The sequence below is a fragment of the Cucumis sativus genome, chromosome 7 (assembly GCF_000004075.3).
Source record: "Cucumis sativus cultivar 9930 chromosome 7, Cucumber_9930_V3, whole genome shotgun sequence".
Classification (NCBI taxonomy): Eukaryota; Viridiplantae; Streptophyta; class Magnoliopsida; order Cucurbitales; family Cucurbitaceae; genus Cucumis; species Cucumis sativus.
The window spans coordinates 6,065,001-6,209,179 of NC_026661.2; the positions used below are offsets into that span (position 1 = coordinate 6,065,001).

The 144,179-nt window shown below is 34.8% G+C and overlaps 6 protein-coding genes across 18 annotated transcripts; 3 read left to right on the plus strand and 3 right to left on the minus strand.

The window, feature by feature from the left end:
- Positions 1 to 14,080: 14,080 nt before the first annotated feature.
- Positions 14,081 to 71,775, minus strand: LOC101212255 (NAD-dependent protein deacetylase SRT1). Of its 9 annotated transcripts, none has more exons than XM_031888900.1 (15): positions 71,485 to 71,769; positions 65,300 to 65,329; positions 65,059 to 65,151; positions 64,766 to 64,885; positions 64,486 to 64,584; positions 56,104 to 56,204; positions 49,662 to 49,770; positions 48,408 to 48,487; positions 47,692 to 47,770; positions 47,124 to 47,177; positions 41,609 to 41,705; positions 40,935 to 41,017; positions 33,021 to 33,088; positions 32,258 to 32,360; positions 14,081 to 14,798 (listed from the first exon to the last, which is right to left on the minus strand). In XM_031888900.1, the coding sequence occupies exons 1-15, from the start codon at positions 71,581 to 71,583 to the stop codon at positions 14,736 to 14,738; spliced, it is 1,278 nt and encodes a 425-aa protein (XP_031744760.1). In that variant the 5' UTR covers positions 71,584 to 71,769; the 3' UTR covers positions 14,081 to 14,735. The 9 variants fall into 9 exon arrangements, with proteins under 9 accessions (XP_031744760.1, XP_031744759.1, XP_004148924.1 ...); XM_031888899.1 differs by lacking the exon at positions 14,081 to 14,798 and adding an exon at positions 16,060 to 16,949 and having other exon boundaries at positions 71,485 to 71,758; XM_031888894.1 differs by lacking the exon at positions 14,081 to 14,798 and adding an exon at positions 17,224 to 20,200 and having other exon boundaries at positions 71,485 to 71,775.
- LOC105436245 (leucine-rich repeat extensin-like protein 3) lies at positions 14,251 to 14,658 on the minus strand. The gene has a single exon (XM_011661428.1). The coding sequence runs from the start codon at positions 14,656 to 14,658 to the stop codon at positions 14,251 to 14,253; it is 408 nt and encodes a 135-aa protein (XP_011659730.1).
- Positions 71,776 to 88,909: 17,134 nt separating the features above from the next.
- On the plus strand, positions 88,910 to 100,115 carry LOC101214907. 5 transcript variants are annotated; one of them, XM_031888800.1, is made up of 10 exons: positions 88,910 to 89,294; positions 89,408 to 92,001; positions 92,919 to 94,107; positions 95,614 to 95,984; positions 96,073 to 96,258; positions 97,692 to 97,840; positions 98,041 to 98,132; positions 98,225 to 98,335; positions 98,757 to 98,793; positions 99,526 to 100,115. In XM_031888800.1, exons 1-8 carry the CDS (start codon positions 89,111 to 89,113, stop codon positions 98,236 to 98,238), a joined length of 4,779 nt encoding a protein of 1,592 aa, XP_031744660.1. In that variant the 5' UTR covers positions 88,910 to 89,110; the 3' UTR covers positions 98,239 to 98,335; positions 98,757 to 98,793; positions 99,526 to 100,115. The 5 variants fall into 5 exon arrangements, with proteins under 5 accessions (XP_031744660.1, XP_011658938.1, XP_031744661.1 ...); XM_011660636.2 differs by having other exon boundaries at positions 99,531 to 100,115; XM_031888801.1 differs by having other exon boundaries at positions 99,575 to 100,115.
- A 10,488-nt stretch (positions 100,116 to 110,603) lies between these two features.
- LOC116404987 lies at positions 110,604 to 112,580 on the plus strand. Its single transcript, XM_031888479.1, has 2 exons — positions 110,604 to 112,196; positions 112,286 to 112,580. The coding sequence occupies exon 1, from the start codon at positions 110,622 to 110,624 to the stop codon at positions 112,077 to 112,079; it is 1,458 nt and encodes a 485-aa protein (XP_031744339.1). The 5' UTR covers positions 110,604 to 110,621; the 3' UTR covers positions 112,080 to 112,196; positions 112,286 to 112,580.
- Positions 112,581 to 113,870: 1,290 nt separating this feature from the next.
- Positions 113,871 to 115,800, minus strand: LOC116405113. Its single transcript, XM_031888813.1, has 5 exons — positions 115,495 to 115,800; positions 115,263 to 115,406; positions 114,721 to 115,179; positions 114,515 to 114,610; positions 113,871 to 114,416 (listed from the first exon to the last, which is right to left on the minus strand). The coding sequence occupies exons 1-5, from the start codon at positions 115,780 to 115,782 to the stop codon at positions 113,871 to 113,873; spliced, it is 1,533 nt and encodes a 510-aa protein (XP_031744673.1). The 5' UTR covers positions 115,783 to 115,800.
- Positions 115,801 to 137,906: 22,106 nt separating this feature from the next.
- LOC101212186 (early nodulin-like protein 1) lies at positions 137,907 to 138,760 on the plus strand. Its single transcript, XM_004151595.3, has 2 exons — positions 137,907 to 138,191; positions 138,270 to 138,760. Exons 1-2 carry the CDS (start codon positions 138,020 to 138,022, stop codon positions 138,635 to 138,637), a joined length of 540 nt encoding a protein of 179 aa, XP_004151643.2. The 5' UTR covers positions 137,907 to 138,019; the 3' UTR covers positions 138,638 to 138,760.
- Positions 138,761 to 144,179: the final 5,419 nt, after the last annotated feature.

The window sequence follows — 144,179 nt, forward strand, 5'->3', positions numbered from 1 at the left end:
CCTAGCCCATTATAGTTAGTGGGATTATCCAACAAAATGTTGGATTATCCCACTAAATTTGGTCAAAGGGCAAAATTATCATTTAGTCAAAGTCAAACTTTAACTTTTCAAATAAAAAAGTTAACATCTTGACTTTTTATAATTTTGTCCGTTTTGATTAATTTTAACATCCCGAGCATGAATCCACATTCATTTTCTCCAGATTCAAATCACATTTGAGTATATTGCCCATCAAAGTTTAACTTTTCAAAGTAAACACTAACATTTTCACTTTTTTTTTATAACTTTCACTATTTTCATCAATTTCGAGCTTCCGAGTATGAATCAACATTCATATTTAAATCCTATTTAAACATAAAGCTCTATCTGTAATCTAAAACTCGACGCCTATATCAAATGTATTTGTCGATTTCTCTTTCCTCGCCTAATTCGAATAATTCGACTCATTCCATCATATTATTCTAAGTTTATTCTATATGAGCTAGCAGGGGAACCTAATGGACCTACAAATCATGGGATCCAACGATATGATATTAACTGCCTAAGCTTTTTTATACCGAGCTAATCAACATTCGTTAACTAACGGGTCATTCCACTAAAGTCCTTTAGTTGTACTCGCCTCACTATAGATATATTTGTGTCTATTTGATATAACCATGATCAGTAAGTTACTCCTGTTGGAATTTATATCCTAAAACTTGCAGATTGTAAATATAATCCATTGACTGTTGTTAATAAAGTGTTATTATTGTAATAATTGTTATTGGTTATATTATTAGTTTTGTCTAATAACCCAAATCCAATAAACTAACATCCTAAACTATTTAATGAGTCTTGAACAGTATGTAGAGACATACAAGGGTCAATGTTTGAGATAAGCTTAAAGGGGCTATAGAATAAGGATAAGACTGGTTACCTTATCTTGGTAACACTATGGATACAACTTAATTTGTATTTGATACCAATGCAATGATCCAACACGTTCTGTAATTGATATGCGAGTGAGGATATCCTATACAATAAAATTGCATAAGATCAGACCACATAATAGTAACCACTAGATGTAACTCCGTTAATTAGTTAGGTTTCTATTTTAAAGATGACCAAGATAACTTAGTCTTAATCATGAGTGTGGTATGAACTCTGGCGCATAATAGATCGATATGAATATCATGAGGGATTGTCCTTTGATTTGAATGGGTGAGAGTGGCCAGATCATCGACTCAATAAGCTTATCATTTTGGAAACAAAACCAAGTGGGGAGCTGGGAACATGATTACACAAGATGGAATTCACTCCTTTCCTACTTTAGGATAAGTAGATTAGTGTTCCCTTTAATGGTGTCTCTAGAACTTGAACAAAGGGCTCTACCATCTCTATGGCACGAGAGGGATTTCTATTTATTGGTAGGACCATAATAGGTAGTTCATTAATGGAGCACTGGTAATTAAGGATTAGAAGTAACCAAGGGGTAAAATGGTAAATTGATCTAGTTGGTGTTATGAACACTCGTGAATGACTAACTTACTGTTATTGGTCTATATCCATACAGACATAAATATATCTACAGTGAGAAGAGTTTAGTTGTGAGTCTTTAGTGGAGTGTACACACAGTTAACAAATATTAATTCATGTGGTTAATGAGTTCAGCCAATTAATCTCATAACATTGTAACTTTTGATTTGTAGGTCAATTAGGTACCCTTCTTAGCTCGTAAAGGGTAGTGAAGTTTATTTATATTGGTTGTAATTTGAAGTGTTCAAAATTACCTGGAAATTAATTGAATGTATTGGTACATTATAATATAAAGTTTATCAAACTTTATTATATAAGTTTAATTTTGGATATGATTCAAAATTAATTTACGAGATATAAAATATTTGAATGAGCTCAAATATTAATTTAACGTGAATTGAATTCATATTAAAATTATTGAGAGAAACTTATATTTGAATATGATTCAAATTTAATTTAAGTTAAATATAACATATTTAATTTGACTATTAATTAATTGGAGAATTAATTAATAGTTCAGTTTTATTTAATTAAATTTGATTTAATTTAATTAATATAAATCTATAAGATGTTGGAGAGATATTCATTCAAATAAGATTAGAATGAAATATTAATTCAATATGATTTAATTAATTATATTATTATACATCTATAAGATATTGAAGAGATATTCATTTAAATAAGATTTAAATGAAATATTAATTAAATATGATTTAATTAATTAATGATTATTAATTAGTATATTTGAAATATCTATTAATTTAATGTTTTTTAAATTAATAGAATCCCACGATTCTCTCCGACACTTTTTCCTATTCAAGAAGGGATCAGAGTTATAAATATCTAGACGAAAACAATTTTCTTTAACGATTTTTTTTTAAAAAAAAACCAAGCCTATTGCTCTCTGCAAAAATAAAAGAGATTCTCTCAAATATCTCTAAACATTTTCTCATCCTAGAGGATAGGAAGGTCTCCAACGGATGGTGTCCCCAATTTGGTAGTTTGTAGATTCAAAGACATCAACAAAAGTAAGTTTTCTGTATCTTTTAAATTAAAAGCATACTTAGTTATTATTTAGAATTTTGATTCTAAATTTTTGCCAATGTAGTGGTATTTTAGGATTTCCAAATTAATTTGAGGAATGGTTTGGTAAAATCTTCCACTGCCATAGGGCTTTTATCCCTTCAAATCCTTCACAAGTTGTTTGTAACCTCAACTGGGTCAAAATATCATTTACCCTTAAGACTACATCTTGCACTTTAAGTCCCACTGATCCACTGTTGAACAATTGGTTTAAGGTCCAACCTACAAACTAAATCTCTCTCGGGACAATGAGATAGTGGGACCCCTTATTCAAGACTTGAATTCAATCCTTAAGGAAACAATCTATCTACTAACTATAAAGCACGTGGAGTGAATTACGTCTTTCACCCTATGTGTCCAGCTAACCACCCGATCTTACCTCTGAAATTGAAGGCTTTTTAGACCAACGCTAATGAGCTGCCATCATCTATGCAAATCTAAGGATAATCTTGTATAAACAGAAGTGCATAGTTAGTTCAGGATTAAGATTAAGTTACTTAGGTCATCAATAAACGAGATAGTTAGTTTTAAACAGTAAACAACGTTATAACGTAAAAGTGACTATGTCATGGTTCAATCTTATTTAAACACTTTACATAAGATGCCCTCACTCTCATGTCACTACTTGCATCTACTTCTTTTCTTAATATGCATCTCCTTCTTTTTCCATGACCTTTCTCCACTGGATGTTCTGTAACACTTCTTCATTTGTTGTTGGTTCTTCAAACACTGCTAACATTGCATTTGCATAACTAAAATTTGATATTCTTTGTTTGGTTGATCTTTTTATTTATAATTCTTTATCATGGTCACCGATTACTAGAAAAATGAGCTATAATGACGCTACTAATCAAAACACTGTATCGTTGAAAATAAAAAATAAAATAAAGGGGGTGAGGTGAGGTAAATTATGTCGTTGAAGATAAAAGTACGGATTATTTATTGACACAATTTAATTTATTTTTAACACAATTTTTCCGTCGCTAGTTAACGACAAATTTTTTGTCATTAAAAAAATTTCCAAATGAAAAAACCTCAAATTTTAAAATTTTTAATTTCCCTCCCTCACTCATTTAAAACTAAATTAAAAACCCCAAATTTTCTGTCAAACAAAAACGTTGTCGTCGAACAAGTCTGAACGCAAAACTTTCCTCTCTACCAAAAACTCAAAAAACAAATCCCGCTGAACGAAGTGGGCTATCACATCGTTGTGAAGAACCCTTGCCTTTCAATTTTCTGTAACCTGCCGCCGTCAATTCCACCATCCAACCATTGCCTTCATTGTCACCACAATAAGCCTTCACCGTCAAACCCACAAATCTATCCACTCCTGTTGAATAAATTTATTTAGAAATATGAGTTTTAGTGACATTTGAAATCAAGAAAAAAGAGGTAGGAGAGAATAAAAAGTGTCGTTAAAAATAAAAATGCAAAATTTCTCGTGACACGATTTTCTTGACACAAATTGAGTTTTCTTGACACAATTTTCGCATCATTAATTAATGACATAAATTATGTGTCATTAAAAATTACCTGAATAAAAAAATCAATGTGTTTCTTAATTCGACGCTTTCATCCCTCTTGCGACGATCGAAAAAAACCCTTACTTCATCCCACGTCATTGTAGTTTTTCTCTCTCGCAAAGACTCTCCGGTGACATTTCCCCCTCCCTTGCAAACGATCTTCACGACTTTCCCTCTCGCTCAAAAGCTCTTTACCTGCCATTTTGAAAGAGCTCACCAAATTTGCAGATAGTTGAAGAATCCGTAGACCATGAGATTGATCAAGTCCATTTATGAGTTAGTTTGATTAGATTAGGTCACACATACATGTATTACAATTAATTTTATCTTTTGGATTACTGTAAAACCTTTACCGACAATGTAGTTTATATTTTCTATTATCAATAAAAGAAAATTTATAAACATATGTGGGTAAGTTGAATCATGTATTTATATCCATCATTTATATGTCAAAAAAATATGTGCTGTGACTTGAAAAATAACGACGTCAAACAAGTGTCAACATATAAACCTTTATTAAAGAGGAACGGTGTCGGAACCATCATGGGCTGACCTAGTGGTAAAAAGTTAAAAAATTACCTAAGAGGTCATGAGTTCGATTCATGGTGGCCACCTAACCTAAGAATTAATTTTCTATATGCCTAAATATTGTAGAGTCAAATGTGTTGTCCTGTAAGATTGATTGATGTGCGTGTACTCGTGTCCGAACACATTTTTTAAAGTGTCATTGCAAATTTTGCGTCGTTAAAACCCAAATTTTCGGTTGCTCTTTTTCTTGTTCCTTTTCCTCATTTGAAAGATATTATTCTCTTTATGTTGGAGCTTGTTGTCATTGGCTCCTTTCTTACTTTGATATTTCTAACAAAGACATCTTATCATTGGTTACATTTTCTAATTTAGTTGAAAGATTTGTCTTAGTTCTTCATGTGTCCACTCCTTAGTTCTTTGCCAATGTCTCTGCACTTCTCTATGTTTGAATTGTTTAGATTTGTTCGTGCTGTTCAGATCTACGACGTTCAGGCATGATTCAAATCCACGACACTCCTCTCCATTCGACCGCTCAGATCCGTCGCTCCTCTGCTCTGTTCCTGTTAATCATCCATCTGCTACGTCGTTCGCCACAATCTTTGTTTTGCGTTTCTCAGACAACTAGGTTCCCGTTGCGCTGTTCTCTAACGAGAAGATCTCTGTCGTTACAAGATGTTTCATATCTTCGTCGTTGTGTCTTTGAAAAATTAGTTCCAGTTCATTGTTGATCCTTGTTCTAATTGTGGATTCGTTTGTACTGCTCGTCCTACTCTCAGATTTGTGATTAGCTTGTGATTTGTTGATCCCTGTTTTAGATCTTAGTTCCGTCGTGTCTTTGGTTCTAGATCGCCTCTGATGTCCTCCGCTACCACCATTGTAGCCCTCTATCATTTCCTTTTTCGCAGATCTGCCGCTTAGATCTGACCAGAATAGTTTCTGAGCTTTGTATTGATGGAAAAAAACGATATCACCAAGTTTTCTCCTAAAAATGGTTCTTCATCTATCATTGTTGCTGCCACCATTTGATAGCACTGCACCTCCGAGCTTTCAGTTAACTAATCTTCATAACTAACTGAAATAGGTGATCTCTTCTAAATCTAATGCTCTTACTTTCACCTCAGATACCTCTTGACTCCTAGATTCGGCTTGTTGTAATCATATAACTTCTGACATTTCGTTGTTATCCTTCTTTATTCTTATTCAATCCCTTCCCCAAATCCACTCTGCTAATGGTAATCACATGTCTATTTTCTCACATTGGGACTATTAATACACCCATCATAAATCTTTCCAACACCTATCATGTCCCAAATCTCACATTCAACCTAGTCTATGTTGGCCAATTATGTGATCTCGGACTAACCATTGTCTTTTCTTCTCATGGGTGTCAAGTTCAGGATCCTTAGACGGGAAGTGATTTGTATGGGACAAAAGGTGGGACGATTATTTGAACTCACATCTCTATAACACTCTTCCATGTTTCTACCCATCTCTCTATCAGTCACCGATAACACTATATATCAATGGCATCTTCACCTAGGTCATGCATCCTCTGATAAACTTCATAAGTTAGTTTCTACTGACACCTTGAATAATGTCACTAAATTTAGTCCTTTTGACGGTTTAAATTACAAACTTGTGAAACAACCTGCTTTATCCTTTTCTAATTCTAATTCGTTATGTGATACACCATTTGACCTTATTCATTATGACATTTGGGGTCCTGCTCCATGTACTACTGTTAATGGTTATCGATATTTTGTATTATTTATTGATGACTATTCTCGTTTTACTTGAATTTACATTCATCGTTCTTCCTTATATCAAATCTATGTTGACTTTGCGAATATTGTTCACATACAATTCTCTAGCACAATTAAAACTCTTTGCACAAATAATGCGATGGAATATAAGGACTCTCGCCTTATTTCCTTCATTGTCCAACAAGGCACTCTAATTCAACACTCATGTCCACACACCTTCCAACAAATGGAAAAATATAATGCAAACATCATCACATGCATTCTAGACTCTGTTCGTGCTCAACTTGTCTTTGCTTCCTATCCTAAAAAATTTTGGGGAGAGATTGCCCTCATCTATGTCTATGTCATCAACCGTCTTTCCTCTCAGATCATTCACAATGTTTCTCCCTTTGAACGACTATACAATACTCCCCCCTCTTACTTTAATCTCAAAGTCTTTAGTTGTGCATGCTTTGTGTTATTACATCCTTATGAACATAACAAACTTGAACCTTGTGCTCATCTATGTTGTTTCTTGGTTTATGGTATTGAACATAAAGGATTTTGTTGTTGGAATCCCATCTTCTAATGATTATGTATATCTCGTCATGTCACCTTTTAAGAACATCGTATGTTTTCTAATCCATTGCATGCATCTCTATCTAGTCCTCATCCATTCTTCACTGATCCTTCTACTGACCTATTCTCCACATTTGACTCACCATCTGACCCTACACCTTGTCCTCTATTCATATCTGAGCTCACTCAATCTAATCCTATCTTTGTACTCTTGGATCTTCCATATGCCCCTTGTAAGGAACCTGAATTGGCACATATTTTATGATCCACCCGGATAAGAGAAACTCCTCCTTATCTGAAAGATTACCGTTGTTTTCCCACTATTATGTCTTTGGTTGAACCTTCCTCGTATATGGAAGTCAATTCTAACTCTTTGTGGCAGCAAGCAATGGAAGTTTACTCATAAGATTTATAGCACTTCTCTTTTAAGGGTGGCAAGCTCTCAGCACCAAATACCCACACTTGTTCTTCTTTCAGGACACAACTGATGGAAGTTATCTCGCTAAGGTGGAGTTTGTCTCCAAACTTCTTCTTATACGCATTTGCCGTATCTTTTACACTTGCTCTCCCGAGTAGTTGGCGATTTACACTAGCAAGATGATGATTATAGCTCAACTAACATGGTAAGTGTTATAAGCTAAACTTCTTATCAAGAACTTATCACAGACCTAAACTACAAATGACATATTGACAGATGAATAGTGTTGCCACGTACCCGAGACGATGCAGAGCAACCGACGTCCTCAAAAAAGTTAGTTCTAAAAGAAAATAAGAGTCGTCACCAATCTTTTTTACGGTGTGATTGGACATCGAAATAAAGTAAATAATTTTTTTTAAAAAAATGGTCTGCAAAAAATAGAGTTGAGTTCGAGAGTCATTTGTGTGTGGGGAAGGTATTAGCACCCCACAACACCCATTTAGAAAAACAATGGCCAAATTTTAAATCTCGAATTTAGAATGTTTTTTAATTTATTTTAAAACTGATGTCTTATTTTACCCCTCATTACTCCAATATTTGAAGCAATGATCTCATAAAATAAGTGTAATAAGTGTAATAATATTCCATCTTCTAGCATAGGGGATTACAAGAGCTTTACAATGATTGCTGAAACAACATAGACCATACTGATAAGCTTTGAACATTCTCTAATTACATGAAATCGATTCAAAGAAAAACAATTTGAAACGACGGATACCGAAATCAATTCAACCAAAATCGTCAACATAGTTGAAGTAGAAGAAGGTCTTTTTCTTTCATTGCACTCCTATGGCCGACGATTTATAGCGTATAATTCTTCTCTATTGTTGCTTTCAAATTTCAATCTATGATGCAGTGTACTTAGGAGTAGAAGACGTGGTACGGTGGAAGAAATGGAACAATCAAATATATGGTTGTTAGAAGGTAAAATATGACTTTTTAATTGGTTGTTCTATTTCAGCCCATATTGTGTTTGGGGTAATGTCTGACTGAATTTAACCCAATTAGTTTTGCAGAAAGAGTGTGAATGTTGGAAATGGTGGTTGTGGTTGATAATTTAAGTTATTTTTAGCTTGCCCACTTAAGAAAATAACATCTCCCAAACTTGTAGATTAAGTTATCTGATCATTTGGACATGTTCAAGCTTCTACCTTTAAGTTTTTGTAATTTTACTTCTTCTCTTCTTTCATGTTTTTTTTAAAGTGCACTTTCTAGTTTAATCCTCTATCATTGGAATGTTCTGCAAATCATCTAATTAAATCCATAAATTGGTATCCAATTTTCCCTCTTTTCCATAAATTTGCAGTGCCAAGTAGGTTATGTGTTGAACTTTTGTTGAGTTTCTATGAAGAAATATATATGTTATGTGATTCTGTTTATATAAAAATTTTAGTGAGTCAATGTTGAGCAGTGGTACATTTAGTCATAATGAATTGTCCTACTCGTTGAAACCAATAGTGTACATTACTTTGCGTCTGCACTCTTGTTAGGAATAAGCTTGAAAAGCGGAGTTATGATATTTTCCTGCTTATATGCTATTGATTATGGGTTCTTAGTGCTATGTTAATCAATTAGTAAAGTTATTTTTCCGCAGTTTTCCTTTTTTACAATGATAGAGAATATGTCTATGATCGAAGAATATGGGAAGCTACCAAGACTTACTATTGTATTACAAAGTTATATATTACAACTTGTTTGAGTTATTTTCTCTTTACTCCATATTGACTACACTTTCTTTACTTTCTCTAGCCCACCTCCATATTAGCTACACTTTGTCTTGAGTGACTTTGTTTTAATTGTTGTTGGAGGTGTAGTTGAGTGAGTGTGTTTTATTTTCTTTTATCCCTTTGGAAATTATTGAACTGTTGATTTGGACTAACTAAATGTAATTTAAAGTTTTTGTTTCCTAAGAATATTACACCACAACAAGGGGTAGTGAAGGTATGGAGTTTTAATTCGCTCAAGCATGAATTTATTGATAAATTATTGATTAACTCAGGTAGTTTCTTCTTTTATATCAGTTTTTAGAAAATTATTGGGGTGAAATTCTTTCTAGAGTTTTGAATGGATATTATGCATAATGGTCATACAGTTGTCCTTGTTGTTCATTTTAATTGTTTGAAAAATCTTGACGTTGCATCAAGCCACCCAAAGATATCTGAAGATTCTAGACCTTGTTCTCAAGACCGTTATTGTTATTTCTATACTTACTAATCTAAACATTTATAGAACAACAATGACTGTAGCTTTGTTTGTTTCCTCATCATCACTCTATTTTTGAGAACTATGTTAAGGTCTCACTTAAAGACTCGAGCACCACAACCATTTTCGTTTTCAACTTGAAATTGTGCGCACAAGGACCATGTATGCTCTTTCTATACTCATCTTTTATAACATATAGAATGAGGAATTGCTTTCTCTTCTGTACTTATGTTGATACTCAAACCACAAGTCCACACACATCCTAAAGTATTAATATGAGGAATTGCCTTCTCTTCAATACTTATGTTGATATTCAAACCACAAGTATACATACATCACGTAGTTGTACTTGTATTGATACAATTTAATTAATTCCTAAATGCTGTTTATTTCAACTTATTGGTTATTTTCAGGTTTATGAAGGCTTTCTTGCTATTATATATAGTCATCCTATCAGGAGGAGCACTAGACTTCTATGGTGAGCAATTTCTCTTGATATTTTTGGCTTTCTTCTAAGAACTTCATAATCGTTTGATGTGATATTCTGGTAGTTTGCATTTGATTTTTTTCTTCAATATGATTTTTCTTTCTTCTTCCACTCCTAATTTTTTTTTTTCAGGTTTTATGTTATTTTACAGATTGAAAAAAGTTCGTTCCGAGGAAGCTTCTTCAGAGGTGAAGTTAATTGACTCAAGTTATATATAATTACTGTGTAATTCTTTTCCCTCTCCTTTCAGTTGAAGTGTTAGTTCATGAATTTGTATGGATGTGGATGTGGATGTGAAATCCGTTAACATTAAATTGCTTAATAATTTAAAATCAAAGATATTATCCACAAAGTATACATTGTAGGACCATTATCTGAAATTTAATAAATCTCAAGATTCAGGAATAATTCTATTACATGTAGGTTGGTGGTCTAGCAGTTGTCTGTGTTGTATGTTTTACATCAAGTGCTTTGGTAGATCTTCTTACGGATATTTCTGTAAGTTGTAGACTGTCTCTTTTTGTGTTTGAATCCAGTTAGTTATGAATGATCTCATATATATATGCTTCGTTTAAGTTTCTAACTTCTCTCACTTACGATAGATTTCTTATAGTTGGCACTTCAAGAGAACAAATGGAGTAGAGGCATCAGTCATTTTATGTTTGTACTTCTGCATGGGTATGTCCTTCTGATTTCTTTTATGGATCTGGGATCTAAATTATTTGAGTATTAGATACTGGTTTGTCGTGTCTTCCTTCTTGGGTTGATCTTTGTAGAAATTTGGTATCCTCTTTTGATTTTTTATTTTCCTCCAAAGTTTTTTATTTTGTTATATATGTGTGTGTATGCATAAATATGTATTATAGCTACTAGCTAAAAGAGGTTGCGTAACTAAAGTTTAAAACTTTCAACCCTCTGAACTGTACTACGTTTGGATGGGATATTGGGTGCAGTATCTTTATAATGTTATTGGCATTGTATTTGTTGAAAATTGAGATATGTTTTTATTAGCCTGATATTATAGTTACATATGGTTGGTACATGATCTAGAGAGATTAAGGCCAAGTGTGGCATGGTGAATATTATTTATGTTAGATTTAAGCTTTGCTTATACAAAAATGCCCCTTCATCTTCTTCTCTCTTGATCTCCTAATCAATCTAGAGTTGCCATCATAAATAGTTATTTTGATCTAAAACTTCTTATAGTTGTTTTGTTGTTTTTTCTTTCAGGGGGAACTTGGTTTTTATCTTTCTTATCAATTGATGCAAAGAGCATTGAGTATTTTTGGAGCTTTTGTTCATTGGTATAACAAGAGGATATACTTTAGTTTTGGTATACCACACACATTTTTTGTTATATAAAAATAACTATTATTATTGTTGATTTCGGAATAGGCCATATATAGTAAATTTAGTTGACTGTATTGGATTGAAATTATGTAATTGTTGGTGACATTGTTGAGATTAATGAAATTATTGTTGGTTTACTTATTATACTAAATTATGTCATTTTATTGTTGTGTAACTATTGGTTGGAGAGTTTTTTTTTTTTTTGTTGATGAATATGTTTTATTAAAACAAATATACATAATGTAGGAAACATGAAATGAAAATTTTTGTATATTAAATATATTAATTACATGACGTTAAATACATGTCAAGTATACCATCTTACTTGAATCAAATATACACTTTTACTTGATGGATAAATAGTGTCAAGTATACTATTTTACTTGACGGGTAAATAGTGTCAAGTATATTATCTTACTTGATATGTCAATAATGTCAAGTATACGATTTTACTTGACGTGAAAAAACCGTCAAGTATAGGGCGTTACTTCATAAAATGCATCATGTATACGACCTTACTCGACACATAATAAGTGTCAAGTGCAATAGATTACTTGACGTTAAAACACTGTCAAGTAAATATATACTTGATAGTTTTTTAGTGTCAAGTAATGTGACTATACTTGACGCTTTTAAAAACGTCAAGTATACGTTTACTTGACACTGTATTAACGTCAAGTAAACCAAATTTTGTAGTAGTGAAAGACTAATTTAGAAAACCTGATGAAATCATATGTTAAATTTTGAAGATTTTGAAAAAACCTAAAACATTTATAGCATTAGTATAATAAAACCTTTAAGTGCATCTAACAATAATTATTATACTAATGTTATAAATGTTTTAGGTTTTTTCAAAATCTTCAAAATTTAGCATATGATTTCATCATGTTTCTTAAACCAGTCTTTTCTAAAAACTTATACCGTTTTTCTTAAACAAAATCCTACGACGGAATCTAGGAAGTTTGGGAGTCCGTTTTTCTAGATTTTTTTAGATGAGTGATCAATATCTTTGAGAGTTCGAGATTCGATCCCAAGAAAAAATGAATTTAATCAATGTTAAAAAAAATCTTTATTCAAAGACTAGCCTATGATAGATTTTGAGAAATTTGTAATAGAAATTTGTATTAGTCTCTTCTTTTATGTATAATCTTGCGTTAAGACACTGAAAACAAGGTGAAATAGACATAGAGCCTTATGTAGAGTATTTTCAAGTATTTATGAATTTACAACATAAGCTTATGCGCTTTGACATACTTACTACACGTTTTGGTCTTATTATTCTATCTAAAAGGCTATAATAACTTGTATTTCTACAAGTTATTATCAAACATCTAGCGGTATTGTTCTCCTTCTTTTATATGTTGATGAAATGGTTATTACAGGTGATAACCCTCAAATCATATATGATTTGCAATGTTACCTGGGTAAGCACTTTGAAATGAAGGATTTAGGAACTCTCAACTATTTTCTTGGCCTTGAGATCTTGTTCTTGTCTAATGACTACTATTTATCTCAAGCTCGTCTAATAACTACTACTTATCTCAAGCAAAACATGTCTCTGACCTCCTCAGTCAATCTGTTATTACTAATAGATTTTGCCACGTCCTTGATACCTATGGATCCAAATGTGCGATTCACTCCTTTTGATGGTGTTTCGACAACTTGTTGGCAGCCTAATTTACTTAAGTGTGACCCATTGTATGTAATTCACATTGTCGGTCAATTCATGACTACTTCTCATACTATTCACTTCACTGTTGTTCTTTGTATTCTTTGTTATATTAAAGACATTTTGGGTCATGATTTACAATTCTCCTCGGTCCTCTCTAGATTCTTTGATGTTGATTGGACAGGTGATCCTACTGATAGATGGTCCACCATTAGCTATTGTTTCTATTTAGATGATGTTTTTATCTCCTCAACCAACACGAAACAATTTGAATATCGTGCTCTAACCGATGCCGCTTCGGATTACTATGACTTCATTGGCTTTTTACTAATATGGGCCCCACAAAGATCACTCATTATGATGTATTCATGAATGAACAAAACACAGAGAATGATTGTCGTTTGATTCATCATCATCCTCACGCCACACTCTCCTATCTCCAATCCATCACCACCACTGACCAACAACAGACATTTTCACCAAAACTCTCAATTCAACTTGAATTTGAGGAAGAGGGTATTGTCGTAAGTAGAGTAAATACTTATTCATGTATTTAATATGCAATATTATTCTTTGGAGCTATTCATTTGTGTATAATTATCTTGTATGCTTGGAAAATATGGATATCAATATCAGTATCAATAAGAGATACAATTATTGAATAAACAATGTCAAATGCAAAAGAAGCTAACTTGAAAGGTCTGTTTGTAATTTAGTGGGAGTGAGCAGAGTGTAATTTGTGTTTGGAAGTCATCAATTTTCTCACCGATAAATAGTTTTTGTTTTGGTGAGAGTAATATTATTTTGTAAACTATGGCATGTCAATATTCCTTTTTCTTTTTTTGGTCATATACCTACCCTACATTGTCCTCGTTGAGGAATGTATGAAACTAACATAATAATACATTATAAGCAAAAGACAAATCACCAATAAAACGGTGCTATCCACTTTTATGATACATATCTGAAAACAAAACGCTGTCCTGTCATCATCATCTTCTTCAAATCTCCCACACAATTTCACCTTAAAACTTTTTCCATTACACAACTTCATAGCCACCCTCTTATAAACAAACAACAACTTCCCAAAAGCTTCAGAAAATGGCCAACAACCCAAAAACAGGGGCCAGAGCAGAGCCCAACCCAACTCTCAAAAACGAAGAAGAAGAATTATAAATCGGTGTGTATACATTACCATTCACCGCCGTCGCTTGCGGTGGCGGCGGCGGCGGCGGAAGAAACTGACAGCACTGGACAATGGTGGGAGGGCAGTTCGCAGGAGCAACTGGAAACGGCAGTGGCTCTGGCTCTGCATAGGGCGAAGGCGGCGGCGGCGAGAGTGGCAATGGCAGTGGCTCAGACGGCGGTGGGCTGCAGGTGGATTGACAAATGGTGCAGTTGTCGCAGGAAATGGGTGTGGGCATGGCAGCGTCGTCGGTGGCGGAGACGGCGGTGTTGAGGTTAAAAACGACGACCAGAGCCAGAAGTTTGGCCGGAAACATATTGAATTTGAATGGGGAAGTGAAAAAAAAAGGATTTTTTTTGTGATGGGTTTGAAGGAAATTGGAGTATTTAGAATTTATAGAGGCAGAAAAATTAGAAAGAAATGCCATGTGGTGAGGGAAACACATCTGTCAAGTTTCTGTGAAGAGTGGAAGAAGAGAGTAAGCTTTTACCACCGCAATGTTTATGAAACTTAATTAATGGATTAGGGGTTTGCTTAAATACTGTTTACTTAGTAAAGAACATCAGTCTAGTTGTTCATAATTTTTGATGTTCAGCGTAATGAACATAATTTGAGATTGTGGTAATAGTAAGAGGGTAGAATGTAATAAGAGTTGAGAAATAGAAGTGGGATTAATTGGAGAAATAAGATGGTTTAGAAAGAAAAAGAATTTTAAAAAAAAGGTAGTATTGAAATTATTTAGGTAAATGGTATGGTTTTATTTGTCATTAGCGGTGAGTTTGTCTTGCAGTGGAACCTTAAATGATAGTGATGACTTGACCACACAGTTCAAACTAAATACACTTACTGCCCTCTTTTATTTTCTTTTAAATCTCTTTTCTAAATTAATTTACAAAACCACTTCCATGCATTTCTTCGTGTAGAGTGTTGAAACTAATTAGGGCTAGCTTATTTTGATTTTGTATTTTCTTACTAGTATTCTTTCTTTTATGTTTTCCTTTTCTACATCGAGTATATTTATTTTGTTATTTACTGCAATTTCAAATCAAACGAATTATTCAACAATATTTAACAATAGGTTGTTCATTAAATTTTATTAACCATAAAAACTAAATTTTACTTTTTAACAATTATATACACTAAATTTCAGGTTGTTTCTCCTAACCATAAAAAACATATAAAAAAAACAATTATTTTATATATAAAATGTTTTTGGTACTTTTCATTGTAAATCTATTGGATAAATATTTTGTCGGTCTGTTATATTTTGTAAAAACCCCCTAAACTTAAACATATAAATATAAAAAATAATTAAAAATAAATATTAAAAGAAGGAAAAAAAATACAAAATCATCAAGGTTGGAAGTTGAATCCACGACTTGAACGATTAAAATGATTTTAAGCATGCCTCCTTGAGCCAACTAAAAATTACAAGACAAAGAAAACTAAAATAAAATAAAATGAGAACAGAACTAAAAATACTACTTTCTATAGTTTCTTAATTTTTGTCCAATTTTGACCAACATTCCTCAAAATTTGGAAACTAAAAATGAAAACAATTATGAAACACATTTTTTAAATGAGAAACAAAAATAGAAAACAAGGAACAAAAACATTATCAAACGGACCCTTTCCAACTCAATTAACTTGAAAAAATAATAATATAAAAGTGAATTAATTGGAAATTCAAATAATTAGATAATGGTAATCTGCATCGTTTGTTAGAAATTTAGATTCATAAATGATAAAAATGTATCTTAACATTTGAGAAAACTACTTAAACCAGAGTAAGCTTACTGGGCTTTAGATTAGAAGAAGAGAACTATAAAGGAAGCCAAGTCCTAGGCACAAAATCCATACAAATGCTACAGAAACCATTTCAAATCAAACTAAACACGAACAATATCGTCTGAGAGCCTACCTATGTTTCAAAGATTCATATCAAGTTCATCGTATCACGTAATGATAAAGCAAATGACAATAACTGCATGAATTAGTAACCGAAAACTGAATATCCAATAGAGGTCCCCAAATATACTAGCTCAGGGTACCTATACTTCCAAAAGCTATGAACATAATTTACCAGCAGCCACCAATACACTTCATACTTAACCTATATACCAGATATGGATAGATTCCAAAGTAGTTATAACTTAGAATGGTTAGTTGATACCTCCCAATAACTGTTCTAACTATGTCACTTCCTGGGGCCTGAGTGTCATATCTAACAAAATCCACCCAGTCCTCATGTGTTACTTTTTTTTCAGTGATTTGAAAAATGACAAGATATATACAGTGCGCAGACTAATGTCTATATTTTCGCTTCTGTCGTTTTGAACGCTTCCTAGATGTGGCAGAACCATTTACACTTTCTCGTTGTCGTTTGACATCGCCATTACTAAGTGAATCTATTGCTGGTGTTTTCAAACTTTTGGTGTATCTAATAATGTTAGTTACGATGGCATATACAGTGACCTCGCTTTTTGGGATTGAGATGGCTTTTCGCTCGATAACTGCGCTTTTTCCGCAGAAGGAATCTTGAACTGTCTCCTCTATTAGTCTCTGAAATACAACCTCCTTATCTAGATTCATACAGTCTGCAGAGACCTGCACAGCAATAAGAGTGACAGTGATTAATCCTTATACAGATACTCAGCACGTGATACAGCATAGATCTTATCAAAATCTAACCAAATTTCTACTTGTCTAAGTGACACATGCAATGAAAAAGATCTTTATTTTGCACAAAATGGTGCAAAAGAAAAACTTGTTGAAGAGAAAAAAGGAACTGACTGATATGAAAGCAAAAACTGGGGCGGTGGTGAACTAGAGAAAAGATCCCAAACATATTTGTTCAGAGCAATGAGAGGAATACTTGTAATTTAGAATTCAGAAACGTATATGTCTTTTTCTCATTGAGTCAAAGCAATGTTACATATTTATATAGAGAATAAACTAAACCCTAGAGACTAAGTAAAATTACAATAAAGGACATATGTATATATATATATATATCATAACACTCCCCCTCAAGCTGGAGCAAATATGTCGATCATGCCCAGCTTGTTGCACAGATAGCTTATCCTTGTTCCATTTAAAGCTTTAGTTAGAATATCTCCCAATTGTTCTCCGGTCTTCACATATCCTGTGGACACCAACCCATCTTGGATTTTCTCACGAATGAAGTGACAATCCACCTCAATATGTTTAGTTCTTTCATGAAATACTGGATTAGATGCGATATGAAGTGCAGCTTGATTATCACACCATAATTTAGCTGGCACGGTAATACTGAAGCCTATCTCAGATAATAGTTGGTGAATCCATACTATTTCACACACAGATTGTGCCATAGCTCTATATTCTGACTCAGCACTCGAACGAGAAACAACATTTTGTTTCTTACTCTTCCATGAAACTAAGTTTCCACCTACAAAGACACAATATCCAGAAGTCGATCTCCTATCCTCACGAGACCCCGCCCAATCAGCATCAGAAAAACATTCAACTCTCGTATGTCCATGATCTTTGTATAGGATCCCACGTCCAGGAGCAGCTTTTAGATAACACAAAATCTGCTCTACTGCAGCCCAATGATCCACTGTAGGGGAAGACATGAATTGACTTACAACACTTACAGAATATGCAATGTCTGGTCGAGTCACTGTTAAGTAGTTCAACTTCCCAACTAATCTCCTATATCTCTCAGGATCTTTACATAATTCTCCTTCTTTAACAAGTTGCTGATTTGGCATCATTGGAGTGCCACTTGGTTTGGCGCCTAATTTTCCTGTTTCAGACAACAAATCAAGTACATATTTTCGTTGAGACAAATAAATACCTTTCTTGCTTCTCATCACTTCAATGCCCAAAAAATATTTCAATTGGCCCAAATCTTTTGTATAAAACTGACCCTGAAGGAAAGTTTTGAGAGACGAAATACCCAATGCATCATTTCCAGTAATAACAATATCATCAACATATACAACTAGTAGAACTATACCCTTCTCAGATCGGCGATAGAAAACTGAATGATCAGATGTACTCTTCTTCATACCAAAGCATACAAGGGCTTGACTAAACTTACCAAACCACGCACGAGGACTCTGTTTCAAACCATACAGAGATTTTCGAAGGCGACATACTTTATCACTCTCCCCCTGAGCAACAAACCCTGGTGGTTGTTCCATATAAACTTCCTCTTGAAGATCACCGTGAAGAAAAGCATTCTTAATGTCAAGTTGATGCAACGACCATTTATTGGTAGCAGCCATGGAAAGAAATAGGCGAATGGAAGTTAACTTGGCAACCGGAGAGAATGTATCTGAATAATCAGTGCCATAGATTTGAGCATAACCTTTGGCAACAAGGCGAGCCTTTAAACGAGCCACTGTTCCATCAGGATTCATCTTGACAGCAAACACCCATTTACAACCAATGGCCTTCTTTCCTGCAGGACGAGATACCAAATCCCAAGTACCATTATCATCTAAAGCAGTCATCTCCTCAATCATTGCATTTTGCCAGCCAGGATGAGACAAAGCTTCATGAACAGAGTTAGGAATAGATGTGGACTCAAGAGACGTAATAAACGCATATGTGGAGGGAGATAACTGGTGATAGGAAATAAAGGAAGAAACGGGGTAAGTACACTTGCGTTTACCTTTGCGAAGAGCAATGGGAAGATCATCACTTGGCGCTGGATCACATGATGAAGGAAGCATTGATGGAGGACATGAGTCTGAAGGTTGTGGTGGAGGTCGTCGGGAGTAGACTTGAGAAATCAACGGGCGGGAAGGAGACACATCAGTAGACAAGGATGGTGTGGGAGAGGTAACCTCATATATAAAAAGATTGTCATCCTCCCCCTGACACAAACTCGATGGTGATGAAGTAAAGGGTGTATCTTCAAAAAAGACAACATCAGGCGAAACCAGATACCTTTTAAGGGTAGGACAATAACAACGATAACCCTTTTGAACACGTGAATAACCCAAGAAGATACACTTCAAGGATTTGGGATCTAACTTAGTATGATGAGGACGAACGTCACGAACAAAACAGACACAACCAAATATCTTAGGAGCAATAGGAAACAAATGCTTGGTAGGAAAAAGAACACGATAGGGAATCTCACCATTAAGAACAGAGGAAGGCATTCTATTAATCAAAAAACAAGCTGTAGAGACAGCATCAACCCAAAAGATTTTTGAAACATGCATTTGAAACGATAAAGCACGGGCAGTTTCAAGTAAATGCCTATTTTTCCGCTCTGCAACACCATTTTGAGATGGAGTGTCAGCACAGGAAGATTGATGAATAATGCCATTTTCACACAAGTAAGAGCCAAGAGAATGAGAAAAATATTCACCCGCATTATCAGTACGCAAAGTTTTGATAGAGACATTAAATTGGTTTTTTATTTCAGTATGAAAGGCACAAAAATGAGATAATAACTCAGAACGATTTTTCATTAAATATAACCAAGTTAGACGAGAATGATCGTCAACAAAAGTAACAAAATAACGAAAGCCTGTTTGAGATACAACTGGACACGGACCCCAAATATCAGAATGAACTAACTCAAATGGAGCAATTGCTCGTTTATCGACTCGAGGACTCGAACTAAGACGATGAAATTTCGCAAATTGACACGAATCACAATTTAAAGAGGACAAAGACCTAAATTCTGGATAAAGTTTCTTCAACACAAACAAAGATGGATGACCTAAACGACAATGGACTTCAAAAGGAGAGGGAACGACAGGACACGCCACAGCTTGCGATACTTGATGATCAAAGAGATAAAGGCCTCCTGACTCATATCCTCTACCAATAATCTTCTTCGTCACACGATCCTGAAACAAGCAATAACCAGAAAAGAACATGACAACACAATTTAGGTCATGAGTAAGTTGACTAGTAGAAATTAAATTAAAGGATAAGTTAGGCAAATGTAACACAGAAGAGAGAGAAAAGGATGGGGTAAGGTGAATAGTGCCAGAGCCAAGAACAGAAGATGTGGAGCCATCGGCCAATGTAACAGATGGGAAAGGGGCAGGGGACAACGGTCTAGAAAATAGGTGAGAATTACCTGTCATATGAGCTGTGGCACCAGAGTCTATGACCCATTTGGTAGATGATGTAAGAAGACACTTTATATTACCTGGGGCAACAGTGGATGCAATCGGAGTAGAGGAAGATGACGCTTGTAATGACTCTTGGTAATTCTGAAACTTAGCAAACTCATCTGCAGAAATAGTAACTGACGCCTCTGGTATATCGCATGTGGAGGCTATCTGAGCATGTTGAGATCGTTGACTATTCTTATATAGCAATTTCCGACAATCACGTTTCATATGGCCTGGCTTACGACAGTAGTTACAAACAATCTCTACAGACTCTGGTTTTCGATGATCAGTACTATTCCTCTGAGGTGCCCGAGGGTTATTGTTCTTGCTAAAGAGAGCACTACTGGGTTGAGGAATAGACACACTAGTCGGAGAGCTTTCAATGCGAAGGACTCGAGTGAAGGCATCATCTAATGATGGAATCTTGGAGTCAGAGAGAATCTGTGTCTTTGCCATTCCAAATTCAGGTAAGAGTCCATTCAGAAAAATCATAACAGCCATCTTCTCTCGTTGAACTTGTTGAACTTTAACATCAGGACTAAAAGGTAACAACAAGCCAAGCTCGGCAATGATCTTCTTAAGCCGCATAAAGTAGCTGGTGACAGACTCAGCTTTCTGTTCCGCACGAAAAAATTGCATACAAACTTCAAACATTCTATGCACTTGCTCTTTACCTGAGTATAGAAAATCCAAAAATTCCAAAAGTTCTTTAACAGACTCACAGTGATCAACCAATCCAATTATCTCACTCTCAATTGAATTCTTGATCTGAAGATATAAACGGGCATCATCACGAAGCCAATCCTTCTTCTGCTTTGCATCTTTTGGGGGATCTTCAGTCATATGATCATCCATATCAGTACTTCTCAAATAAAATAAAATTGTCCGACGCCAATCGTAATAATTGGATCCATTTAACTTATGTTCTGTGATCTTAGAGGCCAAGGGAATAACGTTGGAGACTACCAAATTTTTTATGTCGGCCATATTGAAGTCACACGTTGATTGTAGTCCACTCGAACAAAGAGAAAATCAATCCAAACAGCTGCAAAATTGGAAAAAGACACAAAACCAATCGTGTAACCTTCGGTTTTCGTCAAACCCGAATGTTATTTGATAGACCCAATGGTACAGACTGGCAGGAAACAATGGTTCGAGACAAGCCCAGAAGACAGAAGACAAATCGGACTTCTCACGCGCTCTCACGCGCCGGCGCGTGGGTGAAGGTGACGATGATTCCGGCGGCGCGTGAAGGTCACGCGCGGTGTTTTCCGGCGATCGGCGAAGACAGACTTGGGCGGACGGAGGTGGTGCTTCTTATGGTATGGGCGGTGTCGACAAATGGTCACCGGAAGGTAACCCAAACTCCAAACCTAATGGAGGTTGACAAATGGTCACCGGAAGGTAACCCAAACTCCAAACCTAATGGAGGGCTCTGATACCATGTAATTTAGAATTCAGAAACGTATATGTCTTTTTCTCATTGAGTCAAAGCAATGTTACATATTTATATAGAGAATAAACTAAACCCTAGAGACTAAGTAAAATTACAATAAAGGACATATGTATATATATATATATATCATAACTACTAAAGAACGTAGCATCGTGGGTTTTCTATCCTAGTTAATGCCACAAATCAAGGATTACAGTCTAAACCTTCTATTCTAATAAAGCCTTTCGACAAACTTTGTTGAATTTCAAAAGTTAATAAGTGGATGGCCAATTTCCTTCGAAAACTATTTTGGAATTTTAGACTTGACCAGTTTATGCACAAGCTTTGGTGCGAAACAAATCATTTCAATCATACAAGCATGAAAGGGAAATCTTGACAAAGAAGAAACAGTACAAGAGTATAACAAGACTCAATAGCGTCACAGGGGAAGTCACAGGGGAATTCATCATGCTACGCCGTGTGGAGGTGGAATTGCAACAAAATATATTCAATAGAATCACAAAGGTTAAAAGAAGAAAACAAAACAAAGCAAAAAAATATTTAGATTGGCTATTGGCCTTGGTGGAAAATTTTACAGCCTATTCGGTTACTGAAAACAAGCCGTCTCTGAAGTTAACCTTTTGTATCAGTGTTGACGATTGAAAGGAAAAAACAAATTCCATATCTTCCACTGTTTTCTTCCTAGTAACCAAAAGAAGTAGAATCTGATGTAAGAATATTTTTAGGACATTTTTCCATGTAAATGTGATGGAATCCAGAAACTAAGAGAATAGAATTCTACTTTTATTGATAATAGATTCAAACTGAATCTAGGTTACACACATTAATGCGATCACACACTAAAACTGAAAACTCTCTGTTATCATATCTCTCAAGGAAGAACAGAAACCTACTCCTTCAAAGTTTCTAACTCCCTTTCCCGCCCCACATTTGTTCTTTATTTATACTAACCTAACTCACATGTGTCACTCTACACACGTGCCGTGCCACTACCCTTCTTCCCTCTCCTACTATATTGATATAGTATTGGAGGTCTATCATTACTTTCCCTTTCCAAATTCACCTTGTCCTGAAGGTGAAAATCTGGAAATCGTTGCTGTAAATCTTCATATAACTCCCAGGTTGCCTCATGACTTGGTAAACCCTTCCAACTTACTAACACATCCCAACCTCCCGCCTTATTTTTCGAATATCCATACACTTCTTCGGGCACAACTCTCCATTCATAATTCTCTGCTAGATATGGAATATCGTCACGATTTTCCACATATGTTCCAAACACTTTCTTCAACTGAGACATGAAAAACTGGGTGTATAACCGCCTGTTCAGGTAACTCTAGTTTATATGCCACGGGTCCAACTCTTTCAATCAATTTGTAAGGTCCGAAATATTTAGCTGATAGTTTCTCATTCCTCTTTCTTCTCAGCAATACTTGCCGGTAAGGTCTTATTTTCAATAAGACCAAATCCCCTACTTGATGCTGCACATCCCTCCTCTTCAAATCAGCATATTTTTTCATTTTATCCTGTGCTACTTGCAAATGTTCCTTCAAAGCTCCCAAGGCTAGATCTCTCTCCTTCAGTTGTTCATCCAATGTTGAATTGGATGTATCTCTATCTCCATAATATATTAGAGGAGGAGGTAATCGTCCATATACTGCCTGAAATGGTGTGATACCTAACGAACGCTGATAAGTGGTATTATACCAATATTCAGCCCATGGTATCCATTTTACCCACTCCTTCGGTTTTTCTCCACAAAAACACCGAAAATAAATCTCCACTCCACGATTCACTACTTCTGTTTGTCCATCCGATTGAGAATGGTATGCTGTACTATGGTTTAATCTTGTGCCCGCTAGCCTGAACAACTCTTTCCAGAATGAGCTCAGAAATACTTTATCTCTATCTGACACAATGGACTTTGGAAAGCCATGTAGTCGCACCACTTCTTTAACAAACAATTCTGCTACAGACTTCGCGTTATATGGATGCTTCAGTGGTAAGAAGTGACCATATTTACTGAAGTGATCTACCACCACCAAAATAACCTCGAATCCATTCGCTTTTGGTAAACCTTCTACAAAATTCATGGAAATATCTTCCCATACTCTATTAGTGACTTCCAAAGGTGCTAACAACCCTGCTGGAAATAATGCTAGAGTTTTATTTCTTTGACAAATCATGCATTCTTCACAATATTTTTTAACATCTTGTTTCATTCCTTCCCAGTATAACTCTCCAGTCAATCTCTTGTACGTTCGTAAGAAACCCGAATGTCCTCCAAATACCGAATCATGAAACGTATGTAAGACCATAGGAATCAGTTTAGAAGTTTTAGAAATTACCATTCGATTCTTATACATCAACATCCCCTGCTTCATAGAGTATTTGTTGGACTGCTCCTCACCTTTTTCTGCTAATTCTTCTCTGATCTTCTTAAACTTCTCATCTTGATTAACCTCTTCTTTAATCACTGCCACATCAATTATATTTGGAGCTGTCAAATGATTCAGATGGACAGTAGGTGGTACTCTAGACAATGCATCAGCAGCCTTATTTTCTAATCCTGGTTTATATATTACCTCAAACGAATATCCTAAAAGCTTAGATATCCATTTTTGGTACTGGGGTTGTATCACCTGTTGTTCCAGCAGGAATTTTAATGACCGTTGATCAGTTTTTACTTTGAATCTCTTCCCCAGCAAATAGGGCCGCCACCTCTGTACTGCTATTACTACAGCCATCAATTCCCGTTCATAAACAGGTTTAACTCTATCTCTAACTGCTAGAGTGTGGCTATAATAAGCAATAGGCCTATGGTTTTGTATCAACACAGCACCTAAATCATAGCCCGAAGCATCCGTTTCAATTTCAAAGGGAACGCTGAAATCTGGCATTGCCAATACCGGTAGTGTCATCATGGTTCTCTGCAGTCTGACGAAAGCTTCCTGAGCCTCTTCAGTCCATCTAAATCCCTCTTTCTTCAACAATTGAGTCAGTGGTGCTGCAATCGTACCATAATGCCTTACAAACTTACAATAATATCCAGTTAAACCCAAAAATCCTCGGACTTCTCTCACGTTAACTAGAATAGGCCATTCTTTGATGGCTCTAATTTTCTCCGGATCCACCTCAACTCCCCTTCCAGATATAATACGCCCCAGATATTCTACCCTTGCCTTGGCAAAACTGCACTTTTTCTTGTTAACATATAATTCATTCTTTCGCAGTATTTCTAACACTGCTTTGAGGTGATCCAAATGAGCTTTCAAATCTCTGCTATAGATCAATATATCGTCAAAGAATACCAGCACAAACTTTCTGAGAAACGGCTTGAATACAACATTCATTAAGGATTGGAAAATCGAAGGTGCATTCGTTAGTCCGAAAGGGGCATCACCATGAACTCATAATGACCTTCATGCGTCCTGAATGCGGTCTTTTCAATATCCTCGGCATTCATTCTAATCTGGTGATATCCTGCCTTCAGATCCAACTTAGTGAATATCACAGCTCCATTTAACTCATCAAATAACTCTTCAATTACTGGTATTGGAAATTTATCAGGCACAGTCACATTGTTCAATGCTCTGTAATCTACGCAAAACCACCAACTACCATCTTTTTTTCTCACCAATAATACAGGGCTCGAGTAAGGACTCGTGCTGGGCCGTATTATCCCTGACGATAACATTTCTTCAACTAACTTCTCTATCTCAGTTTTTTGTTGGTAAGCATATCGATATGGTCGCACATTTACTACAACACAACAGCGACCGACTCTTCCTCTAATATTTCACATCTTTCCAAGGCTCTGTACTCTACCAAATAGCCTTGATCCTCTACTCCCCATGTTTTAACTAAATTTTTCGGGCTTACTCTAGCCTTAGTCAAACTAGGGTCTCCTCGTATTATAATCTTCTTTCCTTGATACATAAAGGACAATATCAAGTTCTTCCAATCTACCTCTGTTATCCCCAAGGAATTAAGCCACTTCATCCCTAGAATGGCATCATCTACTCCCCCTAATTCCAATGGTAAGAATTCATCAATCACTTTACATTTTTCTATCATCAGTTCCACAGCTTCACATATCCCTTTTCCTTTTACAGCAGTACCGGAACCCAAAATTACCCCATAATTTGCGGTTTCTTTTGTCTCCAGTTGTAATTCCTTCACAAGTATTTCAGAAACAAAATTGTGTGTTGCTCCGCAATCAATCAACACCACCACATCCCTCTCTTGTATCCTTCCCTTCACCTTCATCGTCCCTGGATTAGATAATCCAACCACAGAGTTGATAGATAACTCTACTATCGCCGAGCTTTCTTCCATTATTTCAATAGTTTTCAACTCCTTCATTGTCTCCTCTCCTTCCTCAATAATTTCGTACTCTACATCATCCCCATTAACTACTAGCATCCGTAATTCCCTCAACTCCTTAGTTTTGCATTTATGGTCATGAGAATATTTCTCATTACACCGAAAACACAACCCTTTCTCCTTCCGAGCTTGGAATTCCGCATTAGATAATCGCTTTGATGGTCCTTCTTTTGGAACTTCCTCCTTTGATGTCCCACGTAGAGTAATGGTTCTCATTGGCCAATTCGTACCCCCTTATTTTCTCCAGCGTTCGAATTCGTGTTAGCCTTAGTATTATTCTGTGGATTAGTCGTTCTTCCTCTGGAATATCCAGGAAGATTTGCCTCACGCCGAATATCTTCTCTGTTTTCAATCTTTTGCGCTATCTTCATCATATGGGCTAAACCTTTCGGTTCGCAAAAGTCCATATCTGCTTGAATCCATGGTTTCAATCCCGAAACAAAAGTCTCTTCTACTACTTTTTCGGGTAAATCAGTTAGTGGTGCTACCCACTTATCGAATAAATTTTGATATTCGTCCACAATTGTTTGTTGGATACGCAAAAATCGCCCATACAACGATCCTTCTCTCGATGAACGGAATCTTTCTAACAACCTCTCCTTCATATTCGCCCAATCAACAAAATTCTCCCGTTCCTCTTGAGAACGAAACCAATTCAGCGCTGGTCCTTCAAAACTTATAGTAGAAATTGTCATCTTCTCAGATTCAGTGAGTTTATGGATACGAAAATACCTCTCAGTGCGAAATAACCACGAATCAGGATCATCTCCGTTGAATATCAGCATCTCCACCTTCTTGAACTTGTTTCGGTCATTGTTCCCTTCGTCATTCGGTTTCTTCTCTTAGTTTTTCGTTTCGTCTTCTCGCCTCAAAGATCCTTCGCATTCATCGTTCATCTTCGCCGGAAAAGTCCGCATAGATAATTCGGATATCCTTTCATTCATCGTTGATCTTTCCTGTGCGGCTGATACCATAATTCTCAACATTACTTGATTTTACCTTTCCATATTCTTCGAGATTTCCATCAACGTTTTCTCAATCGCCGACAATTTCCCAATCTCCTTCTTAATGCCGTGAATCTCTTGATCTATCGTTTCAATCTTTTCTTCAATCCTCGTCTGCACCATTTTTCTTCTTGGCCAGAATCACACGCTCTGATACCAATTTGATGGAATCCAGAAACTAAGATAATAGAATTCCACTTTTATTGATAATAGATTCAAACTGAATCTGGTTACACACACTAATGCGATCACACACTAAAACTGAAAACTCTCCCTGTTCTCCTATCTCTCAAGGAAGAACAGAAACCTACTCCTTCAAAGTTTCTAACTCCCTTTCCCGTCCCACATTTGTTCTTTATTTATATTAACTTAACTCACACATGTCACTCTACATACGTGTTGTGCCACTACCCTTCTTCCCTCTCCTACTATATTGATATAGTATTGGAGGTCTATCAAAATGTACCTGTAATGATGGCTAAAAAATGGTTTGAGCAGTCATTCAGTCCAGTAAAAAAGTAAAGAAGCTAGAGGGGATAAGTCCAGACCACAAAAACACCACCTATTTAATATTGAAGTTCTTAGGTGTTTCCTTGATAAGTAAATGTTGTAAGGTTAGATAGTTGTTTTGTAAGATTTGTTTATGTTCAAACACTAAATGATATATATCTGTACATATATGCATTTGCATAAAATAGGACAGCTTAGAGGGTTTGAAAATGTGTCTTAAAAATTATCCAAGTCCAATTGGTCAACTTGAACGGCAAAGCTGCTACTTGTCTATCACGACCATTATGTAGAGCAACTCATCCATCTAGACAAGCGTTATGGGCACGTGATAACTCATCCATCTAGACAAGCATTAAGGGCACGAGGACAAAATATTTGGATGCATCCCTCCTGTTATGATATATATATATATATACATATGTCCTTTATTGTAATTTTACATAGTCTCTAGGGTTTAGTTTATTCTCTATATAAATATGTAACATTGCTTTGACTCAATGAAATAAGACAGATACGTTTCTAAGTTCTAAATTACATGGTATCAGAGCCCTCCATTAGGTTTGAAGTTTGGGTTACCTTTCGGTGACCATTTGTCGACACCGCCCTTATGGTATCAGAGCCCTCCATTATCTGAGATAGGCTTCAGTATTACCGTGCCAGCTAAATTATGGTGTGATAATCAAGCTGCACTTCATATTGCATCTAATCCAGTATTTCATGAACGAACTAAACATATTGAGGTGGATTGTCACTTCATTCGTGAGAAAATCCAAGATGGGTTGGTGTCCACAGGATATGTGAAGACCGGAGAACAATTGGGAGATATTCTAACAAAAGCTTTAAATGGAACAAGGATAAGCTATCTGTGCAACAAGCTGGGCATGATCGACATATTTGCTCCAGCTTGAGGGGGAGTGTTTGATAGAACACTGATGTAGTGTTTCTATTTATTGATATTTGCAACGGAATTACAATCTCAAAGCAGTAAAAGAAAATATAAAGAACCCTAACCCCTTGCCCTTCCTCTCTTTCAAGGAATATTGCAGCCTTAATTCTTCACCCCTTTCTCCCTCCCAACAGACTCCTATTTATATTCCATACCCAACTCCTATTTATACTCTAACTAACTTTCTCTCTCCATAACAAACTCCTACTTATGCTCTATTATTTTATTATGAAGCATCTACTAACAATATTAAAACTAAGGCTATTCTCCTAGCACGTGCGGTTAACCTTCTTCTTTTTCCTTCTACTGTACTGGTGTATAATTGGGGGTCTATCATTACATTCCCTTTCCAAATGCACCTTGTCCTCAAGGTGAAAATTCGGAAATTTCTTCTGAAAGTCTTCATACTCCTCAATAACTGGAATGGGAAACTTATCGGGTATAGTCACGCTGTTTAAGACTCTATAATCCACGCAGAATCTCCAGCTTCCATCCTTCTTCCGTACTAACAGAACCGGGCTGGAATATGGGCTATTACTTGGGCGAATAACTCCTGAACTCAGCATCTCTTCCACCAATCTCTCCATCTCCGCCTTTTGTTGGTATCCATAGCGATACGGCCTCACATTTACCGGGTCAGTTCCTTGTTTCAAATAGATATGATGCTCAATACTTCTTCGTGGAGGTAGAGTCTCCGGCCATGTAAAAACATCTTCGAATTTCTTTAGGACAACTGAAACTGCCTCGTCCACCGTTAGAATTTCCTCAATTCCATTATCTTCTGAGGGCTCATACATTGTCTCCATTGCTCGGCACTCAATTAAGAATCCTTGGTCAGAATCCTTCCATGACTTAATCATATTCTTGAGGCCAACCATGGCTTTGGTTAAGCTGGGGTCTCCTTTGATTTTCACTTTCTTCCCGTTGTGTAGAAAAGTCATGGTCAAGTTTTTCCAATCCACTTCCGTCACGCCCAATGAATACAACCACTGCATTCCTAGTACTCCATCTACTCCTCCCAACTCAAGTGGTAAGAAGTTTGCTTCCACTTTCCATCCCTCCAGTTCTAGCTCGATGCCTTCACAAATTCCTTTCCCCTTCACTGCTGCACCCGAGCCCAAAATCACTCCATAGTGTGAGGTAGTCTTCGTCGGTAAACTCAATTCCTGCACCACCTTGTCCGAGATGAAGTTATGGGTTGCTCCGCAATCTATTAGGATAATTACTTCTCTATCCTTAATCTTTCCTCTCACCTTCATCGTTCCGGGATTCGTCAGCCCCACCACTGAATTTATGGAAAGTTCAACGATAGCCTGATCTTCTGGATTTATCTCGACACAGTTCAATTCTGTCTCATCCCATTCCGCTTCCTCCACAATTTCATATTCCTCATCCTCCTTTACCACATACATTCTTAGTTCCCTTTGCTCCCTTCCTCTACATCGATGTCCATGAAAGTACTTTTCATTACAGCGAAAGCAAAGTCCCTTCTCTTTTCGGGCTTGAAATTCTGCATCGGATAGTCTCTTCGTCGGGCCTTCTTTCTTAACTTCTCCAGCCGTTGTTCGTAATGTCACCGTCCTCATTGGAAATATGGTATTTCCCTGGTTCTCATTGTTATTCATCGTTGCACTACTCTTGATGATTGAAGAGTTTCCCTGGTTCTCATTGTTATTCATCGTTGCACTACTCTTGATGATTGAAGAGTTTGGAGGGGGGTATTTACCCTTGGCATAACCGTTTAGGTTCGCCTCCTTGCGAATGATCTCCCGGTTCTCCACGAGTTGAGCTGCGTGCATCATCTCGGCCAAACCAACCGGTTTACAAAAAACTACCTCAGCTTTGATCCACGGAAACAGTCCATTCATAAACGTCTCCTCTACCACACGATCTTGCAGGTCGGCGAGTGGTGCCATCAACCTATCGAACTCATTGCGATATTCTTCCACTGTGGTCTGCTGTTTAATCCTCAAGAATTGCCCACAGATGGATCCTTCTCTCGACGATCGAAACCGCACCAGCAATCTCTCCTTAAGATTGTGCCATCCTGTAAACTTATCGCGTTCTTCTTGTGCTCGGTACCAGTTTAACGCTGGGCCTTCAAAACTGATGGTCGCCACCAAAACCTTCTCTGCATCACTCAGTTTGTGAATTTGGAAGTACCGGTCGGCGCGGAACAACCACGAATCCGGATCCTCGCCATTGAATACTGGCATTTCGACCTTCTTAAATTTGTCTCTCTCATTCGCACCCTCTTCGTCCTCAGTCCTCCTCTCCTTTGTTTCATTCTCACCTCTCCTACTTGTCGAACTTTCTCCTTCATTACTTTTTCTGCATCCAGTTTCTTGTGCGCCGTAGTCTGCCAACTTCTCACTGGTTATCGTCCGTTCTTTCGCAATGGAATCCATGAGTATCATCAGCATTTGATGCGTCTTCTCAGTTTGATGACTGATCGCTGTTAAGCTTTCTTCGATCGCTGGAATTTTACTCACTTCTTTCTTTATCAGCAACATTTCCTGATCGTAAGCTTCCATTCTCTCTTCTGATCGCGTGTTAACCATGGTTTTCTCCTTGCCCAGATTCGACAGGCTCTGATACCAATTTGATAGAACACTGATGTAGTGTTTCTATTTATTGATATTTGCAACGGAATTACAATCTCAAAGCAGTAAAAGAAAATATAAAGAACCCTAACCCCTTGCCCTTCCTCTCTTTCAAGGAATATTGCAGCCTTAATTCTTCACCCCTTTCTCCCTCCCAACAGACTCCTATTTATATTCCATACCCAACTCCTATTTATACTCTAACTAACTTTCTCTCTCCATAACAAACTCCTACTTATGCTCTATTATTTTATTATGAAGCATCTACTAACAATATTAAAACTAAGGCTATTCTCCTAGCACGTGCGGTTAACCTTCTTCTTTTTCCTTCTACTGTACTGGTGTATAATTGGGGGTCTATCAGTGTTATGATATATATATATATACATATGTCCTTTATTGTAATTTTACATAGTCTCTAGGGTTTAGTTTATTCTCTATATAAATATGTAACATTGCTTTGACTCAATGAAATAAGACAGATACGTTTCTAAGTTCTAAATTACACCTCCAAAGCAAGCTCAAGTTCAATGATTGCAAGATCATATGCCTCTTACGAATCTCTCCCCTTATTTGGCCATTAGTAATTTTCTCCAAAAGAAAGAAAAAACTAAACTATCTCAATTAATGACTCGTATACCAACTAAATACGCATATAGTGATTGAACTCCAATGTTTGCCAGAAAATTATGAAGCCTTTTAGTTCAACATTTTTAGACCTCCAGCATCATATATCATATTACTTTATTAGTGTGTGATGAAAGTTGGGGTCGATATTGATTTAAAGTTGAAGGAACTTGCGCTAGGTTAACAATATTCTTCTTAATCAGTAAAGCATGCAAGTCTACATATGTAGATGGAAGCATTTCAATTTCTCACCTTAAAATCAACGGGGACATTAATTTCAGCATGTGAACTACCACAACCTTCGCTGAAATTGAGCCTCAAAACCATTTCAAATGACTTTTCCTTTACCGTTCTTCTGATAAATGTCAAGATGTAAAATGAACTAGTTAAGCATTGGCATGGCAGAGTATTTCAATAGTTAACAATATCGAAAACTGAGTTTAAAATTCAACCATATGATAAATGTTATATACAGAAGAATGAAGGTAGCCAAATTTATAGGCCAGAAAGCGCAAAATAATCTGTCCCGTTGCAAAGCTGCAAGAGATGATCATTCAGAGAGGTAATCATAAAACCAACTTTCTCATTTTGCAATTAAACTACCTTGCCACAATTGATTACAAACATAAGCATATCTGTGAAACAAAATGGAACTCATTGATCAACCATTTAACATGCCAAATGCATCATGCCCTTGTCCTATGAGATTGCAAAAGCATTTATAATTTAACATACCCGAAACGAATAATGTTCTAAATAATTTTGTTCGCTTATGGAAAAATTAGTTATGGAAAGTTTGCCAAAAATATTTTTTCCTTTTTTTCTTTTGTCCTTGTGTATTCTATTTAATCTCCATCATTGTACCATTTTAATTCATTAGAAAATAATAATAACAATATATTGTGGTTTTTCTCCCGGTACTCGGGTTTTCATGTAAGTTGGTCGTCTTTATCTCTACTTTCACAAGGAAAAAATGAGATGCCTTGGAAAGAAACAAGGAAGAATATAAACATACCTTTTAAGGAGAAACGGTTGGCTTTGCAAAGTAGTTGATTTGTAATCTTGATTATCCAAGAACGAAATCTGGTAGATCATGGACAAGTGCTGTTAAGTGGGCTACCATTTATCCCAAAATGATCAATAAAGAGATGAGAACATAGGAAAGTTTGTTGGGGTTGTTTGGGTGTATTTTCTAAGAGCTGTATAACAAATGAAAAATCAACCACCTAGTTAGGATACTAAGATCCTACAGTATGAACAATAGGATCAGTGGTTGTTTTGTTAGATTAATTTATGTAAATTGTAAACCAAATGCTCACAATATTTTATATTATAAACTAACCTGGTTTAATGTATAATTAGGACAAGTATGCTCATGATTCATCCCATTAAGTTATTTAGTGCTTGAACCCAAGACCTTATTAGAGATCTTGTTTGTATTTCCAAACCTCTAAGCCCTTGCCACGTGGCATCACATAAGATTTTTATGGTTAATCTTTTTTTTTTTTTGGAATAAGAAACATGTCATTGATTAATAAAATAGGAGAAACCCCATGGCCCATTAGGCAGGCGGATTAAACGCTTATCTTTGCACCAATTGGAAGGGGTAGACAAAACCAAATCCATAAACCTACCAAAAGAGGAAAAAGAATCTCTTAACAGACGACGGTTGTGCTTGCACCAAAGTCCTAAAGAAGCAGTATTCTTTTTTTCTTTGAAAGGAAACAAGTCTCTTTATTGATAAATTGAGTGAGACTAATGCTTAAAATATAAGAGAATTATACAAAGAGTAATAATAAAGACCTAAGGACCAGTAGCCGCAACTAGACATCTTAACTAGGTTGACATCCCCTTGGGGCCCTCATCATATCCTACAAACAAACTTCAAAAGGTACACAATTGAAGCTAATAAGACAACCTTTACAAGAAAAAGACTAAAAGAACTTAATCTTACAATCTACAGCCTCACAAAGGTTACAACATAATACATAGAGAACCAACTAAAGAGAACAAAAAGATAAAACAAGCTCATATCAAGAACAGTTAACCTGGAGAGATAAAAGCGCTCCAATTTAAGTAAATCTCTTGAATGCTGTAACTTTCAAAAGGCCTAGAAAAGGAGCACAACGAGGAGGTGTTTTTGCAGGCAACTTCAAAACGATCCAATCATCCAAGGGATTTATCATGAAACACCCTTTCGTTACTTTCAAACCATATTATTAAACCATCAATTCATTCAAAAGCTTAAGCTGGTGGTTGAAGGCAAATTTAATTATATATCATCAACACTCCCCCTCACTTGTGGGCTTGAAATATTTGAAAGGCCTAACAAGTGGAATCAATTTTACCTCACTTGTGGGCTAGAAATATTTGAAAGGCCCAAGTGGAAATCAATTTTAATTGGGAGGAAACGACAATGCAGGGGCTTGAACGTAGGACCTGACCAGCTGCTCTGATACCATATTAAACCACCAATTCATCCAAAAGCTTAAGCTAGTAGTTGAAGGAAAATTTAATTATATATCACCAATACATATATCTGCCAATAAGGACTTTATCGCATTTAACCAATGCAACCAAGAGGTTTTGTTTAAAGACACCCTGTGTATTTCCTTGAAAATCAACACCAAACACCCAATAAAAATTGAATAACAAGAACTTCTCCCAACAACGAGATGAATATGGTCCTCTCCATGCTGATGGCATAATGGGCAATAGAGGGAGAAAGGCGGCCATAGGAAGTTTTTTTTTTCTAAAAAGGAAACAAGCCTCTTCATTAAGTAAATGAATAGACAAAGTAATGTTTAAGTATAATGAAGAGACGAGATCAAAGCCGATAAAATCAATAAGTGCATGCGAACATCTCAACTACGTTTACACCCCTTAGCACTCTCATCATAGGTGTCATTTTACATAAAACCCTACAAAATGGTTTGTACTCAAAGTCCGAGTGCCGAGTACAACAAATTATCCATTGGGGAAGAGGGAGATAAATGAGTTGTGAGGGACTTTGCTGAAAATGTCTCATTGCCTTTCAAAGACCATAATATTCTATCAAAAGCATTTGTGACTTTCCTTGCTGAAATTCTACCGAGCATTTCCTGAAAATGAAGTATCTCTTCTTTAACAAGCGACGAAACATAATTGACCAAGAGGCCACGGAAATGTCCCAATGATTAGCCACCAACCTTTTTGGATGTAAAGCTACACTAAGAAGTCTCAGGAACAAAATGTTAAAAGGGACCTCACCCTCCCAAGCGTCTAATCATAAACCAATCCAATGGCCACTTCCCAACTTGTATGTAGCCAGAACATCCATTTTCAGTAAATTTCAGGATATGCTGATCCATGGGCTTCTTAAACTCTTTCCAAACTTTTCCATGTATACTTCAGTTCTAACCACCTTACACCAAGGAGAAACCTCTTCTTCAATATATCTCCACCTCCATTTGGCTAGAAGGCCTAAACTTTTTGCCTTTAAACCACCCCAAGATCTCCACCAATTAAGGATCTATTGATTGTTTTCCACTTTACCAAGTGATTGATCTTACTTCCCTTATAACTCTCCCAAAAGAAATTTCGTAATAACCCTTACAAGGTTGATATCACTCCTTCAGGCATTAAAAAGGTTAAGATAAAGTAAGTGGGGAGATTAGATAAAACTAATTTGCATAAAGTGGCCCTTCCTCCTCGAGATAGATTAAATCTTTTCCACTTCTCTTGTTTGACATGAATTTTATCGATCATCGGCTGCCAAAATGAGGCTTGCTATGGGGAGATGATCAGCCTGACATCCCAATCTTGAAACAGTTGACAGCAATTCATTCCCATCCACATTGACACTACACAAAGCCAATTTGTCCCAATTTACTTTCTGTCCGGAACATCATTCAAACGACTCAATGGTCGTGCTTTAATTTAAAGAGCATGTTGCTGTTGTACTTACAAAACAAAAGGGTATCATCCGCGAACTTGAGTATGGAAACATGAATATTTTCTTTTCCAACCACAAAACCTTCGAAAAGACCAATCTGATGCAGCTTAACCACTAAAGCACTCAAGACTATACTGACTAGGAGGAATAGGAATGGTGAGAGAGAGTCACCTTGTTTAGTGCCTCCTTTTTTTAAACGGAGACAAGCCTCCTTATTAATAATAAATGACATTAATGCACAGAGTACAAGAGTATTATATTAAGAGCAAAATAAGAAAAAGACAATCATCCAAAAAAACTAAACAAAGATGAACCCAGGCAATACAAAATGGAAAACGGCCAACAAACGATCACAAAGAAGAAACAAATGAAAGAACCAAAGCAAACAGAGTTGAGACATCAGTGAAGAGGTTAATACAAAGAAAATATGAACACTTTGATGAAAAGCGCCCACTTCAGACTGAAATTTTGAATTTCACATGCTTCAATTTGAAAGGGGAAGGTAAAACCAAGAAGAGGCAGTCGGTGGCTTCAAAACTATCCAACCCAAATAGTTTTTCATAGATCTTTGGCCTCCACTGATAATCATGATGACAAAGACAAAACATCCAAAAAGCTAAACTTTTAAGCTAACAGCATCAATAAAAAAAATTGTTCTTTCTTGAATACAAAAGAACTAACTAATTTAGAATTAAGTGTTCAAGAGACTTGATCCCAATCACTTTATCTTTAACCTTCAAACCTAACAAAGTACCTGATCATTGGACCAAAAGGTGACTGAAATCAGATCTCAAACAAAAACTAATTTGCATTTTACTACTGACTTTAAATGAACGGGAATTTCACAATGCTTAGGTTGAGAGGGGTTTCTAGAGGTTTGATTTCCATCATTCAAACCTTCTTCGTTCTGAAACAAGTCTGTTGAGATCAATTCCTAAGGGGTCCTTCAAAGAAAGGTCCTCTAACTCATTTAGCTTCCCCAAATGATCATCTTCGACGCTGCTCACACTAAAAGATGAGTCAAAATCTGAATCACATTTCCTTAGAGATGGAAGGCCTGAAGTTTGGCAAGGGGAACCTCTAAAAAATTTTACTTTTGAGGAAGGTAGGGAAAAAATAGAATATTTAAAATGTGGAAAGCTGGATCTCTGAGGAGCTGATCCGATTGAAAGAGAAGAAGCTAGGATTCGTGTACAATTAACCACCAAAGAATAAGGGTTTCTATTTAAAATCAAACCTATCCTTAAGGAACTCTTTTTTGAATTTAGGATATCTGCCCTAACTAAAGATGAAGAAGCTTGGCCTTGAGTGTCTTTTACCTTTAAAAAATCAGAATTTTGAGGAATTTGGGATGACAAAATCTTTGTCTTTACGAGTCTTTTTTAAGAGATCCTTTGGCCTCCTAACAAAATGCTTGGGAGATTTCTTAAAAGGAAGCAGAAGTTTCTTTGATTTTTTATGCTTTTTGGAAGTACCTCTTTGACCGAAACTAGCCGAAGACACTTGAGATTAAGAAGGTAAATATGCAGATGAAGAGAAGAGGCTTGAGGATTTTTTAGAAGGAGATGCAATGGGCAATGACTCAGCCTTTGCAGAAGGGGCAACCGATGCTGAAGACACAGGAGAGAGGGACCTTCTAACGGCTGAATTTGGAGAGACAGAGTTCTGGAAATTAGTCGATTGGACTAAATCAAAGGAGTTAGGCTGAAAGACTCTTGGGTTCTCAATGGGCAATAAAGAGGGAGCAGCCAGAGAATTCTCTTTCCTCTTTAGATGCACCCCTTTCAGCTTTCGCTTCATTGTTCCTTCCAAAAATGAAAGGGTTGTAGGTTAAACTATTGTCTTAGTGGGCTTTACAGCTGTATGGGCATTGATTATGCCTTTTGGAGGGGAGGAATCAATGCTCAACTACCCCAATGGCTGATTGATTTCCTTAGTAGTGTCAGGCGGCTGCACCAAAGAATCCAACCCTTCTTTAGGATTGCAAGACATTGATTGGCTTTCCCCAATTAAAAAAACCGAGGAGTCCAATACAGCTTTCTCTCTCTTCTTTAACTGATCTTTTCGAATTCCAGCAGAGAATTCACAATAACCTTTGAGTTTACCTTCTTTGGCTTCAGTTGAGAAAATTTAGGCTTGTGAAGTTTCAACTAGTTGAATTTATTTTACTGGATAAATGGATTTCTGGTTTACTGTGCACAAATCCTCTCTTGCAGGAGAAACTCAAACTGACCATTTAATGAATCACATTCAACCCCTTCATCCTTCAGAACTTGATTTAATCTAACAACATCCACCAGATTTCAAAAATCATAAGAAAATACATCACCTTTGATTTTACTGGGTGGATTGACTACAGAAATATCACCGAAGTTCAGAAAAATATTTCCTCTTTTCTCTTTAACTTGAATTTTAGCTTCTGATACATTAACAAAATTCAAAATTTCCAGGGATATGTCTAATAAGCCCCAAAAGTAGACCCCAAAAGTTTCAAAAGTTTGAATATTCCAGTAGTCTAGAGGTAAGTTTTTAATTGAGATCAATCCACCATATCTTCTTGAGTACAAAGGTCTGCTATGAATTAACTTGTGCCATTTTCCAAATCTTAAGTGGAAGGCACCAAATATTCTGCCATTTCCTAGGTTGCTCTATCACTTCATCCAAAAATCGTTGATCAATATCAATTAGAGCTTTCTCTGCAAACAATAGATTGATGGTGACATCCCATTGGAAGGCAGTTTATAAACTTTCATTAATCTCGAACCAGCTATTGAACTCAAAAAAACGTGTGACAACCCAAAGATTGTTGAAATCTGTTCGGAAGACCTTTGGATTCTTAATAACCCATTGATGGTGATTGCTCTGTTTTTCCATGTTCATAACAGGGGAGACCTTATTCTGCTTAAATTTGTCCGCATAAATAATCCTCTTCTCATCTTACAGACGGCCAAAAACTTCAGGGTGACTGCTTTTCCGCTTGCTCTGTGCTGAAAACCATGTTGAATAATCATGCTTGGATTTGAAGCTTTCCAACATTTTTAGAAACGTTCGCCATCCTTTTTTCCTTGCCCAATAGAATATGTAGGATGGTTTTCCTCCTGTTCTAGGCCATAAGTTGCATCTTAAAACCCACCTTTTCTCCACTCTGAACTTTGAGGCTTTCAGTTATGCCATTTTCAACTCTTCCTTTCTTGTAAAAGTACTGCTTTTCTGATTGTTGACATAGATCTTCAATAGCCTCTTGGAACCAGCAGAGTTGGGAGCTTGATAAAGGTAGTGTTTTTTTTGCTTCCACTTTTTCAACTTGGAATAACTCATTCTCGAACCAAATACTGTAGGAAGAGTCTAGAATTCTGCATCTTTCCACCTCCATTCCTAACTTAGACGCTGGAAAACTGAAATCTAAGGGAGTCGTAAGGGGAAGAGGACGGGGGGAGAGAGAACAGAGAACAGAGAACTTAACTAAATTACTCTAATACCATCTTAAACCACTGATTTACCCCCTTATTCTTGGTATTAGGTAATCCAATCTTTTCAAGTTCATAATTCCCGCCCTTCTTATCCTGCCTAATTCCTTTTGATCTAGAATTCTTCCCCTCGGTCTACCATTGATGAAGACAAAATATCTAGGGTTTTTAACAGAACCCATTATCCAATCAATCCATTTTTGCTCAAAAATTTTGTTCCGGAGAACTTTCTCGTATTCTAACTTGAGGATCTAACCTTTCTTCTTTTTGGCCTGATATTCCTCAACCACGTCATTAGCAATTAAAATTGGATCCATTGTTTGTCTTCCTTTAATAAATGAGCTTGAATATTCTTGGCTAAGATTGTAATTGTTCAAGTCGCTATTATGTAACTCATGGGTTTCTTTTGGATTTGGATGTGATGATGGTGCTAAGGGGGTGTCAACCTAGTTGAGATGCTCAAGTGCACCTCCTCTTCCGTAGCTTTATGCTTGTTGTTTCCAAAGTACTTTGAGCATTATTCTCATATCATTATCTTAACAACGAGCTTGTTTCTTGTTAATAAAAAGATGAGCTTTGAATCAAAGCAATATGGACGGCATGACTTTCATCAGTCTCTCGGCCAGCACCTTTGCAATTTTACCTTGACAAGGTGGTTTGGCTGATTGGTGTAAAATCTTTAATTAACACAGCATTCTTCTTTCTCTGAATTAGACATATGAAATTTTCCAGCACACATGCATTTAGCCTTCCATTTTTGTAAAACTTCTTGAATAAAGTAAAGAAGTTTGACTTCAATAGAAATTCAGCTGCAAAGCCATCAGGGCCTGGAGCTTTACACTTACCAAGATTCTTGATGGCTCTGTTTGAGAAATCTCTCAACATTTCAGAGAACGACAGTGAAAAAGATGTCTTTTGCCGAATATTTAGACAATCAAATGAGTCAAGTGAAATAATTAATCTTTCATCACTACTTTCCATTATTTTTTAATTTTACAAACATATGTATAAAGATATCTTTTGCCAAATATTTTCACTTATTTCTTCATATTTTTTTAAAGAACTATCTTGCCTAACAAAATTTCTAAATTAAAATTGTCTTTACATTTAAAAATAGAAAAAGAAAATGGATGAGACTAGGCAAACAAACTTTCAGTCACACTCGGAAGAATCAAGAATGTCTACGTTTCTTATATCTTAAGGCATTAGGTGACAATCCGTTATTTTACAATCAAAGTTTGAGCGCTTTGAACATTAGCTTCACTCATATTAAGCAAGCATGCAACTAGAGGCTTGAATCCAAAACCATGGCTAATCAAGGTTCCAAACCTTTAACATTATCATGAAGGTTTCCTTTTATGGTTGTCACTGAAAATCTAGGTAAGCCATAAAAAAATAAGAAAAAAAGGAAAAAGAAAAGTGGAAGACAACTATGGCTCTGACAAGAAGACAAGTCCTCAACTATCATGAATTGGAGTTTAAGTGTCAATATAAGGTGAAATAAGCCCAATGATTCCAGATAAATCACCTCAACAGATTTGATGAATGGTAATGGAGCTTTCTGTCCATGTATGCTTAATATTCGAAGGGTCCAGTTAACAAATTTCTTATCTGTAGAAGCACAAAAAAAATATTGTTAAGGCATTGCTTGATGTACATGTCAAAAGAAAATAATAAACATCGATTGCATCATTGCAATGAATCAGAAGGAAAGCTTTTTGTCCTTGCAGACTAGACAATCAAATGATTCAAATAACATAATTCTTTGTACCAAAAAACAAATACCTTGCAAGTCACAGGAAGAAATCAGTATAAGAAAAAAAAATCAATTATTGAACTTCATTTCAAGAACAATATTAAACCGATGAATGCTAACAATTTTTGGTCATTATGTATTGTGTCACACTAGCAAATCTCAGTCCTGAGGGAAGATAGCCCCCGTTTTTATTCCTTTTCTTCTTCTTACTTTTCTCAGTTTAATTAAAAAAATTAACATTCTAAAACACGATTTCATAATTTACACAAGGATTTATGCTCATGGATAAGGAAGAAGTACCGTATTTATTCGCTTACTCTAGAATTATAAATTGTTATCAAGTAAAAAGCAGAGGTCCAGTACAATAACGGTCTTCCCTTGTCAAGCTTACAGATGCATTTTGAGCTGATATGTAATGGAATGCAAATAAATTTAGGAGAAGTTACCAAGACTCAAGCCTTGAGAAAGTATAATCTGGAAAAGATCAATTCTAACAAACGGGGGAATTTGCATATTTAGGATCTCCATTACGCCTGCAATGACCTATGACAGATCAGATTGCACAAGAAAAATATTAATTTATGATTTAGAGTTGAAAGTATGAACAGTAGGTTATTTAACATATTTATAGATGGTGACTTCAAATGAGAAGTATAGCATGAATACAATTTCATGTTTCTGGGTATTGCAAATGAATGAGAATGTGTAAAAAGGTGTTTTTCTATTATTTCTCTTCGAAAGAAAAGGGTTTTCTTAAATAGAAGAAATACCCAATACAAATTAGGAAAATACAAATAAGGAAAGAATAAATGTACATATCTTAAATACAATGAAAACATTAACAATAAAGGAAGTAATTGTAAAACCTCCTATCGTGCATACTTACAAAAGAAGGGGCAAAATGGTAAAAGCCCAAAAAGCAAATGATCAGGGAATAGAAAAAGACTGTGAGAGTGGGGCCTGCGGGGAGGTCAAGATGTTAGGATTCTACACCCTTTCTAATAAAATACCCAACTATGGCTAAACAGAGACAGCACCCTGTGATCCTTTATTTATATATATAGCCCAAAGTTACAGCTACAATAAGGAATGAAAACAAGAACAATGAACAACAAGAACATACCAGCACCCTCCACAAGAAGGATACCCCTCTCCTATCGGCTGCTGCCGCCTCCCTTTCTTAAAAGATAACCAAAAAGATACCTATCCCTATTTCTCAATCATTCTATTTATACTCACCCTCAAATTCCTACCCAGTGGGACCCACCTGCACATTCTTTTATTTCCCACTCATTCTCTCTCCTTACATGTTGGTGAGTTTCCCTTCTTACCCTTCCTAACATACGTATGTATGATTGGGGGTCTCACACAAGACTACATGTTGGTCATCATTCCAAAATGACCAACAAGCGCATGGGTCCATTTCAAATATTGGAAAGACTCGGCCCCAATGCTTACCGAGTAGACCTCCCAGCAAACATGAGTATTGGAGAAGTTGAGAATCCCACATTGGAAAAACCAAGAGCATTCATACTCCATATAAGATAGGTGGGCTACTCCTCTAATTGCCAATTGGTTTTGAGATGGAACCCCATACCATCAAATTTAACAATGAGAATCAGCCCATCTTTCAATGTTGTCGACCTGTCACCTTACTATGCATCAGATTCCTTCTCTTTAGCTCCCTAATCTTCACTCAAGGTCGAGTTTTATCCCAGAGGAGGGGTTTGATGTAGAACGTCCTCCTTTCTTGATGTTTCTTTAAGTTCTTTAGCTAATTCTTGAGTATCATGAATTACCATTCTTGTATGTTAGGATTAGTTATTCTTTAGTTAAAACTTGTGTATCTTGAGTTACTAATCTTGTATCTTGAGTTAGTTATAAATAAACTAACTCAACTCCAAGTTAGTTCTACAATAACTAACTTCTAACAACTCTTGTAAACTTCCCGCCTATAAAAAGGCTTCTCCTCTCATTAATAAATCATCATCAAAAGTATTATTCATAAAAATTCCTAAGCCCTCCTCTGGGATAAAACTCGACCTTGAGTGAAGATTAGGGAGCTAAAGAGAAGGAATCTGGTGCATAGTAAGGTGACAGGTCGACAACATTGAAAGCTTTGCAGTTACTGCATCAACTTCTCTCAAAAAAGTAGGGAACCCAAAAGATGAGATTATGAAAGTTGAATCAGTCACCAGCGTTAGTGCAAAAATTGAACCAGTTGAGGAAGAAATAATTCAAACAGAGACAGAGAAACAAGAGGATAGTGACTCTCTCGGTCCAAATTGTTTTCCTCCCCAGACAAAGAAATTTTGTGCAGGTCAGCGAGTATCTTTCCCCCTCAAGAGTTGGTTCCATTCTTGGCAGCATGTGAAATTGAATTAATATAAGACAGAGGTAGCAAAGATGGAGATTATATCATGGAACACAAGAGGAATCATGGGCCAATCAAAACAATTGGCTATTAAAAATCTTTTGAAGAAAGCTAATCCAGAAAGAGTATTGATTCAGAAGACCAAAAGAGAAGAGATGTCAGTTGTATTATAAAGGCACTATGGAGTTCAAAAGGAATTGGCTGGGTATTTGTTAAAGCTAGTGGCAGATTAGGAGGTTTACTGATTATGGGGGATGAATCTAAGCTGTTGATTATTGAAGTTCTGAAACGAGACTATTCTCTTTCAGTAAAATGCAGCACAATCAATAAAAAAAAACATGTTGGATTTCAAACATCTATGGACCCACACATTATCGAGATAGAAACCAAATTTGGCTGGAGTTCTCTCTTCTTTCAGACCTCTGTACAGGAGCTTGGTGTTTGGGAGCTAATTTCAACATCACTCGAATGTTACAAGAGAGATTTCCAGTAGAAAGATTAACAAGGGGAATGAGAAAATTTAATAAATTCATTAGAGAGGCAAAGCTGCTAGAAATTCCATCATCCAACAGCAAATTCACATGATCAAGAGAAGGAAGGTCAGATTCACGTTCTCTGCTAGATCGATTTCTAATAACTGCTGATTGGGATGAATCCTTCGTCGATACCAAAGCCTCCCAAAAAGAAAGACTCGCTTCAGATCATTTCCCCATCTTATTAGAAGTCAGTGCTTTTGAATAGGGCGCCTCTCCATTTCGCTTTTGCAACAGTTAGGTTGCTTGATAAGCAGTGCTGCCAAATTATAAAAAATTCCTTGACCTCCATAAATTATCGAGGATGGGCTGGTTTTGTCATTTATTCAAAACTTCGAAGTTTAAAAAGCACCATGATATCTTGGCATGTGGAAGGTGAAAGAGCCAGAAAAAATGAGGAAGAATCTTTGCTTCAAGCTCTTGCAAATGAAGAAATTAAGGAAGAATCTTTGAATATATCATCCTTAGACAACATTCTGAAATTGTATATTAAATCAGACCTAGAAATTTATAGGAGAGAGGAAAGAGATTTAATTCATAAAAGTAAGCTGAATTAGTTAAAACTGGGAGATGAAAGTTCTAGATTCTTCCATCGCTTCCTTGCTGCCAAAACAAGACGTAGCTTGATTTCAGAGTTGATTGATGACCAAGGTACTCCTACAGTCTCCTTTAATGGAATTGAAGGTTTCTCCATTGAATCCTACAAGTAGCTACACAAAATCCCCTCATGCTGGATCTCTTCCTAATCCTCTTGAATGGTCAGTGGTTTCGGCAGAACAAAATACAAGACTCTATTCAAGATTCAGTCAGTCCGAGATAAAATCTGCACTTCAATTACTGGAAAAGATAAGGCCCCTGGACCAGATGGCTTTACAGCTGAATTTTTAATCAGATTTTGGGATCATTTCAAAGATAATTGCCTTACTCTCTTTAATGAGTTTTATGAGAATGGGAGGTTAAATGCATGTGTAAAAGAGAACTTCATTTGTTTAATCAGGAAGAAAGAAGATGCAGTAAGGATAAAAGACTTTAGACCAATAAGTCTTACAACATTAATTTATAAGTTGTTTGCAAAGGTTCTCGCAGAAAGATTAAAGAAAGCAATGTCAGTTATTATTGCTCCATCACAATGTGGCTTTCTAGAAGGGCGCAAAATCTTGGACCCTATTTTAATAGCAAACGAAGCTGTGGAGGACTATAGAATCCGAAAAAAGAAAGGATGGATCATTAAATTAGACCTTGGAAAGGCCTTCGACAGAGTGGATTTGGAATTTTTAGAAAAAGTAATGAAAGAGAAGAACTTCAACGCAGAATAGTGTTATATTGGCCAGCCTTTACAGCCTCCCCACCTTGAAGTTCTTGATCATCCGGACTCCCGGATCAGCCCTCTGCTTCAGACAGTTTTTTGCTCAATCAATCAAGGCTTATTCTTCTTATTCTTCTTTGTTCTTGGCCTGCTACCTTCGATTTATGATTTTGCTTTGGACAGATTATTTTTATCATTTTGTTTGGCTTTTTGTTTGATCTTGTATTGTCGCTTTTTGGATGTGTTGAGGGCGCTAAGGAGGTGTCAACCTAGTTGAGATGTCTGGGTGCACCTGCTGATCCTCCCTCCCCTCTATTGCTCTTTGTATGATCATAAAGAAATGGTGTATTTGACTATAACTTATTTCTTATCTAAGTTCATTTTGGAGCCTAGATCTTTTGGAGGTAATTAAGTTTGGCAAAACGATTTCCAGCCGTCAGTATGACTTGCGAAAGAAGAAGTTGTTTGGCTGTTTAACAAAAAGTAGTTTTCTGGAACTTCTTTCTCAAGAAATCTTGAAGGTTAAAGAAGTGAGTGAATTTCATATTCCTTTGGGGCTTGAGTAACACTGGAAAGTGGAAAGAAAGGGTTATAATTGATCAAAGATAGTGGTCGTTGAATCCTGTTGGAAATTTGTTGAGTTGTTTCCTTCCTCTAAATAAAAGTTGTGAATCTATGTTTGGAAATTGGTTTTTGGACACTGTTTGTCTCCTTCAGTCTACACCTATGCTCTGCCACTAGTGACTCCTTTCAGCACCTGGTTTTGATTGCTTTTTCTCAACTAGTTTGTATTGTTGTCAAATTGTGCTTGGAAAGATTTCAGAGATATTTTCGGAGCAAGCTTCTTAGCATAAGACCCCAGTGGAATCACCACATTTCAGTCTCTTCGTGGGGTTCTTTCTCCAAGGATCTCGAGTTTTTCTCAGTGCAAGTTTTACGCCTATTCGGTCACCTTGTCAATAGTCTATTCTATTCTTGTCTTTGAATTTTTATTTCTCCGTACTTCTTTAGTTTTTGTTTTGCCTTTGGACATTACTCCTTTGTTTTTGGTTTTAGTTTGATTGGATACAATTAGGGTGCTATGGGGTGTCAAACTAGTTGAGATGTTCAGGTGCACCACATGATCCATGGTTATATGCTCATTGTATAATTCTTTTGTACTATGAGCTTTTGTCTCATTATTATTATATTAATATAAAGAGGTTGTCTCCTTTTCAAAAAAAATATAATAATAAAGAGAAATCCAGCGGCGGCGGTGGAATGCAGCTAGACACGACGGAAGTGGCTCAGACTTGGCCAGCCAACAAAAAGTAGCAAAACCCTCAAAGACCCGAGAAAAAAAGGAGCAAAAAAGAGCTAAACCTGAGCGGCAAAGGAGACCAGCAATTCCGACGAAGAAGTGGTGGCCGGCGAGCTCTAAAGGACCGGAAACGACGATGGAGGTCGGTGGCAGCACAAACTAGGGTTTTTTAGTTTATTAGAAAATGACTGTTTTTAGCGCTTCAATGTAATTTCTTCTTCGATATCATGTATAAAAAGATGTTTTTCTCCTAGAAAGAAAAGGGTTTTCTTAAATAAAAGAAATACCCAATATAAATTAGGAAAATACAAACAAGATAAAAATAAATACACAAATATATCCTAAATACAATGAAAATATTAACAATAAAGGAAATAATCAACAGAAAAGAATGGTAAAATTTAGTTCTTTACTGCGCTTGGGAAAGAAAGAAAAAAGAAAACAATACCTTATCAACGCGACCATGGATAACCAAACTTGCTTTTTTATCCTTTGGTGTTTTCTGTCGGAGAAGGCAAACAATAATTTCTCAAAATTAAATGATAGTTTGGCATGAAACCTTCCGTTTAAAATTTATGGATTCTTTTGATGTATACATATTTATACATCTCATTTCATATTAAAAATCATAATAAAAGAAAAGAAAATATGTACACATCTTTATGACCATAACACTTGTATTTAGGCCCAAAGATATTGGTAGCATTTTGTTACTGTTTGCCGCCGGTTTATAAGGCAAAACCTCCAGAGAATTATTCTAAAGATACACATGAAATATAATTTATATAGGACAAAGAGGGATGTTGACCAACAAAACAAGTGATACTTTTTCCTTTGGTATAATATGTGTTATCCCATCTAACAACTAGAGGAGGCATGTCTCACCTTTCTATGTCTTAAAGCTTATCATTTTTTGGTTTTCTATCCACCAAGATGTTGATGATGATGATTATAAATTTCATCAAAAAAGAAAAATAAAGAACAAGCCCTATATTCGCTTGAAATAAGAGACATACCTGAAGATTAACAATTATAATCTTTCCCCCACCACGAAGTGATTTCAGAGGAAGGTTGCATGCTGGAGTGATCTGCAAGCTGCACATAGTAATTATACCTATCACCATTAAAAAGATCCAGAAAATATAAACTTACATAGTAGGCACACAAAATGCTTTACAGATAACCGAATGATAGAACTATACAAGCACAATGGTACTAACTTTACCATAGAGAAGATTTAAACCATAAGCTAAAAGTCCATTTCCTCTTGAAATCATGTTAACAATATAATATTGTAAATCACCTCAAATTCCTCAAAATACTTCAGGAAGAAGCTACTGACCGATTGCTAGTCAGTAAGACTGCATCCACGAGAATAATCTCCAATCATGGACTTTAGCAACATTGTCAGAGACTAAAATATACAAACTCTTGTGGATAACAGAAAACAAGACACAAGTTTCGTTTCATCACATGAAAAGGACATAGAGTATAGACACATGCTTATTTCGGCAAACAGAGTTGTTAGTGTTGATTTTATGGAATTAATCTATATTTCATTCATTATTTAGTAGAGATACAAGCCTATATATAACCATAGAGAAATACACTTAAAGAAATAATATCAAATATCTCCAGAATAATATCGTCTAAGAATAATCTAATTATATTAATAGTTAGAACCAGATTTTATGTTTAGAATTAGTAACCACCACATTAACAATCTAATTACCTCGTCCCTAGACACAATACAATATCAGCCATCCTGCAGTGTCTCTCAGCTGGATTCATCTCCTTTGGAGGCAATGCATCCTGCATTTATACAGAGGTCAGATGTCATAAACAGTTTGTCATGGTTTGCTAGAAACACATTTGAAATTTGATTCAATGGTTTTTCCTTTTGGTTTCCATTGATAGAGATGTAAAAATTAGTCAAACAAACACCATAAATCTGTTTGCACCACCTTGTATGAAGCCTTACAGATATAAAGGTTGGATCAACATAAGTCCAATCTACTTTTATCAACCTTTTCAAAGCCCACTTTTAGAATCACTTTGTTGAAGCATATACACTCTCCAACTGCTTCAAAAGCAGTAAAAGAGGCATCTAAAATATGACAGTCCCCATAGTTGATAATCATCAGGCATAAGAGCAGTTCTTTCTCTAGACAGTCGACTAAATTCTTTGCTAATCTTGCAGAAGGAAATGACTAAGCTGATAGGTTTCAACTTTCAAGTCATTTCTCAGAAGCTCTTGAATTCTTTGGATAAGACATGTGTATGACTATGAAAGAAAACTCGTGGAATACCTGAATTACATTTGGTACCAGAAGGTTACATGTTCCTTCCACAAATCTTTTGGTCATACTCATACCATAAGAGTCTGAGAGATCTTAAGTTACCAAGATGTTTTCCTAATTTGCATATTTGTACAAAAAGTTTCCCAACCAAAACTCCCAAACAAGCTGGAAAAGGTTCCAATGGAGGCCTAAAAAAGTGAGTCTTAAGTTAACCACCATCAAAAGTATAAAAATTTTGAGAAAGAACCAACCACTTCCTCAATTTCCAAACTGGACTTCCGTGGAAGGCCACAGTTTCAACTAGCCTTCCATTTGCTCTAAAGTCCACATTGCTGTGGAAGCTAAAAACACAACAGAACACAAAAAATAAAGACTCGTTGAACTTTGCCTCTTAACACTTATTAGTGATAAAAAGAACAAAAAAGAATAGGAATATTAAGTCAAGTGCTCTATTATGTCACTCTTGAGAGTTCTAAACTAGAGGAAAGAATATAGTACTTTCAGGAAAAAAAAAACAAACAGAATATCATTAACATGAGCACCAAAGAGATAAGAATTATAACAGACTGAAAATACTAAAACTATCAACTAATGGAACCAAACCTTGAAAATGCATAAAATATGAAAGGTGACCAGCTGAATTCATTCATATCTAAAAAATACAAGAAGGCCAATAACAAAAGTACCTCCCAGTCAAGAACTGTATCCCTTAGTTTAGCTCCACAATTGGCATCAGAACATCTCCGTGATGTATCCTTCAATCCGATAGTTTCTACTTCAAAATCCCTCAAATACCTTCAGAATATTTTAGAGTCAGATCTCCAATGGGTTAGGATAAAATAACTACTCACTCAAAAACATGAAAGCAATGCTGTCTGGAAGGAAGGGGAAATAAATAAAACATAGTCCAAAAGCTGCAAAAACATTAGTGACCAGAGATAACAATATTCATTTCTTGGTTATCAGGACAATGATCCACCTTAGGGTTTTAAAAAGGTTAGAAAAGGGAGACCTTATAAAATGACCGAATAAAAGATTCTACTATTTCTCTCCTCCAAATACTACTATAGGTGTTATAATACATGTTTATATTTATATCTGTCCTTTATTGTAATTGTACATACCTCGCTTAGGATTTCTATGTTCCCTATATATGTGTCACTTTACTCTGAATTATAATGAGAATATTTTACTCCAACATATTGAGTACATGGCATCAGAGAATTTAGGGTTTCAAATCTTCGTTGGACGCTCCCATAAGGTTAGGGTTTCAAATCTTCGTTGGACGCTCCCATAAGGTTAGGGTTTAAGTTTACGTCATCGAGTTCGAGAGGTCGTTTGTCGACACCATCCACCTCACGAGGAGCGCAGCCATTGTCTGCTTCTGCCTACCTTTGTCGTTCATTGGAAAACAACCATGTGAAGTTCACATCCTCACATGCAGCCGATACTTTCCTACAACGTCGCCACACCTGGGAGCTTCATTTTGTCTTCCGTCTTTTGGGTTCGTCTCGGGTACTCTTTTTCGGTCAATTTGTTCAATTGGTTCCATTGCAACCTATTCAGATTGGAAGAAATTTGAAGAATACACCTTGTATCTAGCGTTTGATGTTGTTTCCACCGCTTGCTTTCTAATTGATAGAATGTCTTCAACTGTTCTTAATGGTGAGATTCCTTATCGTTTTCTTTTCCCACCAAATCTTTGTTTCTTATTGCTTCGAAGGTATTTGGTTGCGTTTGTTTTGCTCAGGATGTTTGTCCCCATCGTACTAAGTTAGATCCAAAATCCTTGAAATGCATCTTCTTGGGTTATTTGCATGTTCAAAAGGGGTATCATTGTTACTATCCTACTTTAACAGGTACTTGTCTCTCCTTATGTTCAATTCTCAAGGATATGCCCTTCAGTCCATCACCATTGAGTCCGTGTTAGGAGGAGAACAACTTTTTATCTATGAGATTACCTCTCCTACTTCGTCATCTACTTCATCTTCCTCTGAGTCTCTTCCTTTTCATCCATTGATTCCTCAATTATACTCCCGACACCTTCCACAACAACCTTGAGGCACATGTGTCTTCCACTAATGCCTTCTTCAACATACAATCCAGGACAAACTGATGATCTTCCCATTACCCTTCGAAAAGGTAAACACCAGTGTACGTACCTTGTTTCTTCATTTGTTTCATATCATCAATTATCCACACCAACATATTCTTTTATTACGTCCCTTGATTCCACATCTATTCTTAACACCATTCACGAAGCCTTATCTCATCGCAACTAGCATAACATAATGATTGGGAAGATAACTACTTTAGATAACACAACTACCTTTTTCTGCAACTAGGACCTTCACATTTGAAGCCAAGTAATCATTCAATCGACCAAGCTTTAAGTCAGAAGCAAATCGGAGCATTCAAGCCTTACCAACTTTGACTCCACGAATGGCATCAAATTTGTATGTACTCCAACAAATCAGGTTTGTTGGATCAGATTTGGATCGATCCAACAAATTGAGTTCATCATTTTTTTTATTCGCATCTGAAACAAATCGGTCGGCCAAATTCTTTCGGATTCTTCTCATCTAAGCAAGTTGTATACGTATGAGCAAGTCACCTATTTTTTTATTTTATTTGGGTTAGATTTGGAGGATTTTTCAACAACTCAAGTTCGGGTTGGGAGTTTTCAGTGGGATCAAGCCTGCAACTGCTATAATTTTTCAGGTCTGATCCCTCCATTCGGGCCTGGTAACCAATTTTTTTCCATAATTTTTTTTTTCTTTCCTCTTCCTTTGTTCTCCAAGTAAGAACCAGAAGTATTCCTCTACGATATTTACAAACCTAATATTTCATGGCATCCTTAACTTCAAACATTAGTAAAGGGGCGATACACCAAACTACTAATCACAAATTGAATGGAAGGAAGTATCTCCCATGGTCACAATCTGTTATGATATTCTTTTATTGAAATGGAAACAAACCTCTTTACTAATGATAATAAATGACACTAAAGCTCAAAGTATAAGAGTATTATACTAAGAGCAAAAGGAACTAAAGATAAATACAGGCTAACATTAAAACAAAGACTATACTTGGACAAAATAAATATGATGACAACCTAAAACCAAACCCAAACAGAAAAATAACAAGCTACCCTAAGCCACTCAAAGACAATACTTCAGTAGAAAGCTAAATACAAATAAAAACTAAACACGCTCAAAAAAAACCCACTCGAATCTAAAATCTTGCACACCCAAATATCCAAGATGAAAAGAGAAAGGGAATGCCAATAGGATGCAACCAGTTAGAATTTGTTCCACACGCGAAGAAGAAAAATCATGGAATTACAAAAGTTGGTCCAACAATTGGGTGAACTACATTCAACGGCTGGAGACTCAAACTAGAATAAATCCACAACCAACGACTATTGACTTTAGATGACCTGGTATTTCACAAAACTCCATGAAGTTCATATGTGGAAAAGAAAAGAAAGATTATCTATCAAGCAACACTCCAATCTCAGACCACATTGATCAGAAATACAAAACATGGAAAGCAGAAAATAACATGGTGATGTCATGACAACAAAGATCGGTGAAGGAGTTTTGCTCTTGTCAACTGTCAGCGAAGTCTGAGAAACAACTCGTGAAACCTATTCCGATAAAAAAAAATTACACAAGTAAACTAACTTGTATGAAAAATTGCATTGCAATTTTCCACTCACATAATTGCATATTTCAGGATTTAAATTTGAGGAAGACGATTGGCAATGCTAAGGAATCCTTGGATCTCTACGTACTAAATGTTCTCAAGTCTAAAGTCAAGGAATTAAGTTTTAGCATATCTGCTTTGATGATTCTGAAGACAATTATGATAGTACAATTATGTTATGGCATAACTGTTTAGGACATCCCAATTTTCTATATTTTGAAAAGAAGTTTTCCATATATTTTTAATAAAAGTTCTCAAGTTTTCCAATATGAGTTTTGTGAAATAGCAAATTTGGCTTTGTTCGTGAAATAGCAAAGAAGCTTTCCATAAAGAAAGTTAGGCTTCGTGAGTGACTTTTCTAAAGAAAATGACTAAGTTTTGCAAAGCTTTCTTTCAAAAGTCGAGTCATGTTGGTGTTATGCAAAGTATAATACATGTTGTAATGTGATTTATGTTTAATATGAAAAGCTTGACCGCTGAAAGTTTATGTATGAGTTAAAGTATGTTTTTCTTGTGATGCTTGTATGCACCATTAGTTTTATTCCTATCATGAGCTAGCTATTATGTGCACATAAGAGTAGAGGTTGTCTTGCGTTGAGTGGATCGCTTGGTAGAAGGATGACTGAACGTGTTGAGTCGTCTGTGTTCAAGCCTGTCGCATAAGCAACTGGTGTTAAACGAGGGTTTGCGGTGATACTAATGGTGAAATGAGTTACCACAGTGGTCTACGCCTTGAGGAAGTTCACTGTCAAGGCAAAGAGGAATAAGTAAAGGCTAATGTGTGCTTAATGTTTTGGCACGAAATGAGCCATTGTGAAACGTTCTTGTAAAATGGGTTTTATGCATGACCTCATATTCCCAAAAGGTTTTCCTAAAATTGTCACTCACTAAGGATTTGGCTTATGTTCTAAGTTTTCCCTTCCCCAGGTAAGCGAGTCGTCAAGACCGCGTTATGAAAATTAAGGCGATATGCCAGGCAATGAGGTGTTAAAGCAAGCGTTAAGAGTTGTGCCAGGCGTTGAGAGCCTGAAGTTTTAGATTTAGTATTTGTTGAAGTATAAGCTTGTGTTTGTAATAAGTTCTGTTGGATTGAATAAAAGTTGCTAAGTTCCCTCAAGTTTAAGCGTTATCAAAGTTTATCGCCTTGCATACTTTTAAGTTGTTAAAAATCCGAGTTAAGATTAAGTTTTAAGACACGGCATTCTGGCGTTTCACTTAGGAGTGCCAAGGCTGCCCAAGTCGCATCCACATTCGTAACGCGAGAAAGTAGCGTTGCGGGTGGGAGTATGACAATCAATGACCTGGTAAAGCCTGATAGATGACCATCAAGTTGGTAGAAGCCCAGAATACAGCTCAGAAAGCATTATTATGTTTTGGAAGGCCACGATAAGTGTCTGAATCACCCCAAAAGTCACGATAAGCGATGTAGAAGCATTGAGGACGCGTTATGGGGAACTCAGACGATGAAGGGAGATTTGACATAGTATTGTGATGGTCTTGGCCTCATATATGTGCATGGTTGAGCCTCAGGACTTGGTCTAGAGTAGAGGCAGGCAGCTAGAGTCGCACATGAGGGAAAATACACGTACGGGCAACATGTATGGCCAAATAAAATTCAGTTGTGCATGCATTCAGTTCGGTTGAGAATGAAAGAACCTCGCCTAAGGTCTGTCGAAGCTTCAAAGGGTCGAGCTAAAAGTGAATTGGGACTTGAGTTTCCCTTAAGGCTGACCATGATCAAGCGTAATGTCATGGTGTCGCACAGTTGAAAAGTATCGACGGTGACATTTGGTATCAAAGCCACTCTTTATGAGTGGAGTTGGACATGATAAACAGAGAAGACCCGATGATTGAATTGAAGACTTCACAAATGTGTTGAGAGTGCCAGTTTCGCTAGGGCAGACGTGAGTTAGTATCAGAGACAGTAACGGGTTGAAGCTAGATTTCTTCAATAAAGAAAATCCTAATGGTCAGAAAGTAAGAACCAAGCTCGTTTGCCAAGATGTTGGGTGTTATGTGAGCAAAAGAGAAGAACAGAAGGTATTCTAGGTAGGATGTCTTCAAAAAGAACCATTACCATCGAGAGGGATAATGCTAATGGTTACAAACAAAAGAATCGGGGGTCAGGGAGACATATGTAAGTTGAGTGCAAAAGTGTGCTTCAAGCGAGTCTGCATGGGTGGATGACATGCCTTTACTTCCAAGATGGGTTATTGTCCTATGAGAGAGCTTCCTAACAACATGCTTTGCATCCACTTTTTGTAGTGAAACTCCCACAACCACCTCCATCGACTACCTTCGACAATCATCTCCTTCAACATTCAACTCCACTCAACCACCAACTCCACTTGACCGACTCTATTGGTTATCTCCAACCATCAACTCAATCAATAGTTTACTTCATAGGAAAATATTTATTATTAGAAACTTCAAAACAAAACAAAACAAACAAAAAGACTTGGTTGGACAAAATACTAACATCCAAACTTAGACAAAACTCAAGTCAATACCCCAAACATAACTCAGATAGAATTGTTGATTTTATGGAATTAATCTATATTTCATTAATTACTTAATAGAGATACAAGCCTATATATAACCATAGAGAAATACACTTAAGGAAATAATATCAAATAATATCTCCAGAATAATATCTCCTAAGAATAATATCTCCTAAGAATAATATCTCCTAAGAATAATCTAATTATATTAATAAGAATGACCCTGTAGCCCAAACACAAACATATGAACTTCAGACTTAAGAACTCAACCTAGCACTCCAAACAGCCCTTAATAAATTTCATACATGTGCTATACTTCCAAACTCAAAAAACAATTGTTAAGAAATTGCAATATCAATATCTAAGCCCCTTAACGTATATTTTACAATGATATCGAAATTATACAAGTGCAAAGCAATTGAAGAGAAGAGATTAAGGCATGAATGAGCATTTTCAACTTTCTATGAGAGAAGAAGAAGAAGAAGAATAAGAGTACTATTATTATTATTATTATAAAAAAATATATAAAAAAAAAAAAAAAGATTTTGTGACACCCTTCCTTTTATACACCCTAAACCCTAAACCTTTAAAGAAAACACACCCAACAAGCAAAAGGAGTTGGAAAAGGCTCTAGTTATTTCACATATGAACATAGGTATAACTGCAAGCACTTCTAAAACAAATACATCATCAAGATTCCCTACGGACTTGGGCTGTGTTCAAATATTTCCTTATTTCTTTCAACTAAATAGCACATGTTTTAACAGGATACAAACTTTCTATTGATTAATGAAAAGAAGTTGAGTCATTAAAGGATACCATGATCATAGTTAGAGTAAGAAAACAAAACATGGGGAAGACAAAAACATCAGAGATAAAGACGTTGAAATAAACAAAAACACATAAAATAGGGACTTACTCAGCTCCACATGATGGACAAGTTTCCATGAATGAGTTCCCATGTAATTCAGCAAGCTTCTCTCTTGGTATACCAGATCGAAGATGGAGGCCATCAATATTCTATAATGAAATATCTCGGTAAGCAAGCATTCTTAATGTAAAGAATGCAAGTAAAACTATCTAACCAAGGTGTCATCCAAAAGTATCTACACAAGAGCGCTCTACTTGGGGAGGAAGGATGGGGGAAAAAAAGAACTCTTGTATTCCTTTACAACCAAATATTTGAAACAATTGCAAGGGTCTAGGGTTGACCCCAAGAATCTGCAAAGTTTTAATTCAGCAGATACACTGCAAAGAAAGATGTTTTTGTGGACTTGAACCGGTCAATTTCTATTGTACGTTGGAGGGCCAACAAAGGCCAAAGCCATATATTTTTTCAATGGTCATATGCTGTGTAAATACTAGCATGACAGTTCATATTGCAACAGTTCAATATCATTTGGATCAGGAAGGTTCAAAACTGAATTTGTAGTTTTTCTTTTTAAAAAGAGTTCAAAACTTCCATATTCACAAAACAGAAAGGATAAACTGATCGCATAATCTGGGAATGAGGAAGCTTCATTTATACACTTGGGAGGTATTAAAGCTGCTGTTTAAAATCCAATAAGAATATTGATTCTCTTTGGACTTTTGGATTTTCCACTTGCCAAATACACCTTTTTCTTTCTTTCATTTTCTCTTTTCTTTCTTTTGGCAAAGGAGAAATTAAGATAACAGCATGAAAAGTGATTGAAATGAATATTGATTCTCTCTGGCTGGCTATCGTTTATTTTTTAACAAGAAACAAGCATCTTCATTCGGATAATGAAATGAGACTAATCCTCAAAATACATAGTAAACAAAAAGGAAATGAAAGTAACTTCGGATCAGAGGTGCAGCTGGATATATCAATTAAGTTGACACCTCCTTAGCACTAACCACGCCTCCATTACTAGGTGAAATTAGAGATCTTTGGCTGGCTATCATTCGTGCTTTTTTATGGATTCTTTGGGGAGAGCACAACAAACGGCTCTTTTGAGATCAGTTTTCCAGTTTTGAGTTATTTATGGACTTGGTTATCTCTAGTGCAAATATAAGCACCCTTTTAAGCATTTTAAGTCGTTATTATCTTGTCTCTCATTGGCATTATTTTCCGTTCCGTAATCACCTTTGAGAGTTTGGGCTCTGGCCTTATTTTATTATATCCATGAAATGTTTCTATTCCAAAAAAAAGAGTGAAGTGATTGAAATGAGCATACAACCAAATAATCAAATTTCCACCCCCTCAAATCTTCAATATCTTTCAACTTGACCAATTCAAATTAAGCCAATAAGGAGCTGAATTCATTGACCAATTCCTTTGCCACAAAAAGTAGAACAAAACTAGATTGCCTACCATTCATTAAGAGAAAATGAAGAGTTGATTTGTAGAGGGTAAGACTGTATTAATCTATATTGAGATGTGCAATATAGGTCTTTTTATATAGAAGAGAGACCAAATATAAATAAGGAAAGAGAATAACAGTAAAAAATATATGTATTGATAAATATTCCTAAATAATTCAAATGCCCCCACCCCCCTGGAAACTGGTTTAAAAAATGTATTCCATAGCCAATTTGGTAATCAATCAAGATAGTGCCTAGAGAGTAATTTCTTTTAATAATAATAAAAAAAAAATAAAAAAAAAAAGACAAGAAACCTAATAAGGGCCTAAAAATCACTAGGCTCTCTAACGGTTAGGAATCCAAACACGTAAATCCTTTCTCCCACAGCTAAAATTGAACTCCCCCAACAGAGATAAAAAGGAGACAACATCAATCACTGTGTCACAGTCAAACATCAATTAAGAGTGAAAGAAAAGGAGACTGAGTTCCCTGACCTCTAACGGTTTTGGCATGCAAGTCCTCAACTGAATTTTGGCTTCTTTTGAAAGATCAATTAAGCTTGTTGTGTATTTTGCATTCTCTTGCTTGCTCGAGGTCTTGAAGTTTTTGTTCAGTTCATTTGTTCTGTTGTATTGAGATTGTTCTTTTAGCCCTTTTAGTCCCTTTCGCTCTTAATATATTTATCTTGTACTTTGAGCATTAGTTTCATTATTATTATTATTAATAAAGAGGCTAGATATTAGTATAGTTGGCCAAATTAGTAAATAGCTAGTAAGTTGGTTAGGGCTTTAGTTATAAATAGAAAGAGTGAGTTGAGAGGATGAGCGTGAAGTATTTTGTGGGATTTTCGTAGTTGGGAATTTGGGAGGCTTGAGCCCCTCGAAAGGCTAGGGTTTAGTAGTTACCTTGTTGATCGTTCTTATGATATTATAGCACATTGTCAATATATTTCCACATAATTCTATCTTTTAGTGTTTCTTTGTTTGTTCTCGAGTGTTCTTGTGAGGAGGTATCCATATATAGTTTCACTAAATGACTAAAAGGTCATGGATTCAATCCATGGTGGCTACCGAACTAGAAATTAATTTCCTATGAGTTACCTTGGCACTCAAATGTTGTAGGGTCAAGCGAATTGTCCCTAAAAAGCACATAAGCTAACCCGAACTGTCAGAAAAAAGAAAGCTATCCATGGTTGGCAGTCGTAGACTTGTGTATAGTATTGTTGCATCTAGATTAAAATATTAGTCATTTAAATCCTTTCTTTTTATAATTTGTTTCCTTAGTTGGGCTTCTCTTGTAATTTTTTCTTTTCTTTTTTTTTTTTGGAAAAAGGAAACCAACCTCTTCATTAAGAAAATGAATAGACATTACAAAGAATGCAAATAGGAGACAAGGTCAAAGCCCTCAGGATTAGCAAGTGCACCCAGACATCTCAACTAGGTTGACACCCCCTTAGAACTCTCATCGTATCCGAACTTGGACCAAAAGGTAAACCTAAAATTAAATCAGAAATAGAAATTCTCATATGTTTATATTTAATTTTACCCATTATTGGGTCAATTTCGAAATAAAAATAATAATCTCTCCAAAAATGGCAAGAGTTTACAACCATCCTTCTGAACCACCCTACTCGTCATCGACTCTAATGTGAGGTTGCTACAAAATCTTACATGTTATAGTATATAATTTTTTTTTTTTAAAAGGACAATCTCATTTATCAATAATAAATAAGATAAAATGATGTAGAACATCCTCCTTTCTTGATGTTTCTTTAAGTTCTTTAGTATTTCTTTAGCTAATTCTCAAGTATCTTGAATTACCATCCTTGTATCTTAAGATTAGTTATTCTTTAATTATTCTTGTGTATCTTGAGTTACCATTCTTGTATCTTGAGTTAGTTCTATAATAACCAACTCAATTCAAAGTTAGTTCTAAAATAACCAACTTTAATGAACTCTTGTAAACTTCCGGTCTATAAAAGGCTTCTCCTCTCATTAATAAAGATATCATAAAGTATTATTCATAAAATTCCTAAGCTTTACAGTAGCTGCATCAATTGGTATTAGAGCGTGATCCTAGCTCACCTTTCCCACAAAAAAAAAAAAAACTTGAATCTTACCACTCATAACCATGGACGCGGAAGCCTCCTTCGACCAACGCTTGCAGTTGGAGGAACAAGTTGTCGAAGAACTTCAAAAAGGACAGTCGGATATATAGTAATCATTAGTAGATTTGACTAATCTTTTTACCCGATTTCATGCCCAATCTTTAGAAGAAGCAATCTAACCCCCAAGAAACCCAATTGCAGCAAACCAAGAAAGGCAAGAAGGACCAAGAAACCCAACTGCAAACCAAAGACAACCAAGAAATCAATCTGTTCACATCCACAATAACCGGCTATATGGGAACAACTTACCTAGACATTTGTTAGACGATTCTGACTCTTCCGATGAAGACCGCTTGCTGAACATTCATCAAGAACCACAACGAGGGCTTGGTCTTCGACCATATTTTCAAGAAGATCAAGAAATACATATGAAAGTGGATCTTCCTACCTTCAATGGTCGAATGGACATGGAGAAGTTTCTTGATTGGATCAAGAATGTAGAAAAAAATTTCGACTATGCCAATACATCCAAACACAAGGTCCGATTAGTTGCTCTCAAACTCCAAGGTGCCGCAAGTGCTTGGTGGGATTAATTACAAAATAACAGATGACTCTTCGGTAAACAATTAATAAGAAGTTGGCCAAAGATGTTACATCTAATGAAGAAGAGATTCCTACCCATCAACTACCAGCAATTACTTTACAATCAGTATCAACAGTGTCACCAAGGTTCACGAAGCATCATAGATTACATAGAGGAATTCTATAGACTTAACGCTTGAAATAAACTTCCAGAAACAAAACCCCAACAGATTTCTAGGTTTATTCATGGTCTAAGAGATGAAATTAAGGATATTGTAAACTTACATCCTTTAACTTCTTTCAGATGCCATCTCCTTGGCTTCCAAGATTGAAGACAGTGAAGAGACCATGAAAACCAAGACTTATCAAAGAAAGAACAATTAGGACAAACAGCACAGAACTAACCCAACTAGTTCATTTAGAAACTTTCAACAAGAAATCTCCTCCACATCCTCACAGCCCGCTAAAAATGATGACAACCCACCAAAGATAACAACCACCAAACCAGGTGAAAATGCTACAAAAAATAAGGTTGATAACGTTTATAACTGTCCTACTTTGGGTAAATGTTTGAGGTGCGGACAACAAGGACATCTCTCCAACGAGTGCCCTCAAAGAACTTTGACAATTGAAGAAGAACAAGAAGTTGATGACTCGGATAACAACATCTATGAGATCTCAACACCAGATGAAGAAGATCAACTATCTTGTGTAGTTCAAAGAATTCTTTTCACTACTACAGTTGAACAAATACCTCAAAGGAATTTCCTTTTTTGAACAAGATGCTTGAACAAGATGCACTATTAACGGTAAAGTGTGTCAAGTTATCATTGATAGCGGTATTAAACCATCAATTCATCCAAAAGCTTAAGCTGGTGGTTGAAGGCACAACTTTAATTATATATCACCAACACTCCCCCTCACTTGTGGGCTTGAAATATTTGAAAGGCCCAACAAGTGGAAATTGATTTTAGATGGGGAGGAAACGACAATGCAGGGGCTTGAACACAGGACCTCCCTAGACCACCTGCTCTGATACCATATTAAACCACCAATTCATCCAAAAGCTTAAGTTGGTGGTTGAAGACAACTTTAATTATATATCACCAACAAGCGGTAGTAGTGAAAATTTAGTGTCCAAAAAGCTAGTTTCTGCCCTAAATTTGAAAACTGACCCACACCCGAATCCCTATAAGATTAGTTGGATAAAAAATGGGGGAGAAGCTACTGTTAGTGAGGTTTGTACTATTTTTTTATCAATAGGGCAGCACTATAAAGACCAAATTATATGTGATTGATATGGATGCTTGCCACATCCTTCTAGGACAACCTTAGCAATATAACACAGATTACATTCATAGAGGTAGAGCTAACACTATTGAATTTGATTGGATGAGTCATTTGTGTAGTTCTTTTACCTATAGGCAACTCCCCGTAACAAAACCTAACTCTAATAAAGGAAAACATTTTTTGTCAATAATCAAAGGTAAGGAGTTCCTGCCATCAAAACCAGCACCTATTTTAGCGTTTGTCATTAAAGGAAACAGCACTGCACCTTCAGAAAATCACCTACCTAGTGTAATATCAAACCTTCTAGAAGAATTTCCAAATATCATAGAACCAACCACTTCACTACCACCTCTTAGAAATATACAACACACTATAGACTTAATGCCCGGTAGTACCTTACCTAACCTGTCACATTATCGAATGAACCCTAGGAAGTACAAAATTACATGAACAAATAGAAGAACTCGTTAGCAAGGTCATATCTAACCTAGCCTAAGTCCTTGTGCCGTCCCAGCTTTACTTACACCAAAAAAGATGGCAGCTGGAGACTGTGTGTGGACAGTAGAGCTATAAACAAAATTACAATCAAATATAGGTTCCCCATCCCTCGTTTATCCGACCTCCTTGACCAATTAGGTAAGGTTTCCATCTTTCCCAAAGTAGATCTCGGCTACCACCAAATTAGAATTAAACCAGGGGATGAGTGGAGAACAGCCTTCAAAACTAATGAAGGATAGTTTGAATGATTAGTTATGCCCTTTGGTCTCTCAAATGCCCCTAGCTCTTTTATGAGATTAATGAATCAAATCCTACAACCTTTTTTGAATCAATTCATTGTGGTATACTTTGATGACATACTCTATAGCTCCTCTAAGGAAGACCACCTAAAACACATCCAACTACTTTTTACGACCTTACAAGAAAATGAGTTACAAATTAACCTTATAAAATGTGAATTTTTGTGTTATAGCATTCATTTTCTTGGATTTATCATAAGTTGTAATGGTATTTCTGTTGATCCTAAAATGATTGACTATATTAGTTCTTGGCCTCAACCAAAAACTCCAAAAGATATTCAATGCTTTTTAGGATTAGTTTCTTTTTATAGAAGGTTCATAAAGAACTTCAGCACTATTGCAGCACCTTTAACCAACTGTTTAAAGAAAGGTAGTCTCCATTGGGGACAAATAAAAGAAGACAGCTTCTGTCAATTGAAATTAGCTTTAGCTAACCCCCCTGTTTTAAAACTACCGAACTTTGATAAACCATTTGAAGCCACTGTAGATGCTTCGGGTTTAGATATAGGAGCTGTCTTTAGTCAAGAAGGTCACCCTTTAGAGTATTTTAGTGAAAAACTAAGTACTTCTAGACAAAATTGGAGTACCTATGAACAGGAACTGTATGCCCTTGTGCATGCTCTAAAACAATGGGAACATTATCTATTTGCTAATACTTTTATCTTGCTTCCTGACCACTTCTCTCTCAAATTTCTGAATTCCCAAAAAACAATTAGTAGAATGCATGCTCGTTGGTTACAATTCTTGCAAAGATTCAATTTTGTAATTAAAAATACTTCGGGCAAGTCTAATAAGGTTGCTGATGCTCTTAGCCGAAACGGTATACTTCTCACCACACTCCAATCTCAAATAATTGCCTTTGATCATGTTCCTACACTGTACCCTACTGACACTGATTTTAGAAGTATTTGGGAAACTTGCTCTAACCATAAACCTTACAAAGATTACCACATTGTTAATAACTTTCTATTCAAAGGTGATGTTTTGTGTGTTCCTCATACATCTTTAAGAGGGGAAATAATTAAAGAAGCACACTCTAGTAGATTAGCGAGACATTTTGGCTAAGACAAAACTTCGGCTGCAATTAACTCTAAATTCTTTTCGCCACAACGAATGTTACTAACTTCATCAAAAGGTGCTCTATTTGCCAAACAGCTAAAGGTAATTTTCAAAATACAGGTTCGTACACTCCTTTACACTGTTTGGAAGGAATTATCTATGGATTTTGTGTTAGGCTTACCTAGAACTCAAAGGTCACGATTCGGTTTTTGTAGTAGTAGATCGCTTTAGTAAAATGGCCCATCATCCCTTGTAAAAAAAAATTCTGATGCTTTGTATTTATTTCTCTTCGTTTTGGTTCTATTTTATCTTCATTTTTTCTGTTGGTTTTCGCCTTTTTAGCTTGTTCTTTGTGTTTGTTTTGTTTTGGTCGTTTTTTCCTTGTATTGGCTGAGGTCGTCTTTGGGTAGTTTGTTTGGTTGTTTGTTTTTACTTTTTGCTCTTTGTATAATTCTTTTGTACTTTGAGCTTTAGTCTCATTTTCCTTTATTAATAAAAAAGCTTGTCTCCATTTCAAAAAAAAAAAGATAGTCAAAAAGGAGTTGCAAACTAAGAAGCACGGACACTTCAGATTGGACAGCGTGTCCATGTCCAACACTTGGACACTCTGATACTTGGTGGGCACCTATTGGATACTTGTCCAACAAATGTATTAAACATGCATAGAACACTTATTGAATAGACTATAAAGACACATATATGACAATAATAATAACTTTTGAGCATGGAACACATCAAGCTAAGTTTTTAAGCATATAAATGCATCAATTCATTTACTATGAATTTTCTTTTACTATTAAAATGATATATATTTTTAAAATGAATATTTTAATAAACTTGTCCTTGCTATGTTGTGTCCTAGATTTTTAAAATATGGTGTCGTATTCGTGTCTCGTATCCGTGTTCGTGATTCTTAGACTGCAAATAGAAGAATCATATGTAACTATAGGAGCTTACTACTCTTTTGTCCTCTAGTGTAATTTACTAGTTTTTATTTAGGGTTTCCAAGTATGTATATACTGAACTCTATTGTAGTATAGAATGAAGTAAGGGAGTTATTTCATACTTCGCTCTAACTACAACAATGGGATACCAATCTAAACCTACAAAGAAAAGTAGATGACAGACCTACTGGACATACAGCGCAAAAATCAAATAACACTCCGCCTCCAATCTCTTTGTTGCCATCCAAAAATCTTCCATCTTCCGTCCACACTTCATCAAGTTGATTGACAACCAACTAAGTACAGTTCTCCAACGGAAAAAAAAAACATCACCCTTCTATCAGCTTGGGTATGATTCTCCTCCAGTTAGTCTAAAGAAATTAAATAAAATGTCCGTGTGTGTTTTGTATACAAATATATATAAGGGGCTTCAATATGTTAATATACATCCACTTATGAGAAAAAAATAAGCACTACCTGACTAATGATGAACTTCAATATACCAGCCTTCTCCAACTCAACCAAAGCCATATGAGTAATGCTTGGCATTGCACGATGAAACGGCAGCGATGCTTCTGGTAAGGCTTTACCTTCACGCTGTAGAATTACATCGTGTAACTAATTCATTTGTTTATGAACCATGCATGACCTAAAGTTTGATAAATTTCATTCTAAAAAACATTAGATTATAAGTTTCACTGGAGATGAAAAAAGGTTGCTCAAGCCTCAAATATGTAACTTGTTATACATAGCATAGAGATATAACTCGCCTGAAGGGTCCATATTCCTTTAGGACCTCGAAAATCAGGTATACCACAAGAGGTTGATATTCCTGCACCGGTAAACACTACTAAATGCTTACTCTGCAAGTTCAAACAAAATTCCTCAAGAGGTCAGCAAGAACCTAGAAAGAAGTACATTTCTTTTTTTTCTTTTCTTTTCTTTTTTTTATATAGGGCACTGGAAGTAATCAAATATCACAAATGAGATTTTTATAAAATCAATTTATACCTTTTGTATCATCATAGTTAGTCGTTCAATCTGCCACAAACAAAATGATGTTAAAATATCAAAAATCAAACATTTAAACCAACAATTAACTAAAATAATAAGAATGGTCTCTGAAAAAACACTTCATTGATTTATGTACTTTGAGCATTAGTCTCTTTTAATTTCATCAATGAAACATCTTGTTTCCTTTTCGAAAGAGACAATCAATAAGAACACTACATTAATAAGAAAGCCTTAGAAGACATGACATGAAACAAATACAGCAAAGATTTGCGAGAAAAAGTCAAATAGGTGAAAGCATATGAACTCCCAAGTAAAAATTTTAGAACTTTGAAACAACACATGGGGTTGATGGGATCTTAGTTGCACTGCAAGAAAAACCTTGCAAATACAACAGCCAGTAGTAGTAGTTTAGCGAGCACAGTCTTTTTTTTATCTATCAAGATGGAGTTTTTTAAAACTATACATAGATAATATATATTTTTGAAATGGAAACAAGATTTTTTCGCTATTAATGAAATGAATCTAATGCTCAAAGTACAAGATACAAAGCAAAAGGGGACTTAACAACACTTGAAGATACTAGACCATTACTAAACCAATACAATGATGGAACTGAAAAGATCAATCCTTCTATAATAAAGAGGCCAAACTAAATAACTAAATCCCAATAAACAAAAGGATACCCTAAACCCGAAACAGAAGCACAAAAAAGAAAAAAAGTTAACTAGGTAGGTTCTCTCTCCTCTCTCTCATCTCTGTCCACCTCTGTTCCGGCCACGGTTTTTCTCAGTGAACTTCAGGCGTATTCAACAGACTCAGAAATGGCAGTGAAGAGTTGAAAAATCATAGATTCCTACAACTGCACTGGTTCGAAAAGGGGCTGTTTCACATCCAAGATGTAGATTTTCGAAAAACTCTCCGTTTATCCAAGCACCAACTAGAATGGTTTGTTGTTTGAATTTCAGGTCTCGTCAAAGAACCTGATTGGAAGTTCTTCAAAAAAACCAAATATGATCGGAAGGAAGCTACAAGACTGACAAAATTCTGAACCCCATTAGATTAGTTTATGAGGTGTGTTGCTCAAAGTGCCTCTGGAATCCAATCATTTATTTGTATCTTCTCAAAGCAAGGATGGTTTTTCTTCCTGAATATGATTAAAAAAATTTTGAAGATCTATGACTACACACTACGGCAATCCACACTACACTCCGATTCTGACCAGTTAGGGTTGCGAACATCCCACCTTCTAGGTTCAAGTTATGCAGATAAATTCAAGTTCTCCGGAAAGGAAATTCACTCTGTTTTTAGTACTAGAAAACAGAGTTTAGATTTTGTCTCAAAAAATATGAATCAACCTTCAAGTGGAAGACCAAAACAAAGCATAGGAACATTTCCTACTTCTACTGGCCATGATCAAGAACAGAAGTACTGGGTTCGGAAGTCAGAAGACATTTAGAAGAAGAATTCTCAAATTTCTGGATACTTACAAGATTATTTGCATTTGACGAGGAAGGATATTAGAGTTCATTTGGAGGAATTGGTTCACCCAAAAATAAGCATCAATCCGCTATTTGCAGACAAAGCCGTTTTCAAAGTAACTCAAGGAAAGCTTGAAGATCTGATTATCACTCCAGGAAAGTGGTTCGATTACAGGAAATACCATCTTCTCTTTGAAAAATGGGATGAAGATAAGCACAGTAGACCAACTCTCATGGCAAGTTTTAGAGGGCGGCTATCAATAAAGAACCTCCATCTCAACCTTTGGCGAAAAGAGATCTTTGAAGTTATCAGTGTATATTTTGGAGGTCCAGATTGCATAGCATTGGACACTATCAATCTTATTAATTGCTCCAAAGGAAAAATTCAAGTACAAAAGAACGTATGTGGCTTCTTACCAGCTACTATTGAACTAAAGAGTTGAAACAGGGGAAGTTTTTTTCTTAACTTTGGCGAGTTTGAGCCAGCTGAAGTTCCAGAGTTCGTTAAAAAAGATTTATTTCTTAGTGATTTCACTGATCCGATTGATTTGAGTAGATTAAATTCAGTCGCCATCGATGAAGATGTTCTGGTGGAAGTTCTAGTAATGGGAAAACATCTATTTATGCAGAAAATTCCGTCGATTACAAGAAATTTGTTTGAAGCTTTGAGAAACGTCATGGAAGACGAAAAGACTATTCTGCCGGACACTGCCACAGCCAATACACTCTCACAGAAGTACAACACAGTTCAAGCACCAAAATTCAAAAACACGTGAAGAAGAGGGAGAGTCATGTGTCATTGGAAAATTAATGATGCCTTTGATGAAAGAGAAAATTGCCGGCCAAAAAATTAATTGCAGCAAAAGCCAGTTCCCCTCCCAAAAAACCACCCTGGCGCTTCTCCTTCAGATGAATCCTATGCATTATTTAGGATTAGCTCACAAGCGGTGGACCCCACAAAAGCATTCAATAAAGTAACGCCTAGCTTTTGGTATGCATATGGGGAAGAGGAAGAACCCGCAGCTAATTCTCCTAAGTCCACAATCGTCTATTCTAACAGCTTTTCATTTCCTCCTTCCCCTCAGATTCACCCAACCACTTCTTCAGAAAATAAAAAATAAAAAAGAGTGAAGTCCCCTACAAAGAAGCCCTCCGCTCAATCCGTTACAATTAATCATTAGTGTTTTTGGACATGATGAGGTCGCTAATGGGGTGTCAACTTAGTCGAGATGTCCTCGTTTTGGACATGATGAGGGCGCTAAGAGGGTGTCAACTTAGTCGAGATGTCCTGGTGCGCCTTCTAATCCTTAGGTTTTGCTCATGTATATCCCATATGTACTTTCAGATTTGGCTCTTTATTATTATTATTTATTAATAAAGAGTTTGTTTCCATTTCAAAAGAAATAAACAAAGCATATCCATCTTAAGAGACATCAAGCAGAATGCAAAACTTGAACCCTAAAAGAAATACTACTTTGAAAGCAATAAAGTCTAGAAAGTGAAAATAAAACATGTAGCTGGCCTGAATCTCAAACAACAGCCTCACTAGAAGCCAAAACACCAAAGGATAGACTTATAAACCAGACAAATAAAATCTTCAATCAACCAAACTTAAAAATCCATGGAGAAGACTTGCACAAGCTTAGATAATAAATATCTTATGAAATGAAAGAATTTTTTTAATGACGTGAATGAATTAAAAGAGTGGGCAGAGAGCCTTGACCCCAACAAACAAATTCACAAAAAGATGAGCTTAAAATTGACAGAGAGAGTAGAAAGACTATATGGGTACAAAAAGAGATTTGAGTTTGGCTGATTAGCAACCACAAAAACATAATCTACATATGAGGGGCGATCCCCTAACCATCTATCATCTCAAAAGAAAGTGCCAAGCTCATCACCCACCACACACGAAATCATATCAGAAAAAGAATGGAGCTTGATAGAAAGTACTTTTCACGCATTTTTGAATGTGCCTTTAAACCTAGCCAACATTCAACCAAAAGATGAGGATCATACTTACTCGGAATAATTCTATAGCATAGGTAATAGGATTCAATAGGTAAGTGTCATAACAATTTTGCCGATAACGCCCTTTTACGAACTCTTCAATTTCATAATTCTAACCCTCCCAAAAGAATGGATTTTCCCACAATCTCCTAGTTACCTACATGTGCACCTTTGTCTTCCTCCACACCTTTCCATAGAAAATCTCTCATGAGATTTTCCAAGCTCTAACACACAGAACATGAGAATCTAAAGAGAGAGAAAAAGGTAAATACAGATACCACTTAAGCCAGGCAAGTCTCCTTTCTTTTAAGAAAAAACTTCTCTTCCAAGGGGTGGACCTTTTCCTCACCTTGTCCTCCACCGAGATCCCAAAATAAATTTTCCTTGGGTTCTTTCCAAGAGAAATCCCAAGATGTGATGTCGGAAAAACACCCACCTCACACCCCACTACGTTAACCCCCACTCTCACCTAAGGTGATCACTGTTCAAGCCCAGAATCTAGCACTTTCCTTTCATTGATCTTAATGCTTAACATGCCTTCAAAAAATCACCTCTTCTCAGTGGTACTATAAATTTAAAAAAAATCTTTTGTACTTATAACTTCTCTGTGGTTTTTCGAGATTGGAAAGTTCCCCTATTGCTAACTTTGGAAAAAAATTCTCTCCTCCAACCTTAGGTTGTTTCTTTCCTTTTTAGGGTAGTTTATTAGGTTTCTTATCCCCAACAAGAAAAACAAAAGTCTTCACTTTCGCTGACAGTCGTTTCAATAATATTTTAGAGGTGGATGTAGCATTCTCTAATAATGTAACTTTGGATTAGTTCGAAAATAAATCAAGATTTGTTCAGAATTCTTATGACTTTTCGAAGGGATTCAAGAAGAACCATTTTCATATTTTATGAAGAACTAGAAAAAGGACTTCATTGATTCTGATTCAGATTATTCCAAAGATATAAGTGCTTCTGGTTTCTCCTCCTTCTCTAAGTCATGCTCCGCTCTCAAAGAAGATTCTATTGACTTTTTAGGAATTATTTTAGATCTCTCTCCTTTTTTTTCTAAAATCTTAATGAGACACAAGACATTATCAAAATAAAGGAAGTACAGATGGGTTGAGATGAGGTGACCCCAACAAGTGAAGGTAATTACAAAAAGCTTCTCGATTGGCGATAGAGTAAATTTGAACAAAAGAATAATTACAAGAAGAATTAGAAAGAAAGCACCAGCTAGAACAATAAATCATAACAGTCTCCCAAAAAATACCCTTGATTTGTTTATCCACTAAGAAAAGCGTCTAGCTTTTTCATACCAACAAAGACCTTGAAAAGCTTGATAGTTTAGAACGTCTTAGAGAGAGAGTTTGCATAACTCTCACATAATTTGATCCCACAATCTTTCAAAAGGAAAAAAACACTTTTATTTTTCACTCAAAATATTTCCATGAAGGAGAGATGGAGACTTCAAAAAAAATCCTTGAAGGAGTTCCAACTTCCTTTTGGATAGGAGAGCATAACACCTCTTCAAAAGCTTCATCATTAAGAACTTATTAAGAAGCCTCACATTTATCGCTTTGAATCTGCTCGTTTGAAGGCCTCCGCACGGTGTTCCTTTTTCAAGCAGATTGGGGTTTCTCCAATGCAAGACATTAGTCTCAACTTGGATGCCTTCTTTTATCCCTCTTAGCATCTTAAATTCGTTTGATAAACCTGTTATGCTTTCGTATTTGCTCCTTACATGTATTTCTGTTATTTCACTCATTTATGGTGTTTATATACTTAGAATTTTAGTCTCTTTTCGTTACATCGATAAAAAGTTTGTTTCTTGCTCGAAAAATAACCTTTCAAAGTAGGAAGATAACGTCAACCCAAAATCCAACCACAACAGTGATACCACCAAACTGGCAAAGCAACAACTTCGATCAAACTGATTTTAGACCAAAATCTCTTCCAGAGAAAACCTCCGTAAACACTTGGAGACAAGCAAGTCAAATATTCTTGTTCTTCAAGATACCAATACTGAAACCAACCAATGTGAGGAGATCATTTCACAGATACAGAAAGAACTGCCCTAAAAATCTGCTTGTCCCCCCTCCCCCCCCCCCCCCCCCAGAAAAAAATAGAGAGAGCGAGAGAAGAGAAAATCTTCTCAATCTTCTTACTAATACTATTGAGCTCTTCAAAATACCGTTTCATTTTGATAGATCAACCAAATCGTTGAAGTAGAGAGGAATCGAAATATATTCTTCTTCTTTCACTTCATCATTCTATTTCAAGTGAATTCACATATGCACCCACTGCATGCTTTTACTAAAGCCAAACACGTATGGTTTTGTCTGTAAAAGAAGCCGCATTTCCAATCACATACAATCTCCTGTTATCCTTCATACGGATTTACAAACATCAGCTCAATTACCCATAAACCAACTTCAAAGCAAACACACACACACAACATAGAATACATATCATAGATTCAAGATCTCGCCAAGAACACATTGTCAGACAATTAAAAAATTCAAGACCCCCTACTTCAAAAATGCATCATATACCCAAAAACATGCTTAACAAAAGTAACATTGATCGACACAACAATTACAAAAGATGGCACAACACTACCAATTACTACGACAAACAAAACACAAGATCAGAAGTCCAAAACAAAACCCCAGAAACGAAATTACACAGAAGAAAAGAAATATCGACCTTTTCTTCTAAGACATGAGGTGGGTCAAAATGTTCTGTCATTCCCACTTTTCCTACGTCTTCTATGTACGAAAGCTTCTCTGCGTAGCCCAGAGACATGGTGATTGAGCTGCCTGTTGTGACCCACTTTCTCTTAGTTTCGCCCACAAAATCTAAGATGATCAAAGAGAAGTTCCGGACACGAAAGTCAGGACCCTTCTTCTTTCCTCCGTCCCCGTCCTCTATTTGCTCATAGTACTTGAAGCATATGCTCCTTTTTGGCAGACCCAAAGTCTATCGATATATATATATGAAAATAGAAGAGGAATTATGAATTTGAAACCATCTTTCTTGGAAGTTTTTTCATATCAAAAATTGTTGTTTGTTAATTACAAATTTTTAAATGATATGTTTAAGTGGATGATAATTCTGTTCGTTGTCACATTTTGACGATATATATAAGATATGTTTAGTAATATAGTGCTTTTGTTTATGGTTTTTTTTATAATGTAGAATATTTAGATAAGACCATGTGAACCAATTAAGGTGTGAGTTTAAATAATTTTAATTGACAACATAAATGAAAATTTTATTTACAAAAGATTTGGAAGACCTTGGAGAATAAATTATCGGAGGATCAACAAATTTTACGTTTCATTCAACATTCAAATGTTTAAGACATTCTTTAAAATCAATTTGGATGACAATTTAAATACAAACCATCAGACATCAATTGAATTAGACTCTTATTAGCATAATTTCATGTTTAATTATATCTATCTTTGATTTAAAAAAATAAAAACAAAAAGTTTGGGAGATTTAATTTGTTTTGTAAGATATTTGGAGTACAAAAATCATACTTCTGAGTAATCTGTAGGTGTGATGTGATATGAATGAATGCGTGCATAAATAATAAATATATAATTAGTTTTTTTCCTTAATAAAACGTTTTTTTTGTTCTTTAGTTAAATGAGTAACTGTTTTGATTTGTACTGGACTTGAAAAAAAGTTGAAGTTTGAGTTTCGAAAACATACTATTAATTATTATTAATTGTAAAATGTATGTTTCTTATATATGTTAGACATATAGTCAAAGTATTACTCTCTATTTGCATTAACAATTTATCACATTTTGTTATTTTATTAGATTAGGCCTAGAATGTAATCTATTTAGCAGGGGTGGTTTGGGTTAAATTTTTAGTTGGGTTGGGTTAGGTTAGAAAATTGGAAAAAAAAAAACTAGATACAAGACATAAAGACGAGATAAATTTGGGGTATTTCGACATGCAGTCATAGGCAAACAAGGCCTTGGACGAGCATGCTCATTACACTAGACACCCAGCATGCAGCCATGTGTGCGCATGAGGTTAGCATGCGACCCAAGCCCATCATAGCACACTGGCCCCTCCTCTGTCGCCCATCAGAGCGCGTCGGCCCCCCTTTGCCACCCATCAAAGCGTGTCAGCTAATGCCAAAGGGCATTTTTGGGTCGTTCTTTTTATATTTTTTGTCATTTCTAAGTTATCATCTGTGAGTGACAAAACGATTTTAAGTTGATTTTCTGAACATGGTTTACTATCAAATGTTTAAAGCGTGATTTGATGACTGAATGCTTAAGTATAGCGATTTACAAAGTATTTACGGAGCATTTATTTGTTAACAAGATTTACGAGCAAGTTTGTTTATGATCGGTCTCCAAAGTATTTAAGTTAAATAGTGATTTTAGAATGTTTTAGACTATACCTACAATGATCTAAGATATATAGCAACCCTTCGGCAGATATAACATGTGCATAAAGGTTCCTTTGACAATAGTATTCAATAGATATCTAGTATCCTATCATTACGACAAATTAATGAGGTGAGGGTTCCACATATGCCTAGTTCCATCTCAAGAGATGAGGGCATGTACGAACGTCTAGTCTCCATGAATTCTAGCTATAACAAGTGAGGGCACTACTAATGCCTAGATTTCGTCTCGTAAATATCATATCACAAAATTAGGGTCCATCAGAATGTCTAAGATTCCATCATTGTGATTTATGTGATATAGCAATTGGAAAAGAAGTTTTGAAGGTTTTATGTTATGTTATGTTTCATGATTTATTTATACAAAGACAAAGTTTAAAGTTTATTTATTTCAAAAATATGTTTTGCAAAATCGTCACTCAGTGGGGTATTTAACTCATCATTTCCAAATGTTTTCTCTCTTTCCATGTATAGATTATGAAGTTCTGCGTGCTGAACATACTACTGCAAGGCGAAGTTAATTTTCAGTCATGAAAGAATACGTTTTAGTATAAGTATCGTTACGTTTTATTAAAAGATTATACTTCCACGTTTTGTACATTATACTTGGTATTTAATCAAAGTCATTTCCAAATGGGTCATACTACGACTTTAAAGTATTTTTCAGTTTAAAGAAGTCCGCTAGCAAATGTTTTATGTTTTCAAGTAAGGGTTAACTGAAAATGTTTTAGAGGTGAATGGTTTCAGTTGACATCATGCCACCTCTTGGATTCAAAGCAGGTGATATGAGAGGGGGGAATGACAATTTATCTCTAAATACCCACCCATATGTAAAACTAGTGTTTGTGCATATGTCATTGATCGACACGGCTAGAGAACAATTAGATTACAAATCTCTTGCGATTCAGTGGATTTTGAGTATTGAGTTTGTTTGGTAGAAAATTTGAAAACAAGAGATTCAATTAAAACAAAATTGTATTTTATATCTCTAAATATGTATTTGGTGGCAGATTCAAAAATTGGACTGTAGTTATAAAAAATGTTTAAAAAGTGCAATTTTGATCTCTTTCATTTGGAAAAAAAAGTTAGAATTTAACCTATAAGTTTGATAAAACTCCATATATAGTTCCTATGATTTGACAATTTTCATAAATAGTTTCTACATTCTATTTTTAAAAAACCATAGGGACCAAAGTTGTAATTTAACCTAAAAATCTATATGAGTATTATTTTAGTGTTTTTTTTTCAGAAATAGAAGAATTTGACCAAATATTTACATTCCATAAAACAAAAACACTAAAAGATAAAATTTACTACACTTGATTTTTTATGAAATGTAAATATTTTCTCAAATGTTCTATTTTTGACCGTTTCTTTTATTAATAGTTTTGTATCATTATATAATTTATAATACATATTATATTAAAAAAATAATTGAGTTTATAAGAAAACATATAGGACATGTTTGGGGAAGAGTTTATGGGGATTAGAGTTATCATAATCACACTCCTTGTTTTGGGGAAGAGTTAGCATTAGAGAGGGATTAACATGGACAAATTTATTAAAAGGCCAGAGGGCACCCTGTTCACATTATCGGTTTTTATATTTTTAATATTAATTTTAAAGTGTTAAATTAAAATATATATCAAATTTAGCTTCATTATACATAAATTCTAGTTCTGTTGTAGTGTTGTGCTATCTGCACAACCCTTTGGTTATGAGTTTAAAGTCTTGCATACTACAACTATTTTTACAAAATAGCTTTTATTCCAAATATTAATAATTTTTTTTCTTCAAATATTACATTTCTTCCTAAATTGTCACAAAACAAAATCATCAATAATTTCCTTTTATCAAATAGCAATAATTTTTTTCCCCAAATATCAGATTTCTTCCTAAATTTCAATGATTTCCTAAAATGAAAATAATTTTTTAAAAAGGGAAAAAAGACTCCTCTAAAATAAAACCCTAAATTTATTTCCTAGCGCTCGTTTGTTATCTAACAAATTTTTTCTAAAAAATGCAACAAAGTCGGTGATCCAAACTTCCACTCTCTCAACAATATTTCATGAAAAATGTATTTTTCTTTTTTTTTTAATGAAAATTTTAAATTAACAAATTTACATGACAAAAAATCATGTGGAAATTGTTGGGTTTTCTTCATTGTTACAAATACAGTGAATGTTATTGGAGCGTCAGTGAAATGTCGAGCTATTTTTGTTAACATTATTTAATGTGTTTATTATATAGTGTATGGTGCCCTTATATAAAATTTCTAGATCCACCATTGGGGATTAGGGTACCCCTCTTTATTTTTAAAATTTCACAACTCTATTATTATTGTATTAGTGAGATTTTGTAAATATTAAAAAAGATATACAATTTTATTTTTTCTTATTAGAAAAGTATTAAAATTTTAGTTTTCGTTTTAGCTTTTTTAACTCGGTATTGTATTTTACAATACTAGTAGAAGGTGAACGGTAAAATTTTAGAAAAAGAAACTTATGAAAATTAATTTTATAAGATTTTAAAAAAGTAGAAAGTTAAAAATTTAGACCCTTTCATACAAATAATTATTTGGTTTTTGTTTTCCTTTCTTTTATAAAAATTTAGCTTATGAACATTTTTTTTATTAACTAGTTACCAACTTTACAAATAATTTTTGAAAATTAAATTGAAATTTGAAGAAAAATACACTTTTTAAAAAGCTGTTATTATTATTTTTTAAAAAATTTAGCTATTAATTTCATTCTTCTAGTTAAGAAACATGACTTAATTTAAAAAATAACAAAAAGCTAAAATTATTTTGTTTATTTTTTATTTTGTTTATTTTTTAAAATTAAAATTAAGTTGATAAACATTATTTGCATACACGAGCTTCAATAATTTGTTATAACTTTTTACTATTGTTTTACTAAATCAAAATTTGAGAAACTACAACCAAAAAAAAAAAAAAATCAAAGGTTGTTTTCATTTTTAGAATTGGAATTTAACTAGAAATTTTAATTTTATTTAACATTTGTAGAAAAAACAAGCATTAAGTTTAATAAATATTATAAAAAATTGTAAAAAATAATTTTAATAAAAAATAGAAAACAAAAAGTTACCAAAAAAAACAAATAACACTACTTATCATAATACTTCCTTAAACACATATTATCATAATCCTAGAATTATCATAACTCTACCCCTCCTCCAAACGCCCCATAGTATTTTTAAATGTTTTTATATGTATTTAATATAATTTTGCTTTTTAAAATGTAAATTCAAATTCTAAATACAATGAAAATATAAAACGTTGTTTTCAGAATTTGTGTACTATTTAGATCATAAAATTCAGATTGTCTGCCAAACGTATATTTGCTGAAGAAACAGGTCTTAAAATTATCATTGATCTATGATCGCTACTAGATTTCATACCATTCTTGAAAAATACAGCAACTTCAAAAGATAATGAACTAAAATTTCTTACTGTTTGGAAAAGCCATAGTAGAAGAAAATCACACTTCTATGTTTTTCAAACTCAAAATAACATTGAGTATGTCTCACCACACACTCATCCAAAATAATCCACAATCCCAATCAAAGTTTCAATACAATCTTAAAAAATAGTTACAAGGATTACATCAAACGACAAATTCTTCAAAAGTAGGTTTCTTAACACAATCGTCATCATTTCTAAACTAACCTCATGATTGACACAAAACATACATGTGTAGACATACATAGCAAAAAAAAATAAAAAAGGAAGAAGAAGAAAAAAAAAAAGAAACCCACAATCATTGATGAGACGCTTAACAAAAGTTTGGATTTTGACTGCTACCTGGGGTGGGAGAGAGAAAACATTGAGAACGTGAGCTAAAACTCAGTGAGTGACAAGTTTTTAAGAAGTAAAACTTCTAAACATACTTTAAAAAGTGTTCAAAATCCAAACACTCGTGTATAATATTGTATCATATGATCATTAAATTTGAAGTTTTTCACAATCATTTACACTGGTCTACATGATCGATTACCATAACCAACACGATCGATTACCATAACCAACACGATCGTTTAAAGTATATTATTTCACTACACGATTGTTTATTCTGACATAAATGATCGTGTATACAAAATCAACGATCATTTATTTCTTATGCTTTCTCGTCATCATTTAGAGTTTATTACCCAATCGTTTAAATTTGAAATCTTTTTTCTCATCGTTTAAAATGAACTACACCATCATTTAGGTTGTGATACAGAATCGTTTATAAAAAGATTACTCGTGCACATGTAGTCAATTAATCATGTGTTGACTGAGACATTTTTTGTATTTCACATTGTGGACCTGTAGGTTCTTTATTTTTTCAAAATTGTTCTATACAGTGTAAATATTTTACTGGTTTGTAATAATTTTTAAAAAACCTCATAAATCTATCGGTGTCTATTATTTATATAATTTAAAATTTATATTTTGTAAATATTTTGATTCATTTTGTTATATTTGAAAATGGTTCTAAATAGAATTAATTTATGTTATTTTAATGGTCCATTATTTAACTTAAATAAATAAAAAAAGATGATAGTTAATTATTTAAAATAAATAAAAATATAAACTTATTAACAACATTTATAGTGTTCGTATACAATATCAAGTACAATAATAATCTAATTTAATTTTGAATTAAAACATTTTGTTCTCATACATCTTATTTTTTGATATGTGTATTTGATAGAATAAAAATGTGTTATCTAATTCTGCTTAATTTTGGATTGTTCCATGATTGTAAGTACTAATTATTTGACCACTTTGTATTTCATGTTCTCATCAAAGGTAGACTGTGGTGTTGATGTCGATATGATGCTAAAATGAGCTAAAATGAAGTCATGATGCACCAATAGGGACAAACATGAAGTAAAGGCCACATTTGGCCCTTGCCTTGTAGTGTCACGATGCCCTAAAGTGTTGTGTCCAGTGCTAGACGGCAGTAGCATCATAATCTACAAAAAGGCAACAACAATGAGAAGCTGCCTTACAGCGTCGTAGCACTCCAAAGTTCATTTGTAGGTAATTTTTCGTCAGTTGTAGCATCGTCACGTTTTGTAAATATATTGCCTAGGTTAGATCATCTTCGAATCCAACCACCCAATGATCGATTTCTTTCTACTTTCTAAGTCTTTTTTACTAGTTTTATCCATGTAATCTTTCCCCTCATCATCCCACACGTGGATTAGAGGCTAAGATACATGTTTCTAGCTTGGGTTGTTTAAGATTTTTCCTATTTTGATGTATTTGTTTAAGATACATCTTTTTGTTGTTAATTCCATTATGTTTTAAATGAATTTATATCTTGCTACCACATATTTGGGGATTGTTTGATTACAACTTTGTTGAAGCATTAGGTTAGAATTAGGAGTGAAATCGGATTGGGGACATTCTCAACCCAACCCATATTTTTGGGTTATTTAGGTTAGCAACCCGGATAACCCGAATTTAGTTTCTAACTCAACCCATATTTTATGGGTTGAGTTGTCGGGTTGTATATATAATTTTTTTCCCGTTTTCTAGTTTCTAATGATTATAAAAGTTTGAAATTGTTACAGTTAAATTTCAAACATACATAATTCAAACTTTCATATAAAATATCCAAGATTTATATACCTTTAATTTGTTTTTTATTAAAATAATATATATTTATTTATATATTATATTAATTCGGGTTGGGTTGGGTTGAATCGAATTTTTCAACCCTCCAACCTGAGACCCAACCCAACTCGAAAAAATCAAAATTTTTAACCCAACACAACCTATATTTTAACCTAACTCAACCCAACCCTTATAATATGGATTGAGCAGTCCGGATTATTTGGGTTCAACCCATATGTGTACACCCCTAGTTAGAATTACTTGCTAATTAATTGGATGAGCATTGATCAATCTAACCTAAATTAAATTTGCATGAATATTTAGTTAGGTGATTGAAAACTAAATATTCTACCTAAATAGCCTTAGATCTTAATACAAACAATATAAGTTTGGATTTGTATACTTCTGATCGATTTGATTAGTATGAATTAGTAATTATTTAGGACAAATCTATTTGGCTTTTCCAATTGATTTGGTAAGTTTCTTTAGTAGTGAGAAACGCACGATTGAATACATTCAGAAGGGATAGAATTCATTCTTGCAATTTAATATTGAATTCACTAAATTTACTTTTAATATTAAATTCACTCCAATTTAATTTCTTGCAATTAAAACCAATTTCACACCCCTGGCGGTTACCCTTGGGTTGGAAAATATTTACATGCTCTGTGTTCAACCCAACTTGCTACTAAAACTAGTCCTTGGTGTCTGATCCGATAAATTACTTGATATGAATTTAACTGATAAAATTTGTTACATCAAATTGGCGTTGTTGTCCGGGAGCACTTTGATTTCTCTTTTAAAGAGTTTTCAATCTTTTATCATTCCTTATTTTTCTTTCTTTGTATGATATGTTCCTCACAATATGGGAATTTGTTGTTAGTATTTTGTAGAGCTTGGATGGGAGGAAAAGAGGCAAAAGAGAGAGCCCTACAAGAAGAAACACGTGTAGAAGGAAGTAAACACCTAGCCTATTAAGAACAAGTGGATTATGAGGTGTTGATCAAATTAGGTGAAGGTTTTACATGCATTTTGCATGTTAATTTTTTTATAAAATGTTTTAAAAAATCATTTTCCATTATGTGGTATTGGAGCATGCTAATTTTACTCAATTTCATATGGTGGGTGTGTTAATTTATTAGATAAATTGTGGTTTAAACTAAAATAGATATAGAATGTGGTTTTAGCCTAAATTAAGCTATTGTTTGTAATAATTATTGTAATTGGCTCGGGTTCTATAGTCATTTTATTATTTCAAATGGTTTGTAGTTTTTTTTATGTTTAACAAATATTTGCACAAAAGGAGTTAAAGGCATCAACACAAACAACAAGGAGTTCTAGATCATTCCTTTACTGTGAGACTTGTATTTGAAATAGAAGGGTCAAAATTTTGACTAAGTAATAATTAGGCGTTTTGAGAAGAAGCTTGTGTTTTGAAGTATGTGCTACGATGAAGCGAGATAAAGGACTATTAGACGTTGAATTTACCATGCAAAATGAAACCAAGCGAGGAAATGTCTAATCTGACTTGACAAGGGTTACATGTTAAGGTGGAACTTAAGTAAGATTAAGTGCAAATTTGAAGGTATAAATAGAGGAAGACATCAAAATATTAAGAGTATTACTCAGAAATTGTGTGAAGTAAAGTGTTACTTCGCTTAGTTGCTTTTAGGTGATAAAGAATCCCTGAAAATTGGATCTAAAAGTCATGTTAAACAACAATACTCAAAAGAACACAGCTCCAACAAGCCCAAAACCAATTTGATTTCAACCTCTAAGATAGGCTAGTTACAGATTGCTAAGATGATCTAAGAAACCAAGGATCAGACAAAGTTTTGAATTCTCATCAACCCTCGATCTTCAAAGCACTCCACAAGCATGACAGATCAACTCTTACTTGAATGCTCCAAATATTCATGCATTCTATCACTAACACACAAGAACAAAATTCTACGTTCTAAAATTTTCAGATTTCATTTATCCAAAATCTTCTTTTTAAATGTGAAAATTACAACTCTATTTATACTAATTAAAATATGAAATGAAATGTCACAACATTTAGTTTTAAGCCCTTTCAACTATCATAATAAATGAAAACATATGACATTAAATAAATATATAATTTATTAATAAACATTTAATTTTATGACTTTTAGATTGCCCAAACAACTTTTCAACTTCCAACAATTGCATCTCTTCAACCTTTTCATTTGATTCAATTATGATTTCTTAATTCATATCACTAGGCGAGAAGAAGAAGAAGAAGAAGTGAAGTTAGGCGTTTTGCGATAAGGGATAAATTAAGTCTTCGTGAGTGATTTTCCAAAGTGTTTGTATATTTTTAAGCTTTCCTTTATGTTTTGAGGTTTGTAAAAGAATGATGAACTTTTTTAAAAAAATAATGTGAATTTTGAAACATATGTAAAAAATAGGGTAGATGCAAAACTATTGACAAAAATAGGGCTGTTTTGGGTGAAGTTGTGGATACGTGTACTGAGCCCATATTTTTCTTATTTGTATATATATTACGTTGGGTCTCACACTTTCTTCTTTTTTATTTTTATATATATTATGAGTGGGTCCTACACATTCTTCTTTTTCTCATTATATATATATATATTAATTAATTATTCAAATTCTAAAAATATATTTCTCAATCTTCAATTTTTTTTATTAAATTCATCTTTCCTAATTTAATTTAATTATTTCTTAATCAAAATTATACATATTTCTTTTTTCAATTTTCAATTAAAAAAACACATATATTAACAAAATATTTTATTAAATAATATATTAGAAAAACTAAAATAGTAAGAATAATAAGGGGCACTTGAAAAAAATGGCAAAATAAGTTATAATAATTAAGTCCATAGCACACACATTTTATTATTTGCGAAAATGGCAAAAACGAAGCCCAGCCCACACATTAAGAGGTAAAATGTCACAAATGCCCTCGTTACTAATATACGTTTGATACACCTTATACACGTCTGATACACCTAATATACGTTTGATACATCTAATACACTATTTGATACACCTGATACTTCTTGATACATCTGATACATTTGATTGATAAACTTGATGCACCTGATACTCTTTAATACACTCGATACCGAAACATACTATACACTGCATATACATTTAATATTCTTCACTTATACAATTGATTGATTAAATGCATTTGATATGCTTGAAGTCCTACTTATATAATTGATATACTATTGATATACACTTGTAAACTCGATTCATATGCTTGATAATGATTCACTTTACTGATATGCTTTAATAATATATTGTTGATATACTTGATAATGATACACTGAGTTACATCATTCATATACTTAATAGTACTATATTGAACTGCATAAAATTTGAAAAAATGAAAAATCACGTAGTAAGTATATTAATCAACTAATACATATAATATAAGTATATAACAACACTGACATACGAAACTGAGACAAAGTAAAACCAAAAAATTAAAGTAAAAAAATAAATCACAAATGAAGTTAAATTACTTCAATCAACAACCATTATATTATATTATTCATATTGTAATTACTGTACTATTGATATTTTAAAATTAAAATTAAGATAGAAAGAATAAATAATTTTTCTAGTATAAGAGTAAACAAATAATTAGGGCCTTAAAAAGTGGAATCATAAATAAACAATGAGTAGGACATTAAAAAGAGGAAGAGAAATAAGTTATTGAATGGTAGTTTAGGAAATAATATCAAATTTAAGGTGGAGAAGTGAAAATTTTGCCATATTTGCAAAATTCTAAAATAATGTGCTATAATTGCTATATCATATTTTCAAAATGCTATCCTATGCAATTTCCCTAATAATAATTGAGAGAAGTTGAAGTTTACCCTAAAAATAATAACAATAACAATAATTTGCAATAAAAAATTATTAGTTAAATTTTTTAAATTTAATTTGTAATCGAACCATAATTTCCATCGATCAGCTTTAAATTATTTCCCGATTCTTGTTTTTTTATTTTTTCCATAAACATAATTTTTGTTATTCAATTACCCACTTGATCAATGTGTATTGGTGGCTTCAATTATTATTATTCTTAGTATTATTCTTTTGGAGTAAGTTTCAATTTCTCTCGATTATTATTATTACTATTTCATTTGTTTAATATATTTTTTAATAACATATTTTGTTAATATATGTCTTCTTTTAAGAAATTGAAAAAAATATATATGTTCCAATCTGACTCCTCCGTTCTAATCTCAAATTCTGATCGCCATTCTCTTCTTTCTTCTTTGCACCTTCGCATATTGAATTGCGCCGGAGGACTGTGAAAAGTCAAGAAAAGAAAAAAGAAAAGAATAATTAACTCATTAACGATAATGAAAGAATCATTATGAATCTGGTAGATTGAAGATTTCAGACATCTTTGTGCTAGATTTCAGATTAATCCGCGGAGGGAAATACAAGATTTTGCTAGGTTTTGCCCATAGGAAAGTAGCAAAAAAAGACAAAAAATCTGTCATTTTTAGACAATTATCGTTATTTATACATATTAGAAAAACTATGAAAAAGAAGCAAAAAAGCGGGGAAATTGCAATGTATAATTTTGATTAAGAAACAATTAAATTAAATTAGAAAAGATGAATTCAATAAGAAAAATTGAAGATCGAAGATTGAGATATTTAATATATATATTTATATATAAAGAAGAAAAAAAGAAAAACAATAAGTTAATTTAATAAAGAAATATATTTTTAAAAATTGAATATTGAATATTGATATATATATAATGAGAAAAAGAAGAATGCGTGGTACCCACTATATTGTATATAAATAATGAAAAAAGAAGAAAGTGTGAGGCCCAACATCATATATATATAAATAAGGGAAAAATGGAAGGTGTGGGGCTTAGTATATGGAAGTCGTGAACCTCATCTACGACTTCACCCAAAAGTATCTATTTTTGTCAATAATTTTACATATAACCTATTTTTGACATATGTTTCAAAATTTACATTATTATTTTAAAAAGTTCAAGAATGGTTTTAAAGTATTTGAAAAGAAAAAATATATTTTAAAGTCATGTTCTGTGATAAAATGAATGATAAGATTAAAGACAACCATGTGGAAAAGGTCTGGCACGGTGACGTGAAGTCGACCAATGTATAAGAGATGTGCATTGTGTTAGGCAGCCTGAGCAACGAGGAATGAACTAAGAAGTTCTCGGATTTTATTGATGAAAAGACCATCACATTAGTCTAAATACAAGGCGATGAGTCTTGGAGTACCGAATGATTCATGTTCTCAGCAAAAGAGATACAAGACTAATGTGTGTTTATACGAAACAATGTTTATAATATGTATTTCTAAAGGGTTTTTCTTAAAACCTCACTAAGTCTTTTGACTTACGGTTTTAAGTTTTTACTTTCCCGGTGATTAGGCATTAAGGCTAAAATAAATAAGGGTTGAGAAGATGGGCAAAGAGAAGCTACTAGCGTTTTATTTAAGTTTTGTAATTAAGTTTGTATCTTGTAAAGTGTTGTAAAATGTTGGGATTGATGCCCTAAATCTTGTGGTCTTGTAGTTTGTAATTGTATATATTGTACAAACATTTTATTTATCTAATAAAATAAAGTGTGTTATTTTATTTGACATTTAGTTGCATTAACCCACAAAACCAATTAACTAACATCCAAGGTTATCTTATGTAACCTAAACATGTATTTGGACACATACAATTAGATCATGTTTAAATGATAACCTAAATGGTCTGTAATAGATGGATAATGTTGGATATCTTATCCTGGTGACACTTCGAATACGACCTATTTTGTAGTTGTTACAATTGTTCTAAAGTGCTACAAATGATTTGATCCTAATCATTCATGTCGAGACATTAGAGCAGGGGTATTCTATATAAAAAGCTTGTAATTTTCTAATTTTGATTTACAAAATTATACCAATTTCAATTTTCTCAATCAAACATTCAATTTCCATCATATCGTTCTTAAAGTCCACTTATCGGGTCCCACAATCTGATTCTAAGTTTGAAGAATAGTGGGTCAACACCAAGGTGGTCTCGTGTTTGTGTTCATGAGGAGATTACAAGGATCAGAAAGCATCAAATGTATGAATTTTCCTTAAGCCTAATTTTGCTTAATTAGGGTAATTGATGCATGTTAATTTCTAAATGGTTTAGATGAAATTAGAGTAAATTTGATCCGTAATTATGTTGTGCATGTCTACTGTTTTCCATCACATTTCAAATTATATTCAAGATGTATTAACCTCATTACCCTTTACGAGCTATGAGGGAGACCTAATGGACCTACAAATCAGAAGCTACAACGATATGAGATTAATTAGCTAAACTCATTAACCACATTAATCAATACTTGTTAGTTGTGTGTCCACTCCACTATAAACTCACAACTGAACTTTTCTCACTATGGATATATTTTTGTATCCACAGATATAGATCAATAACAATAAGTTAGTTATTCATAAATGTCTGTAACACCAATTGAGTCAAATTATCGTTTTACCCTTGAGTTACTTCTTATTCCTTAAATACTAGTGATTCTCTAATGAACAACTTGTTTATGGTCCAACCAATAAACAAAACAGCTCTCGTGCCATAGAGAGGGTCGGATCCTTTGTTGAAGTTCCAAAGACAATATTTAAAGGAACACTCGTCTATTTACCCTAAGGTCGAGAATGAGTGAATTCCATCTTGTGTGATTATGTTCCTAGCTCCTCACTTGATTTTGTCCTCAAAATGATAGACTAATTAAGTTAGTAATCTGACCACTATCACCTGTAAAAATCAAAGGACAATCCATCGCCAATAGAATTCATAATACACTCAAGATTAAAACTAAATTACCTATGTCATCTTATTAAAATAAAAACCTAACTAGTTAAGGAGTTACATTTCATAGTTCAGTCTTATTTAAACTCACTTCATGGGATACCCCCACTCGCATGTGACTTACACAAATGCATTGGATTATAACATATGTATCAAATACAATGTGGGTCATATGCATAACAGTACCAAGATAAAGTACCTAGCCTTATCCCTATACTATAAATCCTTTAAGTTGTATCTCGATCATTGATGTTCAAGACTCATAAAATAACTTAGGATGTTTACGATTTATGAGTTTAGGATATAAAACCAAACGAACTCCCACAGACTTAAAACTCTAGTCTAAACTAAAACCAAAGATAAACCAAAAAACTAAACACTAACAACTATCAATGATACAAATGTATTACTGGTAGGCCCTAACCCTAAGTAATAACACACAAATCCAAGACAAACCATGACGAAGAACACCACTTCAAATAAAAAAGGAGAGGAAGAAACCGATTTCAATGGATTATGATGAAATGAGAAATAAAAATTACACATAAACCTAAAATGCTAAACATTAACGGTCTATCAATGTGATACAAACATATCACTGATAGACTCTAACCCTAAGTAACAATACATAAATTTACAATAGAAAAATAAGAAATTGATTTCAATGACATTATGATGAAACGAATAACAAAAGTTACACATCATCTCAAAAAGCTAAACACTAAAGTCTATTAGTGATAAAAATAACTTACAACTATTATCACGAAAAGCAAAGAGGCTGTAAATGATGAAATAAACACAAAAGACCAAACGAAAATGGAAAGAAGAAAAATGAAGTGTTTTTTTGAGTTGAAGGTGTATCTAATTGTGACCTTCTTTTAGAGACATTTTTGTCTTTTAATTAGGGTATAGCCAAATTTGGCCACATGTGCAGTTTTTTAACTTTTTGCTATATCCATAATTATTTTAGACTGAAAACCTATATTTGCAACCCTTTGAAAAAATTCAAAGAGTAGAAAGATAATTTGTAAGAACTTAAAAACCAAAATACTCATATTTTGAAAAACTTGAAAGCTAAAGCTTAATTTTCACAAATATAACAAATAGACAAAATTGTTGGGATATCAAATAGCCAAATCTAATATAAAAATAGCCAAATCTAGATGAGGTGTACAAAAATATTTAAAAAAATATTTACTTTCGGTAGCCAAATTTAACAAATTTAAATATTTTTTTTAAAATATAAACGATTGTTTTTCAAATATAAATAAAAAAAATCTTGAAAAAGATCATTTAGGTTTGGTTAACCAATAGATCAAATAAAAATAAAATATAAAAAAATTAAAAAATGAAGAATAGAAAAAAAGAAAAACAACAAAGAGAATAATTATGAAAAAAATAAAATAAATGAATAGAGGACAAAGAAAAAACAATGAAAAGAGATGAAAAAAAAAAAGAAGAAACAAAATTTATGAAAAAATAAAATAAGAAAAGAAATTAAAAAAATAAAAGTTATTAAGAAAGAAAAGCGAAAATAAAATAAATAAAGTATACGAATTTTTTCTAAAAAATGAGAACAAATAAAGAAAAAAAAAAAGAAAATCGTTTAGATTTATCTACCATAATATAATATAAAAAAGAATAACCAAATTAATCACGGCCATTTTGTTTTGGTATTTTTTGAGAAACCAACGTACATATTATTTAGGATCTTTTTTAAAAATAATGTAAAATTTGAAACATATTTCAAAAATAGGTTGTTGCAAAACTATTTTTAAAAATAGGCGATTTGAGGTGAAGTCGTGTACGGGTATACGACTTCCATGAAGTAGACCCCACCTCTTCTATTCTTTTTTTATTTTTATATATACACTACACTCGACGTCACATTTTTTTATTTTCTAATTATATATATATGTGGGTCCCACACATTTCGTTTTTTCTCATTATTTATATATATGCCCACATATAATAATATATATTAAACATTCAAATTCTAAAAAAATATTTCTTTATTAATTTATTATTTTCTTTATTTATATTTAAATATCTCAATCTTCAAATTTTCTTATTAAATTCATTTTTTCTAATATTTAATTATTACTTAATGAAATTATACATTCTTTTTTCCAATTTTTAATATTTTTTTAAAATCAAATATTAACAAAATATGTTATTAAAAAATATATTAAACAAATGAAAATAGTAAAAATAATATTTAGAAGAAGTTGAAGTTACTCAAAATAATAATAATAATAAATGAATGCACATTACTAGTTGAATAAAAAAAATTTAATGTATATATATATTAAATATCTTAATTTTCAAATTTTCTTATTAATTCATCTTTTCTAATTTAATTTAATTATTTCTTAACCAAAATTATATATATATATTTTTATTTTCTGTTTAGAAAAACACATATATTAACAAAATATGTTATTAAAAAATATATTAAACAAAACAAAATAATAATAATAATCAAAAGAAGTTGAAGCTTACTCTAAAAAAAAATAATAACAAATTTGCAATCGAAAATTATTCGTTAAGTTTTTAACTTGTGAACCAATTCTTGTTTTTTTTCTTTTACCATAAACATGAATTTTTTTATTCAATTGCCAATGTGCATTGGTCCACAAGTGTTATTATTATTTTTTTAGTAATTTCAACTTCTCTCAATTACTATTGTTACTACTTTTATTTGTTTAATATATTTTTAATAGCATATTTTTGTTAATATATGAGTTTTTTTTAAAAAAATATAAATAATTTTGATTAAGAAATAATTAAATTAAATTAGAAAAATGAATTTAATAAGAAAAGTTGAAGATCGTGGTATTTAAATATAAATAAAGAAAAAAATAAAAAAATAAATTAATTTAACAAAGAAATATATTTTTAAAATTTGAATATTTAATATATATATTATTATACGTGAGTATATATATATATATAAATAATGAGAAAAAATGAAATACGTGAAATTCACGTATATAAATAATTAAAAAATAAAAAATGTGGGATCAAATGTAATATATATATATAAAAATAAGAAAAAATAGAATAGGTGGAATCAACTTGGAGGAAGTGGTTTATGTTTCAAATTGTACATTATTTTAAAAAAAGATGCTATTATTCAACTAAAAATATAATTTCCTTAAAATATACAAAATTATTATCATTATTTCAAGAAGTAAGGAGTCGGTTCCAATCCAACGAGTACTGATGTATCCCAAAATTTGAATTCCTTTGCCCCCGCTACTCGCGAAAAACCCATCTTCTTCCTCAGAAACTCCCTCCATCGAAACCCGAACTCTTCTTCCTCTCCTTTCCTCAAAACTTCCTCTCCTTTCCTCAAAACACCCTCTCCTTTCTCTCTCTCTCTCCTCATGGCTCTTCTGTGAAACATGTCGGCTATGGAGAAGCTATTCGTCCAGATCTTCGAAAGGAAGAAGTGGATCATCGACCAGACCAAGCAGCAGACCGATCTCTTCGACCAACACCTCGCTTCCAAGCTCATTATCGATGGAATTGTTCCTCCTCCTTGGCTCCACTCCACTTTTCTTCATTCCCACATTTCCCATTTCCAAGGTACTTTCCTACTCTTTTCAATTTTCCCCATTTCTTATGCTTCATGGTTAGTTAGGTTGAAGTAAGAATTTCCCTCTTTCGCCACATTTTTTTGCTCAATTGGTTTGTCGTAGTTGCAGAGGTGAACAAAAGTTTTATTTCTGGCGTTGAGTTCCCACGTTCGCCGCTTGATGCCCATCGCTCTAGTTTGAATGAAGCATTTGTTGCAGACAGTGGGGAGGAGTGGGAGCACAGATCGACTGAAGAAGCTGGTTCCTTAAACGATGATTTTGATGCAGGAAATAATCCAGCAATTTCACCCCAGTGTGACATAAGTAATGCCGGTGTCTTAAATTGCTCGCCTTGTATTGAAATGACTCCTGTTTCTCCTCATGGTCGAGGAGGCATAGTCTCAGACAATTACCGGGATCCTACTCTGTCATTGGCTCGGTTACACAGATCAAAATCTAGGCAAAAGGCTTTCGAGTTGCGTAATAGTGTGAAATCTACAAGGTGCCAATCTCGGTGTGAGAACAAGAGTGATTCCATTGCTGGTGGGATTGTAGGATCTGTTATTGGTTCACTGCAATCTGATCACGAAGATGAGTCAGGGTTGGCAAAGGCTTCCAGTAGCTGTAATGGAATTGGTTCTCTAGAAGAAGAATCTAATGTTGGTTGTGAGCAGAAGGATAGCTCTATTGGCTCCGATAAAGTTGGAGTAGTTGTAAGCCCTGGGTTGCAAAGTAGATTTATTGATGTGGACAATTCTTTAAACATTTTCTCTAAAAATGAAGAGTTATGTATAGCTGGAGGTTCAACACAGAATTCTTATAAAGTAAATGAGCAATTTGACTCACCTAGACCTTCTTCGGGAAAGATTGAAGAAGGGTCCGCATATTGCAGGAGCCAGGAGTATAGTTCTGATAAACCTGAAAAGTGTAGGTTGCAAAGTAGCTCTTTGGATGCAAATGAAACTTCATGCATTTCCCCTGAAGATGGAAGAGCAGGTCCTATAGGAGGTTCAAAATTCCATTCTGATCAAGTGGACGAGCAATTGGACTTGCCTAAACCTTCTTCTGACAATGTTGAGTGTAATGAAAAGGCTGTATTAGGAGATTGCAGGAGCCATGACTATGATCTTGATAAGGCTCTACAGTCTGAGTCACAACAAAGGTCCCCGGAAGTGGATGATTCATCATGCATTGATGCCAGTGATGGAAGATTGTTGGACTTGTATAACCCTTCTTCTGGAAAAGTTGAATGCTGCGAAGAAACTATTTCAGGACATTGCAGGAGCAAGGAATGTAATTTCGAAATTGCCCACCAGTCTGGGTCGCGATACAGCTCCCAGGATGTGGATAATTCTTCATATGTTGATGAGGTGGGAGGATCCTGTCCCATTGGAAGTTCAAAAGTGCACCCTCATGAAGTGAAAGAGAAATTGGACTTATCTAAATCTTCTTTCGACAATATCGAGTGCTGTGAAGAAAAAATATTAGGTGATTTGAGTAATCAGGAGTATAAACTTAACAATCCTCAAAAGTTTGGGATGCAACATAACTCCCTGGATGGGGACAATTCATCATGCTTTTCTTCTGTAGATGGAACTTTTTGCCGTGTTGGAAGTTCGAAGCAACATTCTGATCAAGGGATTGAGCGGTTGGAGTTGTTTAGACCTTCTTCTGTCAATAGTGAATGTCATGAAGAAGAACTAGAAGACTGTAGGACCCAGGACTGTAATTTTGATAATGCGGAACAGTCTGATGTAGACAAAAAATTCAGTTCACCAATAACGGAGGTAAGGGAGAATACATCCGATAAGAAGCCCTCCAGTTTTCTAGATGACAAGAGGGATGTCAGTGAAAAAGAAAAATGCAATTCACTCCTTCACATACCTTTGCCACAGATTCAGGTAGACTCAGTGAAGGAAAACGAATCTGATAAATGTGCATCTGAATCTCACAGTGAGAGGAGATATGAAGATACAGGAGACTTTAATGGAAATACTCTCTCATCTGGCAACAAGTCACTGCAAGGTTATGAAGAAGTAACTACTTGTTCTTTGCTGCAAAGTGATGAACCTGCTGAAAAAAATGTTTCTTTGAAAGATGGAGTATCAGATTTGCAGAATTCCCATGACAATGTAGTTGAAATTCCACCAGTGGATGCAAACGGTGCATCAGTTCCTATAGAAGATACAGAAACATTTAGAGATCACGTGGTAATGGTTCCTTGTGTTCCTCACGTTGGTGAAACGGATGGTTATTTGGAGCAGCAACTGAAAAGTGCAGGCATATCTCAGTGCGCAGATTCAGATTCCTTTGAGTATTGCACTGACGACTTTAACGGTAACCATCATTACTTATCAACAGAGTGCCAGATTGCAGAAACATCAATTGAGTTAAAAACTTTCAGCGCACTTACGAAGGCATCTAGTTCTCCTGAAGACGTGAGAAGGGTTCAGCCAGAATTGGGGATTGGTATTCCTGAATCTTTAGACTTGGGGAGTGAGCAACTTCAAATTATCAACGGGAGTCCCACAGATAAAATATTGATGCAGGAATTTGACACTGAAAAACCTGTCCTTGAATTTCAACGATTATCATTTTGTGAAGAAGGTTATCAACAATCAAATGTGAGCATTGTCCCTATTGAAATGTTGCTTTTGGAAAAGGAAGCTCATTCAATGCAATTGTCTGATTCTTCACCCACGCTTCTAGTTAAAGAGGTATACATTTATTACAACGGGAAGAATTTTCAAACAGGCCTTCACAGGTTGACTATTGAAACAAACATCGTTCATGCATAGTCTATAAAATATTTTAGAATAAACTACAAAATCACGATGCAAACCCAAAATTAGTTATCATCACCAAATAGGTTCTTTATCACCTCCAATTTTCTCATCATTAGACTTATGACCTTTTTTTTTCCCACCATCAAACTTATAAGTTTCCATATTTTCCACCATTTGACTTTACAGCCTTCTGTATTTCCTTCTTTGTTTAGTTGTTTTTATGTTCTTCTACATCTGTAAAAGAAAAAATGGGGTGTGTTGGGTTAGTTAAACAAAGGAGAAACAACTTCTTTCTAATTTTCCTTTCTTTTACGTAATATAATCATAATTTATTTCAAGCATCTAAAAGAGAAGTGCATGTTCACAGGGTGAGGTGGCTTACTTAATTTACTTGTGAAGCGCACTTAAGGACACACTTCTGTGGATTAAAACTATTGTTTTGGTGTACTTAGGAAGTTAAGATCAAACGATTTAACTCTCTATTATTTCAAGTATATTGATCTGTTGTTATTGAAACATGGGTATAATAATAAGCGTACCTTCATTGCAAAAGTACCTGTGAATGAGTACGAAGATAATTCTTCCAATTCACTTAACAAAAGTTGTTTTTCTTCTTTTTAATATGTTGTTTTCTGCATGCTGTTTTTGAAAGGATGGACCTAGTTAGGAAGGGGGTGATGGTAGTCATACTCTTTGTGCTTTTAAGAGGGTGTAGTCTTCACTAAATGCTGGCCTTATCATTTTCTGACAAATTTCTAGGCAGGGGATTTGATTGATTTTTTTCCTCCTTCTTTACCTTTTTTATTAACTTCTCTTCATGATCTTGTTTCTTTGTGCATGATTGACAGGATCTATCTAGGTTCAGAAACAATAACAGAGGCACGCTGTTGCAAAATGTCATGCTAGAGAGCCAAAGTTTGGATCCTGAAGAAAATCTTCAGTCTGGAGATAACAAACTTCCTGTTGATACCGGGAAGACGGAAAGAGAGGAGGATAAGGGGAAACTTACTTCTTGCTCACTTCTTACTCCCCTAATCCAAACTTCTCATTATCTTGGTGCCGACAAGGATATGCCTGCATTAGAGGGGTTCCTAATGCAGTCTGATGCTGAACAACCATGCATTTCTGTTGGTGGAATCAACCTTGACACATTAGAACTTTCAAAGTGTATGATAGAACGCGCTAGCATATTGGAGAAAATCTGTAAATCTGCTTGTATAAACAGTCCATTATCCTCATCTTCAGAAAGTCTTAAGTTGAACAAGGTGGCAGATTTGTACCATTCCCTTTCTAATGGTCTGTTAGAGAGCGTGGACTTGAAGAGTAACCTTCTGATGAATGATCAAAATAAGCTACTGAAGGATGGTAGTAACTTCTTGAATGGAGAAGTCAACTGTTCTCCTCATGGGTCATTTTCTGCTTGCCTGAAAAGCATTGGCAGTCATTCAGCTAGCGATGTTAGGAGGCCGTTTGTATCCCCCTTTAGTAAGTTGTTGGATAGAAATTCATTAAATTCCTCAAGTTCAGGAAAACGAAGCAGCCCGAATATAGAGCTTCCTTGCATTAGTGAAGAAGCTGAGAGTACAGAGGAGACTGATAATAAGTTTGCAAAGGATATGAAATCGAACATGCGAGTACCACTTGTTGACGTTACAGAAAATGCAAATGTTCCGGTAGCAGTTTCTGAAACTGTCATGTTTGCTGATAGATTGAGTTTAGAATCTTTAAACACGGAAGTCGGCAACACGGGGACTCATAATAGAACCAAAGAGAATTTGGCAAACCAGAAAAAGAGTAAAAGGAAATATTTGAATGAGGCTGTAGATCTTGATATCTTTCCAGGAGCAAACGGAGCTAAAAGAGTCACTAGGTCATCTTATAGTAGATTTAGCAGGTCAGATTTATCCTGTAAAGAAAATTTCAGAAAAGAAGGCTCTCGATTCTCAGGAAAGGAGACCAAGCATAAAAATATTGTGTCCAATATTACTTCTTTTATTCCTCTTGTCCAACAAAGAGAAGCTGCAACTATTTTGAAAGGTCTGTATATATATTTTTAACTATATCTGCATTCAATATTAACATACTTGGATTGATTATGAATCTTTAACATTTCTTGGATATTGTCATGTTAAATATCTCTAGAATTTTATGTCCCCATTACTTCCTACTACTGAATTGAGAAAATGTGTAATGAAGAATGATTTTCATGTACGATATCTAGAAGAATCCCACAACAAAGTCAAGTCCTAGGCTCTCCTACCCATAACACGCCCCTTATTGCTCCACTCTCTTATTCCCCTGTTATCATCCTCCCTTTTTGCACGTCCTATTTTGTTATGGTTATTTTTGGAAATTTATTTTGGCTTCTTCTGTCAGTGTTACCATGTTCGGCAGTTGTGGCATTGTTGATTGATGTTTGCCCAAGTTAGATGTTCCTAACTTGGTTTTGTCCTACGTTTTGCTTTGAGCTTGATTAAAGTCATCCCTTTTGGTTTAGTTTTTGGTATGAAGTTTTCGAAGATGGACAACTTGGTGGATGCTATGGTTTTCTAGCTTCTTCAAAAGCCTGATGTGTTGAGATCTGTTTTGTAATTTTTCATTTGTTCATGGTTTATGTTGGTCACACAATTTTTCAATCTTGAGGCCTTTGGCTACCTCCTAACAAGAACACTCAAGAACAAAAAACAAACAAAGAACACTAAAATGTAGATTTATATTGCAAATAGCAGATCAGATTAACATAGCCTTTCGTGATAACTACTCTCCTAGTATTTCCTACAGGAAATTACCCACAAATTTCTTCACTCCTTCCTCTCAACCCAGTACAGTACCCCCACACTCACTATTTCTAACTAAAAGCCCTCTGTCTAATTACTAATATTCCCCTTCTTATAAGTAGTAACCATACCAATATTTACAACTAATCCTACTAAATTCATAATTAGGGTCTTACAGATTCCAAATCTTGAATTGGTTGTTTTAGATTTATGATTGATCGTCGTGTATCCCCTTATCTTTTAAAGAATTCAGTTTTGATTTGGCTGGTCTTAAGGCTTCATCTTGGTGCTCCCTTTGCAGATCTTATGTTAGCTTCTTTTTGCAGGATATATTTCTTATTGAATGCCTATATCTTTTTGTTGCATTGTCGTTCCATTGTTTATTGCTTTCCTTGTTTACTCCCTTGTGGAATTTGTGTACTTTGAGCATGATCTCTTTTTATTATATCAATGTATACGTCCGTATCTTGTTAAAAAGAAGTAGAAAAAGAAAAGGAAAGAAAAGAAGCAGGCACATTAAACCACCAACTCAACCATAATTGCTAATGCTAACTAATTTTTTCCCATAACTTGGACGCCTGTACTTTTCTTTGTTTTCCTTGTTTTCCTTGTTTGTTAAACAGAATGGGCCTATCAAAATTTTATTTTGGTGTGGCATTGAACTCTATCTATTATTTGGGAGTACACAGTTTGACTATCGTGTATCTGATGATCTGAGTATTGTAACAAATTGTAATTTAAGTTTGAAACATGTGAATTTCTGTAGGGAAGAGAGATGTTAAGGTGAAGGCCATTGAGGCTGCTGAGGCTGCAAAACGCCTTGCAGAAAAGAAGGAAAATGAACGTCAAATGAAGAAAGAAGCCCTGAAACTTGAGAGAGCAAGAATGGAGCAAGAGAATTTGAGGCAGCTTGAACTTGAGAAAAAGAAGAAAGAAGAAGATAGAAAGAAGAAAGAGGAAGAAATGAAGAAAAGGAAGGCTGATAAGGCAGCAAAGAAAAGACAGAGAGAAGAAGAAGAGAGGAAGGAGAAAGAAAGAAAAAGAATGCATGTTGAAGAGGTTAGGAGACGATTACGAGAACATGGTGGGAAGTTACGATCAGATAAAGAGAATAAGGATGTGAAACCCCAAGCCAATGTAAGAAGCTATATGTGATAATGTTTGAACTTTCCTTGTGCTTATGGGATTTGAGAGGTAAAAATAGCTTCTTATTTTTTTCTGGTAGGAACAAAAACCACTCGACAGAAAGGCATGTAAGGATGTGACAAACAAACTGGACAAGGAAAATGGACATGAAAAATTTGACAAACTCTCAGTTACCAAGTCCAAGAGTACTACAAGCGATGCTAGGAGGGAAAACTTTGTTGTGGAGAACGCACAACCAACGATTGTAGGATTTCTAGAGGCAGAGGTAAATTGATTTTGTATTTGCAAATTTCCAAAAACTATGACGTGATTTATAGTGAAATGTTATTTTCCCATAATAAGCATGGCCAATTAGCTAGCAATCTTCCATTGTTCTAACCCTCACCAGTCTTCTACTGAAAGTGTCGTTTATTATTATTATTATTATTATTTTTTATTTAAGATTGTCACGATTTGTTTTGAGGGATAATAGATGGAGGACGATTGAAACCTTTTGGAGGTAATGTAGTGCAGCATCTGAAAGATTCTGGGCTTATAGATGAAGTAGGTTGTTGTAATTTGAAACCATCCTAGGATACTTCTTGTAGATAAGCAATAAAATAATCGAAAAGGCACAATTCTTGAAACATAACACCCTAGGCTTCCAGTTAGTTTTAGGTCTGAATCTACAAGAAAGAAGCATGAAAACTATTTTCTAGATAATTATTTGTCTGTCTAGGAGTGATGATTAAAGTAGTGATTTTAAAAATTTGAGCGAGTTAAAGTAGTGATTTTAGAAAAAGAGATTTTTGTACAAATTATTTTGTAAAATTGATTTGATTCAATTGTATTGATATTTGGTTCAGAATTTTAAAAATTGAATTTTATATAGTTAAAAGTGATTTTGTGTTATTATTTTTGGTTTCAAAAGTGATTCTAGAATTACTAAATTATGAAAAAAGACATTAAAAAAAACGTTCAAATATATGGGACTAATTTTACTTAAGAAGAGACTGAGAAAAAAAAAACAGAAAATGGAGCTAATTTTGGTGATTCTTGGTCGATCAGTTCCCTAAAAGCACATTCCAACTCGTTGTTGGAAAATAATTCTATATGATTAGATTTCTCTAAAATAAGATTTCAACATCTGCCAGTTATCAATTTTTGAAAGAAAAGTGATTTTGGCAATGACAAATTAATGTTGGCCATGTTATAATCATTCCAAAACATACACTAAATCTTTATGCATCTTGCTGTATCCTGTTACATACTTATACCCACAGAAAATAATTCCACTTGATCTAGAAACTCTGTTGGACTTTTGTAGAGTAAATCTTACTGGAGCCTGAATCTAAACTGAACTAAGAATTTTAAGATACTATACAGTATTGACTTTTGCTTGATCCTATCATATGTCGCTTAAAATTGAGAAATTAAATAGTTATATGATTTAACCTACTTGGAATGACTGCTCAAATATTTGGCAACTTAAAGTGAGAAAGATAATTAGTGGGTGATTAAAGGTAGGTCTTCGTCTTTTTGAGAGAAGAAAAAGATTTTTATAATTGTAACACAGGAAAAAGGTTTTTATAATTGTAACACACTTTTAGATGTTTGATATTAGGAAGTCTAATTTCTTGGAAGACTTTAACATACATGATGAAGGAAGATATTTTTTGTTCCATTTGAGCTTCTTATGCTGAAATTTATGATCTTTAGGCACTTGAAAATGGGATGGAGAGTAGAATCTCCGAAACAAGTGAACGAGAATCATATCAGATTTCTCCTTACAAAGCTTCTGATGATGAAGATGAAGAGGACGAAGATGATGGCATACGAAAAAATAAATTTGTACCTTCGTGGGCAAGGTGTGTAACTTGGTCTGATGTGTTTTTAAATAAGGAAATAACAAATGTGATTTAAACTCCAATGATGCAATTTAGTCTGTTTTGCATTTTTCATTGTATCCCTCTTTCTTAACATCCTTTTTGTCAAAGATAATCACGAAGACCATTTCAAATTTGCCATTTTGTGTTAGAACTAATTTCTTCATACTTCTTTTATGCAGTAAGGATCACGTAGCTGACCTTTTCGCTTCTCAGCAAAAATTGAATCCAGAAATTATATTTCCACCGAAAAGCTTTTGTGATATAGAGCAAGGTGAAAATTAACACAGAAAGATGGCTGCAGCTTTTAGTCTTTATTAATGTTAAATAATAAAAACGCACTGAGCTAGTTTAACTATTTTGCAGTTCTATTGCTTTGACGGCTCTGGATTAAATAGTAGTAACTTTCACAATGTGGATAGATTTTATCTGCAACAGAAACATTCCTCTTTCTCACCATGCAAGAGATTTGCCTAGGTATGCTTTTATTGAACTGTGTTTTTTCTGACTTGAACTTCACATCATGATTGATCACTTTTGACTTGTTTGTCAATAAGTTAGTTGCAACTTAACTCGTTTGGACATTCTTGGTGTTTGAGGGTCATTGCTAGTTATTAGGTCTATCTAGTCTACATAACGTTGACTTCAGTATTTATGTAAATCTTTTACCCGTAGTTAGCTGTACTGTATCTTTTGCGTGGCTTTTCTCTGTCCTTCCCATACAATCTATAAATTATCATGCAATCTAATGGATGATTGAGAGAAAACGTTCACTAGTTGTGTAAATAATCAATAAGAATTTCCCTTCAGCATTATGGCTGCTTGTTTGTTTAATAAATCGATTACTGTTTTCATTTGTCCATGTCTCATTAAAATAGAGTGCTATATTATGTGGCAGATTTTGCTGACTAATTTCTCAAGGCGTTGCTGATCAGGTGATTAGTTTCTTGCTACTCTATATTCTGAATAGCTAAATTGAGATGATTATTGTACAATAGGCAGCTTTATATGTGGGGTTAATTTCATAGCACCAAAATAAGCTATAAAACCCAGTACCCAGCCCCCTCTTCCGACTGGATTCCTCAACCACGAAAAAGTTGGGTAAAACGCCTGTGGTTAGTTCTTGGTGTCAACCTTCCCTTCTTTTGCTTTGTGGTGAGGGATAGGGGGAGGATTTAGGGTTCCCCTGTAGAAAAAGCAGAATGTAACCTGCCAACATGTAGGTGTAAAGCACTAGTTCTTAAGATAACTTCTCTATGTACAATTTATTTTTATTATATTGTCTAATGAAGATGATGCGATTGTTCATCTTGAAGAGGCAAACATTGATTATATTCTAGAAGAAAAGGTAACCCTTAATTCCGTAAAAGTTTATGCCAGTATTACATAGGTTGGTTTATGATGAAGGAATTTATAATATGAATAGACTTTATATATCATAAGCAGTTCCCAGCGGAAACTAGGTTTCTATTTTATCTAGCTCTTGCTTTGACAGAATCTTTTTCCTCTCATAAGTTCCATTGCTTGAAAAAACTTGTGTTATTCCTAAAGTAGAAGGATGGACAACCATGAGTAATAATTCAAAAAAAAAAAAAGGAAAAAAAAAAAAAATTCCCTCTCTTGTTTGGTTGATAGATCTTGATTGCTTTGTTTCTCCAATTTTCAAGATTAGGTTTCCACATCTAGCCCTTTTTTCTGGATTCTTTTTTCTCCCAGCATAAGTTGTGGGATATATGTTGGAGAAGAACGAACAGGCGTATCAATGGGAGAGAGGTGAAACAAAGTTTGAGAAAGCCATCACCCCTGCAAGGGCATATACCAAAACTTTACATATTTGTATTTCCACCAATCACTTCTAATAATTACACCACAAAAATGTCTCACAACTCACAGGCGAAGAAAAAAGAATATTGAGAAAGCTCCAATGAGTTCAGAGTCCTATTGATGTGGTACTATGTCTTGTCAGTTTACATAAAATACATTCGTCAGGTTCCAATTTCCCTGCAATTCAAGAATATTGAGAAAGCTCCAATGAGTCCAGAGTCCATGCAGGGAAGTTTGTGATGTTATTGGCCTTCAAGTAATTGAAAAGTCGTGTGAATTGTTACATTAAATTTTTAGGTTGTACTACATTTTCCCACCAGATTAAATCAATGTCATTGGGATACAGCAGGTTTACAAACTATTGATGGTAATATGTAGATATGGACATAGTAATAGCACACGCGTAATACATATTTACTTCTACCATCATTTACTTCCTTTCTCTACATAAATGAAGCTGTTGATGAATGATGAAATCATGGGGTAATGAAAATGTTTGGGGTTTCGGGATTACCTGTTGATTGAATGGTTTGGTTTATTTATATGAACATAATGCATTTTGAGACTTGACGTCTCCAGAATCAGTGTTGATACGCTTTGCCTTCGTTGCAACAGTGTAGATGTGTTGGTAACCAGCCAAAAATAGAATGGTATTGGGCAGTAATATTACGATAATTTAGTGTATAGCAATATTTAAAATATACAAATATAACCGTTTTTAAGTTATAGATAAACTTTTATTGTTGATTGAATTTTAAGACTTGTAGAAATTGATCGGTTCAATTTTTACCATTAGAAGTTTGGGAGTGACACTAAGGTTGACATTTTGCTCAAAAGTATATACACCCTTTGATATAATTAAAAACTTAACTTATTTTAATATATTTTTATAATTTTGTTGCCATAGTTGTAATGTTTCCGTTCCTTGTTTTTGTTTTTAATTTTTTAAAAATGGAGGTATTTGGTAACATTTATTATTTTTCGTTTTAAATAATGTAGGAACATTTTACATTTTATAAAGAATTTATAAAAAGAAGTGAATTTTTTTTTTGTTTCGTTTCTCAATTTTTTTCGATTTTTTATTGGTTTTTCTTTCAATTATTTTTTAATTTCCTTTTCTAGTTTTCTTTCAACGTGATTTTCTTTCTCTCTTATCACCATCTTCTTCACCAAATAATTACTGTTTATGTGGTTTCCTTTTTCTTTATCTTATCTCCACTGTCTTCATCAAATAACCATCATCTTCCTCTTCCTTTCATCGTCTTTGTCGTTTTTCTCTTCACCTCTCATTGTCTCTCTATACGACGTCTTCTCTTCATCGGATTTGGGTTTTTCTCTTCCTCTTCGCGTGTATTGGGTTTTTGTCGAATATGTGGGTTTTTGTCAGATCTGTGTTTTTTTCGTGGATTTTTGTCTTCCTCTTCGCCGTGACCTAAAAAATAAATCTCGAAAAAAATCAGAAAACAAGAAACAATTATCAAACATATTTTCTGTTCTATTTTCTTTTCAAGAAATAAAAAAACAAACTGTTATCAAATACATTTTCGTTTCTTGTTTTTTAGAAAAGAATAAATATGGAACATGAAATAGAAAACATGGAATGAAAATGTTACCAAATGTGCCCTTAGTTGATAACAACTTTTAGAAACGTTGAGTTAATTTTAGAAACAAATAAATGAACATTTATATGGATGCTAAGGCGATAAAATCAACTGACATTTGTATGTACATAGTCAATAAACCAAAATAATTTTAAAATATAGTAAAAGTTTAAATTTTATGAATGATAAACCCGGGTTGAAGATAGAATATTTTTAGCAGTTAACCATTTACAATAATTGGTGTAAGAATTAATGTAAAATGCATGAGAAAATTCACTCATGGTTAAATAATGGGAATTGAAAATTTGATCCTTCAATCCTTATTACCATTTTAACCATTAAATTATGTTCATACTAATTAGTTTAGATGTACCCTTAAAGCGCTTCAAATGTAGTAACATTTGTGTTTGGAGTTATTTTTCATTTATATTAGTTTTTGGTACTTCCATCTAATAAGTAGTTTTGCTTATTAACTTATATGTTAGTTTTGAAAAAATAATCTTTATATTTCATTAAATTTGAATACATTGATTACTATAAATTATATAATTTATTTATATAGGGTAAAAAAGAATAGTGAAAATTCTATATTAAAGCTAAAACTTTTTAAATGGAAATCTTAATTAACAAGGTTCTATAAAATTAATTTAAAAAAAATGCGTGTTTCACGTACATATTTGTGTATACCAAACATACTAAAAGAAATAATAGTGAAAAACCTAAATTATAATAATTCTCACTCCAAACACAGATTATAATACTCTGTTCCCCAAACGTAAGCTATTATAATCCTCCGATTATTATAAATATCATATTATTATAACCTATTCATTGCCCTAAACATTGAGTTAATGTTTGACTTTATTTTATTTTATATTATACAATCACACACACATACATATACTATTCTTTGAACACGTGCATTGCACGTGACTTTTTTAACTTGTTAAATTGATATAAAAATATGAAGTCAATAAAAAAATTACATATAACAAAATTCAACAAATTTAATTTTCAAAAGTACAAAGATACACCATTTCGAAAAAGATATATATAAAAGATACGTATTACTATCGTTATCATTCTAATGAGTTTATTGAAGAAAAAGTGTTTGATAAAAAGGTCATCCAAAATGAAAGTGAAAAATGGAAAAGATTAAAAGTGATTTTAAGTTAATTATGTTAATTATGTTTAATGTATTCTATAAAATATAATACATTATTATAATAAAACTTTATTTCTTTTGCAAAACATGATTTTAAAAATATAATTATTTTATTTCTATTTAATTTTTAATTAATTTCTAAATTGTAAATGAAAAACCATTCATCTTCCTTAATTAATTATATTACAAATAAATAAAATAAAAAATGAATTTACCATAGAACCAGAAAGTGAAATGAAACACAAAATTAAACTTAAGGGTATAATGGAAAGGAAAAAGTTTCACCACATCCAAACTGTTATATATACTATAGATAAACATATTGTATATATATTATTAATGTAAATTCTGTAAATGCAATTTATGCATAATTTTCCTAATACTCTTGTATAAATACACTACTTTGATCAATAAACAAAGTGAGAGAATATTCTTCAGCATATCCTTCCACATGGTATCAGAGCTAGGGTTTTCAGACTCCATCTCAATCGCCGCCGCCGCCGCCGCTGCCAACCACCCGTGAAAGTCTCCATCCCGCATCCTCATCGCGCCTCGCAGACGTCTCGAACCGTCTCCGTCATCCTCATCGTGCCTCGCAGCCGTTCCGTCATCGTCATCCTCATCGCGCCTCGCGCCTCGCAGACAGCTCCGATCTGTCTCCAGCCATTCCACCACAGCATCGACGTGGCACGCCTCGCAGACAGCTCCGATCTGTCTCCAGCCATTCCACCACAGCATCGGCGTCGCGCCGATTAGTCGCAGCCTCGGCATCGCAGGTGTCCATTTCCGCTCCGATCCGTCTCCATCCGCGAAGCACCAGTCTTCCTCTGTCGTTCCAAGCCGCACGCGACTACGCCGCTCCGATCTGTCTCCAATCTACGCCGCTCCGATCTGTCTCCATCCGCGAAGCACCAGTCTTCCTCTGTCGTTCCAAGCCGCACGCGACTTCTCTTCCAGCCGTGAGTGCAAGACGACGTCTACCGTCCGACGCCGCCCACCAGATCTGACGAATCCTTCAGCCGTTTGTCTTCAGATCTGACGAATCTTTCAGCCGTTTGTCTTCAAGTTTTTTTTGTCTCCGTTCCCAGCCGTGCACCCCTGAATCCAGTCGCCGCAACCCAGCCGTGCACCCCTGAATCCAGTCGCCGCAACCCAGCCGTGAACCCCTGAATCCAGTCGCCGCGACCCAGCTGTGAAGACGCTCACCTGCCACGAATCCCAGTCTTGCAAAGCAAATCTCAGCCGCCAAATACAGTGAAACCCAGATCTGACGAATCCAGTCACGAATCAGTCAAAACTCGGTCGAAAATCCGCATTGTTAACCCCAAATCAAAATGGAGAGAGACCATATCTTTAGACCCATTTCTACCATACTTGATGGTACAAATTATATCACATGGGCAAATCAAATGAAAAGTTTTCTTATTGGAAGAAAACTATGGCGCATTGTAACTGGCGACATCACCAAACCAACTGCAAAGGAAGGGGATAACACATTCATTGAACGTCTCGAAGATTGGGACAGTAAAAATCATCAAATTATCACCTGGCTTGGTAACACCTCTATTCCCGCTATACATGCACAGTTTGATGCCTTTGATGATGCTAAAATATTATGGGATTTTTTGTCTACACGCTTCAAGTCTATTGGTTTAGCCCATTATTACCAACTGCACAGTACACTTGTAAATCTAAATCAAGATTCTGGTCAGTCTGTTAATGAATATTTGGCAGTTCTTCAACCCATTTGGACTCAACTTGACCAAGCGAACATCAGCAAAGATCATCTTCGCCTTATTAAAGTCCTTATGGGATTACGTCCAGAATATGAATCTGTTAGAGCTGCTTTACTACACCGGAATCCCTTACCCTCATTAGATGCAGCTATTCAAGAAATTCTGTTTGAAGAAAAGCGTCTTGGCATCAACTCTACTAAACAATCTGATGTTGTCCTTGCTAGCACATACACTCCCAACAGAGCCGCAAATATGTTTTGTAAGAATTGTAAGCTCTCTGGTCACAAATTTAGTAACTGTCCTAAAATAGAGTGCAGGTACTGCCATAAACATGGCCACATTCTGGATAACTGCCCTACCAGACCACCCCGACCTCCTAGCACTTCCACAAAAGAGAAAATTTTTACCAAACATGGTTCCTCATCTGTTGTTGCTGCGACCTCGGATGATTCATCCCTCATTCAGATAAGTGATCTTCAGAGCTTATTGAATCAACTAATTTCATCATCCTCCGCTCTTGCTGTTTCATCAGGTAATCGATGGCTTCTTGATTCTGCCTGTTGTAATCATATGACCTCTGACTCTTCTCTTATGTCTACTTCTAGCCCTACAAAATCTTTACCTCCTATTTATGCTGCTGATGGTAATTGTATGAACATCTCTCATACTGGTACCATTGATACTCCCAGTTTACATCTTCCCCATACTTACTGTGTTCCTAACCTGACCTTTAATCTAGTGTCTGTTGGTCAATTATGTGATCTTGGCTTAAATGTTTCATTTTCTCCCAATGGTTGTCAGGTTCAGGATCCGCAGACGGGACAGACGATTGGAACGGGTCGCAAAGTGGGAAGATTGTTTGAGCTCACATCACTTCGGGTTTCATCTCCTTCTTCCATCTCTGCTTCGGTCACTGATTCTGACACATATCAGTGGCATCTTCGTCTTGGTCATGCTTCCTCTGAAAAACTTCGTCATTTAATTTCTGTTAACAATTTGACTAATCTTACTAAATTTGTTCCTTTTAATTGTTTGAATTGCAAACTTGCTAAACAACCTGCCTTATCTTTTTCTCAATCCATCTCTAATTGTGATAAACCTTTTGATTTAGTGCATTCTGATATTTGGGGTCCTGCCCCAATTACTACTGTTCATGGTTATCGCTACTATGTTTTATTCATTGATGACTACTCTCGATTTACATGGATTTACTTTCTAAAACATCGTTCTGAATTATCTCGCACATATATTGAGTTTGCTAACATGATTCGCACTCAATTTTCCTCTCCCATCAAAATTCTTCGCACTGATAATGCTTTGGAATATAAAGATTCCATCCTTCTTTCTTTTCTTTCCCAACAGGGCACTATTGTTCAGCGCTCTTGCCCTCATACCTCTCAACAAAATGGACGTGCTGAGCGCAAACATCGTCACATTCTTGACTCAGTACGTGCCCTCCTTCTTTCTGCCTCTTGTCCAGAAAAATTCTGGGGTGAAGCTGCCCTTACATCAGTATATACAATCAATCGTCTCCCTTCCTCTGTCCTTCAAAACACCTCTCCGTTCGAAAAACTATATGGTATTTCTCCCGACTATTCTAAACTCAAAGTTTTTGGTAGTGCCTGCTTCGTTCTGTTACATCCTCATGAACACAATAAACTTGAACCACGTGCCCGTCTCTGTTGCTTCCTTGGCTATGGCACCGAACACAAAGGATTTCGTTGTTGGGACCCTCTTTCCAACCGACTCCGGATATCTCGGCATGTCACTTTTTGGGAACACACTATGTTCTCTCGTTTGTCCTCCTTCCACACCTCTTTCTCTAGTCCTCAATCTTTCTTTACAAATACATCTGTTGACCTTTTTCCTCTCTCTGAACCCACCTTGGATACTGAGCTTGCACAATCTTCACCTGCTACTGCAAATCCGGATCCACCGTCTGTCTCCGATGATGTTCCTGAATCGCCACCTGCTACTCCTCTTCGTCGCTCTACCCGGGTAAGAGAACCTCCCAGTCATCTCACTGATTACCATTGTTTTTCTACCATTGTTTCCCTTGTTGAACCCACCTCTTATCAAGAGGCCAGTACTAACCCAGTATGGCAGAAAGCAATGGATGAAGAATTACAGGCTCTTGAAAAGACGCACACTTGGGACTATGTTGATTTACCTCCCGGTAAAAGACCCATTGGTTGCAAATGGATTTACAAAATCAAAACTCACTCTGATGGAACTATTGAACGTTATAAAGCTCGGCTTGTTGCAAAAGGATACTCACAAGAATATGGGATTGACTATGAAGAAACATTTGCCCCTGTTGCCCGGATGACATCTGTTCGCAGCTTGTTAGCTGTTGCTGCTGCCAAACAGTGGCCTCTTCTTCAGATGGATGTCAAAAATGCATTTCTTAACGGCAACCTATCTGAAGAAGTGTATATGAAGCCACCTCAGGGAACTTCTCCTCCTCCCAACAAGGTGTGTCTCCTTCGTCGCGCTCTCTATACGGTCTAAAACAGGCTCCACGAGCTTGGTTTGCCACGTTTAGCTCCACCATTACTCAACTTGGATTTACCTCCAGCTCTCACGACAATGCCCTTTTTACACGACAGACAACTCATGGTATTGTTCTTCTTCTTCTTTATGTTGATGATATGATTATTACTGGTAATGATCAACAGGCCATATCCGACCTACAACAATATCTTGGTCAACATTTTGAGATGAAAGACCTTGGATCTCTCAATTACTTTCTCGGTCTTGAAGTCTCTCACCGTTCAGATGGTTATCTGTTATCTCAAGCGAAATATGCATCTGATCTAATAGCGCGATCAGGAATTACAGACTCCACCACATCTTCAACACCGTTAGATCCTCATGTCCACCTAACTCCGTTTGATGGTGTTCCTCTTGACGATGCAAGCTTGTATCGGCAACTTGTTGGCAGTCTTATATACCTAACAGTAACTCGCCCAGATATTATATGCATATGCTGTTCATATTGTCAGTCAATTTATGGCTGCTCCTCGAACAATTCATTTCACTGCTGTTCTACGCATACTTCGCTATGTCAAAGGCACCTTGGGACATGGTCTTCAATTCTCATCTCAGTCTTCCCTTGTGTTGTCGGGATATTCTGATGCTGATTGGGCGGGGGATCCTACTGATCGACGATCCACTACAGGATACATTTTTTACTTAGGTGATTCTCTCATCTCATGGCGTAGTAAGAAACAAAGTGTTATATCTCGTTCCAGTACGGAATCTGAATATCGTGCTCTGGCTGATGCTACAGCTGAACTTATATGGCTTCGGTGGCTCCTTGCCGATATGGGTGTCCCTCAACAGGGTCCTACCCTCCTCCATTGTGACAATCGTAGTGCCATTCAGATTGCTCACAATGATGTGTTTCATGAACGTACAAAACACATTGAAAATGACTGTCACTTTGTTCGTCACCACCTCCTAAGCAACACCCTCCTCTTACGTTCTGTTTCTACTATTGAACAACCTGCGGATATCTTCACCAAAGCCTTGCCATCTAATCGATTCTGTCACTTACTTACCAAACTCAAGTTGATCGCTACTCTACCACCTTGAGTTTGAGGGAGGGTATTAATGTAAATTCTGTAAATGCAATTTATGCATAATTTTCCTAATACTCTTGTATAAATACACTACTTTGATCAATAAACAAAGTGAGGGAATATTCTTCAGCATATCCTTCCATATATATATATATATATATATTCATACTTATTTATCAAAAATAAAAATATAAGGGAATATTTTCTCGTGGGCAATGCGGGTTTTCGTAGAGAATCCTTGTCCGGTTGCTCTTGGAGAAATTTGTGAGAATGGAAATGTGGTATGGGATAAGAGGGTGGGGACGGGAAAGGAGAGTGGCATCTTCGTTCCACTACCCCGCTCTGCTCGGTGAATATCTCTATATGTAACCATCAATCTTGCAAAGTTTTTTACTTTTTGGGTGTTAATCTGAGTCGGTATTATTGCACCACTTTTAAAAATATCTATTATATATATTAAAGTCAGAACATGAGTTGAAAGTATTCTCATAAGGCTTTGTGTGTGAATTAGGAAGTTGAGTGAGGAGAAAGAAAAAAAAACGCTTAAAAAGAATAAGCTTTCCAATGGCAACAAAACACAATATTTGTATTCCTCAAAAAGGAAGAAAGAAAAAAGAAAAAAGAAAAACTAAAGCTAAAGCAGATCTAAAGTTGAATGAAGTTCTCAAATTAAGATGGAAGTTTGCATAGAGAAAGGGTGGATAGAACAGTTTGTGTGGTGAAGATAACAACTAAAAGTAATTTGTTTTAAATTTTAGGATTGCCAATACTTGAGACTATGATCTCTTCAATTTTTTTCTTTCCTCCCCTCCTACTCGCTTTCTTCCTAACTTATTAACCTTTTGTTTATAACAAAAATGTAAAACAATAATCCAACCACTAAACCAACTTTACGATTTATATGTTTTCACAATATTATATCGTTACTAATTGAGTATGTGATACACACATGTTTTAAACATGAAAGTATTCATATGAAAAAGAAAGAAAATCCATCCAATTTGTTTTTCAAATCAAGAAAGTTTCAAACAAGTTGATCACTGTACTAATGGTAGAAGTGATAATTTTTTTTAAGGTTAAAAGAGTATTAATGCAACTTTTAAAGTTCAATCAAAACTGAAATGAATATTAAATATTTGTATTCATATACTAACAACAACAGTATTCTTGAAACTTTGTGAAAGTTGTTTAAGAGTATTTTGAAGCAAAACACTAACAATGTCATTCACCTGAAGGAAAAAAAAAAAAAAACAGAATTTCGAAGGCAGCCTTCTTCTCCTCTCCTCATAGATTACGTAAAGGGAAACAAAAAAGAAAAATCCTTCTGTTGCAGTCTCATAAATTACGTAAAGAAAAAAGAAGCATTTCTCCTTCTCATAGATTATGTAAAGGAAAAAGAAAAAAGAAAAACCCATTTGCGATTCTTCTCCTCTCTCAAAAGTTTGTCAACTTTCCGCTTTACTCCGGGTCCGTCGTTCATCATCTACTCCGGCGAACATCTCACGCATTTGTGGTTTTGTTTTAATTTTTAAATCCGAATCTGAATTGTGTTGTGTTATATGTATATATATTTTTGCATCTTAAATGTATAAATCAAATATTATTTTTTATTGTTTCAAGTTGATTTAGGGTTGATTTAAGGTTGCTTTAGAGATGTTTCAAATGATGTTAGCAATTTATCATTATTATTATTTTATCTCGCAAACATCTGGTAGACATCTCGCAAACATCTCGCAGACATCTTGCAGGTTCTTAAATTGAAATGTTTAATCTGAAATGAATTGATTTAGGGTGACTTTTAGCTATTGTTTTTTGTATCTCGCAATATCCTAAACATTTTGTAGCTGTCAATATCGTAAACATGTAGGGTGTGACTATGCACGTTTTATTTAGTATTTACCTACTGTTTTTTAATAAACTTTGTTTATGTGATATGTCAAATTCTAACTTCAAATCATTTTTTGCAGCAATTGAAAAGTATAAGGTGGTTTAAGGATGTCACATGTTCCCATGTTAGTGCGTTACGGTGGTATGTGGGATGAGAGGCGAAGAAAATACGAAGGAGGCATGTTAAAAGGCATCGTTGTCAGTAAAGAAATAACACATAAAGATTTACAGGCAGAATTATATGACCTTGCAGAAGTTGACCCTTCAAAGTTCGACGTAATGATAAGATGCATATATGAGATAAAAGTGGAACACGAAGCTCCTACATTTGAGTTAAGCAATGACCGTGATTTGAAGTTTTATCTTCTTAGTGAAAATCCATTAAAGGTCCCTTTATACGTCTCATTTGAGCCTAAAAGTAATCAAAGCAAAAAAGTGTTAAGCAAAGATTACAATTCAGTATCTGGCAGCAACCAAGCTCATAACTTAAACCCTCATCCTCCAATTGTAATGGATACATTAAATGAGAATGAAGTTCATGTTCGTGAAGTTGAAGTTGGCTTGTGTGATAACGTGATAGGGACCACTTCGGCTATATGGGAATCATATGAGTCATATGATTCGAAAGATGAGACTTTTACATGGGAGCCAGTAGAGATGAATAGTGAATCATTTGACATCCCACAACATAGAGATGGTCCTACAAAAGATTGCAAAGGAAAATCTAAAGTTCGTTACAGCTCTTCTAGCCAAAAGTTGAAGACAGACAGGAATGATTGGTCCGAAGAAAGCTCTACAAGTGAGGAGTTTGATGTAGGACAAATATTTTTTTCCAAAAAAGATTTGTCAATGAGATTAAGTGTCTTGGCAATGAAAAAAAAATTTCAGTTTGTAGTAAAAAAGTCTACAAAAGAGGTTCTCTTTGTTAGATGCATTGACAACAAGTGTGGTTGGAGACTGCGAGCAATGAGATTGAAGGATTCAAATATATTTAAGATTAAAAAGTATGTCAAAGTTCATTCATGTTCTCTTGACGTTTTGAATCGTGACCATAGGCAAGCAAAATCTTGGGTTGTTGGAGAATTAATAAAGTCAAAGTTCAAGGGAGTCGGTCGTCTATACAAACCACGTGATATCATAGAAGACATGAGGCAAGACTATGGCATAAATATGAGTTATGAAAAAGCATGGCGCGCTAGAGAAAATGCGTATGAACGAGTGCGCGGGTGTCCTGAAGAGTCATATAATCTATTGCTTAGATATGGTGAAGCTCTCAAACTTGCAAATGTAGGTACAATATTTCACATGGAACTTGAAGATGATCGTTTCTTCAAATATCTTTTTATGGCTGTTGGTCCATGTGTTCGAGGATTCTTAAACTGCATTAGACCGGTTATAGTCATGGATGGAACATTCCTTAAGAACAAATATCGGGGTCAGTTGATAGTTGCTGTTTGCTTGGATGGTAACAATCAAATTTATCCTCTTGCCTTTGGAGTGGTGGACAGAGAAACAGATGCTTCAATACAGTGGTTCTTAGAGAAATTGAAAGGTGCAATAGGAGAGGTGCCTAATCTAGGCTTCGTGACAGATCGAAAAACATGTTTTTCTAAGTGTATTGCATCGGTTTTTCCCTCCGCATTCCATGGACTTTGTGTCCAACACTTGACTCAAAATTTGAATGATAAATACAAGAATGACACTATAGCTACTTTGTTTTACAATGCATCTAGAACATATCGTGAATCAACGTTCTCAGAAGCGTGGAGAAGTATTCTTGCATTTCCTAATGATTCAGGAAAATATTTAAACGATGTTGGAATAACACGTTGGTCTCGTTTTCACTGTCCAGGAAGACGATATAATATGATGACAACAAATATAGCAGAGTCCATGAATTCTATACTGAAAGAACCTAGAGATTTGCCTATTGCTTCATTCCTTGAACATGTTCGAGCTTTGCTACAACGTTGGTTTTGGGAGCGTCGAGAAGAAGGCATTAAAGTGACGTCTACATTGACTAAATGGGCAGAGTTAGTTCTACAAAAGAAACAAGAACGAGCTTTGACAATGAAAGTCAACCCAATTGATTGTTACCAATTCCATGTTAAAGATTTAGATAAAGAGGAGGTCATAAATCTTCATACTCAAGAGTGCACTTGTAAGGAGTTTCAAGCTGAGCAACTACCATGCGCACATGCCATTGCTGTTGCACGGGATCGCAATATAAATGTTTATAGCTTATGTGCTAACTATTACACTAATGAATGTTTGTTGGCAGCATATTCGGAGGCCGTCTACCTAGTTGGGAATCAGTCGGAATGGAAGACAACTGAAGAATATGTACATATGACTGTCTTACCTCCGAAAGTAGTCAAAAGAGTTGGGGCGACCGAAGAAAAAGAGGATTCCAAGTGTCGGTGAAGCACCAAAATTGCATAAATGTGGTCGATGTAAAGAAACAGGCCACAATAGATTAACGTGTACCAATCCAATTTCATACATTCAGAAGTCGAGCATACAAGATTAGTACCCGTCTTGGTACGTAGTAATAGTTTTATACTTGCTTGGTTTGTGCTTGCGTTGTTTGCATGATCACGATGTAAAAAAGGTTCATTTTTTTAATGCAGGTGGAAGATGCTTATAAAATTGTGTCCTGTGTTGTTTGCAAGATCACTAAAGTCATCTCACTGACAATTCTAAGTTGAAGACTTTTCTTCTGCAACTTCAAGACTTTCCTTCTCTTTTTATTTATCCTACTGTGAACTGTTTATAGAATATTTACTCCTTTGGCATTTCAAGCTTTTTGAGAAAGACTTGAAATCCTATTATGACAATATTGTGTGCTTTAGAACTCAATAAATGCTCTCCTTTTGCTACTGCAGTATTAATGATGCAAATCTTGCTGATTACTTTTAGTTTTTACATTCATCTTCAAGGTTCAGCCTCTGTTAGTTTTTACAAGGTTCAGCCCTTGCTGATTACTTAAAGGTTCAGCCCTTGCTGCATTTCAAGCCTCTTGCTGATTACTTAAAGTGTGCAGTAGTAATAAATGCAAACCTTTTGCTACTTTTAGTTTTTACAAGGTTCAGCCTCTTCAAGCATATGAACCACCATTTGCATGAAGGGCCTTGTAGATGGAATCTTAGTCGTGCAACGAAGTGCGATCCTTACCACTTTGACTGCGTTCTCCACCTGAGCCTATGATATGTGGGATCTACCATCTCTTTCAGATTACCTTTTAGATATCTCATTCTGCTTTCCTGTTGTTTTCCTGGCAGTTGTCTTAGAAAATGGGCTTCTTTTATGTTGGTACTTCCATTAGAACAACTCCAAAGCTGCAAAGAATAATGTTTGAACAATCCGTGAGAAGTAAATAATATTGTTTGCTTTAGAACTCAATAACTGCTCTCCTTTTGCTACTGCAGTAGTAATGATTCAAATCTTCAAGCATATGAACCACCTCTTCAAGCATAGTAATAAGTAATGTATAAAGCCGGCTGGTTAACAACAAAGGTACAGAACAAGACACAGATCAAAATGCTGCTATTGGTAATGAGGATCAATTGTTCCTACATAAGATGTTTTTATAATGAAAACCTTCTACGTGAGGCTATATATAAATCCATTTTTCACTAGGAGCTAACTAAAACTATTTCCATGGGCATTGAATACCAAGCATAAATCTCTAGACCACTCTTGTATCATGGTAAACTTACATCCCCCACATTTTATCATATCATAACCTGTTAATGTATGCAAAGGAGGCTCTTGCTGAGATAACAGAGCTATCAGCAACCTTTTGGAAGTTTAATTGATTTTGATGCAGAACCTGAACCCATTGCTTCTGCAGTTCCGCAGCCACCACAAACCTCTGCTCCACCACCGGTAACACATCAAGAATGTCTATATTCATACATTAGAAATCCAAAAATGTTTCTAAGACACCTGCCAAAAACAATTAGCATTCAAAGAGGTGAAATTTTCATACATTGTGGGATAAATTGGCCTTCCTAATTCTAAGAGCATGAGAATGTTGCTCTCACCTGCATTGTTGTACATTATATAAAAGTTCTGCACACTTTACAATTTTCCAAGAGAATGAAATAAAAATTGCATACCATAAAACCAAAATGGTATTCATTCCATTATATAAAACTATTTATGTACATAGTTTGGAACATATACAATTCCTTCAAAAGTTGGAACTAAAAGTCAATACATGAGATTGTTGGTCCATAATTGAAATGCCAATTGTTTTCTAAAATATGACATGTTTTCTTGACATAATGTAGCTACATCTAAACCAGAAACTTCATATTCGAAATACTTAATTGTAAATACACCACAATCACTATTGTTGCGTTGAAGTGGAATGGAGTCGACAATGACAAGTGGCCAAGGTTCCTTGTGTGTTGATGATCCGCCTCTCCTAACAAAGAATCCAGTAGTATCGAGCAAATTTGGCACCATCTCTTGAATTGGCACTAATATGCTTCTCATATCTTCGGCACTCGTAAGCGACGGAAGCGAATCCCATACCTTAACTTGACAGCGTACCAAGTCCAAGCATAATAGAATCCAATGATTGCCATGGATATTGAATGGAGAGTAAATGTAATCAACATTCACCCAAGGATCTTGACAGTCTTGTTTTGATCCGACAACATAGTCAACCAACCGATACTCCTCCTTCCAGTGAAATGGTCGATTCTCTTTAATACATTCTTGGTATTCAGGCCACTTCGCAACTAATAGTCGCTGGAAGGAAAAAAAACACACATGCATGTATACAATGAGACAATAAGACAAATATCAAAAGCAAATTCAGTACATAAAGTATGGTTGCGAGTACAAACCATGAATAGTGTGTCTACAGTTGTGAAGTTTTGAGCAGAAGGTATCATGGCTGTCTTAATGTTGAAGCGAATGAGAAGAAAGAGTGCATCCAAATGCTAATAGAAACAAAATAAAACATTTAATTCGGTTATGCGATCAAACCAACTTCTTGAAGGTACTAAGTGCTCTAAAACTGTAAATAAGAAATAATGAGAAAAGTTCTAACCTCATCCGCCAACCACCGACGACACATGAACAAGTCTCTGAAAAACTCCTTCGAATTTTTCCCGTGAAAAGTTTCACGCACCTCATCTTTCGTACGCTTGTCTGTGATCCAAGCTCTGAGTCGATCTAAATGGGCGTCAGGTATTTTGTGCATAGGATCATAGACGGATGGTTGAGACTGAGAGGTGGTGGTGGTTGATTTTGTAGTCCGTTTATCTAAAGCTGTGAAGGGGGTTGACAAGTATACACTTGCACGCTTGCTACGTGCGGGCCGAACATGTGGTCGTTTAGTGGATAATGGTTCTATTTCCATGACGTCTGAATCAAAATAAGTAAGACTTTTTACTCCAATTTCCTCGTTCAAATCGTCAACGACGTCTATTGGCTCCTCCAAATCAATATGAACCTTCTTATCCAACTCGTCCATCGTGTCATCCTCCGTGCGGTTTGCTTCGACACCCTATGGAAGGTCAAAATGCATTACTAAGGATAAAGCATTAGTAAGGATAATTTTCACCCCACTACACAACTTTGATTCATAACCTGCTTTTGAAGTTCAACGTGTTTCACCCCATCACTTGTGTCATCCTCCTTGGGCATCCTCAACCAAGAAGGTGTACCGGGTGTGTCAACATCTTCGGTCTGGGCATCATGACCTTCAACTCCCGTGCAGTCTCCTTCTTCACCCTTTGGAAATGTCAAAATGTATTGGTAAGAAACACTTTGAAAATGTACCACAAACTTTGAAAATGTTAAACAAACTTTGATTCCTAACCTTTTTTTGAACTTCAAGGTGTTTCAATATAGTCGACAGCATTGATTTTAGGCTTCCACGTTCATTCTCGAGAACCGCTACTCGATATTTGAGTTTTCGAACAACTTCTTTCATCTTAGACTTCCACTTCTTCTTTTTCTTACTCTTTTTGCAGTCATTGTCATCATTACTAGCTTCTCCTGGTCGTTTTGAATCACCATTCTTCTCAGAAACGGTGTTATATGGATGAGTTTTCTCAACAAGTTCCCCTGAAGACATTCTTAGATGCTCCTCCTCTTCAGGCATCATCTCAATTACCACGTTAATTAAGAAACTACAAAGTGGAAATGTAGTTAGTTAGTCAAAACATAAAGGAACAAAGTCATGCATTCGGTAAGTTACTGTTTGTTGATACTTACCATTGGTGAGTCAAACACCTGCCTCTATAGGACATGAGACTTCGGCAATAGTTCGCACACCCACCTCAGCATTCGTGGTATTGCATCGTTGCTTACTTTATGTACACCACATTCAGTGATGGTTGGTATAGACTCATATGCCCAAACCTATTCCATGTTCAACAAAACAAGTTTAGCAAGTGTCCCAAGATATATGTATATATAAATATGTGCATAGGAAGTAAAGTAACATACCTGTAACGCCTGCGGAAATCCCATGACAGTATATTTTGTCTTAGTTGATTTATTCTTTCCCTTGACATGTTGCATGTCCAAGGCTCGTTTTAAGGCAGAAAATGTACGTCCAAAAACCAACCCTCCCCAATCGTAATTGTTAAATGTGGTCCAATCATCTGCAATCCTAAATAAAGTTCGGTCCACTTTCGTCCGCCTATCTTTTCCTAACAATGACAGCTCTATAAAGTAAACTAGAGCTAATTTAACTATGTCATCGTCATCGTCATCCCCCTCGTATTCCACAAATGTGTCCTCTAAGTCACTTATATAAATACACTTTTTTTGTTCGAAGAACTTCTCCAACAACCTACTATTCCCAACCAATTCAATAGGCTCTGGTTGAGAACTCCACAGACCCGTCATCATATTAAATTCTCTCCTACCAAAACTGCACACAACTTCCCCTATCTTGAAACTGATATGATCAACCCTTTCATCTTCCACCTCCCTTAACAATAAGTAGTGGATGAGCGGCCCATTAAAGACTATATTAAGATCCAAAAAGTGGCCAAAATTTGTATTTCTAAATAAGGTTAATTGATCCGGTTTCAATTTAGCCTTTATTGTACGCGTACTGTTTTCTAAATGTGATAAACTACTTACTATAGACTGAAAATGATGAGCAGGGTCAATCTTGTACATGGGACCGTTAGTTGATGTCGAAGCCATACTGAAACCTGCATAAATCTTGTACATGGGACCGTTAGTTGATGTCGAAGCCATACTGAAACCTGCATAAAATAAAAAAAAAACTATTTAAATATAATTGCATAAGAGACTTACTAAACATGGATGCACTAGCATCTTGGGACTTCTACTCAAAATTTTGGAAGGTGAGAGATAGGTGTTGATACGTGCGAGATGATGGAAAACTTCAAGGCAAAGTTGCTAAGTCTAATAGAATTGCTAACCCTAAAGCCTTAACACCTAGTAGAGTAGCTAAACATGCATTCTAAACGGTTTAGGAAGTTAACACTCTTGGACTTCTACTCAAAATTTTGGAAGGTGAGAGATAGGTGCTGATAGGTGCGAGATGATGGAAAACTTCAAGGCAAAGTTGCTAAGTCTAATAGAATTGCTAACCATAAAGCCTTAACACCTAGTAGAGTAGCTAAACATGCATTCTAAACGGTTTAGGAAGTTAACACTCTTATATTGGGACTTCTACTCAAAATTTTGGAAGGTGAGAGATGATAGGTGCGAGATGATGGAAAAATTCAAGGCAAAGTTGCTAAATCTAATAAAATTGCTAACCCTAAAGCCTTAACACCTAGTAGACTAGCTAAACATGCATTCTAAACGGTTTAGGAAGTTTACACTCTTATATTGGGACTTCTACTCAAAATTTTGGAAGGTGCGAGATAGGTGCTGATAGGTGCGAGATGATGGAAAACTTCAAGGCAAAGTTGCTAAGTCTAATAGAATTGCTAACCCTAAAGCCTTAACACCTAGTAGACTAGATAAACATGCATTCTAAACGGTTTAGGAAGTTAACACTCTTATATTGGGACTTCTACTCTCAAAATTTTGGAAGATGCGAGATAGGTGCTGATAGGTGCGAGATGATGGAAAACTTCAAGGCAAAGTTGCTAAGTCTAATAAAATTGCTAACCCTAAAGCCTTAACACCTAGTAGACTAGCTAAACATGCATTCTAAACGGTTTAGGAAGTTAACACTCTTATATTGGGACTTCTACTCAAAATTTTGGAAGGTGAGAGATGGTAGGTGCGAGATGATGGAAAATTTCAAGGCAAAGTTGCTAAGTCTAATAAAATTGCTAACCCTAAAGCCATAACACCTAGTAGACTAGCTAAACATGCATTCTAAACGGTTTAGGAAGGTTAACACTTTCATCTTGGGACTTCTACTCAAAATTTTGGAAGGTGCGAGATAGGTGCGAGATGATGGAAAAATTCAAGGCAATGTAGCTAAGTCTAACAAAATTGCTAACCCTAAAGCCTTAACACCTAGTAGACTAGCTAGACTAGCTAAACATACATTCTAAAGATTGTATTCTATTGGAACTACATCACTAAAAACATTAACAAAGTAGAGAACAACAATGCAGCTTATGATAATGTCTTTCAACAAATTGCAAAGGAAATGGTCTTTCAACAATGCAGCTTATGATATTCTATTGTACTGGTAGCTTTGCAGAGTTTATATGGGATACCAAATATATGTTCGAAATCAAGTTCTAAACTCCAAGGTATGGTTTTTCTATTATTACAGTACATTGCAAAGGAAATGGTTTTTCTTCCTAAAAATAGAATGGCTCCCACGGTTCTCTATGTCTGTGTGCATACGACATGCATTTCTTCTCTAAAATGTGCCAAAAACAAAAAACTCACATCTCAACAGACAACTTAAACAAACAAGATGGAATACTGTAATAATAGATAAGCTACAACAGACTAACTCTAAAAAAAAAACTGAGATTTTATTACTCACTTGACTTCAAAGATGATGGATACGGCACTGCCAACGTAGAGGAGTGGATAAGAAATAGAGAGGTCCGGTGAAAACAAACCTGAAATCGAAATGGATGGAAGTGGAGAAACGTCCGCCGGAGTTGAAGTCGAAAGTAAAACAGAGACCCGTGCAGAAGAAATGGAGACGTTCGGTGAACAAGTTGAAATCGGAAAATATAGCGGAGAGTCGTGGAGAAGAAATGGATGGAAGTGGAGAAGAATTGGACGGAAGAGAAAAACGTTCACCGGAGGCGGGAGAGAGTTGAAGGGGGTAACTGCAGACGCGGGAGAGTTCAAATGCTCTGGTTTACGTTTTTCTTTTGAACGGCCTTCTGTCTTTGGGTTGAAGAAAAGGAAAAAGAAGAAAAGAGGAAGGAAAATAAAAGAGGGTATTTTCGTCATTTCACCTCCAATTTATCCTAAATCTCAACTTTTTTACAATCAATCCTAAAACTCTTTTTCTACCCCATTTTTGGCCTATTTTTGTCAATTCCCCAAATATGTTGATGATTTACTCCAAAAGTTCCAGTTTCAGGATTTGAAACCTACTCCTTCATCGAGTGTTGTCGACAAGCATCTATCTGTGTCTGAAGGTAATCCTCTTGCTGATCTGTTCCTATACAGAAGTACAATTGGTGCTCTCCAATATTTAACTCACACTCGACCGAATATCTCATATATAGTAAATCATTTGAGTCAATTTCTATAAAGACCCACTGATATGCATTGGCAAGCTATGAAACGAGTTCTCCGTTACTTGAATGGCACAAAATCATTTGGTTTGTTATTTCAAAGAGGTACCGATCTATCAGTTTTTACATATTCTGATATCGACTGGGTATCCAATATTGATGATAGAAAATCGGTTGCAGCATATTGTGTTTTCTTTGGAAATAATTTGGTCTCTTGGTCATCCAAGAACCAAGAAACAAACCGCAGTTTCTGGTTCGAGCACTGAATCAGAGTATCGTGCCTTGGCACTAGCTACTTCTGAAGTTATATGGTTGAAGCAACTTTTATCCGAGTTGAATGTAACTCCTCCTCTTAAACTTCGAATATGGTGTGCCTTGCTAGCACTAAACATATAGAAATTGATATACAGTTTATTCAGGATCATGAAATCAAGATTACAACACTTTACAAGAATAAAAAGCCTGAATAAAAAGCCTGAATAAAATGTATATGTTTAGCCTTGCTAGCACTAAACATATAGCCTTTCAATTGTGTCTTGCATATCATTGAAATTTAATGAAATTTAGCCTTTCAATCTAAACATTGAAACTTTACAACACTTTACAAGATATAAGGCAATAACATTAAAACTTAATCTAAACATCTAAAATCCTCTTTTCGCCTAGCCTAACAAGCTGCTCATCCTTTCCTTACTTTGACCTTAATGCCCGAACATTTTAGAAGTGAAAACTTAAAATGTAAGTCAAAAAATTTAGTGAAGAAGCTTTAAGAAAAACCGTTTTGGAAGACATTTCATAAACATCATAGTTTCATCTCATAATGCGTAAACACATCATATTGCATAAACACACATTAGTCTCAAATAATTCTTTCACCAAGAATATGAACCATTCCCTATGCCAAGCCTCATCATCTTGCGTTTGAATTACTGTGATAGTCGTTTCATCAACAACATCCGAGAATTTTCTAATTCATTCCTTATTTCTTAGGCTGCTAAGCACAATACACACCTTTTATGCATTGACCAGCTTCACTCCACCATGCAATTCTTTTCTACATGGGTGCCTTTACTTCTTATGTGCACATGAAAATTAACTTATTGATAGGAAAAAGGGTAATGGTTTGGACATAGTTTCACATTCATTTAAAACATATAAAACATACTTCAATAATTACGTAAGCTTTCATTTGAAATCTCTTTAAAACATTTATATGTAAAAAACCATTACAAATCAGTAAGAACTTTTAGAGATAGCTTTTCACCTAACAAATACTTTTGGAAAGAATCACTGATCACAACTACTTGGTTTCTCCCTAAACGCAGAACACCTAGCTTTAGCTTCCTTCTTATCGCCTAGGGTCAATTCACACTTAACTTTATTTTCTTAAAATTCCATTAAAATCTCTCTATCAATCTGATTTCCACCTCTATTTATGCTAATCCTAAATTGGATTTGTCATACTCAAACTCATTATAATTTGCCAGCTCTTGCTTTTAGTGGTACATGTGTGCGCTTTATGTTTAATTAAAAATATGCTTAACGCATAATCTTACACGTAACCCCTGTCAAATCAAGATTAGACATTTTCCTCGCCTTGCTCCATTTCGCGAAGAACTTCAAACACCTAATTATACTTAAATGTTGAATGTTCTATCACATCGTCTTACTTTCTTGTGAAATAACTCAAACGACAACTTCTTGTCGCAACCTTCCCTTAAGCGCCTTCTATAAAAAAACTTAGTCAAATTTAGACCTTTTAATTTAAGTACGGGTCTCACAACTTATAATTTGATTCATTTACATATTTATTTATTTATTCATGTACTGCATAATTAAATGATAATATATATAAGAGAGTTTTCTAAAAATATAACAAACCGACAAAATATTTACATTGTATAGAATAATTTTGAAAACCAAAAAAGCTCACACGCTCACAATGAAAAATATAAAAAATGCTCCAGTCAACATGTGATTAATCGACCACACGTGTGCATGTACTTTTTTTCTAAATGATCATGATACCCGATCATGTAGAAAAATAATACACGACCATGTAGAAAATGATACATGATCCTATAGTTCTTTTTAATGATGGAAAAAATGCTTCATGTGATTCATCTTCTAAACGATCATGATACACAATCGTGTAGTATACACGATCGTGTAGTTCTTTTTAACGATGGAAAAAATGCTTTGTGTAATTTTTCTTCTACTTGCGTTTAACTTAGCAAGACTTATAATACATTCATTATGATTCTCTAAGTACCAAAAACACATTTTATTACTAGTTAGCTAACCAAACAGATTGAACATGGAAAATATAAGAAATATGAGAGAATGGAGGAAGAAATGCATTGCTTTAATAAAATTAACTTTAGGCCTCTCGGTCATGATGCACATCTTGATAAACAACACAAAAATTACAAACTGAAATACAATAGAGATGTTATGCCGCAAAGTCTGATTTCTCATACTTTTTTGCTTTAATTTTTGCCTATAGATGAGGGAAAGATGGAGAGCGTGATTCTCTCTCTATGTTGTTCTAAGCTCTCACCTAAAACTCAAGGGAAGGAAGAAGATGGACGGTATAGAACTTCCTTTCCGGCCAAATGTGCACACTGAATTCTGGAGTGAGAGGTTCTCTTTATAGGCGAGAGTTGATGTTAACAGGATGCCACACGCCATTAAGGCCTCTGAAAAGTTGCAACGGCGCTGCACAAACGTCTTTTTGTCATTTCTCTGAATTTTCGCCAACTAGTACTTTTCTTTGCTAGTGTTTTAATCTCCTAGCTTGTATTTGTTTTCAACTCAAAGGTTGAATGGGTGTTCTCGCGTAGATATGGTATCACCGAGCTTCACTCCTTTTTGCCTAAAATTATGTGTTAAGAGCACTAAAGAATTGTAAAACAAAGATAAAGTTCTTTTGTATCATGCCTTTTGCAGATCAATAATGAAATAACCTACTTTTTCCTCTGTTTTCTTCTATTTTCATGCGATAAGAATTCATTATTTTACTTTAAAATGCTATAATAACTTGTATTTCTACAAGTTATCATTAGCATAACAACAATTTTGAACTAATTCTAAATAATTCAGAATTGTAATCACTTACTGATTTAAAATCTTGTAGCCTCAAATGCATCCGATCATTAAGTGCTTGGGAAAGATGAACTAATTTTAAATGATCATACATTTTTTTAAATATACACCACAACATATGAGGATCTTTGATTATTAAACATTCAGACTTTAGTGATGAGGAAAAATCATTACTTTCACTTTTTCTTCATTGTTCATTGCATTTCTTTTAATTGTATTTATGAGATTCATGGCGTTGAGATGCATTTCAGTATTAAGAACTCATGACAAATATTTGCTACCATTAATGTGGAGGATCGTAAATTCTAGTTTTGTAAGATTTTCCATGTGAGAACACAATCATAAAATATTAAAATTTTAATAGACATCAAATATGCAAAACAACATTTTTATAGTAAAGGAAGAGAAAATCTGACCTACCTTTGGCGGAGGAGTCAGCAAGAGCTTATGCTGATGTTGTGAAAACAAGACACAACGAAAACCAAGGACAAATTTATAAAGGGGGCGGGCGGGGGGCGTCCCCAACTCATGTTCTCGATTTTTATATTTTAATACTAATTTTGAAGTTTGAAAATACAATATATATTAAATAATGCTTCTTTAAGAGTAAATTGGTTTTTGGTTTAGTGACTGTGCCCCTCTATAACTCTAACATCTTGAGTTTGAATCCTATCTCTTGTAACTATTTTTATTTCCTAAAAGGAAGATAATTTTTTAAAATAGGAAAAAAATTCTACCTTATTTCCTAGCACTCACTTGTTATCTAACAAACTTTCAGTCTCTTAACAATATTCCATGAAGAAGGTATTATTTTTTTTATGCAATTTTTAAATTCACATATTTATATTACTTATGTATATACTTATTTTATTTCATAATTAAATGATACAAGATATTTTTTTTCGTTCATTGTTAGAATATAAGTATCGTATCAATTCCCTAGTAAGTTCAAATTCTTCTTAACATTTTTAGTTTTAATACTTTTTAATTTATGTGAGAAATCATAATACTTATACTATTTAATACTAATTTTATAGAGTAAACATATCAATATGGAGAGATATTTTAAAAGGAAAACAACACTATAAACTGTAGAGACATCATCTTTAAACAAGAGACAAATACGTATTAAATTAATTAATTATTAAAGCTAATTAATATTTTTTAAATATTTTTTAGTGTGCTTGTTATGTAGTGCCCTTGTATAAAATTTCTAGATTCGTTAATGACGGAAACACGAATATCAAGAAAATATAATGTTAAGATAAATAAAATAATCCAAAATTCTCTACTAAATTCACTATTTCCAATTTCTTTTGAAATTAAACGAATATGTTTATAGCAAAATGACAAATAAGTTGTGGATGCAATCGAAATTAATAATGATGTGTTACATTGAGGCACATGGACGACAAATAAATTGGTTGTAATTTAACACTTGACGATGGATATCTATTTAACACATATATCATAATACTAATAATAAAATTAATATTTATAAATTTAACTGTAAAAACATCTGTTCACACGAGATTTCGAAGAAATGTAATTCGTGGAATTGAACATTGATATATTGATGAATATTGTGAATACAATCTATAGTATTTACTACTTTGATGCTTTCTCTCGAATACAAGATAAAAATTTTAGAACTTCTTGGTCTTCGGTCTTTAGAATGTTGTCGTTGCAAATTGATTTGAGCTTCAATCTTTTGGAATCCAAGGAAAGTTTAATCTTCCAAATCTTCAATTTTTCAGAAGATGTTGATCTCGAGGTTGATATGAACTTGCACGTCTAGAAAGCTCGAAGTTTGAATCTTCAATTCTTTAGAGTTTCAGTACTTGAGAGCTTCAATTCTTCCTTCACCAAAGACCCCCTCAAATGAATGGCAAAAATCTCTATTTATAGAAAACTTTCATGGGATTTAGGTGGGCTTGGGCCCATTTACCTATTGGGCTTGGGTTTGGGGCCATTTACTTGTTGGGCTTGGATTTGGTGCATTTTACTTGTTGGGCTTGGACTTGGGCTCATTTACTTGTTGGGCTTGAGCTTGGGCCCATTTGCATGTTGGTTTGACCTTGGACTTGGGCTTATTTTCTTAGCGGGCTCAAGCCCCATTGTTTGGCTCGATTTTCATTAGGGCCTTGGATTGAGTTGGCTATGAGAAAACTTGATTACCCAAAATCCAATCAAATTATAATCATCACAATTTTGTTGTGATGACATGGTAAAATTTAATTGGCCGAAATTTCTTGCACAACAAATGCCCCATTTTCAAGATTTATGCACATGTATGAGTGAGTGAATCTCGAAAATGATAACTTGAAATAAAAAATACAAGTGATTTGTTATTGACTTTGGCTTTAGTTAATATGTCAAATTAATCACTATCCATTTGAAGATAAGTTTGATTAAAATTAAATTTGGAATACAACTCAATGTCAATTTTGATTTTAATAAAAATCATTTGAAATATGGCGAAGAGTTTTTTTTTTTTTAAACCCATGAATTTAAATGAGAAAATTGAGGCTTAAAATTGAGAAAATTGGAATATTGCCTGTTCACACGAGATTTTGAAGAAATGTATTTCGTGGAATTGAACTTTGTATATTGATGAATATAGTGGATACAATCTCTAGTATTTACTCATTTGATGCTTTATCTCGAATACAAGTTAAAACTTAGAACTTCTTGATCTTCGTTATTTAGGATGTTGTAGTTGCAAGTGACTTTGAATTATGATCTTCTGAAATCCAAAGAAAGTTAATCTTTCGAGTCTTCAATCTTTTAGAAGTTGTTGATCTTGAGGTTGATACGAACTTACACGTCTTGAGAGCTTGTAGAAGTTTGAATCTTCAATTCTTCAGAGCTTCAGTACTTCAGAGTTTCAATTCTTCTTTCAACCAAAAGACCTCCTTAAATGAGTGGCAAGTGTCTCTATTTATAGAGAAACTTCATGAGCTTCAGGTGGGCTTGGGCTTGAACTTGGGCTTTTTTATTTGTTGGGCTTGAACTTGAGCTCATTTGCTTGTTGAGCTTGAGCTTAGACTTGGGCCCATTTTCTTGGCGAGCTCGAGCCATCTTGTTTGGTTCATTTCTTTATTAGGGCTTGAATTGAGTTGAATATGGAAAAACTTGACTAACCAAATCCAATCAAATTATAATAATCACAATTTTATTGTGATGACGTGGCAAAATTTAATTGGCTGGAATTTCTTGTTCAACAAATGTCCCCTTTCGAGATTTGTGCACGTGTATAGGTGGATGAATCTCGAAAAATGATAATCTAATAATACTATGCTTTGGACAAAAGTGTGATTAAAATGCTATATGTTTGGTGAATTTTAAATTTAGTTCACAATTTTTTTTCAATAAAAATTATTTGGAATATGGCCAAAATATTTTGTTTTTTATAATGAAATTGATTTTTTTTACCCATGAATTTAATGGGAGAATTGAAACTTAAAAATTGATAAAATTGAAATATTGCCAACTCGTTAAAATATGAATTTAAGTCAAAGTTTTAATTTTTTTTAATTTTTTTATCCCTTAATTTGATTTTCTTTTAGTTAATTTGATTTGAATTTAGGGTTTAGGGTAATATATATATATATATATATATTTATCGAGAGGAGACCTTAGGAAAGATGAGTTCGAGAGAAATTTTCTCAAATTAAACAATATTTTTTAATGATAAAAGAAAATCTTAACCCATTTTCAACCACATTAGAAGACTATCCTATTTTGGAGGGGAAGTAGAGATTTGATTTCCATTGGCAATAGCAACAACCATACCAAATTATGAGTTTTATTTTAGAAAAATAGCAAAAATAATTTTAAATTGTTATAATAGCAAAACATAAAAATTAGAAAAATAAATAAATGAAACAATCTCTCAAATGCCCCTATCCAATATAAAAAATACAATTATTTACCTAAACCCAAAATACATTGTAATTTAAATAACACATGCTAAAAGATTAGAAAATTTGTCATTAATGGAAGGCTCCAACACATGTATGCAAAATTTAAAATCGATTTCAACGTCTAAAAGATGAAGTTCATTTAAAATGGGTAATTGCAAAATTGAGACACATTCAATCAAATGGTTTGACTTTACACCTGTCGAACAACCATAGTCGAAAGCTTGAAGTTGAAAAGGGGAGCATTGTTGATATTACAATAAAGATGAAATCATGAAATTATATCATAGAATTGAAAACTTATATGCAAAATACGCATCGGTGAGTTCGTCCACTCAAATCGATGAGTTCTTCATACATTCAAGATTCATTTGAGCTCTTCTCTCTTGTTTGCAATAAAAAAATTCTCTTTCACATTGTGTTTATCTCTTGTTGGTTGTCTCTCTCAATCTCTTTCTTTTCTTTTCTCTAATAAAACCTAAAAGAAGAATATTTAAATAATTTAAAAAATATTATTGATGCATAATTAAATCCTAAAATTTAAATTCTATTTTTATTAAAAATATATGTTAAAATTTAAATCCAAATTTTTATTAAAAGCTATATGTTGTGTGTTATTTAATAAATTGTTTAAAATATAACAAATTTGAAAATAGCCATTAGCGTAAATTTAGCAACAAAATAGCAAATTTAGTTAACATTTATCAAATTTGAATGTTGTTTACAAAATACACTTCTTTAATAAAAGAGACGCAATAAATTAATTTTTTAAAATAAAAATCAATAAAAATAAGTGTACAATTTGAATATAAATTAAAATAACTATGTATTATCTAATAAAGTTTTTAAAAACAATTTGAAATATAAATTCTTTGAAAATATTGGATTAGTCATTGCCATTATTTTAGAAATTATATTTCACAATATTTGAACTCAAAATAGTGTGAAATCTAAGGAAATAGTAACAGTTGAAATTTTTTTAACAATTTTTTAAGAGAAATAAACATAAGTTTTATGAATTAAATAAATAAATGTTAATTAATTTGATTTGAATATGATATTGAGAAAATCTTGTCAATCTCGAAAATATCTTAAGTTAGTTAATATTTTTCAAAAGTTTGCAAATACATTATACGGTATGATATTTGGTCTCATTATTTGTATCATGTAAATACAAGTAAAACATGTATTATCCTACATAAAAAGATATAACACACATATTATACTTCTTGATTACACATGCATAACAATGATGATTGGAAATAAAACGTCACATACAAAATAAAACGTCTAATTAAAATAAATATGAATATTAATGTAATTAAAAAGCACAATGTGAAAAATAATTATCCGATACAAGAGTCACAATAAATTATTTTTTAAAAAAGTCAATCAAAATAAGTGTATAATCATGATTAGCACGATTGTAGTAATGATAAAACTTTGTTTTTAAATTATTATTAACCATACGTACTATGTATTATCTGATAATTTTTTTAAATAACTTGAAATATAAATAATACGAGATGCTTAATTTATGTTTGTCATTCAGGATATGATGTAATATTTGAAATCAAAATATTATGATTTCGGAATGGTTGAAATTCTCATAACCATTTTTTTATTAACCTTAGGTACTATGTATTATAAAATAATGAAGTAGTGATTGACATTGTTTTAGGGACTAGATTTTATAATATTTGAATTCAAAATATTATGAAATCTAATGAATGAGGAACAGTTGAAATTCTTTTAATAATTTTGTAGGGAAATTTTTTATTAAACATGAATTAAATAAATAAATGTTAATTAATTTGATTTAAATACTAAAATTTCGAAAATTCGTCATGAATTATAGGCATATATTTAGGGGATATAGGAAAAATCTTGTCAATCCAAATTAGTTAATATTTTTCAAAATTAATTGTAGTTTGCAAATACACTGTATTTGTGATTGTGTGTTATTTGACAAATACATTTGTTCACACGAGATTTCGAAAAAATATATTTCGTGGAATTGAACTTTGATATATTGATGAATATTGTGAATACAATCTCTAGTATTTACTCATTTGATGTTTTCTCTCGAATAGAAGTTAAAAACTTAGAACTTCTTAATCTTCGATATTCAGAATGTTGTTGTTGCAAGTCGAATTGAACTTCGATCTTCTCGAATCCAAGGAAAGTTTAATCTTCCAAGTCTTCAATATTGCAAAAGATGTTGATCTCGAGGTTGATACAAACTTGCACGTCTAGAAAGCTTGTAGAAGTTTGAATCTTCAATTCTTTAGAGTTTCAGTACTTTAGAGCTTCAATTCTTCCTTCAACCAAAGACCTCTCAAATGAATGGCAAATGTCTCTATTTATAGAGAAAATTTGTGGGCTTTAGGTGGGTTTGTGCCCATTTCCTTGTTGGACTGTTGGGCTTGGGTTTGGGCTTGGACTTGGACTTGGGCTTGGGCCCATTTGCTTTATTGGGCTTGGACCCATCTGCTTGTTGAGCTTGGACTTGGCTAATCTACTTATTGGACTTGAATTAGGTTGGATTGAGTAAACTTAATTATCAAAATCTAATAGAAATATAATTATCAAATATTTGTTGTGATGATGTGTCAAGATTTAATTGGTCGAAATTTCTTGCTCAACAAATGCCCCTTTTTGAGATTAGTACACATGCATGGGTGGACGAGTCTCGAAAACAATAAGCTGAAATAAAAAATTACAAGTGATCTATTCTTGACTATGATTTCAGTTAATATGACAAATTAATCACACTACGCATTTAGACGTAAGTGTGGTTAAAATGCTATATGAAATTTGGTGAATTTTGAATTCAATTAACAATTTTTATTTTTATCTTATATATAGATATAGATATAAATCATTTGGAATATGATCAAAATATATATATATATATATATATATATATATATATATTTACCAATGAATTTAATGAGATAGTTAAGACTTAAGAAGAAAGGATAAAATTGAAATATTGCTAATTCATCAAAACATGAATTTAAAACAAGGTTTTGATTTTTTTTTAATTCCTTAATTTTTTTAATCCCCTATTTTTTTTAGCAAAACTTATGCTATTTGAATTGTCTTTAAAATTTGAAAACTTTGCTAATTCTTTTTATTTTTTTGAATTGAAGTGAATTAGAAGAAAAACAAAATGATTTGGATTTTGTTCTCCAAAATTTTCTTTTAATCATGGATTTAATTAGAGGAAAAAAATTAAAAGATATTTTTTTATTAAAAAAATCTTTTAAATTTATTTGTTATTATTATTATTTTTAAATTAGGAACTAATCTCAATTCCTAACCCAATCCTAACGGTCTTGTTAAGAAGTTGGGGGAGAAGTTGGAGATTTGACACATTTTCTACTCTATAAATAGAGAAGCATGTTGAGAATAAAAATCATTCCTATTATCACCAATATTTTTGTTCCTCTGCTATTTTTTGAATTGTTTACAATTTGAGAGATATAAAAACTAAATTTCTTTTTTGAATGGTAGCAGCTCACAAAAGAAGAAGGATTTTTTTTTTAAATTCAAGTTATTTTCTCTCTATTTTTTTTCATATGTATTTTTTTCATTTTTCTTTTCCTTCTGTTTTCATTTTCATTTTTGTTTCTTTTTTCTTATTTTGTTTATATTTTATTTTTTTTTGTTTTATTCGGTTGTATTTTTCAAATCTTTCTTTCTATCTTTCTATTTTTCTTTTTTTTTTTTCAAATACTATTTTTTTCTTAATTTTTTAAAAACTTTTTTTACTGACTTTCTTTTTTACTTTTTTTTTCCAGCCATTTCTTGAAAGCTCTATGCAAGCATCTTGGCTTCATGGGTTTGTACATGATAGACGATGCAACTCTATCCTGACGTCCATTGTTTCTTTGGCTTCTCCTCCTAGGGTTTGTACATGATAGAAGATGCAACTCTATCATGGGGTCCATTAATTCTTCGGCTATTGCACGACTGCTACAACACGTCAAAGATGCAGATGATGACGACTGCTGCAACACGTCGAAGATGCAGATGATGACGACTGCTGCAACATGTCGAAGAAGATGAAGATGAATCCTCTCAGCTGCAACACATCGAAGAAGATGAAGATGAATCCTCTCTGCTGCAACATATGTGAGAATGAAGATGAATCCTCTCGACTGCAACACTTATGAAAAGATAAAGATGATGAAAGTGCTGCAACACATCAAAGATGCAGATGATGACAACTGCTGCAACACATCAAAGATGCAGATGATGACAACTGCTGCAACACATCGAAGATGCAGATGACGACTGTAATTCAGAATTCAGATACCAAGGGGGAGGGAACGACAGGACACGCCACAGCTTGCGATACTTGATGATCAAAGAGATAAAGGCCTCCTGACTCATATCCTCTACCAATAATCTTCTTTGTCACACGATCCTGAAACAAGCAATAACCAGAAAAGAACATGACAACACAATTTAGGTCATGAGTAAGTTGACTAGTAGAAATTAAATTAAAGGATAAGTTAGACAAATGTAACACAGAAGAGAGAGAAAATGATGGGGTAAGGTGAATAGTGCCAGAGCCAAGAATAGAAGATGTGGAGCCATCGGCCAATGTAACCGATGGAAAAGGGGCAGGGGACAACGGTCTAGAAAATAGGTGAGAATTACCTATCATATGAGCTGTGGCACCAGAGTCTATGACCCATTTGGTAGATGATGTAAGAAGACACTTTATATTACCTGGGGCAACAATGGATGCAATCGGAGTAGAGGAAGATGACGCTTGTAATGACTCTTGGTAATTCTGAAACTTAGCAAACTCATCTGCCAAAATAGTAACTGACGCCTCTGGTATATCACATGTGGAGGCTATCTGAGCATGTTGAGATTGTTGACTATTCTTATATAGCAATTTCCGACAATCACGTTTCATATGGTCTGGCTTACGACAGTAGTTACAAACAATCTCTACAGACTCTGGTTTTCGATGATCAGTACTATTCCTCTGAGGTGCCCGAGGGTTATTGTTCTTGCTAAAGAGAGCACTACTGGGTTGAGGAATAGACACACTAGTCGGAGAGCTTTCAATGCGAAGGACTCGAGTGAAGGCATCATCTAATGATGGAATCTTGGAGTCAGAGAGAATCTGTGTCTTTGCCATTCCAAATTCAGGTAAGAGTCCATTCAGGAAAATCATAACAGCCATCTTCTCTCATTGAACTTGTTGAACTTTAACATCAGGACTAAAAGGTAACAACAAGCCAAGCTCGGCAATGATCTTCTTAAGCCGCATAAAGTAGCTGGTGACAGACTCAGCTTTCTGTTCCGCACGAAAAAATTGCATACAAACTTCAAACATTCTATGCACTTGCTCTTTACCTGAGTATAGAAAATCCAAAAATTCCAAAAGTTCTTTAACAGACTCATAGTGATCAACCAATCCAATTATCTCACTCTCAATTGAATTCTTGATCTGAAGATATAAACGGGCATCATCACGAAGCCAATCACTCTCAATTGAATTCTTAGAGGCCAAGGGAATAATATTGGAGACTACCAAATTTTTTATGTCGGCCATATTGAAGTCACACGTTGATTGTAGTCCACTCGAACAAAGAGAAAATCAATCCAAACAGCTGCAAAATTGGAAAAAGACACAAAACCAATCGTGTAACCTTCGGTTTTTGTCAAACCCGAATGTTATTTGATAGACCCAATGGTACAGACTGGCATGAAACAATGGTTCGAGACAAGCCCAGAAGACAGAAGACAAATCGGACTTCTCACGCGCTCTCACTCGTCGGCGCGTGGGTGAAGGTGACGATGATTCCGGCGGCGCGTGACGGTCACGCGCTATGTTTTCTGGCGATCGGCGAAGACAGACTTGGGTGGACGGATGTGGTGCTTCTTATGGTATGGGCGGTGTCGACAAATGGTCACCGGAAGGCAACCCAAACTTCAAACCTAATGGAGGGCTCTGATACCATGTAATTCAGAATTCAGAAACGTATCTGTCTTATTATCATTGAGTCAAAGCAATGTTACATATTTATATAGAGAATAAACTAAACCTTAGAGACTATGTAAAATTACAATAAAGGACATATGTATATATATATATATATATATATATATATATATATATCATAACAACGACAACTACTACAACACGTCGAAGATGCTGATAACAACGACTGTTGTAACACGTTAAAGATGCAGATAGATGCAAATGATGACGACTGCTACAACACGTCGAAGATGCAGATGATGACGACGATTGTAGCACATTGAAGATGAAGATGATGACGACTGCTGCAACACATCGAAGAAGATGAAGATGAATCCTCTGAGTTGCAACACGTCAAAGAAAATGAAGATGAATCCTTTTAGCTGCAACACGTCAAAGAAGATGCAAATGAATCCTCTCTGCTGCAACATATGTGAGAATAAAGATGAATCTTCTCGGCTGCAACACCTGTGAGAAGATGAAAACGATGACAGCTGCTGCAACATGTCGAAGAAGATGAAGATGAATCCTCTCAGCTGCAACACATCGAAGAAGATGAAGATGAATCCTCTCGACTGCAACATATGTGAGAATGAAGATGAATCATCTCGACTACAACACCTGTGAGAAGATGAAGATGATGATAGCTGCTGCAATACGCCGAAGATGCAGATGGCAACGACTACTACAACACATCGAAGAATATGGAGATGAATCACCTCAGCTGCAATACGTTGAAGAAGATGAAGATGAATCTTCTCGACTACAACACTTATGAGAAGATGAAGATGATGAAGATCCTCTCGGCTGTAACACGTGGGAGAAGATGAAGATCCATCCTTTCGACTGTAACACGTGGGAGAAGATGAAGATAAATTCCCTCGACTGTAACACGTGAGATAAAATGAAGATGAATCCTCTCGGTAACACGTCTCTAGTTGTAACATGTAGAAGAAGATGAAGATGAATCCTCTCAGTTGTGGCACGTGGGAGAAGATGGAGATGAATCCTCTCGGCTGTAATAGATAACAGAAGAAGATCTTCTGAGCCACAACACTTGGGAGAAAAGATATAGCTCGCTACTTTAACTTTGCCCTCTTTCTTTTTGTGTTGTAACTGCTCATGAATTTCATTTTCTATTGAGATTACATCATCATGATGAAGCGTAATACTTTTCTTTTATTGTGACTGAACCTAAAGTAAACTTTAAGTTGCCTACGTACCCTTTTTACGGATCAAGTCATAACGTAGTTCAATTGAGTTTTTTTTTTTTTTTTTTTTTTTTTTTTGTCATTCACCTTTTAAACTCTTGTGGACTAGAAGCATCATGCAGTTTAGGCTCTTACGATAAGGAGCTTCACACATTTAACAACTTATATTTCCATCAATTATTTGTTCACCTTCTTCATTTGTAGAATTGGTGAATATAATAAGTCATGGCTTCACGATAAAGGGACCTTCTCTGTTGATGTCAATAGATAACTTTCTTTTCATGCGTGATGAGACACAACTATGTATCTTCTCGCCATTTTTTTCTTGATGAAGTGATTTTACCTTCAAAGTTTTCATCTCTTTTTCATGTTGATCACTTGCCATATTTAGTCAATAAAAAACAGATGTCGAAGGTTGATGTTTCTTCGATGTGGAGATACTTAGCTTTTTGAAAGCTGTTCGAGTGGAAGTAGATGTTGAACCTTGGTTTTCTTCTTCTTTCGTGGTCATACTCAATCTTTGAAAGATTGAAGATCGAGTAGTTTAAGGCTTGATACAATCAAAGACAAAAATTCTTTGCTTAATTTCATTTGAATTGTCAATTTCTTTAGAAGATGCATAATTGTGGTCAACTTCTGTTAGACTGACAACATGACATGCAGAGACTTTTAATACTTCCTTGGGATGATCATCAAGGAAGCTTCTTGGGAGGAATTCTCTTATGATCATCAAGGAAGCTCCTTGGGAGGAATTCTCTTAAAGTTATAGACCGACGAGGCCAGAAGAAGTCCTCATCTTTTCCTTTGATAGACTTTGATAGACTTAGCCTTTTACATCTTCTTGTTTCTTTTTCCCTTCTTTTTATGGAAGATGTTTCATTTTGCATGCTTTTGACAGAATGACGACTTCTTTTGAATGTAATTTGGTTGTCTTCCTTTTCGATGAGTCACAACTATCATTCCTTCGTCATCATCTTCAACAAGCTTTTTGTTTTGGGAGTCTGTCGTCACAATCCCTTGTTGGAATTGGACAACTATAGTTTCGAAAGTTTCAAACTGAATCAAGCTTTTCCTTTGATCATAAAGTTGTGTTGATGGTGGAACACTTGAAGTCATCTTGACCGCAACATGATTTGTCTTAGCTAATTCATCAATATCCAGCTCGATCTTCTTTTCACGAGCCAACTTTAGAATAAACTCTTTCAACACGAAACACTTTCCAATAGGGTGACTAATGACCCGATGATACTTATAGTATTTAGGATCATCTACATTTTTTGCTTGTTCCGGTCGTTTGCATTCTGGCAGTTGAATAAGTTGCTTCCTTAGCAACTGCTCTAACATGTCTGCAACATAAGAGTCAGAAAATGGACAAACTTTTTCTTGTCTTTCTTTAAGAGTTGAGCGTCACTTTTCCTCGTTATCATGCTTTCCTTCAGTTTTTGTTTCTTTTCTTTTAGAGAAAGATTTCAAAGGGGTTGCATGAAGAACCATAGACTCATTTATGACACTATTTGCAATCATTTTAGTGTCATCAATTTCATTCTTATCACTCCTCATTTTTGGAACTAAAAAATCTTTTGCTCCTCTGCATGTGATATTTCGTTCCATATCATGGGCACAAGTTGCCAACTCTTCAAATGTGCGTGGTTTTATCCCCTGCAAAATATAGAGAAGTTCTTAATTTGAGATCTCTTGATGCTACATTTTGTGCGTTAGGAGATCCTCTACTTTATATATATATATATATACATATATACTTTTACGAGACTTTACACGAAAATATATATATTAATACTTGAATTTACAATTCTAGTACAAAATCACTTTCCACGAGTTCATGAGATATAAAAAGATAACCATTATCCTCATTCCCAGTTTTGACAGCTCCCAACTGTCCACCAAAGAGGAGGGGAAGAGAACAACTTAAGATTAAACAATCTATTACATCTAATTTTACTTTCGAAGAAATCTATACATAATCAGAGTTCAACAAAACATACCAATAGATGGTCATGATGACCAGAGAATGCATGCCTTCAGTGCACATCTCAACTGCAGACATTTTTGTGAGCTTGTCTTTGCAATCCAGGCTTAGAGCTCTCCATCGGTTTATGTAGTCGATGACTGATTCCACCTTCCATTGTTAGATATTTGTCAACTCCATCATGTTGACGATACATCGGGTGTTGTAGAAGCGATTGAGAAAGTCCCTTTCAAGTTGTACCCAACTGTCAATGGATTCATGTTCCAGGTCGATGTACCAGACGAAGGCATTTCCTTACAAAGTTCGAATAAACGGTTTTACCAAAAAATCTCCTCTCGTACCAACAGTTTCACATGTTTCAGTGAAGTGAGCAACATGTTGTCTTGGGTTACCCTTTCCATCAAACTGTTGGAGCTTGGGTGGTTGGTATCCATTCAACATTCTGAGATTGTCGATCCTCTTCGTTTTGATGGAGTTTAGCAGGTCCACCATACTGAGTTTTGATGGAGTTTGCAATCATCTCTTGCAACTGTTGAACAGACAACGATGCAATTGAGGTCGAATTTTGTGGTTGACTTTCTTGCATAACTGCCTTCCCTTTGTCAGTATTTTTTATAGTATGTATATGGCTTGATTCAGCAACATCACGACGTTCGATATGATTCTTGAGAGATGCAATCTGATTATCCTTTTCTTCAACGGCCTTCATGAGCGGTCTTCTTTTCAAACTCAGTCATTTTGTCTTCACTTGTATCCACGCCAATCACCATAACCAACATGATATTTGGATGAGGCATCTCCTCATTCGAGCGTTCATAGGAGGAAACTTGTTCGTCAATCACATGATTTTCTTTTATTATAATTCCACATTTTGGTGGCTTGGACAGTTGCTCCCAAATGTTCTTTGCGACCTCAGACGATGACGTTTCTTCAAATGATTGAGTCTCCCTTGAGCGGCTGCGAGTATTTGGCTGCTTGCCGATGTCGCCTGGAGCTTTGGAAGTGTTGCCTTGGGATGCTATGATTTATTTAGATGTTCTTCAAAAGAGAAATAGATGAAAGGTAGAGATTGTTCCAGTGAGTGTGTGAAACTGTTTACACGAGATTTTGAAGAAATATAATTCGTAGAATTGAACTTTGATATATTGATGAATATTGTGAATACAATCTCTAGTATTTACTCATTTGATGCTTTCTCTTGAATACAAGATAAAAAATTTAGAACTTCTTGGTCTTCGATGTTTAGGATGTTGTAGTTGTAAGTTGAATTTCGATCTTCTGAAATTCAAAGAAAGTTTAATCTTTCAAGTCTTCAATCTTTCAGAAAATGTTGATCTCGAGGTTGATATGAACTTGCACATCTAGAAAGCTTATAGAAGTTTGAATCTTCAATTCTTTAAAGCTTCAATTCTTCTTTCAACCAAAAACCCCCTCAAATGAGTGGCAAATGTCTCTATTTATAGAAAAATTTCATGGGCTTTAGGTGGGCTTGGGACCATTTGCATATTAGGATTGGGTTTGAGCCCATTTACTTGTTGGGCTTGGACTTGGGCTTATTTACTTGTTGGACTTGAGCTTGGACCCATTTGCATGTTGGCTTGAGCTTGGACTTTGGACCCATTTTCTTAGTGGGCTCGATCCCCATTGTTTGGTCCAAAATTTTCATTAGGGGCTTGTATTGTGTTGACTACAAGAAAACTTGATTGCCCAAAATCCAATCAAATTATAATCATCGCAATTTTGTTAGTAATGACATGGTAAAATTTAATTGGTCGAAATTTGTTGGTGATGACATGGTAAAATTTAATTGGTCGAAATTTGTTGCTCAACCACATCTATTCAAATAAGGGTGTCAAAATTCTCTAAAGGTTGATTCTCAACCTAAGTGAGACATATATCTCTAATTTGATCGTTTAGGAGTCAAACTAGAGATTCAAATTGTGGCCCATGGAGAGAGGATCCATACACGTAATATTTATATATATATAATTTCTAAACTATGGTTATTATTGTTTTTAAATTTTAATTTAATAATATAATTACTATAATTTTGTATTAAGTTTACAATAGAAAACACTAGCTAGAATATGGACGTGATTAAATTGGACGTAAACATCATCCATGTTGTATAAATATATTAGCACTCTTCCAATTTAAACTCTAATTTTGTGTAAAACTTTTATTTATTATTATTTAATGTTAAAATTCACTTCCTTTAATACTTAAAATTATTATTGTTCTTGTTTCCTCTAAAAGAGAAAAAGAGAAAGGCTTTACCTCAATACTTTTGAATAGAGAGAAAGAAGCACGTGGCCTGCAGGTGACTACAACGGATGGCAAAAAACTGTTTCTCCCACTTACATCCCCAAACTTCTCCTTCCTCCCCACGATCTTTAATGAAAAAAAAACTCACATAAATCAATGATTCAACCTTCCACATTCTGATCATCAATGGCTTCTCCCCTTCCATTCCTCCTCTTCTCTCTGCCCTCAATCGCTCTCGCCCTCGCCCTCGCCCCGCCCGTTGTCGCTTCCCATCACTTCCACCTCGCCTGGTCTAACAACACTCACAGCTTCATCTTCTGGGCCTCACAAAACCGCTTCCATGTCGGCGACACTCTCCGTAAACACATCCTTCAATTTTTCTCTTTTTAATTACTTCACTTTCATTTTCTTCTTCTCATTCTTCCCTTTTTCGCAGATTTCGAGTACCGAAACGACTCCCTTCTCCTGGTGAACTACACCAATTACAGAGACTGTACCGTCTTAGATCCGATCGCCAAGTTTGAGAATGGAAGCCGCGGTGGTACCATTTTCAGTTTGGATCGCAATGGAGATTTCTATTTCATTAGTGGAAATAGAGAGCATTGTGTGAAGGGGCAGAAATTAGCAGTTCGAGTGATGAATGATGATGATAAGGATGAAGACGAAGGTGTAGCTTCGCCTCAAGGAATGGATTCGTGGAATTGGGGACCGCCGTCGTTGAATTCGACGGTGAAGGCGAGGTTGGCGTCATATTTGGCGACGGTGATTGCAGGTTTTTTTAGTGTTCTGTATTTGATTACTTAGGATTAGGATTTGGAATTTGGAATTGTGTTTTAGTTTATATTATGAATATGATCAATGTGTGTTAATATAAATATGGATGAATGTTTTTAGTAGAATCCATGATTTCCCACTCTTTATTGTTCATCTTTATTTGTTCCTTTTTCTTTATTTTATCTTAGGCTGTTTCATTGTCACCAAAATATCTAACTATACTCATCCTATAGTTTTACATTAAGATATGTCTTTCTAGTATTTGATTTTTGAAATAGTATACTTTTATCTCTCTTTTATTTTTATTTGGTTTGTAGGGTTTTAAAATTTTTCATTTTTATCTTTTAATTTGATTTTCGATAAAAATGTAAACTATCACTAGTACAAAAGTGGTCTACGACGACAGTTATTTACTGTCGTAAACGAATTTCGCGACAGTTATTTCCAGTGAGTCAGGGAAAGTCCTTCGACGACAGTTTTATGTTATTTTATGACATGAAATAAATGTCGTTAATCAACATTCAACGACTTTAAATAACTGTCATATTCTATTTTATGACAACAAATAACTATCATCATTTCTGTATTAACGATGGTTAAATAAATGTCACGAATTCATTTATTGTGACATTTATTAATTGTCATGAATATGTTATTCGCGACAGTTTTTTTAAAAAAATGTCATTGTTTAGTTATTGACAACATTTTTTTCCTGTTAACAATTGTGCAATCGTGACAGTTTTTCGATAACGTTAAATGTCATTGTTTTGCTATTGACGACATTTTTTTGCAGTCAAATATATTGCAATCGTGACAGTTTTTTTTGAAAAAAAATTGTCATTGTTTATCTATTGATGACATGTTATTCCTGTCACATATAGAGCAATCGTGACAATTTATTTTGTTAAATAACTGTCATCGTTCTCCAATTTACAACAAGTAATAACTATCACAAATTCGTTTATTACGTCATTTATTTCATGTTGCACATTTCTCAATTTACTATAGTTTTTTCCTGTTCTCCTTGCCGCTCCACCATTACACGAACCATTTGAATGACAATAATGTAGCTGAGAATGACAATTTTGAATTTATACAAGTTTCACACCAATGTACAAAAAAATAGCCAACACTTTAATATATATACACTATAATACAATTATTGAAAAGAGAGACAACGAGTTCACACCAATTTACGTGGAAACCCGAGTACCGGGAGAAAAACCACGATTGTTTGTGTTGTTATTATTTTCTAATGAATAAAGCAATAGGTACAAGGGAGAATAAATAGAGTACACAATGGAATAAAAAAGGAAAAGATTTAGGAAAATAAGGAATACATTCCCATAATCTTTCCATAATTATTCTAGGATTCTAACAAGGAAAAAACCTAGAAAAAAAGAAAAGAATTCCAACACTCCCCCTCAAGTTGGGACGTAAATATCAATGAGGCCCAACTTGCTAACGCATAATTCGAAGTTTGGTCTGAGAAGCCCTTTGGTAAGAACATCAGCAACCTGTTGACTCGAAGGGATGTACGGAATGCATATGCTCCCACTGTCAAGTTTTTCTTTGATAAAATGTCAATCAATCTCAACATGTTTAGTTCTATCATGTTGAACAGGGTTGTTAGCAATACTAATAGCGGCTTTATTATCACAGAAAAGCTTCAATGGTGTCTCACATTCCTGATGAAGATCTGTCAAAACTTTCTGAAGCCAAATTTCCTCACATATTCCTAAACTCATAGCTCTATATTCAGCCTCAGCGCTGCTCCTGGCCACAACACTTTGCTTTTTACTCCTCCAAGTTACAAGATTGCCCCAAACAAAGGTACAATAACCAGAGGTAGATTTTCTGTCAACAACAGATCCTGCCCAATCCGAGTCAGTGTATGCCTCAATGGTCTTTCTGTCTGTTTTTCTAAACATCAGCCCTTTACCAGGTGTTGATTTTAAGTATCTCAAGATTCTGTTGACAGCTTTCATGTGTTCCTCATTAGGGGTCTGCATAAACTGGCTGACAACACTCACAGCAAAGGAAATATCAGGACGAGTATGAGATAAGTAAATTAATTTACCCACGAGGCGTTGATATTGTTCTTTATCAACTGGAACTTGATCATCAGAGTTTCCTAGTTTGCAGTTGAATTCAATAGGAGTGTCAGTGGGACGACATCCTAACATACCTGTCTCGGTTAACAAATCAAGGATGTATTTTCTTTGAGATACGGAGATACCTTCTTTAGATCTGGCCACCTCCATTCCAAGGAAATATTTCAAATTTCCCAAATCCTTGATTTCAAACTCATCGCCCATTCTCTGCTTTAGTTGACTGATTTCTGCCTGATCATCTCCAGTCAAAACAATGTCATCCACATAAACTATTAGAACAGCAATCTTTCCTGTTTTGGAAACCTTTGTAAATAAAGTATGATCAGAGTGTCCCTGCCTGTACCCTTGGGACTTGACAAAGGTAGTGAATCTGTCAAACCATGCTCTGGGAGACTGTTTCAGACCATATATAGATTTCTGGAGTTTACACACATGCTGACCAAACTGAGCTTCAAATCCAGGCGGAGGGCTCATGTAGACTTCCTCTACGAGGGCTCCATTCAAAAAGGCATTCTTAACATCCAGCTGATATAAAGGCCAATCTTTGTTTACAGCAACAGATAACAGAACTCTAATAGTATTCAACTTAAGCAACTGGAGAAAAAGTTTCTGAATAGTCAATACCATAGGTTTGAGTAAATCCCTTCACAACTAACCTTGCCTTGTGTCTGTCAAGAGTACCATCAGCTTTGTATTTGAGAGAGAACACCCATTTGCATCCCACAGTTTTGTGTCCCTTAGGTAGAGTACAAATGTCCCAAGTACTATTCTTTTCAAGAGCTTTCATCTCTTCCATGACAGCATTCTTCCATTCAGGATACTTTAAAGCAGTGTAGATATCTTTTGGTATTATGGTAGAGTCAAGGCTTGCTGTAAAAGCTCTGAACTGAGGAGAGAGACTATCGTAGGAAACATAATTGCAAATGGGGTGTTTAGTACAAGACCTGGTGCCTTTTCTCAGAGCAATGGGAATGTCAAGAGAGGAATCATACTCATCTGATTTTCCTGTATGACCCTGTTCCGCTTCATTATTACGGGTTTCTATTCTGACCTCAATCTCATCATCACTGTCCTTTTCTTCCACGTTTTCAAGAACAGCAACATTAGACCTGTCATTCTCACTTATCATATTCTTAGTACAGGGTTCAGTAGGGTTTTCCATACCTTGATCTCGAGGAGGTTCAGAGTCTTGGACTGGAGCCGGCGGCTGACTAGTAGGGGAACCGACTTCCTTTTTGTGATTCCTCCTGTAGTACGTTTTCCAGGGGACTTGGTTTGTGGGTAGGACTATGGAATGAGGAATGATGTTAGACACAACACTAGGAGTGGGTTCGATGAATTCAAAGGTGTTGTTAGACTCTTCACTCACACTCTCCCCCTGAAGATGGCTAACGGGAAAGTAGGGTCGATCCTCACAGAAAGTAACATCCATAGTGACAAAGTATTTTCTGGATGGTGGGTGAAAACATTTATAACCACGCTGGTGAGGGGGATACCCAACAAACACACATGCCTGAGCCCGAGGGGTAAATTTGGTTTGATTAGGGCCAAAATTATGGACATAAGCGGTACACCCAAACACACGAAGAGGAACCTCAGAAACATGACGAGTCGATGGGTAGGACTCCTTAAGACAATCTAAGGGAGTTTGAAGATGAAGAATACGAGAAGGCATTCTATTGATTAAATGAGCTGCTGTAAGAATAGCATCTCCCCACAAGTATGAAGGAAGGGAAGTAGAAAGCATAAGGGAACGGGCTACTTCCAGAAGGTGACGGTTTTTTCGCTCGGCCACTCCATTTTGTTGAGGAGTGTAGGCGCACGAGTTTTGATGAACAATCCCCTTGGAAGCAAGAAATTCACTAAGGTTATGGTTTTGGAATTCCCGACCATTATCACTCCGAAGAATAGCAATTTTTTGATGGAATTGTGTTTCAATGGTGTGATAGAAATTTTGAAACATAGAGGAAACCTCAGATTTATCAGTGATAAGGTAGACCCAGGTAAGACGGGTATGATCATCAATGAAGGTTACGAACCACCGTTTTCCAGATGAGGTTGTTATCTTGGATGGTCCCCAGACATCACTATGAACAAGAGTGAAGGGTTGGGTTGGTTTGTATGGTTGTGAGGGAAAAGAGACTCGATGTTGTTTGGCCTGAATACACACATCACAAGATAAGGTAGTCATCTCAACTTTAGAGAAGAGATGTGGAAATAAATGTTTCATATATTGAAAATTAGGGTGGCCTAAACGAAAATGCCACAACATACAATCTTGTTCAGAAGTAGTGAAATAGGAAGATAAGAGACTAGTCCTAGGAATGCTACTAGAAGAGGTATCGTCATCAAGGAGGTAGAGTCCCCTACTATGCCGGGCAGTGCCAATCATCCTCCCCGAGCTCAAGTCCTGAAAAGAGACAGAATCAGGTAAGAATATTGCTTTGCAGTTTAACTCATGAGTGATCTTGCTTATCGAAAGCAAATTATAAGATAGTTTGGGCACATGCAAAACATTATGTAAGGAGAGCCCTGCACAAGGAGAAATCTTCCCCTTTCCAGCAATGGGGGCCAAGGAGCCATCTGCAATTCTAATTGTCTCGTTCCCAGCACAAGGAATGTAAGATACAAAATGTTCAGAGGACCCAGTCAAATGATCTGTGGCACCAGAATCCAGAATCCAGGGGTTCTTCCCATCAATACTAACAAGACCGAAGGAATGAGGTATACCTGATTGGACAATGGCACCTAAAGTGGCAAGACTGAGATCAGTTTGGTTTTTGTGTGGATCGGATTGTTGAGGAGGTTCAGCAGACTCACTCACATACGCCCGCCCTGTGTTCTGTTTGTCGTTGGAAGGGCGTTTCTTACTTCCTGGGGGACGACCATGTAACTTCCAACATTGTTCTTTGGTATGCCATTGTTTTTTGCAATGCTCGCAGACAGGAATTGGTTTTCCATTATGCTTGTCACTGCTACTGTTAGAAGATCTTGCACTAAAAGCAGCAGAGTCAATAGTAGGGGTTGCGGAAATATTCATAGCACTTGTGCGATCTTCCTCGAGGCGGATTTCAGAGCAAACTTCCATCAGGGAGGGAATCGGTCTTTGACCTAGTATACGCCCTCGAACTACATCAAACTTAGGATTAAGACCAGCAAGAAAGTCATAAATCCTGTCATTCTCTTCAATTCTCGAGTACTGTACACCATCAGTGGGATCACGCCAGACTAGTTCTCTGCATAGGTCCATTTCTTGCCATATAAGAGAAAGCTTATTGAAAAAGGATGTGACATCCATGGTTCCTTGCTTGCATTCATGAACTTGCTTTCTCAGCGTGTATAGACGAGAGGCATTCTGACGTTTTGAGTAAAGTGTCTGGGCTGTGTCCCAAATATCCTTGGCTGTTGCAGCAAACAATAACGGCTTGCCAATTTGAGGTTCCATACTATTGATCAAT

Excerpts from the sequence above, each read along its gene's own strand:
- LOC101214907 (XM_031888800.1), top strand. The coding sequence starts at position 89,111 with ATGTCGGCTATGGAGAAGCTATTCGTCCAGATCTTCGAAAGGAAGAAG. Across the intron at positions 89,295-89,407 it reads CCACATTTCCCATTTCCAAG|TTGCAGAGGTGAACAAAAGT; the intron begins GTACTTTCCTAC and ends GGTTTGTCGTAG. Across the intron at positions 97,841-98,040 it reads TTTGTACCTTCGTGGGCAAG|TAAGGATCACGTAGCTGACC; the intron begins GTGTGTAACTTG and ends TCTTTTATGCAG.
- LOC101212186 (XM_004151595.3), top strand. The coding sequence starts at position 138,020 with ATGGCTTCTCCCCTTCCATTCCTCCTCTTCTCTCTGCCCTCAATCGCT. Across the intron at positions 138,192-138,269 it reads CCATGTCGGCGACACTCTCC|ATTTCGAGTACCGAAACGAC; the intron begins GTAAACACATCC and ends CCTTTTTCGCAG.
- LOC105436245 (XM_011661428.1), bottom strand. The coding sequence starts at position 14,658 with ATGTTTCCGGCCAAACTTCTGGCTCTGGTCGTCGTTTTTAACCTCAAC.
- LOC101212255 (XM_031888893.1), bottom strand. The coding sequence starts at position 21,460 with ATGGCCGACATAAAAAATTTGGTAGTCTCCAACGTTATTCCCTTGGCC.
- LOC116404987 (XM_031888479.1), top strand. The coding sequence starts at position 110,622 with ATGAGATTGAAGGATTCAAATATATTTAAGATTAAAAAGTATGTCAAA.
- LOC116405113 (XM_031888813.1), bottom strand. The coding sequence starts at position 115,782 with ATGATGCCTGAAGAGGAGGAGCATCTAAGAATGTCTTCAGGGGAACTT. Across the intron at positions 114,611-114,720 it reads GTCGGTGGTTGGCGGATGAG|CATTTGGATGCACTCTTTCT; the intron begins GTTAGAACTTTT and ends TGTTTCTATTAG. Across the intron at positions 114,417-114,514 it reads CTGTAGACACACTATTCATG|CGACTATTAGTTGCGAAGTG; the intron begins GTTTGTACTCGC and ends TTTTCCTTCCAG.